General features: G+C 42.7%; 3 protein-coding genes and 2 pseudogenes across 9 annotated transcripts; 4 read left to right on the top strand and 1 right to left on the bottom strand.

Annotated features, from left to right (window-relative positions):
• Positions 1 to 16,478: 16,478 nt before the first annotated feature.
• Positions 16,479 to 30,683, top strand: LOC124004351 (striatin-interacting protein 1 homolog). Its single transcript, XM_046313188.1, is given in 21 exon segments — positions 16,479 to 16,662; positions 21,110 to 21,179; positions 21,278 to 21,352; positions 21,446 to 21,580; positions 21,723 to 21,843; positions 21,988 to 22,056; positions 22,154 to 22,260; positions 22,348 to 22,475; positions 22,553 to 22,735; positions 22,852 to 23,072; positions 23,215 to 23,280; positions 23,411 to 23,474; positions 25,519 to 25,593; positions 25,702 to 25,776; positions 25,879 to 25,976; positions 26,064 to 26,190; positions 26,389 to 26,489; positions 26,573 to 26,639; positions 26,822 to 26,926; positions 27,040 to 27,244; positions 27,437 to 30,683. Coding segments are annotated over 21 exon segments (2,448 nt in total). The 5' UTR covers positions 16,479 to 16,554; the 3' UTR covers positions 27,685 to 30,683.
• Positions 30,684 to 30,771: 88 nt separating this feature from the next.
• LOC124004350 lies at positions 30,772 to 38,800 on the top strand (annotated as a pseudogene).
• A 622-nt stretch (positions 38,801 to 39,422) lies between these two features.
• On the top strand, positions 39,423 to 44,072 carry LOC124004171 (annotated as a pseudogene).
• Positions 44,073 to 46,244: 2,172 nt separating this feature from the next.
• Positions 46,245 to 75,678, bottom strand: LOC124004352 (sodium-dependent neutral amino acid transporter SLC6A17-like). Of its 3 annotated transcripts, none has more exons than XM_046313191.1 (12): positions 75,566 to 75,678; positions 63,445 to 63,902; positions 61,066 to 61,223; positions 58,893 to 59,019; positions 54,474 to 54,655; positions 54,050 to 54,160; positions 53,310 to 53,551; positions 52,921 to 53,113; positions 52,176 to 52,368; positions 51,352 to 51,511; positions 50,276 to 50,438; positions 46,245 to 50,111 (listed from the first exon to the last, which is right to left on the bottom strand). In XM_046313191.1, the coding sequence occupies exons 2-12, from the start codon at positions 63,722 to 63,724 to the stop codon at positions 49,653 to 49,655; spliced, it is 2,268 nt and encodes a 755-aa protein (XP_046169147.1). In that variant the 5' UTR covers positions 63,725 to 63,902; positions 75,566 to 75,678; the 3' UTR covers positions 46,245 to 49,652. The 3 variants fall into 3 exon arrangements, with proteins under 3 accessions (XP_046169147.1, XP_046169148.1, XP_046169146.1); XM_046313192.1 differs by having other exon boundaries at positions 63,445 to 63,744; positions 75,502 to 75,658; XM_046313190.1 differs by having other exon boundaries at positions 75,502 to 75,652.
• A 21,811-nt stretch (positions 75,679 to 97,489) lies between these two features.
• LOC124003010 (RNA-binding protein 15-like) lies at positions 97,490 to 105,830 on the top strand. Of its 5 annotated transcripts, none has more exons than XM_046310923.1 (3): positions 97,490 to 103,840; positions 104,197 to 104,261; positions 105,274 to 105,830. In XM_046310923.1, exon 1 carries the CDS (start codon positions 97,623 to 97,625, stop codon positions 100,128 to 100,130), a length of 2,508 nt encoding a protein of 835 aa, XP_046166879.1. In that variant the 5' UTR covers positions 97,490 to 97,622; the 3' UTR covers positions 100,131 to 103,840; positions 104,197 to 104,261; positions 105,274 to 105,830. The 5 variants fall into 5 exon arrangements, with proteins under 5 accessions (XP_046166879.1, XP_046166881.1, XP_046166876.1 ...); XM_046310925.1 differs by having other exon boundaries at positions 97,490 to 104,261; positions 105,274 to 105,353; positions 105,435 to 105,830; XM_046310920.1 differs by having other exon boundaries at positions 104,197 to 105,830.
• The last annotated feature ends 5,499 nt before the right edge of the window (positions 105,831 to 111,329 follow it).

Raw genomic sequence — 111,329 nt, 5'->3', positions numbered from 1 at the left:
ATCAGTTGTAGGATTATGTCTGTCCACTCTATTCCTCTTTGAAAGCTGTCCAACAGCGTTCTGATTCTGCAGTATAATCACTATGCACCAAGATGTGCATCACTGTAGTGGTCTCATAAATATTTGTACTTATTGGGGGTACCCAAACTGCTTAATGTGTCAGCATTTAGTTACTTCCATTGTAAGAGAACATAGTAGTTTGAATTGACCTGTTTTGGACTTTTTGAAGTTACAGTAAATCTTTATTTCTTCCCTTGGATATTGTCTGTATAGCACTACCAAAAGCATGCCATGAAGTAAAACCAGAATGCCTTTTACATGCACTATGTTGTTTACAAGGCCTCTGAATTCAAATTCTGTTTTAGTTCATTGAATCTCCCATACTTTAGATTTGTTTATACTGTCAGAACCATAACGACTAGCAGGATGACGTAATAACTGACAAATATAGTCAGGTTATGAAACCCTGTCTAGCAGTTAAGTGTTATCTGACCAGCTCACAAGTCCAGGGTCATTTGGATGTTGTATGCAACAGTGTTCTGCAATTTGGCCTAATTGAGTGACTGTCGGTGACTGACATAACAACAGAAACTGATGCACACTACCAAATTTTGAAATTGCACCTTGTGTATTCTACTATTTCAACTATCAAAAATAAGTTGAGACTGAGTTCCTAAAATGTATTTATTTATTTTTGGGGTGAAATTGATCCGCAGGCCTACAAAAGGGGGGTTTTGGGGCACCAGTGCACATCCCTGATGTAAAGCAAGGAGCACTGTGATGTACATGATGCGAGAATCGTTTATGTATCTCTGGTTGTGACAAAACAACCTTTTTTATTTGAGCTTTTCAAATTAAATTATATTGTTAAATTATACAGTACTATGTATTATTTTTCTGTGTATTATCTGAGTGGTTGATGTATAGTCTAGCTGAGTCAACTCAAGTTGTTTTACTTTCATCTGACTGCTCTCTGATGCTGCTATTTATTTTTCTGCTTTCTGTTGGTTGATGTGTACCGATCCCTTTAATAAACTTTTCGGTGTTTGAATTAAAACCTGCTAGTGCACCATTGTTTAACAAGTGATTATTTACCTAATGTGATCAAGTTCCAATTCTGGAACTAACTGTATGAGGGTTTTTCACTTAAGCAACTATTTTTTTATACAAATTCACAGTATAGACATTTTGAAAAACGAAGTAAATGGAATGAATAAACTATTTATTCATGTGAACAGTGCTGTAAATGACAAAATATAGATTAGAGTATAAACAATATTTGATTTGGCTGTTTACATTTTTTTAAGACTGGGCCAAGAATGACTGTATTTTAGTCCAGGCTAGGTCTAGTGCTAGGATGTCTACAGCTGCCATAGGTGACACAGGCTACACTGCCCTCCAAACAGCGGAGGAAACTTCCTTTCATGGGTGATTTCATGATCATCTGAAAGAAGTATTTTAAGTATTCACCTCCAAATCCATTATATTCTGTTGGCTCACATGGTTTGTCCTCCAGTGTCAATCTGCCAAGTGCATACGAGGCTGCATAGTTTCCTCAACTGTAAACCAACAAAATAGCACCACAGTTGTGACTCACTAAATAGCATGTCTGACTAACAAACTGTATTCATAGAGCGCTTACTATTTTCTCTGTCTTCTGATCCTACAACGACTGCAGGGCTGTTGTTGATGGCAGACGGGCTCTAGAAATACAGCAACTTCTCAGCAGACCATTTGGGAGACATTAAAGCACGGCTCCTTGTCCTCCATGAAGGCATCAATATACAGTTGGTTTGCAGATAATGCTGCAACGTATCCAGAGTAGGGCATGTCCCCCAGGTCAGAGTCAACCTGTCCAGGTTGAGTAGGGCATGTCCCCCAGGTCAGAGTCAACCTGTCCAGGTTCTCTTCACAAACAGGTCATTTCTTCAAGGCTCATAGGAGAGCTTTGCTCTTTGGTGCTTTGGTGAACAACCCAAAGCTGCTGTGCCAAGCAGAAGTGCTTATTCACATCTTCACCATTCACTGGAATTGTAGGGTCAATTGCAAAGATGACTTACACACGTGTCAATAATGTGTATAAAGAGGGCATTTGGAACAGTTCCAAGTTACATTATGGTCCAGTAGTTCACTGTTTTGTGCTCATCCACTCTGCAGTGCTCCCCAGTCACCAGGTCTCACAGGGTATCTCCCAGAGTAGCCACTGGGAAAGACCTTCATGGGTTTCACAATCAGACAGGTGATGTCTCTGGACACCATTTGGTTCATAGAGGAGACATTGTACTGAACGATCATCTTGGATTCTGAGTGCTGGGTCAGTTGGTTATATGCAGAGGCTACAATCTCTTTCACCTCTGCTGGTTATAAGTTGACCTCTTGTTGACCAAGATCATCCAGAAAAGGCCAGTCCCTCAGGGCGCGAATGGAATCCTCCTTTGCTGCACCACAGTAGATTTGGTCCAGAAGTTTGGTCACAATGGTGTGCAGGGTTGGAAAACCAATCACAAGACGTTCTCCATGGACAAGAGGGAACTTACTGCCAAGATGTGACTCAGAGTTCTAGATAAAGCAGAAGTTTATGCAGGAGCAGGGTCCAGTCTTGCAGTCACGTGAATAGCTGACAGACACTGACTGGACCGGGTGCACGTGAACTCTGAACCAACTACATTAATTTGGGGACAGGTTGAAAAGCATTAAACATTCATGGCAATTTAGCTTTCTAGCTTGCTGTTGCTAGCTAATTTGTCCTGGGCTCCTGAGTGGCGCAGTGGTCTAAGGCACTGCATCTTAGTGCAAGACGTGTGTGTCCCTGGTTCGAATTCAGTCTGCATCACATCCGGCCGTGATTGGGAGTCCCATATGGCGGTGCACAATTGGCCCAGTGTCGTCCGGGGTAGGCTGTCATGGTAAATAAGAATTTGTTCTTAACTGACTTGCCTAGTTTAATTTAAAAAATAAACATTGGGTAGTTATTTTACTTGAAATGCACAATGTCCTCTACTCTGACAATTAATCCACAGATAAAAGGGTAAACCGAGTTAGTTTCTAGTAACCTCTCCTCTTTCAGTCTTCTTTCTTTGGACTTTATACGTCGGCAACCAACTTTAAGGTGCATTACCACCACCAACTGGACTGGAGTATGGACCTCAGTTCATCGTTCAATCACCCATGTAGGTATCTGCTCCTAAAAACCAATGAGGAGATGGGAGAGGTGGGACTTGCAGCACGTAAAGCGTCACAAATAGAACCAAGTTATATTTTAGCGCCTGGCTATGCAAACACGCGCGAGCAGTGTGTATGCAATGATTGAATAATATGTACGTGTACATTTATTTTGCAACGTTCGTGCATGTATAGCGTGGTCAGCGGTGTTCGACTGACAGCTGTCATGATAGTTCCTGTAACCTTTATCTCCAGCACTCAGGTTTTTCTCAGGACAGTGGGGCCACCAGTCACACTCATCATGTCATCAAGTATGGAGCGCACAATCCTGACCCCAGAAGAAGATATGTAGCTGCTTCGTATGATTGAAAGCATCTGTGAAGTGCAGAGTACCAGCAAGTTCCTAAAGCAAAGATATCACCACCCAAATCATCAGGTCGACAAGTGCCTTGCTGGCGGAAGCCTCTCCCTCGGGAGTCTCCATCTGCAGGGTTGGCTCTAACGCTGGGAATAAGACTGGTGACAATTTCCACCACCACCCAAGATTCACTCTGGAGACAGGAAGCTGGGAGGCAGGTCAAGTCACTGCTGATGTGATGTCCTCAATTACCTTTTGGAGTAATGCTGCGTTCACATGCTAGTTGGAACTAGGAAACTCTGAAATGTACAACTTGCTGATTTCGTTGAACGCGGCACGTGTGTAACAACAACCAGTTAGCATGTTGGAAATGTCAGAGTTTCCTTGTTCCGACTAGTACTTGAACGCGGCATAAGCTTCTGGACGCAAACCGGGTGGGTCCCTTTGAGCCACGGTCTACACTTCAATTGCAGCTTTTATGCTACAGGAAGACAGAAAATAAAGGCCACAAGTTGAGAGATCATGAACACTACAGGAAATAATGGAATTGATAGCTAATAAACACCTGTATCAAGGGGAGTAACAGACTCTCACAGGTTAGGACTGGAAAGGGAGAAACACAGTGAACCTCCAAAGCCATTCGACTGGGAGCCCCCCAGTGAGTAGGCCTAAAGAGAGATTGAGAGAGGATGAGTTTTAGTAAGGTAGGATTTCTTGCATTTACTGCTAAGGTTATCAACTAGCTCCACAATGAGATAGTGTGCAGGCCAGGAAGCAGGCTGTTAGCCAGCCTGACAGCTTAGTGGAGTCTGCCATTAGCACAGTCAGTGTAGTCAGCTCAGCTATCCCCATTGAGACTGTGTCTGTCATGCAGGTGAAAGAGGACCCAAAAGCGACTTAACAGAAACAGAGTTTATTCAAGTCCAAACAGAAAACGACAAATCCTGAATCCTTAACAGGAAATGTCCAAACAGGGAATAACAGAAATCCTCTAGTCTGTAGAGGGGAATAACAGGAGAAGCGGCCACAGACTGCAGGTCGCTTCGGGTAGGCGCAGGCCGTAGCTGACAGAGACACCTGCTCACACGCAGCATCTGATGAAGGCAAAAACACGACAGGACAGGGCGATACACAATCACAGCACGGTGAATTCTAAACAAGGAACCGACAGGACAGGAACGGAACACAAAGGAAGAAATAGGGACTCTAATCAGGGGAAAGGATCGGGAACAGGTGTGGGAAGACTAAATGATGATTAGGGGAATAGGAACAGCTGGGAGCAGGAACGGAACGATAGAGAGAAGAGAGAGCGAGAGAGTGAGAGAGGGAGGGGGAGAGAGAGGGATAGAAAGAGGGAAAGAACCTAATAAGACCAGTAGAGGGAAACGAATAGAATGGGGAGCACAGGGACAAGACATGATAATAAATGACAAACATGACAGTGTCTGTGCCTTGATCTAGGTTGGGCAAAACTAAACATGGCTGTGTTTGCCTTAACAATCTCACTGGAATAAATACCTCCTCCATTCCTGCCATTATTGAAAGAGATTGTGATATTTCACATCTCAAAATAGGGCTACTTAATGTTAGATCCCTCACTTCCAAGGCAGTTATAGTCAATTAACTAATCACTCATCATAATCTTGATGTGATTGGCCTAACTGAAACATGGCTTAAGCCTGATGAATTTACTGTACTAAATGAGGCCTCTCCTCCTGGTCACACTAGTGACCATATCCCAAGCACATCCTACCAAGGCAGATGTGTTGCTAACATTTACGATAGCAAATTTCAATTTTCACAAAAAATAACGACTGTGTTTTCATATTTTGAGCTTCTAGTTATTGTCATGTTTTGTCTTAGATTGTCTTGTCATTTTGGCTTTTCCCTCTGTTCATTTTCCCCCTGCTAGTCTATTTAGGTTCGTTCCCCTTTTTCTCTCTCCCTTCCTCTCTCTCTTCTCTCTATCGTTCCGTTCCTGCTCCCAGCTGTTCCTATTCCCCTAATCAATCATTTAGTCTTCCCACACCTGTTCCCTATTCTTTTCCCTGATTAGAGTCCCTATTTCTCTCCTTGTTTTCCGTTCCTGCCCTGTCGGATCCTTGTCTATTGTTCACCGTGCTGTGTCTGTGTATCGCCCTGTCGTGTCGTGTTTCCCTCAGATGCTGCGTGGAGAGCAGGTGTCTGAGTCTGCTAGGTTCAAGTGCCTTCCCGAGGCAACCTGCAGTTCTTGATCGAGTCTCCAGTCTGTTCTCGTCATTACGAGTGGAATTATGTCTTATGTTTGTAGAATTACTTTACTGGATTAAAGACTCTGTTTTCGCCAAGTCGCTTTGGGTCCTCATTCACCTGCATGACAGAAGGATCCGACCAAAGAATGGACCCAGCGACTACAGACGTTCGTAACACTGCCGTCGAGATCCAAGGAGCCATGCTCGGCAGACACGAGCAGGAATTGTCTGCTGCTCGCCATGCCGTGGAGAACCTGGCCGCTCAGGTTTCCGACCTCTCTGGACAGTTCCAGAGTCTTCGTCTCGTGCCACCTGTTACTTCCTGGCCTGCCGAGCCTCCGGAACCTAGGGTTAATAACCCACCTTGCTACTCCGGGCAGCCCACGGAGTGCCGCTCCTTTCTCACTCAGTGTGATATTGTGTTCTCTCTCCAACCCAACACATACTCTAGCGAGAGAGCTCGGGTTGCTTACGTCATTTCACTCCTTACTGGCCGGGCTCGAGAGTGGGGCACAGCTATCTGGGAGGCAAGGGCTGATTGTTCAAACAATTACCAGAACTTTAAAGAGGAGATGATTCGGGTTTTTGACCGTTCAGTTTTTGGTAGGGAGGCTTCTAGGGCCCTGGCTTCCCTATGCCAAGGTGATCGATCCATAACGGATTACTCTATAGAGTTTCGCACTCTTGCTGCCTCTAGTGACTGGAACGAGCCGGCGCTGCTCGCTCGTTTTCTGGAGGGACTCCACACAGTGGTCAAAGATGAGATTCTCTCTCGGGAGGTTCCTTCCAGTGTGGACTCTTTGATTGCTCTCGCCATCCGCATAGAACGACGGGTAGATCTTCGTCACCAAGCTCGTGGAAGAGAGCTCGCGTCAACGGTGTTTCCCTGCTCCGCATCGCAACCATCTCCCTCCTCTGGCTCAGAGACTGAGCCCATGCAGCTGGGAGGTATTCGCATCTCGACTAAGGAGAGGGAACGGAGGATCACCAACCGCCTGTGCCTCTATTGCGGATTTGATGGACATTTTGTCAATTCATGTCCAGTAAAAGGCCAGAGCTCATCAGTAAGCGGAGGGCTACTGGTGAGCGCTACTACTCAGGTCTCTTCATCTAGATCCTGTACTACTATGTCGGTCCATCTACGCTGGACCGGTTCGGGTGCTACATGCAGTGCCTTGATTGACTCGGGGGCTGAGGGTTGTTTCATGGACGAAGCATGGGCTCGGAAACATGACATTCCTTTCAGACAGTTAGACAAGCCTACGCCCATGTTTGCCTTAGATGGTAGTCATCTTCCCAGTATCAGATTTGAGACACTACCTTTAACTCTCACAGTATCTGGTAACCACAGTGAGACTATTTCTTTTTTGATTTTTCGTTCACCTTTTACACCTGTTGTTTTGGGTCATCCCTGGCTAGTATGTCATAATCCTTCTATTAATTGGTCTAGTAATTCTATCCTATCCTGGAACGTTTCTTGTCATGTGAAGTGTTTAATGTCTGCCATCCCTCCCATTTCTTCTGTCCCCACTTCTCAGGAGGAACCTGGCGATTTGACAGGAGTGCCGGAGGAATATCATGATCTGCGCACGGTCTTCAGTCGGTCCCGAGCCAACTCCCTTCCTCCTCACCGGTCGTATGATTGTAGTATTGATCTCCTTCCGGGGACCACTCCTCCTCGGGGTAGACTATACTCTCTGTCGGCTCCCGAACGTAAGGCTCTCGAGGATTATTTATCTGTGTCTCTTGACGCCGGTACCATAGTGCCTTCTTCCTCTCCGGCCGGGGCGGGGTTCTTTTTGTTAAGAAAAAGGACGGTACTCTGCGCCCCTGCGTGATTATCGAGGGCTGAATGACATAACGGTTAAGAATCGTTATCCGCTTCCCCTTATGTCATCAGCCTTCGAGATTCTGCAGGGAGCCAGGTGCTTTACTAAGTTGGACCTTCGTAACGCTTACCATCTCGTGCGCATCAGAGAGGGGGACGAGTGGAAAACGGCGTTTAACACTCCGTTAGGGCATTTTGAGTACCGGGTTCTGCCGTTTGGTCTCGCCAATGCGCCAGCTGTTTTTCAGGCATTAGTTAATGATGTTCTGAGAGACATGCTGAACATCTTTGTTTTTGTCTATCTTGACGATATCCTGATTTTTTCACCGTCACTCGAGATTCATGTTCAGCACGTTCGACGTGTTCTACAGCGCCTTTTAGAGAATTGTCTCTACGTGAAGGCTGAGAAGTGCTCTTTTCATGTCTCCTCCGTTACTTTTCTCGGTTCCGTTATTTCCGCTGAAGGCATTCAGATGGATTCCGCTAAGGTCCAAGCTGTCAGTGATTGGCCCGTTCCAAGGTCACGTGTCGAGTTGCAGCGCTTTTTAGGTTTCGCTAATTTCTATCGGCGTTTCATTCGTAATTTCGGTCAAGTTGCTGCCCCTCTCACAGCTCTTACTTCTGTCAAGACGTGTTTTAAGTGGTCCGGTTCCGCCCAGGGAGCTTTTGATCTTCTAAAAGAACGTTTTACGTCCGCTCCTATCCTCGTTACTCCTGACGTCACTAGACAATTCATTGTCGAGGTTGGCCTTCAGAGGTAGGCGTGGGAGCCATTCTATCCCAGCGCTTCCAGTCTGACGATAAGGTTCATCCTTGCGCTTATTTTTCTCATCGCCTGTCGCCATCTGAACGCAACTATGATGTGGGTAACCGCGAACTGCTCGCCATCCGCTTAGCCCTAGGCGAATGGCGACAGTGGTTGGAGGGGGCGACCCTTCCTTTTGTCGTTTGGACAGACCATAAGAACCTTGAGTACATCCGTTCTGCCAAACGACTTAATGCCCGTCAAGCTCGTTGGGCGTTGTTTTTCGCTCGTTTCGAGTTTGTGATTTCTTACCGTCCGGGTAGCAAAAACACCAAGCCTGATGCCTTATCCCGTCTGTTTAGTTCTTCTGTGGCTTCTACTGATCCCGAGGGGATTCTTCCTTATGGGCGTGTTGTCGGGTTGACAGTCTGGGGAATTGAAAGACAGGTTAAGCAAGCACTCACGCACACTGCGTCGCCGCGCGCTTGTCCTAGTAACCTCCTTTTCGTTCCTGTTTCCACTCGTCTGGCTGTTCTTCAGTGGGCTCACTCTGCCAAGTTAGCTGGTCATCCCGGTGTTCGAGGCACTCTTGCGTCTATTCGCCAGCGCTTTTGGTGGCCGACTCAGGAGCATGACACGCGCCGTTTCGTGGCTGCTTGTTCGGACTGCGCGCAGACTAAGTCGGGTAACTCTCCTCCTGCCGGTCGTCTCAGACCGCTCCCCATTCCTTCTCGACCATGGTCTCACATCGCCCTAGACTTCATTACCGGTCTGCCTTTGTCTGCGGGAAGACTGTGATTCTTACGGTTGTCGATAGGTTCTCTAAGGCGGCACATTTCATTCCCCTCGCTAAACTTCCTTCCGCTAAGGAGACGGCACAAATCATCATCGAGAATGTGTTCAGAATTCACGGCCTCCCGTTAGACGCCGTTTCAGACAGAGGCCCGCAATTCACGTCACAGTTTTGGAGGGAGTTCTGTCGTTTGATTGGTGCGTCCGTCAGTCTCTCTTCCGGGTTTCATCCCCAGTCTAACGGTCAAGCAGAGAGGGCCAATCAGACGATTGGTCGCATACTACGCAGCCTTTCTTTCAGAAACCCTGCGTCTTGGGCAGAACAGCTCCCCTGGGCAGAATACGCTCACAACTTGCTTCCTTCGTCTGCTACCGGGTTATCTCCGTTTCAGAATAGTCTGGGTTACCAGCCTCCTCTGTTCTCTTCCCAGCTTGCCGAGTCCAGCGTTCCCTCCGCTCAAGCGTTTGTCCAACGTTGTGAGCGCACCTGGAGGAGGGTGAGGTCTGCACTTTGCCGTTACAGGGCACAGACTGTGAGAGCCGCCAATAAACGCAGGATTAAGAGTCCAAGGTATTGTTGCGGCCAGAGAGTGTGGCTTTCCACTCGCAACCTTCCTCTTACGACAGCTTCTCGTAAGTTGACTCCGCGGTTCATTGGTCCGTTCCGTGTCTCCCAGGTCGTCAATCCTGTCGCTGTGCGACTGCTTCTTCCGCGACATCTTCGTCGCGTCCATCCTGTCTTCCATGTCTCCTGTGTCAAGCCCTTTCTTCGCACCCCCGTTCGTCTTCCCTCCCCCCTCCCGTCCTTGTCGAGAGCGCACCTATTTACAAGGTACGTAGGATCATGGACATGCGTTCTCGGGGACGGGGTCACCAATACTTAGTGGATTGGGAGGGTTACGGTCCTGAGGAGAGGAGTTGGGTTCCGTCTCGGGACGTGCTGGACCATTCACTCATTGATGATTTCCTCCGTTGCCGCCAGGATTCCTCCTCGAGTGCGCCAGGAGGCGCTCGGTGAGTGGGGGGGTACTGTCATGTTTTGTCTTAGATTGTCTTGTCATTTTGGCTTTTCCCTCTGTTCATTTTCCCCCTGCTGGTCTTTTTAGGTTCGTTCCCCTTTTTCTCTCTCCCTTCCTCTCTCTCTTCTCTCTATCGTTCCGTTCCTGCTCCCAGCTGTTCCTATTCCCCTAATCAATCATTTAGTCTTCCCACACCTGTTCCCTATTCTTTTCCCTGATTAGAGTCCCTATTTCTCTCCTTGTTTTCCGTTCCTGCCCTGTCGGATCCTTGTCTATTGTTCACCGTGCTGTGTCTGTGTATCGCCCTGTCGTGTCGTGTTTCCCTCAGATGCTGCGTGGAGAGCAGGTGTCTGAGTCTGCTAGGTTCAAGTGCCTTCCCGAGGCAACCTGCAGTTCTTGATCGAGTCTCCAGTCTGTTCTCGTCATTACGAGTGGAATTATGTCTTATGTTTGTAGAATTACTTTACTGGATTAAAGACTCTGTTTTCGCCAAGTCGCTTTTGGGTCCTCATTCACCTGCATGACAGTTATGACATCTATGCAGCCTACTTAATCACTTTTTATAGCTACTGTTTACAGGCCTCCTGGGCCGTATACAGCGTTCCTCACTGAGTTCCCTGAATTCCTATCGGATCTTGTAGTCATGGCAGATGATATTCACATTTTTGGTGACTTTAATATTCACATGGAAAAGTCCACAGACACACTCCAAAAGGCTTTTGGAGCCATCATCGACTCAGTGGGAGCAGCAGGTAGCCTCGTGGTTAGATCGTTGGACTTGTAACCAAAAGGTTGCCAGATCGAATCCCCGAGCTGACATGGTAAAAATCTGTTGTTCTGCCCCTGAACAAAGCAGTTAACCCACTGTTCCTAGGCCATCATTGAAAATAAGAATTTGTTCTTAACTGACTTGCCTAGTTAAATAAAGGTAAAAATAAGAAACTAGCTCCCTGGTATACAGAAAATACCTAAGCCCTGATGCAAGCTTCCAGAGAATTGGAACGGAAATGGTGCTACACCAAACCGGATGTCTTCCGACTAGCTTGGAAAGGCAGGAAGAGCCCTCGCTGCGCCATCATCAATTTTTCCAACTTAATTAAGGAAAATAAGAACAATCCAAAAATGTATTTTTGATACTGTTGCAAAGCTAACTAAAAATCAGCATTCCCCAAGAGAGGATGGCTTTCACTTCAACAGTGATAAATTCATGAACTTCATTGACGAAAAGATCATGATCATTAGAAAGCAAATTACGGACTCCTCTTTAAATCTGCGTATTTCTCCAAAGCTCAGTTGTCCTATGTTGAACATAATAAACATGTACCAAACTCACTAAAAGTGGCAGTAATAAAGCCTCTCTTGAAAAAGCGAAACCTTGACCCAGAATATATAAAAAACTATCGGCCTATATCGAATCTCCCATTCCTCTCAAAGAATGTTGAAAAGCTGTTGCGCAGCAACTCACTGCCTTCCTGAAGACAAACAATGTATACGAAACGCTTCAGTCTTGTTTTAGACCCATCATAGCACTGAGACTGCACTTGTGAAGGTGGTAAATTACATTTTAATGGAGTCAGACCGAGGCTCTGCATCTGTCCTCGTGCTCCTAGACCTTAATGCTGCTTTTGATACCATCGATCACCACATTCTTTTGGAGAGATTGGAAACCCAAATTGGTCTACACGGTCAAGTTATGGCCTGGTTTAGATCTTATCTGACAGAAAGATATCAGTTTGTCTCTGTAGATGGTTTGTCCTCTGACAAATCAACTGTACATTTCGGTGTTCCTCAAGGCTCCAAGGCTCAAGGGTCAGGAGACACTGTGGCCCCATCCGAGGACACCCCCGGACAGGTGACTATTAAAAAATATGACTAGGTCTTTAAGAGTTTATTCGGAAGATAACAGCTCTATAAATATTATTTTGTGGTGCCCCGACTATCTAGTTAATTACATTTACATGATTAGCTCAGAAAGGATTTTATAGAATTGCATGTCATATCACTTAATCCGGCATAGCCAAAGACACGACAGGTCTCATGAGTCTTCTCAAGTACCAGTACCCCCTGTGGACAGGCCCAGTGAACCAAGAGGTCCCAGTGAACCAAGGGACAAACGGTGCCCCCAACATGTTAGGGCCTACATAAAGCTGTCCTAACATCTTACCACTGCTACACCTGGCTATCAGCGGAGCCTTTTCTGGCAGCAAAACAGTTCATTCAGCCTCATTTACTGCTTTCTAAAAAAACATAGCTGATATGGCTGACTTGCTTAAACAAATGTGGTTTCTAATGACAATTCAGATGTACAAACTATGGCATAAAGACACGACAAGCGGATAAGAGGCAATCCAGTAATTTCGATTAAGACATTGAGCGAGCTAGGTCGAACTTTAGTCAATATAACTATTTGTTTAGCACTTTTGAAATGTACAGCGACAGAATTCAGAACATGGGCCGTTCTTACAGTGCTCTCCCTGTACACCAAGTTAGAACCAGATGATAAATAAAGGGTGCATACAAGCAGACAATATTCAATGATTACATTTCTCTAAAACAGGTTATAGGCTACAGAAGAACAGTCAGAACAATAGGCGAAATTACGAGGGGTAAATAGACCAAATTTTTAGGGTGAGGAAAATGGGCTACTAACATGTTACTACACAACATACACTTAATATTACTTTCTTAGCTACAGTATACATTTCTCCCTGGCATATTACATAATGTATGAAGCAGCATACAATACATTTTTGGACTCACATTGTTGTGCAGGAAGGTGGTGCGGCGGTCTTCCAAGTCAACAGTTGTTTTGACCTCAGCACAAATCTTGCTTCATTGACAGCATGGCCAATGTTGAATGTTTATCATTTTAAACTGGGAAAAGAGCCCCTTAAACCCAGATTTGGGAACACACAGCCACTGTCATTGATTCCTTCGAAACCACTTGAGTGTAATGTTTATGTCCAATGGCCGATGAGCACCGATACGTTATCTATAATTTTAGTTTTAGTTTAGTTTATTTTATTTTTACAGGGACAGTGCACATTAATCAACGTTTCAGTAAAAGTGCCGGTTTTAGCCAGCCGGCTAATTTTCAACCGCAGTCCCTGGGCAGGTTATTAAAAACAATTACAATATAAACAATAGCACCATAGAACAAGCAAGACATAGCAACATAGGACAAGCAAGACATAGCATACAGACAGAGCAACATAGAACAAAAAGCAGCAAAACAAAATTCATAAAAGCAACAAAGTGTTTCCACACCTCACAAGCTACAGACAACAGACAACATGGAAAGCGGCAACACACAGCTAGGGACCATGTTCACAAATCTGATTGACCTTTAGCCAGGTCTTCAAGCATTTTCTGAAAGTGTGATATGTGGTGCAGTTATGTGTGTCTGATGGCAGTGTATTCCAGACATGGGAAGCTCTCACAGAGAATGCAGATTTACTAAAGGTGCTTTTCCTTAGGGGAACTATACAGTCACCTCTCATGGCAGACCTTGTGGATCTGCTGCCATATGTCTGGGTTTTCTGTTTAACAAAAATATTGAGTGGAGGGGGAGCCAGGCCATTTAGGATCTTGAATACAAGACATGCGTCGGTGTATTGCACAAGATTTTCCCAACTCAAGAGCTCATGCTTTCTAAGGATGTGACAATGATGATGGCTATTGGGCTTCCTATCAAGCACTTTGAGAGCCTGTTTGTAGACAGACTGAATAGGTTTTAATGTTGTACAGCAAGCTTGGGCCCAACTAGTCAAGCAGTATGTTAAGTGGGGGAGTATCATAGAATTGAAGTACAGTTTTGCTACCTCTGTAGTCAAACAATTTCGTATAAATCGGAAATTAGCTAGGTTGAATTTGGTTATTTGAATTACCTTTTTCACATGCTTTTTAAAAGAGAGGTTGGAATCAAGTATGATGCCAAGGTACTTAAAATCGGATACCACCTGGAGCTTCTCCCCTGACACATAGACATCTGGCTCAGTAGCATCTGTTGCCCTCTTTGTGAAGAACATGCAAACAGTTTTTTTCACATTGAGATGCAAACACGAGTCACTGAGCCACTTTGTAACCTGGACCATTACAGTAGTGAGTTCTTGTGCAGCTTGTTGTTTGCTCTTTGCATGCTCATATATCACTGTATCATCTGAATACATTTGAACTTCAGACCCAGTACAGACAGAAGGCAGATCATTAATGTACAGGCTGAACAGGAGGGGCCCCAGTATTGACCCTTGGGGCACGCCCACATCATAGCTACGAGTGGGCGACAGCTCATTGCTCACTCTGACACACTGAGTTCTGCCTTCAAGGTATGATTTCATCCATCTCAAGGCATCAGGGGAAAAGTTGAACTTGGACAATTTTGTGATGAGAATCTCATGGTTAACAGTATCAAAAGCCTTCCTTAGGTCCAGAAACACAGCCCCAACAGCACCCCCTTTGTCCATCTTGGACTTCACATTTTCCAGAAGAAAGCAGTTGGCCGTTTCTGTGGAGTGTTTCGCTCTGAAGCCAAACTGCATGGAGTGTAATGTGAAGGGGCTGTTGTTGAGGTGGGCAATCAGTTGTTCTGCTACACACTTTTCAACAACCTTTGACACCACAGGTAGTATACTAATGGGCCTGTAGTTACTCACGTCAGCAGGGTCGCCTGATTTAAAGATGGCCGTTATTATGGCCGAATTCCATACCCTTGGAAACACACCGAGACCAATAGATGTGTTGGTGACCTTAGTAATGGGGCCAATGAGTGACTCTTTGTAGTTTTTAAGAAAGGTAGAGTCCATCCCAAACACATCTTTGGCTTTAGAGTTCTTTAGTGAGCTAATCACCTTGTTCACCTTTGACTCAGAAACCTCCCTTATTATGAAGACAGGTTGAGGTTGAATTTCTCTTGATGATGACTGCTAGCTAAGATTTTGAAGGTATGATGTTGACATGATCAGTCCAATCAAAGCTACTGTACATAACGTGATTGGAAGTCATTTTATCTGTAGCCAATGACCTTGAGCCTTCTTGGATGGGCACTTCTATGGCAGCAGCCACCTCCTCTTACACTTGGCAGTGACGTAAAGTCCCCATGAGTGACAGAACACTGGGCCAATCACGGCACAACGCTCTGTATTTTCTGCTGGCTGCCCCACCACCACAGCGCTGAGCTAGTCTGAAACACCTGCATTTTGGAGCTGCCTTACTCAAGAAAACAAAAAAGAGACCATGTTTGTATGTAGGTTTATTAACTCAATTATATATATTATTATTTTTTACATTGTTTGCAAATTGATATGTGGCACGTATTAATGCCAAAATAACATGCAACTAGGCAATATATTATTTTGGGGGGCTAAAAATGTGTCTCTACCTCACCTGCACTGAATGACGGGTCGCAAGAGGTCCGAGTACCGCTGGTTGGGAACCTCTGGGTTCGATGGTGGTGCGATTTATTCTTCTCGTTTTCCCTTTATTGGTGACAAATGTATAATTCACACTCCGACCTGTGAAAGGCAGACACTAAAGAAAGTGTCTAGTCTGCCGGAAAGCCATACGAAGAAGAAGAACTTTGTCAAAGGCAGTATGAAGATACAGTAAATCTGCCCTTCCAATAGCAGTCGCCAATCACGCTTGTTGAAGTTGTAGGCGATGTCATGGCGACGTTGGCTAGCTAAACTTATTATTATTTTAGTTTAGTATTAACAACAGATCAATACAGAAAGTACATGAGGGAACACAAGTATATATAGATGATATACAATGGACAATTGAGCTAGGGGGTACAATATCACATTACACAAGGACCTTAAGGGACATACATACACTTATAACAGCTTTTTTGTTAGTATTTAATTGTCTTAAAATAGAGTTCAATTTATTTTTGTAGGGTAAGAAAATGTTTTTTTGTTTACAAATTTACATTTGTGAATATGAAATTTGGCCAAAAGAATAATGGAATCAATTACATAAAAACGTTTCAGCGTATTCCTATCGTAGGTAAAGAATCCAAGCAGAACATCTCTCCACAATCGTTGGCTAGCTAAACTCGTAGAAACACAATGAAATGCTCAATGCGTAGAAACACAATGAAATGCTCAATGCGTAGAAACACAATGAAATGCTCAAGTGCAGGCCGTCAAATCAAAGCCACTCCTTCGATATAAAGTTGTTTTTGACGAAAATAAAACGTGTGAGTTTGTCACCTCCACGGGGTTGGAGTAATAAAATATTCGACTACTTAGGACATTATCTCGAGTCTAGGTTGTGCCTTTAGACTACTAAAGGAACAACTAAGGAAGAATGTTTCTTTCTCAAACCCCAAACACCAGTCTGGTCTGTTTCCAAAGCGTTCCCCGAAGTCTCGCGATGTTGCGCCTCTGGGTTTCGAAACTGATTTTGTTATTGAATCAGAGATGGACGTTGGTGGTAATAGTGGTGGATTGATTATCAACAAACAGAGGGCTATGTTACCCAACAAAAGTAGGGGTGAATTTGTCCGTAATCAGAGAAAAGACTCGGAGGTAAGGAAGAAAAGTGATGGTTTAATGAAGTACGTTCTGCATCGTGTTTGTGCTGTCAACAATCCTAGCTAGAACTAGCTAAGTTAGCAAATTTACTAGCCGATACCTGCTGCTAGCTAACGTTAATTTAATTATTGAGCCCCCCAGTCCGTTTTTACCCATTACAACTGTTCTGAAGTATAGCGACCTCTCTGTAACAAAAATACGATATTGGAATGGTTATCCCTGAATTTGAAACGGACACTTGTCCAACGTTAACCAGCTAACGTTAGTTTACTTTACCGACTAGTAACTACAGTAGTTAGTTAGGTGGCTAGCTTAATAATGGACTAAATGAGCCTAACGTTACTCCTTTATAATCCAAGGATTTAACACGTTCTATTTAAATTAGAATTCTCTCTGGAAGCCAATACATCAAAATAACCTGTGTGTCGAGTCTCACATAGCTAAATCCCTGCTCTCTACATAATCACATCAAAAATAATTTCACAATTGCAAAATACACACTGTAAAATCAAATGTTATTTGTCACATACACCGAATACAACTAGTGTAGACTTTACCGTGTACATATAAGAACCCTTCCCAACAATGTAGATTTTTAAAATTAAAATGGTAACGCTATGTGCCAGCCACCCACATGAATTTACTCATATTACACTACTAGAACATTGAGTAAACACGAGGAATTAAACAAAATACACACAAAAATTGAGCTATATACAGGGAGTACCAGTACCAGATTAATGTGCAGATGTACGAGGTACAGTGCTTTCGGCAAGTATTGAGGTCAAACGCTCCAGTGAGCAGGCCTTTCTAATCGACCTGGCCTGGGTATCCTGGAAGGATATTGACCTCAACCTGTCAGTAGAGGATGTCTGTTTCTTTAAAAATGCTTTCCTCACCATCTTAAATAAGCATGCCCCGTTTAAAAAAAGAAGCCCTTGGTTCACTCCAGCTTTGACCCTCCTTGACCAGCACAAAAACATCCTGTGGCGTACTGCATTAGCATCGAATGGACCCCGCGATATGCAACTTTTCAGGGAAGTCAGGAGCCAATATACACAGTCAGTTAGGAAAGCAAAGGCTAGCATTTTCAAACAGAAATTTTCATCCTGTAGCACTAATTCCAAAAAGGTTTTGGGACACTAAAGTCTATGGGGAATAAGAGCACCTCCTCCCAGCTGCCCACTTCACTGTGGCTAGAAAACACTGTCACCTCCGATAAATCTGCGATAATTGAGAATTTCAATAAGCATTTTTCTATGGCTGGCCATGCTTTCCACCTGGCTACCCCTACCCCGGGCCAACAGCTCTGCACCCCCCGCAGAAACTTGCTCAAGTCCCCCCTCTTCACCCAAATCCAGATAGCTGATGTTCTGAAAGAGCAACAAAATCTGGACCCCCTACAAATCAGCTGGACTAGACAATCTGGACCCTCTCTTTCTAAAATTATCCGCCAAAATTGTAGCAACTCCTATTACTAGCCTGTTCAACCTCTCTTTCTTATCATCTGAGATCCCTAAATATTGTAAACCTGCCGCGGTCATCCCCCTCTTCAAAGGGGGAGACACTCTAGACCCAAACTGCTACAGACCTATATCCATCCTACCCTGCCTTTCTAAAGTCTTTGAAAGCCAAGTTAACAAACAGATCACCGACCATTTTGAAGCCCACCGTACCTTCTCCACTATGCAATCTGGTTTCGAGCTGGTCATGGGTACACCTCAGCCGCACTCAAGGTCCTAAACGATATCATAACCGCCATGGATAAAAGACAATACTGTGCAGCCGTGTTCATCTGCCTGGCTAAGGCTTTCGACTCGGCATACTCAATAGCATTGGTTTCTCAAATGACTGCCTCGCCTGGTTTACCAACTACTTCTCAGATAGAGTTCAGTGTGTCAAATCGTAGGGCCTGTTGTCCGGATCTTTGGCAGTCTCTATGGGGGTGCCACAGGGTTCAATTCTCGGGATGACTCTTTTCTCTGTATATATATATATATCAATGATGTCGCTCTTGCTGCTGGTGATTTTCTGATCCACCTCTACGCAGACAACACCATTTTATATACATCTGGCCCTTCTTTGGACACTGTGTTAACAAACCTCCAAACGAGCTTCAATGTACAATACTTCTTCCGTGGCCTCCAACTGCTCTTAAATGCTAGTAAAACTAAATGCATGATCTTCAACCGATCGCTGCCCGCCCGCCCGCCAAGCATCACTACTCTGAACGGTTATGACTTAGAATATGTGGACAACTACAAATACCTAGGTGTCTGTTTAGACTGTAAACTCTCCTTCCATACTCACATTAAGCATCTCCAATCCAAAATTAAATCGAAAATCGGCTTCCTATTTCACAATAAAGCCTCCTTCCCTCATGCTGCCAAACATACCCTCGTTAGGCTGATTATCCTACTGATCCTTGACTTTGGCGATGTCATTTACAAAATAACCTCCAACACTCTACTCAGACTGCATCCAACTTGCTATCACAGTGCCATCTGTTTTATCTACAAAGCCCCATATACTACCCACCACTGCGACCTGTATGCTCTCGTTGGCTGGTCCTCGCTACATATTCGTCGCCAAACCCACTGACTCCAGGTCATCTACAAGTCTGATCGGTAAAGCCCCACCTTATCTCAGCTCACTGGTCACCATAGCAACACCCACCCGTAGCACGTGCTCCAACAAGTATATCTCACTGGTCATCCCCAAAGCCAACACCTCCTTTGGCCACCTTTCTTTCCAGTTCTCTGCTGACAATGACTGGAACAAATTGCAAAAATCACTAAAGTTGGAGACTCTGTCAGAGCAGCTTACCGATTGCTTTAGCTGTACACAGCCCATCTGTAAATAGCCCACCAAACTACCTCATCCCCATATTGTTTTTTTGTTTGTTGCTCTTTTGCACCCCAGTATCTCTACTTGCACATCATCATCTGCACATCTATCACTCCAGTGTTAATGCTAAATTGTAATTATTTTGCCACTATGCCCTATTTATTGTGGTACCTCCCTAATCTTAATACATTTGCACACACTGTATATAGATTTTTCTATTGTGTTATTGGCTGTACGTTTGTTTATCCCATGTGTAACTGTGTTGTTTATTGTCGCACTGCTTTGCTTTATCTTGGCCAGGTCACAGTTGTAAATGAGAACTTGTTTCCAACTGGCCTACCTGGTTAAATAAAGTTGAAATAAAAATCACGTTACATTACAGCCTTATTCTAAAATGGATTACGTTTATTATTTTCCTCTTCAAATTACACACAATACCCCATAATGACAAAGCTAAAACAGGTTTTTAGAAGTGTTTGCACATTTATTAAAAATAAAAAAACAAATACCATATTTCCTTAAGTATTCAGACCCTTTGCTATGAATCTTGAAATTGAGCTCAGGTGCATCCTGTTTCCATTGATCACCCTTGAGATGTTTCTACAACTTGATTGTCCACTTGTGGTAAATTCAATTGATTGGACATGATTTGGAAAGGCGCACACCAGTCTATTCCCATGGTTGGCAGTGCATGTCAGAGCAAAAACCAATCCATGAGGTCAAAGGAATTGTCCATAGAGCTCTGAGACAGGATTGTGTCGAGGCACAGATCTGTAGAAAGGTACCAAAATGTTTTTGCCACCTTGAAGGTCCCCAAAAACTCTGTGGCCTCCATCATTCTTAAATGGAACAGGTTTGGGACCACCAACAGTCTTCTTAGTGCTGGCCGCCCGGCCGAACTGAGCAATCGGGGGAGAAGGGCCTTTGTCAGGGAGGTGCCCAAGAACCTGATGATCACTCTGACAGAGCTCCAGGGTTTCTCTGTTTAGATGAGAGAACCTCCCAGAAGAACAACCACCTCTGCAGCACTCCATGAATCAGGCCTTTATATGGCAGTGGCCAGACGGAAGGAAGCCACTCCTCAGTAAAAGGCAGTTGATAGCCCGCTTGGAGTTTGCCAAAAGGCAACGAAAGGACTCTCAGACCATGAGAAACAAGATTTTTGGTCTGATGAAGCTAAGATTGAACCCTTTGGCCTGAATGCCAAGTGTCACTTCTGGAGGAAACCTGGAACCATCCCTACGGTGAAGCATGGTGGTGGCAGCGTCAAGCTGTGGAGATGTTTTTCAGTGGCAGGGACTGGGAGACTATTTAGGCTCGAGGGAAAGATGAACGGCGCAGTCCAAGGGATCTGCTAAGAAGAATGTGAGAAACTCCCCAAATACAGGTGTGTTATACTCACTGCCAAATTTGCATCAACAAAGTACTGAGCCACGGGTCTGAATACTTTTTTATATTTAATACATTTGCTAAAATTTCTAATAACCTGTTTTTGCTTTGTCATTATGTGGTATTGTGTGCAGATTGAGGAGAAAAAAATGAACAATTTAATCCTTTCAGAATGCACTGTATTTGTGTCTGTGCTCCAACACAGGGCTTCTCTGAGTCTCCAGACCTTGAGTTTGAGTATGCAGATACAGACAAGTGGTCTGCTGAACTGTCAGGTGAGATTACTGGACACTCCTTATTGCTTTAAATACTGACCTCTGTGACAGGTTCTCTTGTGAATTTGGTACCAGCTATGCCTACATCTCTTCTCCAGAGCTATACAGTTACACTGAAGGACCAGAATTTCTTCTCAACAGAAAATGCTTCGAGGAGGAATTCCGAACTCATGGTATGCACCTTTTCGACTTGAATGCATTGTCTTCCTCAAATGTGGTTATACAGTACCTCTTACTGAGAGTGTTTTGCTCCTGCCCTGTCTCAGTGTCTGACAAGAAATGGACCGAGCTGGATGTGGCTCAACACAGAGCTCACGCCATGCGTCTACTTGACGGCCTGGAGGTGATCACCAGGGAGAAGAGGCTGAAGGTGTCTAGGGCAATCCTCTACATGGTTCAGGGTAAGTTCACAGCAGGTTTAGTAGCCTGCTGTGACTAAAGAAGCCTGGGAAGAGACAGCTGTTTCCGTATGTTTTTATAGTGATGCAGTAAGCAAACATTGTTTCAGCACTAAAGTCATGTTTCCCACCTGTGGCTCTACAGGGACATTTGCGGAGTGCAGCTCTGAGGCAGAAGTGCAGCACTGGATGAGGTATAACATCTTCCTGCTGCTGGATGTTGGCACCTTCACGGCCCTTGTGGAGCTGCTCAACATGGAGGTTGAGTAAGTTGGAACTACAAATCAGTGAGATGTCATTGTTTTTGGGAGGAGTTTCTTTGCTACACAAAATGTGTTCAAAATCAGGTTGCTGATTCTTTCTTGCCTCTTTTCAACCCCTCTCTCTCTCTTTCTCTCTCTCTCACACAGTAACAGTGCTGCCTGTAGCAGTGCAGTCAGAAAGCCAGCAATCTCCTTGGCTGACAGCACAGACCTCAGGTAAGATTAGACACTGACTTTCCTGCAGCTCTATATAGTTAAACACCAGTGTATGGGAGTCCCCCTCTGATGCCGCTGTGTTTTTCTGGTTCCCCAGGGTGCTGCTCAACATCATGTATCTGATGGTGGTGACCATCCAGCAGGAGGACCCAGCCGACTCACCTGAGTGGAGGGCCACCAGGGAGACCTTTAAAACAGAGCTGGGTAGGAGTGTGTGTTTCTATTAGATAGAAGGGTTTTGTCAAGGAGTAGTTTATAACTAGTCTTTTCTATTTCCCCTCTCTCTCCCAGGCTCTCCTCTGTACAACAACGAGCCCATCTCTGTCATGCTCTTTGGCATGGTGACGAAGTTCTGCAGTGGTCACGCCCCCCACTTCCCCATGAAGAAGGTTCTGATGCTGCTGTGGAAGAGCATACTGGTGAGAGAGATTTTATCATATTTTGTGGATTTTGGCTTGCATATCCAATTTACAACATGTCCTCTCCTCTGCCCCAGTTCACCCTCGGGGGGTTTGAGCAGCTCCAGAACATTAAGGTGCGTAAGCGGGAGGACCTTCGCCTGCCCCCCCTCCCAGAGGACAGCATACGGGTCATCAGGAGCATGAGGGCAGCCTCGCCCCCCGCATCTGCCTCTGACCTCATCGAACAGCAGCAGAAAAGGGCACGCCGTGAACACAAGGTAACCTCTACCACGTCTCAATGCGGCACACAAAAGTTACGCCTCCCCCTGTTTAACACCTGCTCAATGTACTATTGTGTAAGGCTTATTTGAAAAATACTCCTCCTCTCTTACAGTCCCTAATAAAACAGGACAACCTGGACGCCTTCAATGAGAAGGACCCCTACAAGTCAGATGAACCTCGTGAAGATGAGGACGACAACGATGACAATGACAACTCCATGGAGGCGGAGCCTTTTCCCATGGAACGGGATGAGGTCATGCCCCCACCCATCCTACACCCCACCTCAGAGAGGGTGAACTTTCCCAAGGGCCTGCCTTGGGCCCCCAAAGTCAGGTACAGTCTGGGGCTGAGTGAGACATCAGGGAGACATTTGCTGAAGATTAGTGCTGTTTCTATATATGTGCTTTGTTATTTTATGTGTCTTGTATAGTGTTCCTAAAGTTTGACTAGAGTTTTTTGTTTAATGTTTTTACAGGGAAAAGGACATAGAACATTTCCTGGAATCAAGTAGAAGCAAATTTATCGGCTATACGCTTGGAAAGTAAGTTCAGTTGGTGTCTTTTTTTCATTAATAGAGGTTAAATCTTCTAGAGATTTAATCCATTTTAATGTTGTTTCTTTTCGAGATCCTTGACCTAGATTTCATGGTTATTTCTGTATTTGTATTGCAGTGACACAGATACAGTTGTCGGCCTACCCAGACCCATCCATGAAAGCATCAGAACCTTGAAGCAGGTTATATTATACAGTACTCAACAAGTCTCAAACATTGTGAAACATGGATACATTTTCTAGATATTGCATAATATTGCTGTATTATGCCTGAAAGAGAGCCATTCTCCAGTTGGGCTGGTCTCTGACGCACTATCACCTTTCCCAGTCAGATGGATAAGCAGTGGTGAAAGTACTCTATGTAAGATGGCCGACTATTACTAATGTGATAATTAGATTGGAAAGTCATAATTTAGGCTAATAATACAACTCAATCATTGTTTGCAAAAAATACTGTTCAATGCAGCACATTGAGGCTATAGGCCTCTTGTTGGCCTTTTATAAACACATTTCATGCAATTCTACAATACTTTATATGAATGGAGACATTAGCAGAATTGTTCTTTAATACTTCAAAAATTACACAGTATCCTACTCTGCTGACACTGACAAACAGATCAATGAAAATGTTGTTTCATCCATATAATTGGCCAATGATAAGGGGAGACACACAATATGACGTCCATCTAACCTGGAGGAGGAAATTATTGTCCAAAAACAAACAAAAGTGGCACTGACCCAATGATAAAGCCAGTGAATATGCACACTCACTGGGGATATGGCCGATGTTCTCAGCTAGTCCCAATAAGATACGAGGCTACTTACTAGTCGCTCAATTAAGTTGAGAATTTTTAAACTAAAAGACAGATTAAAGTCTTTTATTGTCATCTCTTTACAGCGATAGCTATTTGCTTCCCAAACTGTTTTTCTGCAATTGTATTTTTTAATGTTGCGATATGCTTGGCTCAATCTCTCTGCTTTTCACTGACAGTCACAACTCAACAGTCATCTCTATTTGATACTTGCCTTCCGCGTTGCCCAAATTGCAGGCCTTCCGACTGTAGGCTATGTGATTTAAAATAATCCACACTCCATCACACGTGTCCACTTGGACAGAGACTGAGGAAGCTGAAGGGCTGTCTGGTGTCCTGCCATCTAGCAACCTGACCCTAGTAACCGATCAGTGGCCTGGTCACAGATGTCACTGAGATTTTGAGGGGCAGGTTTATTAACACTAGAACCACTGGGTCTCAAGGGGCCCTCCTTCAAGCTACTAATAACGTTATAACAGTGTAATTAATACATTCTATTTATGCTATTATAAAAATAATGATTTGGTTGTGTTTATGAATGTCTTATGTAACATTTGAAAACTTTTTAAAATGTATTTTATTTTTTATAAACACGACTATAGTATTTTCATTAGTTTATCTCAGTGGTGGGGAGTTGGATGGTACAGTAACTGAAAAAGGTTGGGAAACGATATAGTTGTATAAAAAAAATTTTTTTTTCAAGACTCCAATCTGTGTTTTTTTTTTTTAGTTATCAAAATTATCAACTTAATTGTGAATTTTACCAGTAGGCCTATGGTCTCGTGATTCTTCTAAAGTATCCCTCGTGGTCTTAGTACCCCTGTTTGGGACCACTGGTTTATCTTACTGTAGGCTGACTGTAAAAACACACATTCAAGTGTTCATTTTATTTGTGAATTGCGTTTGTTACAACTATGAAATAGAACGCATATATGTGTTTAAAAAGCGCTAACAGCTTCTTTTTATAACAACAAAATAAGAAAAGTATCCTACCCCAACCATCAAGGTGCACGGTCTAATGGAAAGCATCAGTAGCCTAAACATCATTATAAGTGCTAAGTGTGCTTGATAAATAGTGAAAATCATCACAAAGGCAATAATGGGGAGAGAACCATTAAAAAAGGACATGCACTAAAACTGGTTATAAGTCCAGTTCTGTTTGTGAATTAAGATTTAAACAACTGTGTTATAGATTTATTTTAGGAAAATTCAAGGACGGATGGGGCATGACTTAAAAAATGTCAGAAATAAAATAATGAAAGTCATGAGCAGTCTAAATGACCGCTATAGCAATTCTATAGTGTTAACCCCCAGTCTCTCTGGCAGCATCGGGGGATGGGTGGAGTGAGCTGTGATAAGAGCACCACTGGCAGTGGGAATTCTTTACAATGACAGTTGTTTCTATTTCCTTGCAGCATAAGTACATCTCTATAGCTGAGATTCAAATTGCCAAGGAGGATGAGTTTCAGAAAACTCCACTGTCGGGGTGAGTGCCATTGCACATCACTGAAATGTATGTTGGAATATCACTGTCCTAGAGAAAGGGCAATGTGTTTAATTTAAAAAACATTTTTTGCATGTTTTGTGTTTGTTTATAGGGGGAAGAGGATGTGGAGATGTGCTCCACTGAGCTGCTATACCAGGGCATTCTTCCCAGCTTGCCTCAGTACATGGTGAGTGTTCTGCTCCTCTTGTATACTGAATCTAGGTTTCCAGTGCATTTCTATGACCTCTAACCATTGGCAGAATTGACCTGTGACTCTTCTCCCTCTCAGATTGCCCTGCTGAAGATCCTGCTAGCTGCTGCCCCCACCTCCAAGGCCAAGACAGACTCCATCAACATCCTGGCAGATGTGCTGCCTGAAGAGATGCCGTGAGTCAATTGTTTGATTTGAAAGGGGGCTGTATTCTGTTGAGTTCCAACTGAAAGGGTTTTATTATTTGAATACTGTATCTGCAGGACCACGGTGCTCCAGAGCATGAAGCTTGGTGTGGATGTTAACCGCCACAAGGAGATCATTGTTAAGGCCATCTCTGCCATCCTGCTGCTGCTTCTCAAACACTTCAAACTCAATCACGTCTACCAGGTACTGGCAACCGACACTCAACCACTACTACCACAGACAGGCACTCTCAAAACCCTGAATTAGCCTCATCTACCAAGTATTGATAACCATTTAATAGGAGTGGTTTAGCAGACGCTCTTATCCATTTCTCACAAGCACCATACACTTGAGTGGCCTTCCCTTACCCTTCTGTTTCTTTTTATTTATTTAATTTGACAGTTTGAGTACATGGCTCAGCATCTGGTGTTTGCCAACTGTATTCCTCTCATTCTCAAGTTCTTCAACCAGAACATAATTTCTTACATCACAGCCAAGAACAGGTACGTTGGGGAATTTGAGCCGTTCCAAGACTCTGATTATCTGAGACCCTTTTGGTAATCACCTCTCATTCTCTTTCCTGCAGTATTTCTGTGCTGGACTTCCCTTACTGTGTGGTACATGAGCTCCCTGAACTTACTGCAGAGAGTTTGGTAAGTTTCACACTACATCCCTCACATAAATAAAATACTGATTGTAATATCTGAACTCAAATGCCCGGGCAATGTTTTTGTAGAAGGGGGACTCACCATTGTACCTAATGGAAATGTTACATTAGTCAAAGGTTGGAGGTGAGGTGTTGTTACCCAATGGTTGGTTTGTCTGTGTTCTACAGGAGGCTGGCGACAACAACCAGTTCTGCTGGAGGAACCTTTTCTCCTGTATTAACCTGTTGAGGATCCTCAACAAGCTGACCAAGTGGAAGCACTCCAGAACCATGGTGAGGGCTAGACCCACCCAACCAAAACAATACAGTTACTCTTATGCACTAGGACAGACTTCAATCTGGGATTATTTTAGATCATAATTGCATACCTTGCTCTTCTCTGTCAGATGCTGGTGGTGTTCAAATCGGCTCCCATATTGAAGAGGGCGTTGAAGGTTAAACAGGCCATGATGCAGCTGTACGTCCTCAAGCTGCTCAAAGTGCAAACCAAGTACCTGGGCCGCCAGTGGAGGAAGAGCAACATGAAGACCATGTCTGCCATATACCAGAAGGTCCGCCATCGCCTCAATGACGACTGGGCCTACGGTAACGGTGAGTCACTGTCAACACCAAAATCAACCCAAAGTGTCCATTGTGTTTTTCAGTCAGTGATTGATTGATAGCCTCATATTTCCCCACAGTGACTGTGAACTGTTAAGTGTAAGCACCCTATGTAGCTTGGGGTATGTCAAGTTTTAAGGAGAACCCCAAGTAATGAGCTTCTATGTTTTTCTTTGATGGCAGACCTGGATGCGCGGCCCTGGGACTTCCAGGCAGAGGAGTGTGCTCTGCGCGCCAACATTGAGCGCTTCAACAGCCGCCGCTACGACAACAACCAGAGGAACCCTGACTTCCTGCCCGTGGACAACTGCCTGCAGAGCGTTCTTGGACAGCGCGTCGACCTGCCGGAGGATTTCCAGATGAACTATGACCTCTGGCTGGAGCGAGAAGTCTTCTCCAAGCCCATATCCTGGGAGGAGCTTCTGCAATGATAACAGGGCTGGGTGGTGGGAGGTGGTGCTATAGGAAGGTTTTATGAACACACCTCCCCAAGGTGGCAACACTAGTCTACATCTCCACATCGTTTAGTGCTGAAAAAGCATACACGTTACAGTATTCATAGAGCACTACATTTGTTTCTGAAAATTACGCAGACAAGAGTCCCCATAACAAACATGATCCTTGTTGTCACCTCATGCAGAGAAAATAACAGTCAGTAAGGGATATTCAAGAGTTAGAGGGTCAACAGCTAAGTCACCTAAACGTGGACCTTGCGCATTAGCATTACCCCTTCAGTTGGATCAATCATTTATAATATCTGAATCCAGGCACTAGATAACTTGTAAAAAAAAAAAATGCAAATAGGGGGTGCTTATATTTGTCCTGTTTCACACATGTACAAGTGTGTAACCTGTACAAGCGTGTGGTGAAATGGAAATGTGTTTTTTTTTTGCATATCCCATTTGGAGAGTGGTGTCACGCACGGCCAAGGTGAACCAGGTCTTGATTTACCCCATGTAGAGCCTTTTCTCATTTTCAACTGGACCTTTACAGAGTGATATAGGTTTTATCAGCCTTGTCCAACCTCCATGGTTGGGGATGTAAACCCTTTGTAATTCTGTTACTTACACACAACTCCACACATCCAACCTGCCATGGTGCCACTCTCCTGGCTGTTCGAGCAGTACTCTGCCCTTCAAGCACTATAGTACACTATTATAACCCTTAGGAAGTACAAAATAAAGTGTTTGTGTGTGTGGAAGAGAGATTGTGAGGGAAGGGTTGCTTGAGTGTGTGTATGTCTTATGGTTACTGATATAACCCCCTGTTGACCAGGCTTTTGATGTTCCATTAGTACTCTTCTCACTGAGTGACCGTTGGCTTGTATGACTCACACCTCTATCAACCATGGTGGAGACAATTTAGATTGGTATTAAGACATTTTAATGGAATTTACAGCCTAATGTTTTAACCTAAAGCAACAGGAACACATGCTGGCCACTACACAACCTTATTGGCTGAGAACTTGGGAAACAACTTAATTATGTGTGTGCACAGTATGTTTGAGAGAGTGAGGCAAGAAAGTGGTTCTCACTCACTCTTCACTAGCTAATGTTTGTTTTTTTACTCAAGGGAACAATTATGCCCACCTGCTAACTCCTCATTTCTAAGATAATTGTATAGTTGCGTTGTGCTTATACTAATTTACCACCGCTATTGCTTTTTTGTGTTAGGTTTTATTTATTTGCACCAAAGACGAAACAGTACAGATGAAACAAAGAATGGTAGAAACTGTGTGCAGGAGAGGTTAGAAGCCCAAAAGGGCTTTTATGAAAGATAAGTACATAAAATAAAGTATGTTCCATCAGTTAAACAAAGCATATTAATTATAATTGAACATGATATACTCATTATACAAGACTATGTGTGTGTGCATCTGTGTGAGAGTTAGACATGGAGTGGATTATTGGGTAGTTTGGTTCATCAGGCGGACCCCCAGTCTTCGCTTGAACGTATTGATGGATGATGAGGTTTGGCAATGTGAACATAAGAATTCCAGAGTATGGTACCTCTGTATCTGATAGAGAATTCTCTATGTGAGGAAGTGGGGAGGGTGAAGGTTATCGCAGTGTCTTGCGTTATGTAGATGGATTTCAGAATTTCCTGGGAGAATCCGTTAACGGGTTTAGGTAAACTGTCTGGGAGGTATGAAAGTGCATAATTGGCGTACCTTAATGTTGTAAATAGACAAGATATTGAGTTTCTTAAACAAAGGTGCAGATAGAGAAAGGTAATTAGAGGAGGTGGCTAGACTTGCAAATGTATTTTATATGATGAGTAATTTCTGTACGTACGAGGCATATGTATCGGCCCAGAAGTTTTTACCGTAATGAGATATGGGTCAATTAAGCTATAGTATAGAGTTAGGAAGCAAGCCTGATGAACCAAACCATGTTCTTTTTTCAACATTCTCTTATACACCAATTTTTCTACGATTTCTGAAAAACATAGTAGTACAGATATTGGGTGATGAATTGTAAAAGATCTTGGATCCCCAGATTTTATAGAGGGGGGGATAACTTTGGCAATTACATTTTTTTAGGAACAATACCAGTTTGCATTGATTTGGTGAAGATCTACCTTAGAGGCTCAGTAATCAAGGAAGACACTGATTTCACCAGAGAGGCACCAATCTCATGACCTGCTGCTGATATCTTTGTTACCAATTACCTCCATTACAGCAGAAGGATCCAACTGGAGCATAGAAGGGAAATGCCACTTCATGTAATCTAAGTGGTTTTCTAAATTGTATTTGACAGAGAGGAACCCACATTCACAAAAACATATTCAATTCACATGAAATAACATCAGAATCACTCTAGGTATTATTTCCAACAATAAATTGAGATGGAATAGTTCTAGATGCCATTTTCTTATTCAATAGTTGATTGATTTTCCAAGTTGACTATTTTATTTAATAATTCTTGAAATGTGTTGGTAAAATATATTTTGGGGGATATCTGAAGTAGGTTAGTAAATTTGTTCTTGTACTTTTTGTAATTTGCAGAATTTAGGGGAGAGTGATTTGTGAGAAACTTTTTTATACAACTTCTTTTTAACTGAGGATGTTTTGAGACCGGTTGTAAAACCAAGGTTTCCAGAACCCTTCTGCTGCTCTCTTACGTGGTTTAACTAAGGTAGTGAATTACAGAATTAAAAGATGTGAGAAAAGTCTGGCAAGCAGACTCCACATTGGCCTGATTTATTATAATGGTTATTGAAGAGAGAATCTAAAATGGATAAATGTAATTATGACATCGTATGATGTTAGGATGTTGGAAAAACCCTTATTTATCATGTCAATATGTTTAGCATTGTATGACTTTATACATACTGTATATATTACTCTTTTTTTGCTTTATTTATACACAGTGATAACAGAATAAGACTAAGCTTTTTGTCAATAAACCTTGATTTACTTGCTCTTTCAGTACTCTTGGAGGTTTTGAAATCCTACCCTTTGGCTTCAGTCCAGACTTACCACTCCCTCTCAGCTCTCAAACATACCATGAAACCACAAGGCGTGCCTTTTCACAGAATCAAAACTGTTCTCCTCCTGGCAGAAAAGAAAGATCAACATGTTATAGTTCAGATATGTCTGCGTCTCGCATATCTGTCAGGAAGGACCACCTCAGCTGTCCACTCTGCCAGGAGGTGCTCAGTCATCCAGCTGCTATTCCCTGTGGACACAGTTTCTGCATGATCTGTATCCAGGACTTCTGGGACAATGAAGAAAAGGGTGATCGTTTCTGCAGCTGCCCTGAATGCCAAGACTCCTTTCAGCTGAGGCCTATCCTGATCAAGAACATTGTTCCGGCTGAAATGGTGGAAGGAATGAAGAAGTCCAAGTGTGGAAATAATGTGGGTGCTGGAGGTAAGCGCAGACCTGTTGAAGACTGTCAGGAGGCAGGCCCTTCGCCCAGTCATGCTCTGGGTTGGGCCAGACCCTCGAAGATACCCAAAACCACTAGAGTCTCAGAGGTACCGAAGAGCAGAGTATGTCCTATACATGGCAGACTGCTGGAGATTTACTGCTGTGATGATGATCAATGCATCTGCCCTCTATGCGCTCTGGTTGAGCATAAAGCACATAACAATTTGTTGGCGAAAGAGGGACGGAAAAGGAAGCGGGTACGGACCTTTATCTCAAATCTGGCGCTTCGAGTATCCCAAAGGTTATGTGTATAATTCTCAGTTGATCCCTAGTGATTCAATTCAAATAAGTACGTAAATAACACTTCATTACCGTGTGCATTCCAAGATTTATGAGGTTATTATTGGTTTGACCTTGTAAATATTTAATCTGCAGACAAATTTGCCCTCCACAGGAACAGCTCCAGGACATTAAGAAGGAATCCAAGCAGAGGATCAAAATGAGGGAACAGGAGCAGAAGGACCTAAGAGAGAACATAAAGAGGGTTAAGGTGGGTATACAGTAGATCAGACAAGGAAGTGAATATAGTTATTTACAATACTCTCTGGACAAACTCAACTATAATAGTAACATAGCAGCAAGGCCAGTCTCCTTCCTAACTCATGGGTGTGTACTGCCCCAGGTGTCCCACACTGACAGATTTTAATGCCCAATGTGTTTCAAAATTCTAAAGGCACATTTGAGCTACAGTGTCTTTTGATGCAGGTGTATGGTAACAATTGAATAACAAGAGAAAAAAAAATGAGAATTCTGCATGCTGCTCTTGCTAGTGTTACTGTTCTTTATTAAGCTTTACGTATCGGCCTACAAGGCCTTCGTCAGACATTGCTCCACCTACATCCATTCAATGCACTGAAAGGTGTTGGAATAATGTCAACATAAGGGTGCAAATTAAAAACACTCCCAAAAGCTCTGACGAATGCCTCGAGTCCGATATGTAATGCCAATGTGTTAACTTTATATGACCTATTTAAAAACGTCCTGAAATTAAAAACAAACGTAAATCACTAAGTCTGTCCCTGACTGTATGTGTAACAGGAAGGTGGTAGGGCTGCTGAGGAGCACTGCGAGGGCGTCCTCTCTGGGCTGATCGACTCCCTCCAGAAGCACTACTCCACAGTGAGTTGATCTTGGCCCACGAGACAGCTGCAGTGGCTCAGGCTGAGAGCTCCCTGTGCAGCATGGAGAAAGACATGGCTGCCCTGAAGAGGAGAGATGCTGAGCTGGGGCAGCTCTCTGACAGATGATGATATCCACTTCCTCCAGGTATGGTTAGTTGTATCACAGGCAGTGGTGTGTATTCATGGATGCCAAGGTAAGCCAGGCTTCCTAAAAGAAATTGACCAATAAAAAAACATAAATTATCTTCTTTCATCTCTGTGTTTCATAACGTTCCTTCAATTCGCCGGAGGCTGAATGTATCTCACAGGAGAAAGCATCCGAGCGAGCGAAACAGCGCCCCTCTGTGTCTTTATCTGATCCTACTATCTGACGCTGTCTGACGCTAGCCAATCAGCACTGAGCTCAACTGTGAATGGTCCTGTGGCACACACAAAAAAAAGTGTCAAGGGAACCTAGCTAGCGATCAAAAATTGATTGGCCCTTTCCTAAATTAGCCATTTATGGAGATAGGGATTTGGACTTGTAGTTTTACTTAATTCTCCTTACTGGCCAATGATAATACCATCCAACCATTAATTAATTAATGTTGTGGCCCTGGCCTGAGAGGATGGAAGTTCAATATGTAGATTCATGTGGAAGGCTAAGGTTATAGCTAACGTTGCCCATGAATGGAAGTTAGGCTAGCAAGCAAGCGTTTTAGCCAGGTAGCCTAGGACGACAACAAAATAAAAGCATTTATTGTATGCCAGAATGACCGTTTCATCAACATGAAAGCGAGGAGGATGGCATTGGCTATTCTCTACAAGTAGGTTGAGTCAACATGCTTTTTTTACTTGCACGAAGGTGACATTGATTTTGTCTTTGTAGCTCATTACGTTGCATGTAGCACCAGAATCAAGTTGACATTGTTGTTGCTTGTTGTGTAATCGTAGTGTCACAAACCATTTCTTCCCTCGAGTGTACAGCCCCAATGGATTCATGCATGGAAATGTCACTTTCACTTTTCAGCTCTGAACATTGAATGACATCATCAACACAGTGAATCTTGCCCTCACTCACCCTTCTTTTGCTTTTGAGACACACTTTTGCTAAATGATTATTTGTTCCACAAGCTCTGCATGGTTTTCCGTAGGCAGGGCAGTGCTCTTTGCTACGTGTGTGTGTATTCCCACAGTATTTACATGCTACGAAGCTCTCTGTGTTCACCGTTCGTGGTGAATTGCTCTGCCTCGATTGGTTTAGTCTGAATGTCTGCCTAGCAACAGCGTGAACGGTATCAACGTCGGAGTGTGGGGTTTCGATTTCCATTGTTTTCATTCTCATGTCAGTGACTTCAGCAGTGCGACACATTTCAATGGCAGTTACTAATGTTAAGTTTCTCTCTCTCAGTAGACCCGGCGTGTATCCTCATTTGCAATTCCCAGCACTATTTTGTCACGAATCAATTAATCTTTCAATCCCCCGTATTCACAAGTGGCGGATTTCTCTCTCAAACGGGTTACAAAGTTGTGTACTGACTCACCCTCCTCCTATTTACAGCTTCCGAAAACGAACCGCTCATAAATTACGTTTTTGGCGGGTTTGAAGTAATTCTCCAATGCATCCAATATAGCCTTTGCATCACACTGTTGACGTGCTGTGAGGGTGAGATTGTGCCGGTAGATATGCCTGCATTCGCTGCCCATTATACTCCTCAGAGTTGCCGCTTGTACCTCGTTGGGTTTCTCATGTAGACCGGTCGCCAGCGCATAGTCCTCGAATTCATCCCTGAAGTTGTCCCAATTAGTATTCCAGTCCCCTGTGAGAACCATGGGATTTGGTGGCGGAATGTTCGCTGCCATAGCAATGGAATATCTTCTTTCTTTTCTCTCCAAAACTCTTGAACGTGCCGTCCTTGGTCAGCTCTCCCGCTATCTCTCTCAGAATGACCTTCTTGATCCAAATCAGTCAGGTTTCAAGACTAGTCATTCAACTGAGACTGCTCTTCTCTGTATCACGGAGGCGCTCCGCACCGCTAAAGCTAACTCTCTCTCCTCTGCTCTCATCCTTCTAGACCTATCGGCTGCCTTCGATACTGTGAACCATCAGATCCTCCTCTCCACCCTCTCCGAGTTGGGCATCTCCGGCGCGGCCCACGCTTGGATTGCGTCCTACCTGACAGGTCGCTCCTACCAGGTGGCGTGGCGAGAATCTGTCTCCTCACCACGCGCTCTCACCACTGGTGTCCCCCAGGGCTCTGTTCTAGGCCCTCTCCTATTCTCGCTATACACCAAGTCACTTGGCTCTGTCATAACCTCACATGGTCTCTCCTATCATTGCTATGCAGACGACACACAATTAATCTTCTCCTTTCCCCCTTCTGATGACCAGGTGGCGAATCTCATCTCTGCATGTCTGGCAGACATATCAGTGTGGATGACGGATCACCACCTCAAGCTGAACTTCGGCAAGACGGAGCTGCTCTTCCTCCCGGGGAAGGACTGCCCGTTCCATGATCTCGCCATCACGGTTGACAACTCCATTGTGTCCTCCTCCCAGAGCGCTAAGAACCTTGGCGTGATCCTGGACAACAAACTGTCGTTCTCAACTAACATCAAGGCGGTGGCCCGTTCCTGTAGGTTCATGCTCTACAACATCCGCAGAGTACGACCCTGCCTCACACAGGAAGCGGCGCAGGTCCTAATCCAGGCACTTGTCATCTCCCGTCTGGATTACTGCAACTCGCTGTTGGCTGGGCTCCCTGCCTGTGCCATTAAACCCCTACAACTCATCCAGAACGCCGCAGCCCGTCTAGTGTTCAACCTTCCCAAGTTCTCTCACGTCACCCCGCTCCTCCGCTCTCTCCACTGGCTTCCAGTTGAAGCTCGCATCCGCTACAAGACCATGGTGCTTGCCTACGGAGCTGTGAGGGGAACGGCACCTCAGTACCTCCAGGCTCTGATCAGGCCCTACACCCAAATAAGGGCACTGCGTTCATCCACCTCTGGCCTGCTCGCCTCCCTACCACTGAGGAAGTACAGTTCCCGCTCAGCTCAGTCAAAACTGTTCGCTGCTCTGGCTCCCCAATGGTGGAACAAACTCCCTCACGACGCCAGGACAGCGGAGTCAATCACCACCTTCCGGAGACACCTGAAACCCCACCTCTTTAAGGAACACCTAGGATAGGATAAAGTAATCCTTCTCACCCCCCTTAAAATATTTAGATGCACTATTGTAAAGTGGTTGTTCCACTGGATGTCATAAGGTGAATGCACCAATTTGTAAGTCGCTCTGGATAAGAGCGTCTGCTAAATGACTTAAATGTAAATGTAAATGAATATGAGATTTCTTTGCCTTCAGTCATCGACGTAGGTAGTGATGCTAGCTAGGCAGCTAACAACGAGTTGATCAGTGTGGTGAGTAGGAAACGGCGTGTGTCCGCATATGGAACGTAACTGCGCCTATACTGTACTTAGCTACAAAAATAACAAACGTGTGTTTTCCGAGCCATTTCACACACAGAAATAAGAACCATGGACAGGCACATCATATGTAGCTTGATTGGACTAAATTATTTTTGGATATTTTAGTTGTCACTGTATTAGACTAAGCAAAGTTGATTTGATTATGTTGAAATGGCGCTGGAACAGTGGAGGCTCCTGTTTTCTGTGTGACTTGCAGTAACTCTGTGGTTTTAAATCAATAGTTATTTAGTGGTCCGAAAATTTCGGAAACATTAACTTGCTTGACCATGCTGTAGGTCAAGTAGTGGGGTTCTGTAGCTCAGTTGGTAGAGCATGGCGCTTGTAACGCCAGGGTAGTGGGTTCGATCCCCGGGACCACCCATACGTAGAATGTATGCACACATGACTGTAAGTCGCTTTGGATAAAAGCGTCTGCTAAATGGCATATATTATTATTATATATAAGTAACTTTCTTACATGCGATATGCTTTGTGGACGTCACTGGACAGATGTTGCTCTCCAATTTTGTGATAAAACAAAAGTGTGGTTGAATTTATTCTGCTACTGTGTCTTCTTATTGTCTCTGCTTTTATATATATATATGACCTTTATTTAACTAGGCAAGTCAGTTAAGAACAAATTCTTATTTACAATGACGCCCTACACCTGCCAAAAACCGGACGACGCTGGGCCAATTGTGCGCCGGCCTATGGGACTCCCAATCAATGCCGGTTGCGGTACAACCTGAATTCGAACCAGGGTGTCTGTAGTGACGCCTCAAGCAATAAGATGCAGTGCCTGAGATCGCTGAGCCACTTTGGAGCCATTTTAGGCCTATACAGTATATCACGGTCGCAAGACATATGAATTAATAAGTTATAGAGCAAACAACACTATCACAACACAGGTTGCAATATGGCTCGTTTTGGCTTCCCCAGTGTTTTTACCCACACACTGCTACTGATCACAGGCTGTAGTAGATAGATGTAGGATCTGGTTCTGAGGTTCACAAGTGTGTGCATGATGACATGGTGAATTTTCACAACTAATAATGATAACTATCATTTTCAAGTCTCTCTCTATCTCCCTCTCTATCTTGAAAAAAAGAGATTGCCCTCTCTCTCTAACCTCCCAGAACCCCCTGACTTGTCCAGTGTCTCGACGGATCCACACCTCCCCTTTGAGGCCATAAGGAGTGCTGTCTCAGAGTTTGGGAATCGACTAGAGGCTTTTGCTGAGGAGGAAATCAGTACGGTGTCTCAAACTGGTCAGTTGAAGGGAGGTATACCGCAGACAGACGTACACATAGGCAGACAGACAGACCAATATACAATACATTTCTAAAGGATTTTATGATCTGTCTCAACAGTGGCTGGAAATGGAGGTTCCCAGTCTCCAGACCATAGAGTCATACCTGAGCAGCTTCCAGGTGAATCTTATCCTTCTTTTTATGTGTTATCCCAAGTGTTTCAGAAAATCAGTCACATTTTACCTGACCCCTAGTAATGAGAGTTTGTAATTAACAAGAACTTTAACCACAACTGAGCCTTTCTCCTGACCTACACAGTTATCAGTGCTGCACAGACCCCAGAGCCTACGACCAGAACAGAATTTCTACAGTGTGAGTCCTATGTTCTTTGTGTAACACATCGAATCTTCACTCAACCTTTACAACAGAAACATAGTAAAAAAGAGATTTATTTTTAAATGGATCTGAACCAATCTCGTGATAATGCTGTTTGAACATGATCATGTAGAGTTCAAAAAGTACTCGCACTCAAAACCATGAGAGGAATAATATCCCAAGGAGACCGAGATGCAAAAATAATATAATTAATTTAGACCATGTTCAAAAGAATACAAAAAGTGAAAGTGTAAGGTGCTAATATTTTTATTTTTTTAAGAAACAGAGCATACGTTTCGGCCTTATGCCTTCAAGGACTAAACGTATGCTTTTCATTCTAGCCTGAGCGCTAACCCTCATACTTGCTTTCTATGAACATGGTCATGAACTTCATTTTACCATCGTCTTTGATCCTTCAGATGCTTGTGAGCTTACCTTGGACCCCAACACTGCCCACAAGGACCTCTCCCTCTCAGAGGACGGCAGAATGGTGAGGTGGGATGCCAAAAAGCAGAAGGAACCGGTCCAACCTCACTCTGAGAGGTTTAACTACCGTCGCCAGGTGCTGTGCAAGAAGGGGCTTGAAGCTGAGCGCTGCTACTGGGAGGTGGAAGTGGTGGGGAACAAGGCTGAGATTGCCCTGGCCTATTGGGGCATAGACAGAAAATCAGTCTCTTAAGAGATCCGCTTTTGGGGCCAGTGACCAATCCTGGAGCCTTGACCGTTCTAAAGGCTATTCTGTGTGCCACAACAGTGAAGGTGTTGCACTCTGTGCAACCCCCAGCCAGTGCAGATTAGGGGTTTACCTGCAATTTAAGGAGGGCACCATAACATTTTATGAAGTCTCAGATAAGATGGAGTTACTCTACAGAACCAAGAAGTTCACATTCACTGAACCCTTCTACCCAGGGTTCTGGCTTGGGGAGGAGAGTTGCATCACACTATGTAATCTGAGGCATGAAAGATTCTAACCATGAGAGTAAAACTAGGACATAGAGATCGGGTTGCAAAAATCTGGTAACTTTCCCCAAATTCCACGTTTGCCAGAAATCCAGGTTGGATAATTCCCAGAATCAGGAGGGAATAAGCAGGAAATCCACAATCCTCCAAACAGGATTTCTGGGAATCTTGGGAAAGTTACCAGATTTTTGCAACCCTATATAGAAAATAATATACTAGAAAATGTAGACTGTGGATAGAAGTTCAAAATAAAGCTATATACATGGTATACATCCTGGATAACAGTTAAAAGGCTTTAGAATGCTGGTTTTGGGGGATAATATCTTGGTTTTATTAGCTTGTAAACCTCTAAAATCAGCTTGTACCCTCTTTACATTTGTAATATTGACGTATTTGTAATATCTACTGAAACATTTTTACATTTTTCATACAATTTTTATAAAAATAAAATCACGTAAATTAATTGCTAAAGTGTTGTTTTATACAACTTTTATGACATACTTTTTCTGACTATTTCACACTAGAGGGCAGTGTCATGTCCCTTATACAGCAGGATGACATGAGAGGATGGGGTCATTAGTCCAGTAGTTACTGCTTTACACTTGCACTTTTCAAAGATTTAAAGTTTAGTCAATGTTAAAGATCAAGGAACTTGAAAAAATTCAAACATTTGTACTTTAATTTAAATATTAATTTTCCTATTATTATATACTGTTAATGCTTACAATGAAGGTGAAAGTGACAGGGGTTGTTCACTGATGGAAACATTTCCTTCAAACTGTCTTCCAAAGGTTGTTCTTTGCCACAGATTTGTGTTTGGATGTCCTACTTATTTTGAAATCAAATCAAGTTGAATAGAAACTTGGTAATAGGCAAAAATGTGGCTGTACCCCTAACTGTCAGAAGGAGTGGCACTTTGGAATGCAGACAGGGGCCTGCCTACAGGGTGGGCTACTGATAAATAAAAGGAAGGTTCATGATTTCTTCCCAAACTGAACTACCAAAAGAGAGAGAGGATAGCCTGCCCCAATGTGTTTTTGCTTTACCCCTGGGCCTAAAAAAAAAAAACGTTTTGAATCTTCTCAACATTTTTGGTGCAAACGAGGACCATAGACTAAACAACATTCCTGGACGTGCTATTGTCTCCACTCCAAGTCCTGATCTGCTCAATGTGTGTGTCCTCTCAGGGCCATACTTTGACCCACGCCATGACCTCATCCAAAACATGTCTACGGGAAGACTGGGACGGAAAACAGGATGTCAGGAAAAAGGTTGTGATCAATGTTGGTGGCATGCGTCATGAAACTTCCATGGCCACTCGCAAGAGCTTGCCCCGGTACCCGTTTAGCTAAACTGATGGACCATGTTTTAAAAACCTTTTATTTTACTAGGCAAGTCAGTTAAGAACCAATTCTTATTTTCAATGACGGCCCTGGAATGGTGGGCTAACTAACGGTCTAACCACCAGGCTACACTGCCGACCATGACCTCACTGAATTATTATTTGACAGACATCCAGGTGTTTTCTCCAATGTTCTGAATTATTACAGAACCGGCAAGCTTCACTGACCAACAGATGTCTGCGGTCCCCTTTTTGAAGAGGAGGTGGCTTTTTGGGAGGTCGACGAGGCAGCTGTGGAACCTTGTTGCTGGATAACATTCTGCCAACATAGGGATGCTGAAGAGGCCCTTGCAGCGTTTGGGCCATCTGACTCAAATGTGCGCCACAATAAAGAGTTTGCAGATCGATTCGATGTTGAAGACAACACAACAAATTCTCAGAGCTGCTTCAAAAGGTGGAAACCAAAAATATGGGCTCTATTTGACAACCCATTCTCGTCTATGGTTGCCAAGATATGTATTATTTATGTTCATAAATGACCAGCATGGTCGAATAATAATAAGGCAGAACAGTTGAAACTGGAGCACCACATCAGGTAACTGATGCAAGCAGTAGAATCCGATTTTCTTCTTTAAATGGAACAGCGGGGGGGAAAGACACACACACACAGACACACATAAACATGATAAGATGTGCACATGTATGAAGGCAATTCTTAATCCAATTCTAAACTTGCCTTGAGGCCGCAGGTGTGTGATGCCGCAGTCAGACGCGCTTCCAAGCAACCACAGAACAGGGAATCCAAAACTCCAATAGTCTAAAAACAAACAAACAGGGTAATTTCATAGGCTGTATTCCATCGATGAACAAAGTCAAAGCGATCAAATTTAAACTGTAAACAAAATATATAGACTAGCAGCAGGTTTCTTAGTTCCAAGTCGTAGCGTAGCTGTCAAAAACCGGTAGGGTACCGCCATACCTAAGGCCTAGTGGACCCATACTGTAGGGTACCGCCATACCTAAGGCCTAGTGGACCCATACTGTAGGGTACCGCCATACCTAAGGCCTAGTGGACCCATACTGTAGGGTACCGCCATACCTAAGGCCTAGTGGACCCATACTGTAGGGTACCGCCATACCTAAGGCCTAGTGAGAAGGATTACTTATCCTATCCTAGGTATTCCTTAAAGAGGTGGGGTTTCAGGTGTCTCCGGAAGGTGGTGATTGACTCCGCTGTCCTGGCGTCGTGAGGGAGTTTGTTCCACCATTGGGGGGCCAGAGCAGCGAACAGTTTTGACTGGGCTGAGCGGAAACTGTACTTCCTCAGTGCTCGCCTCCCTACCACTGAGGAAGTACAGTTCCCGCTCAGCCCAGTCAAAACTGTTCGCTGCTCTGGCCCCCCAATGGTGGAACAAACTCCCTCACGACGCCAGGACAGCGGAGTCAATCACCACCTTCCGGAGACACCTGAAACCCCACCTCTAAGGAATACCTAGGATAGGATAAGTAATCCTTCTCACCCCCCCCCTTTAAGATTTAGATGCACTATTGTCAAGTGACTGTTCTACTGGATGTCATAAGGTGAATGCACCAATTTGTAAGTCGCTCTTGATAAGAGCGTCTGCTAAATGACTTAAATGTAAATGTAGTGGACCCATACTGTAGGGTACCGCCATAACTAAGGCCTAGTGGACCCATACTGCAAATAAATCTAAATAGGTAAAGGGAAGAGGAACAAGGGAAAAAAGGGGGGTGTCCAGGAAAGGCTCCATAATACTTTTAAATACCCAAGATAATCATAATAGAAAACCAAAAACATGTTAAAATATCTATAGAAAAGACAGAAATGCCAATGGTGGAGGAGTTGCTGTTTATAATCAGAACCAGATTCTTGTAAAGCTAATTGGTCCTTCTGTAGCTCAGTTGGTACAGCATGGCGCTTGTAACGCCAGGGTAGTGGGTTCGATCCCCGGGACCACCCATACGTAGAATGTATGCACACATGACTGTAAGTCGCTTTGGATAAAAGCGTCTGCTAAATGGCATATATTATTATTATTATTATAAATACTGTCGAAGTAATATGGCTACAGGTTCATCTTCCTCACCTAAAGCCCATTCTTGTGGGAAGCTTCTATAGATCACCAAGTGATAACAGTCAGTATCTGGGTAATATGTGTGCAATGCTTGATAATGTATGTGATATCAACAGTATAACTGATCAAATTATGAAAGACAAGCATTGTAATTTTGAATTCTGTAAAGCAAATGTGGAAGAGTTGAAAAAAGTATTGTTGTCTATCAGCAATGACAAGCCACCGGGGTCTGACAACTTGGATGGAGGATTATAGTGGACAATATTGCCACTCCTATTTGCCATATTTTCAATCTAAGCCTACTAGAAAGTGTGTGCCCTCAGGCCTGGAGGTCATTCCCCTACCTAAGAATAAAAAGCCCTCTTATCTGGCTCAAATAGCTGACCAATCAGCCTGTTACCAACCCTAAGTAAACTTTTGGAAAAAACAAGCATGGCACTTAACACAAATGACTAATGATTGGCTGAGAGAAATTGATCATAAAAAGATTGTGGGAGCTGTTCTGTTAGACTTCAGTGAGGCTTTTGACATTATTGATCATACTCTGCTGCTGGAAAAACATATGTGTTATGGCTTTACACCCCCTGCTATATTGTGGATGAAGAGTTGCCTGTCTAACAGAACACAGAGGGTGTTTCTTCAATGGAAGCGGATGACTCAACACTACACGTCAGCTGCTACAGCAAGTTAAATCACTGCAACACTTAACACAGAGCTGCAGTTAGTTTTAGAATGGATGGCAAGGAATACGTTAGTCCTAAATATTTCACAAAGTATTGTATTTGGGACAAATCAGTCACTAAACCCTGAACCTCAACTAAATCTTGTAATAAATAATGTGGAAATTGAGCAAGCTGAGGTGACTAAACTGCTTGGAGTAACTCTGGATTGCAAACTGTCATGGTCAAAACATATTGATACAACAGTAGCTACGATGGGGAGAAGTCTGTCCATAATAAAGCGTTGCTCTGCCTTCTTAACAACACTATCAACATGGCAGGTCCTACAGGCTCTAGTTTTTTCTCACCTAGACTACTGTTCAGCCGTGGTCAACTGTCACAAAGAGGGACCTCAGAAAATTACAATTGGCTCAGAACGGGTCAGCACGGCTGGCCCCTAATTGTACACGGAGAGCTAACATTAATAATGTAAATCTCATTTAAATCTCTCATGGCTCAAAGTGGAGGAGAGATTGACTCCATCACTACTTGTTTTATAAGAAGTGTTGAGAAGCTGAATGCAAAGAGGTGTCTTTTTAAACTACTAGCATACAGCTCGGACACCACTGCATACCCCACAAGACATGTCACCAGAGGTCTCTTCACAATCCCCAAGTCAAGAACAGGCTAAGGGAGGCGCACAGTACTACATAGAACCATGAGTGCATGGAACTCTATTTCACATCAGGTAACTGATGCAAGCAGTAGAATCACTTTTTTTTTAAAGATAAAAATACACCTTGTGGAACAGAAGGGACTGTGAAGAGACACACAGACACACGCACACACACACGAGCACATGCACGTACATTGCAATATTGTTGTATGGTGGTACTATACATTTTGTACTGTAGATATGTCGTGGTATAAAAATGTTCGATGATGTACTGTTTTATCTTTTGTTTTATGTGTGACGTAAGTGCCTTAATGTGTTTGGACCCCAGGAAGAGTAGCTGCTGCCTAGGGGTTCCCTAATAAATACAAATAAATACAAATACAACTCTAAATAAATGTTTATACCACATTTCATTGCTGCCTTGCAGCAACACAATTCACTTCACAAGTAATTAAAACAAATGCAAATTAAATAATAATAATTGGAGACAGGGGGTCTTTAAGCTGACACGCCACATGGTGGGCATACGTGTGTTAGTCTACACACTAAAGGCCAGCATTTAAGAGTTCTGCCTCCTTGCTGTCTCCCTCACTATTGGAATCCTCATCTTCAGCACCCTGCTCTACTACGCAGAACACCTAGAGGCTGACCATGATGAACATAATATCAGTAACATCCCCATGGGCTTCTGGTGGGCGGTTTTTACCATGACAACCGTTGGTTATGGGGACATTATCCCCATGACCTATACTGGTATGGTAATTGGAGCTCTATGTGCTCTGGCAGGCATTCTGACCATAGCAATGCCTGTCCCAGTCATAGTCAATAACTTCCGCCTGTACTACTCCCTGGCCATGGCCCAACAAAAGCTCCCAAAGAAGAAGAAGAGGCAACACCTGCCCTGTCTGGAGCACTCAGCCAGCCTTCTCCAAGAGGGGAGCAGCCAAAATGAAGCCTGTTAGGAGAGGAGAGGTCGTGTTCAGGTATTTCATATCATCAGTAGTATTTGTATATTTATATTATTTTATTATGTTAATATCCCTATTTTTGTTGCTCAGAAAACAAGCTCAACATGTATCTCTCTTTCCCTCTTAGAGTCCAATGTGCCTTTAATTGAATCCCAGGCTTAGTCTGGTTATGAGACCCTGGAGGTAAAGAGTCCTGATATTTCCATTATACCGGATTTGGACATTATAGCTATATTATAACATATTTAACATCATAAAATGTTACATTTTATCATCTTTAAGCAAACATGGGAAAGGACTACTTGACTATTCAAGGTCCTATGTATGAAAGTTTCAGTCAAGTCATTTTCTTATACACATATGTCACATTTGTGTGAGCGTGATATCACCACAATATCTGTCTAATAATCATAAACAACTCAAAAAGTTGTCTAATGCCTGTGTTCTGATGTGTGAAGCCTGAATGTGTTCAGATACATGCCCTCTTGCACTATTTAATTCAATGGTCATTCATGGGCTTCCAATAAGTCCTTTAACTGTTCTCTGCCAAAACATCTGTTGAGGCCACAGTGAGGGAGGACATTTCCTCTGCCAGAATAACACGTTTTATACAGATGTGTGTCATCTGTTGCCCATCTGTTGCCCTATCCAAGGGATTTTGTTACAGATCTGTACAAAGGGAGTATTTATAATGAATTTAAACGTGAATAAATGATCCTTGTGAACCATGACATTTCCCATTTTCTGTGTGTACAATATGTTCCTCTGTGTACAGTACTACATGAGAGTGAGAACATGTGTGATGGGGTTCCACTGTGGCCATGGTTATGTCCTAGTTTATTCGTTTTAGGAAACCCTATCCTCCCATGTTCTATTTATTATTTATACACTAAACACAGTGTTCCAAGACAAGGTCCAGCCAAATCTAGCTATCTAGATTAAGTCAGAAGTTTACATGCACTTAGGTTGGAGTCATCAAATTCGTTTTTCAACCACTCCACAAATTTCTTGTTAACCAATTATAGTTTTGGCAAGTCGGTTAGGACATCTACTTTGTGCATGACACAAGTTATTTTTCCAACAATTGTTTACAGACAGATTATTTCACTTACAATTCACTGTATCACAATTCAAGTGGGTCAGAAGTGTACATCCACTAAGTTGACTGTACCTTTAAACAGCTTGGAAAATTCCTAGAAAATCATGCCATGGCTTTAGAAGCTTCTGATAGGCTAATTGACATCATTTGAGTACATTTGAGGTGTACCTGTGGATGTAGTTCAAGGCCTACCTTCAAACTCAGTGCCCCTTTGCTTGACATCATGGGAAAATCTAAAGAAATCAGCCAAGAAAAAAAATTGTAGACCTCCACAAGTCTGGTTCATCCTTGGGAGCAGTTTCCAAGCGGCTGAATGTACCACGTTCATCTGTACAAACAATATTACGTAAGTATAAGCACCATGGGACCACGCAGCCATCAGGAAACCACTGCTCCAAAACCCACCATTAAAAAGTCAGACTACGGTTTGCAACTGCAAATGGGGACTAATATCGAACTTTTTGAGGAAATGTCCTCTGGACTGATGAAACAACAATAGCACTGTTTGGCCATAATGACCATCGTTATATTTGGAGGAAAAAGCATGCTTCCAAAGTTGTAGCAAAATGGCTTAATGTTAACAAAGCCAAGGTATTGGAGTTGCCATCACATCCCATAGAAAGTTTGTGGGCAGAACTGAAAAAGCGTGTGCGAGCAAGGAGGCCTACAAATCTGACTCAGTTACACCAGCTTTGTCAGGAAGAATGGGCCAACATCCACCCAACTTATTGTGGGAAGCTTGTGGAAGGCTACCCGAAACGTTTGACCCAAGTTAAACAATTTATAGGCAATACTACCAAATACTAATCGAGTGTATGTAAACTTCTGACCCACTGGGAATGTGATGAAAGAAATGAAAGCTGAAATAAATCATTCTCTCTACCATTATTCTGACATTTCACATTCTTAAAATAAAGTGGTGATCCTAGCTGATCTAAGACAGACAATTTTTACTAGGATTAAATGTCAAGAATTGTGAAAAACTGAGTTTAAATGTATTTGGCTAAGGTGTATGTAAACTTCTGACTTCAACTGTCTTGTCCTAAAAGTTCCACACAAATCACTTCCAAGTTGTTTATTCTTTATTGATATGTGCAGTTATATCCACAAATCATTATTACACATGTAGCTTCAATACTGTACAATCATCATGGCTGAAGAGAGAGTGCTTGGTAAGGCCCTGCACCCACTTATTATCAGAAGAAATCTACACTAACACAGATTCAGACACACAAATCCACAAATCCACACACTCATATATTATGTTGAGATTCACTATAACACTTTAGCTACAAAGGGGCAGTGTCTGACCACTATTTATTTTCCCTATAGAGGTTGTATCCTCCCATCCCGTAGCTCCAGCAGTATAATATATATATAATAAGATATTGCTTTAACACAGACTGTACCTAAGCTAGGGCAAACATTGAGCGTACCAATATGCAGACAGAACAAAAAGAAAACAATACTTATTTTAGATTAAGTGAAAAAGTGCTTTCATATTCACATTCAATAGTATTTTCTTCCACATGATCTGTTAAAACAGTTCTGCAGTGTTAAGACATTTAAATATTTCACAAGTTTTGTTCTATCTTTATAATAATTTGATTGTTATTGGTTGTAGAATCCTACAGACACTAATATTTACAGACTTTTAATGTGAGCGATTTCGACATGGTACAATTACAAGAGCAACTGGCTCCAGGCCAATGACTAAAACAAAGCTTGACTAGAACTTAAACCAAAGACTGGTGGGATAGTGCAGTAACCTACTGTATGGAGATGCTTATTCATGTGTTCTTATCTGGAGGGCTACGCCTCTTTATAAGCAGCTGAGAGAGGAACGCATGAGAACCAGAGCTCGCCAGAGTTCGACAATATACCATCATAAAGTCTACATTGGGATCCCACAAGGTAAACGTACTGTACCCCCCCCCCAAACCATCTTCCAACTCATTTTACACTCCCATAATCACAGATAAGGTATACCAGCTACAAAATGGAGAAATATTCAAATATTCAATGAAATGTACACCAACATACACAGAATATTATATAGTAAAATAAATATAGTCAATTTAATCATCAACACCATGGCTTTGAACATTGTGCTAAAAAAATAAATAAAGGAATCCTCTGTAAAAAATAAAGTTAGCTAAAATGGAATAATTTTGTAAATCAATTGAGAAGAGTGACAGGTCAAGTATAGTTTTACTAAATTGGGCTATGTTGTGGGGAAAAGGTGCCTCCTTATTTAGCTTGTACTTTTGACTTATGTCAACAGCATGTTTCAAATCTTTGCTGAGTGTGTAATGAAGGTAAGTAAATGCTTACGGGAAAAGGTCTTGGCAGATTAAAACAATACTGTGTGATTGTATGAGTTCTCTATCTGGCTTGATTAGTTGAAATAGTCAAATGGAAAATTGCTCTTGGTTTAAATTCAGACAATATTAAAGCAGGAAGCACTGCCATTCTGTTTATGAGTATAAATAAATAGAGACTGCCTTACAATCCGACTTTCATCTGATTTGGTCCAATAGCGATTGCCACATTGTTTGGTCCATTACTGTAGAAGATAAGAGAAGGTGAAGTGGGGAGTTGTATTTGTGCTTAAAGGGATCCATTCATGTTGCTTTTTGTTTGTACTGTATATTCAGCTCCAGTTCTATTGGTCTGCCACGACCATAGTTTGTGCCTTAATCATCACATTGTCTCTAGTACAATCCTATTTGTGCCCATACAACTCTATTTGTGCATTCCTTATTTGTGACCATTCAAGTTTGTGCCTACATACTACAATTTGTCTTGTGTTGAATAATTATTTAAAGTGATTTGTTATGTCAATCCATTTGTGAAATTGTGCCATTTATGTGCTTGGTAGTAATTTAAACAGGGAATCATAATATGAGATTGTCAAAAATGTTTTCTGTCTGTCAGGGACTCATTTTGTAGCTTCATCTGTACCATTTAAAATTCTGACTGAACTATTCTTCTTTCAGCTTCTACATCAATAGCAGCACATTATACAGTGCATTTCTGCCTGTATTCCTCCTCTGAAATTGATGGTGATCTGTTCATGAATTTCTATGGTGTATGTACAGGATGTAGTCGACGGTATGTCCTTAATATCTAGTTTTCACTCTTTGGTGGAGGTACTGAAGTTTCTAATACACCAGCTATGCGTGGCCTGAAGTAACATTATATAACTCCTACACATAGAACTGGGCCTTTATTACCCCCCCCCCTCCCCCCCAACCCGAAACTAGCAAATAGACAATGAAGACAGTGGCTTTACAAAGCCCTCTAGACTGCAAACAATATTGTTCCTGCCTCTAAACAGTTTTAGCTGAAGCAGGTATTGCATTGAAGCGAAAGGAGGTGTGTCAAGAGCAGCGGTTCACTCAAGTGCTTCAGTGGCACACTAAATTACAAGGAAATGTTCCACATAAAATAAAGGTAAAGCATAACCACACTCTATGGCTATAATATGGTATAGAGGACGGACACTGCAATGCTTAAAAGGCTTCAAACCTGCAACAAGCATATATAGCTACTCACATTCAGTTGTCACTTAATGGCAATGTAAATATGAGGTTCCTCTACATTCCCCTGACCTCTGTCTATAATAAGCATGAAAAGCAGACCATATAACACTCCCTAGAGGCCAAATATTATGCAAATGTTAACCTGTTATGAGGTTATTAGGTTACTGTCAATCTCGTACTTTATAGTGTCATTATTATTACCTATCAATATGCGTGAGGGGAAGAAAAAAACATTTATTGGGTCCATCTCTATTGAGCCTCTTCAACTACCACTCTAAAAACATCTAGACCAGGTTTCCCCAATTACATTCAGCCGTGGGTCGGCTCTTCCTTGAGTGGATGGTCGGGGAGCCGGAACATAGTTAGAAATTATTTGTACACTGCAAATTGACCACAAGAATCCCAAACAGATATAGTATTTGACAAAAACAGAATCATTTCAAACCTTGATTACATTGGGATACGATCACATATGCCTCTCTATTTTTCCGTGGGAATATTTAGGAACATATTTCTTTAAGCTGATTTCCTGATGATTTTATGTCCAACAATGAACATGTTTGTTTATAAAAATTGGGGGGCAAAATGAAATCACCCGCGGGCCACCTTTTAGGGATCCCTGATCTAGACCAAAACATACTGGATGTTCAGCATTGCATACCCTCCAGTAGGGATTGATACATACCACTGCAACATCCCAGACACCTGAACATGTAGTTCATTGTCAAAGCAGAAGCCTGTGTGGCAGTCACCTCTGCTGCAGTAAACTCTAACCTCTGGGGCTGGGGGGGAAGGGAGAGGGGTGTCCTGCGATAAGGGTCACTGAGTGGGTGAGGGTGGTGGTTGTGGAGTTTTGGGAAGCGCTGCAGCACCCCCTGGTGGTGAGACTACATAGGGTTGAGGGTGAGATGGCCTAGGAGGGAGAGATAGTTAGGGATCTAGGGTCAGGCTAGGGGAGGGACATGAAGAAGATGGACAGTGATCATGAGTTGAACTCAGTGGTGGTGGGGGTGATAGGGGTGGTGGAGGTTGTGGGCTGATGGCGTTCTGGTAGCTTGTCCCGTAGCAGCTGTTGGGGGACAGGGAGTTAGGGTTTTCCAGGGGGTTGGTGCCGGGGGGGCCGAGGTAGGCTTGGGATGGGGGCTTAGGCGAGGGCGTCTCTCCTGGGTTTTTGCCCAGGATGGAGCGCGCCTCGTCCACCTCTTCCAGGTTGGAGATGTCCTTCATCATGCTCTTGCGATAGGAGACAGACAGCTTGTTGGAGCCGTCGGACATCAGGTTGAAATAGCGGGCGATGAAGACGACGGGGAGAGGAAGCATGGCCACCACAATGAGGGAGAAGCACATGGCCAATGCCCAGGGAGGGTAGCTCTGGAAACGCTCCTGAGCCTAAAAAGAGAGAAACAAAGTTACGAAGGGAAATAGAGTGAAAAAGAAATACCCCTGGTGCTGACTGCAAACTCTGTAACAAGGCTAATACACAAAATGTCAAAAAGTGTCAATACGAAGTGTCTATATGAAACTTTGCACTGTTTGCCAACAGGTTGACTGACCAGTTCTTCTACCCATGCATTGTACCCTGGCGGGCTGATGACCATCTCGATAACGGTGGCTGTGATGAGAACGATGAGACAACAAGGGGAGACGTACTTCCACATGTAGAAATAGAAGGCGTGGGGCCGGAAACCCAACATGTCCTCCAGGTCCTGCATAAACCTGATACACACACACACACACACACACGCACGCACGCACGCACGCATGCACGCACGCACGCACACACACACACACACACACACACACACACACACACACACACACACACACACACACACACACACACACACACACACACACACACACACACACACACACACACACACACACACACACACACACACACACACACACACACACACACACACACACAGGTGAGTTTAACATAGACCCAGCCAACTCCTTCAGTTTACAGTGTTGGGTTCTGAGAATATGAAAAGTACTTATTCATGTCACTGCAGGAGAGAGGGTAATGTATAACGTTTACATTATATCAGGGACCCTATTGAAATATTGAGTGCTTAGGGTTAGAGGGTCTACACCAGAAGGTAATGGTTATCTGTAGAAGGAAGGTATATAGTGTGTGTAATTTCGCTTGGAATGTGCTGAGTGCAGGGAAAGCAATCACATGTGGCAGGCATTGATAAGGGGAGAGAGCCATGGATTAGTAATGAAGGTGGGTTAAGATCAGGTCAGGTCACGTTAAGGGAGAAATACAAGTTTATGCCTGTGTCACTTAGTGTCCTGCCTAGCAGTAAAGATACTATGTTTGTACAGATGTGTAGGAGGAGACTAAGGAGGAAGGGTTAAATATCAGTGGTTGTGTGAAAAGGTTTTTGTCTAATGCAGTTGTATTGATCCTCTGGGAAGAATAAACTTGGTTTAAACTTTCGAAGTGTCCGTAGAGTTTTTTACTCTGAGAATTAGAACAGTATTCAGGTGTTCCTTGACTCTCTCTCAATTATTTCTTAATCTTATCCTTCCTCATATTCAACTTTCCTCTTAATACATATGAAAAACACACAGCCACTTCTGACACTACAGGGCTCTCTGAGGAGACACCATACTTTACCTCTTGGTGCCGTAGATCCAGGCCACTGACACATTCTCCAGGATGACCACGACAGTGAGAGGCAGACCAGCGGAGTAGTCATCAAACATGGTGACAAAGTAGTTCCCAGAGCGCTGGACGAAGAGGAGGCCACAGAAAAAGGCTATGATGCAGCAGCACACTGAAAGAAAAACATAGAGAGGGAATTGGAGCAAGATGAGGTAAAGGCATTCGTCAGAAAGTTTGCAGCGTCTTCAACATTTTTATCTCTTCTTCAGTGGTGGAGTTGAATAAAAGTCACATTATGTAAAAACTGTGTGGCTCCTTGGATGAGAAAGTCTTTATTTATTCAATCCATTGCTTTTATTGCTATTACTTTGTATTCAGCCTTAAAGGACTACAGCAAAAGTAGAAAAAACGACTCATCCTTTAAAATCTTAGAATTCATGAGTCTTATGTAGTTACCCCACTACGTCTTGGTGAAAAGTGCTGAATTTATGTTTGTAACGCAGTTTGCCGTTTATTGTCATGAGTCTTGCCCTGGAGGCAGAACTAAGCGGTGTCAGCTAGCAAGACCAGCTGCAGAGTCAAAATTGGCTATATCTTCAAAATTCATGAAAACAAAAATGGGTTTTTGGTCTTTATTTAAGGTTAGGGTTAGGCATTAGGGTTAGCAGTGTGGTTAGGGTTAGGTTTAAAATCAGATTTTATGCCATATTTGTGCCAACTAGTGTCCACTCTGCAGAGCTGCCTTCAGGCCAAGATTCATGACAATAAATTGCGAACCTGCATTTGTAACTATGATAGAGGAGAATGGGAGCACCACAGGGTTTTTTAGGGCTGACCTGTGAAGAGCTCCTTCTGGACTTTGTAGGTGTCGAGGACCGGCGTGGTGATGCCTGTCATGGTGCCGATCATACTGCCCAGGCCCAGGTTGATGAGCATGAAGAAGAACATGACAGACCAGAAGGGAGAGGCTGGGAAATGAGTCATGGCCTCGGTGAAGGCAATAAAAGCCAAGCCTGTACCTTGCACAGACTGCAGAGAAAGAGGGATGGAGAGCGAGAGTGACGCAAAGGAGAGAGGGCGCAAAAGAAGACCAAAGAGATTGTGAGAGAGAGAGAGAGAGAGAGAGAGAGAGAGAGAGAGAGAGAGAGAGAGAGAGAGAGAGAGAGAGAGAGAGAGAGAGAGAGAGAGAGAGAGAGAGAGAGAGAGAGAGAGAGAGAGAGAGAGAGAGAGAGAGGAAGGAAAGGAAGGAAAAAAAAGTTTGATGCAGACCCGAAAACAATTAGCCTCAAACCCAAATGGATCCGACGACAACCAGATCTAGACCCAACCTGGAACCAATTATCTAGACCAGACCCGATTGGGGACAGAAGAGCCAAGAAGGATATTAGTTAAGTACAGTATAAGGATGATTATAAAATCAAATCAAAGTTTATTTGTCACGTGCGCCGAATACAACAGGTGTAGACCTTAGAGTGAAATACTTACTTAAAAAGCCTAGTTGGTTTGGTGTTGTGAAACTGGTTCATATTTAGACCCAGTTTCGATGAGATAGAGCTCAGAGACCAGACAGACAGACTGTACCTTGTTAAGCTCATCCTCCAGGACACAGGGGTCCAGGCTCAGCTCGGCGAAGCTGCCCTCCTTCACCGTCTTGATGACGGCGTATATCTCAGCGTAGTCTACGGTGGACAGCTGGGAGAAGTTCACGTGTGGCGGAATGAGGTCATGACTCAGGACGTTAGAGTTCAGGTAGCCAAGGATCTTCTCTCCATTCCTGAAGAGACCACAGGGAAACATGGTCGATAGAGCACAAGATGAAGATCACCGCAAAAGTCCTGAATCTGATCACAGAGAAGGCATGATAATAAATATATGGTGCGAGGAAAGAGTCGTTTAATTCTGTATAAGACAGCTTGAATTCCCTCCACCATCACTATAGACGGCTGCTAGGGCATTTGTTTTGAACTCACTCCATGACACACTTCTCGTTCATGAGGTTTGCCTTGAAGCCCAGCACGGCGAACACCACCAGAGTAGCCAGGATGGAGGTGACAAAGTTGATGAAGGAGACGAGCACGGCGTCAAAGTGGCAGTTGTTGTCTATCTTGTTGTAGCTGGAGAAGGCAATCACTCCACCGAAGCCCAGGCCCAGGGCAAAGAACACCTGGGTGGCTGCCTCCCTCCACACCTGGGGCTCCAGCATCTTCTCCAGCTGGAACACACAGTAACACATTGGCTGACAAACTTGGACTCAGGGTAGATGTAACATCGTTAAAGAAAATCCGGGACACTCAAATGAGTATGATATTTTACGTTTGTACGTTATGTATTAATTTGTGGATGTCCATCATACATTTCATATGATATGTTATGCATTACAATATGTACGATGTGTTACAAATTCCATGTTAGATAGGTGGCTAATTGGTTATAATCATTCAACATTTTTATAAACTCTTTCAGTATAGTAGATCTGTCTTTTCCCATAAATGACAGCATACAACTGCAATGGAAGCTTCTCTCTGTGTGTGTGTGTGTGTGTGTGTGTGTGTGTGTGTGTGTGTGTGTGTGTGTGTGTGTGTGTGTGTGTGTGTGTGTGTGTGTGTGTGTGTGTGTGTGTGTGTGTGTGTGTGTGTGTGTGTGTGTGTGTGTGTGTGTGTGTGTGTGTGTGTGTGTGTGTGCGCGTGTAACGGGCTCCTCTGAATCTCACCTTGGGAGTGAACATGTGTGCAATGCCATCGACAGCACCCTTCAACAGCAAACCTCTCACCAGGAAACAGAAGAGCACCACGTAGGGAAACAGCGAGCTGAAGTACATCACCTGACAGACCACAGGAAACAACTTAGTCACACATTCTGTACAATAACTAAACTATACATGCCAGAGGAAGGTAGGAATCCAGTCCAGTCGGCTATTATTCCAGTGCAATTTTTAGTCATGTCATGTTCTTAAATCATATATCTTCTCTACACTCTTTTGACTCTCCCCCCAACACCCCCTGCCCCTCTTCCTGATGCCCCCTGCCCCTGCCCCTCTCCCGCCACATCAACTGTCCCTCTACCCATACCCCCTGCCCCTCTCCACCCACACCCTGCCCACCAACACTCCACTTCCTCCCCACAGCGCTCCCTACCTTCCCGGAGGACGCAATGCCTCTGATGACAGCTAGGCAGACGATGATCCAGGCCACCAGCAGAGACAGGGTCATCTTGACGTTCAGGCCGCCGCTGTCTGCGATGGTGCTGGTGGTGTTCAGAGTCTGGCGGTACCAGAAGTAGGTGGTGGCCGAGCTTTTCTCACACTCAGGCTCCACGACTGCAGAGGGGTGAGGGGAAGGGGGGTGGTCAGAGAGAGGGGAGGGAGAGAGAGAGGGAGAGGAGGGATATGATAGGGAGAGTAAAGGGATAGGGGTAGTGGAAGGGAGAAAGATAGAGAAAATAAAATGAGGGGAATAAAATGAGGGAGAGACTGTTTACACAGGAACCAAATCCCCTCTCCCCCCTGGATTGGTTCTCCCAGATGTACATTAGCAAGGTAAACAAGGTCGTCCTTGTACTTGGTATGCACAGCGTGAGCCCTCATTCAAGACACTTGGCATTTTTCACTGTGCATATTTTCACCTTTTATAATTCAACCTTGGGGAAATGATTACATGCATCTAAGTCTGGAGAAAGCAGTCTTACAGACGTATTACAGAAATATATGCATAAGCACACACACGCATGCGAGAACATGCAGGCACGCATACACAGAAAAAATATGCCCACACAGACACATGCACTCACAGAAATTGCCAGGTCACCTAAACGTACCAGTCTCTATTTATGTCAGGTAGATGGCAATGTTCAGCAGAGGAAATCACGGTGGCCTCCCATTATTCTATTTTTATCTTCTGTCTATGAGTGATGGCATTCCAGGTTACATGCAGTAACTCTGACTGTCAGCATCTCTCATCTCCCTTCTTCTTACTCCTCCACTCCTGCAAGTCACTCCAGAAGCACAGAACTGTATTCAAAGTGAACGCTAGGTCTGAACGACCTTGGTCTCTGTGTTTAGCTGATCTGACCCTGCCCATATCAATGTGAACCACAGTTTATCTGAAGTGTTTACTGCAGACAGGTGACCATGGGGCCAGGTCAGAGTGGGTGCAGAGCAGCGTGGTTCTGGGGTCCCACACACCTGCATGAAGGATAGGGTCTACCTTTCTCTACAGATGTACAGTGGCAAGAAAAAGTATGTGAACCCTTTGGAGTTACCTGGACTTCTGCATAAATTGGTCATAAAATATAATTTGATCTAAGTCAAAACAATAAATAAACACAGTCTGCTTAAACTAATAACACACAAACAATGATACGTTTTCATGTCTTTATTGAACACACAGTATAAACATTTACAGTGTTGGATGGAAAACGTATGTGAACCCTTTAATAACTGGTTGACCCTGCAATAAACTCAACCAAACGTTTCCTGTAGTTGCGGATCAGACCTGCACAACGATCAAAAGGAATTTGGGACCATTCATCTTTACAAAACTGTTTCAGTTCAGCAATATTCTTGGGATGTCTGGTGTGATCTGCTCTTGAGGTCATTCCACAGCATCTCAATCGGGTTGAGGTCAGGACTCTGACTGGGCTAATCCAGGAGGTGTATTTTCTTCTGTGGAAGCCATTCTGTTGTTGATTTACTTCTGTGTTTTGGGTCGTTGTCCTGTTGCATCACCCAACTTCTGTTGAGTTTCAATTGGTGGACAGATAGCCAAACATTCTCCTGAAAAATGCCTTGATAAAATTGGGAATTCATTTTTCCGTCAATAATAACAAGCTGTCCAGGCCCTGAGGCAGCAAAGCAGCCCCAAACCATGATGCTCCCTCCACCATACTTTACAGTTGGGATGAGGTTTTGATGTTGATGTGCTGTGCCTTTTTTTCTCCACACATAGTGTTGTGTGTTCCTTCCAAACAACTCAACTTTAGTTTAATCTGTCCACAGAATATTTGTCCAGAAGTGCTGTGGAACATCCAGGTGCTATTTTGTGAACTTCAGACGTGCAGCAATGTTTTCTTGGCATCTTCCATGGTGTCCTCCCATGAACACGCATCCTTGTTTAGTGTTTTACATATCGTCGACTCGTCAACAGAGATGTTAGCATGTTTCAGAGATTTCTGTAAGTCTTTAGCTGACACTCTAGGATTCTTCTTAACCCCATTGAGCATTCTGCGCTGTGCTCTTGCAGTCATCTCTGCATGTCGGCCACTTCCAGGGAGAGTAGCAACAGTGAATAGACTATTTGTCTGTCCGTGGACTGATGAACATCAAGGCTTTTAGAGATACTTTAGTAACCCTTTCCAGCTTTATGCAAGTCAACAATTCTTAATCTTAGGTCTTCTGGGATCTCTTTTGTTCGAGGCGTGGTTCACATCAAGCAATGCTTATTGTGAATAGCAAAGTCAAATTTTGTGAGTGTTTTTATATAGGGAAGGGCAGCTCTAACCAATCTCTTCTCATTGATTAGACTCCAGGTTAGCTGACTCCAATTAGCTTTTGGAAAAGTTTAAGGGTTAGCCTAGGGGTTCAGATACTTTTTCCAACCTGCACTGTGAATGTTTAAATGATGTACTGTATTCAATATAGACAGCAGACTGTTTGTCTATTGTTGTGACTAAAATGAGATCAGATCAAACGTTATGACTAATTTATGCAGAAACCAGATAATTCAAGGGTTCACATACTTTTTATTGCCACTGTAGGGTCTTCATTTGAGACAGTTTGCTACAGCAAGAAAATAATCCTGCAGCAACAGGAAATGTGAATTATTATGTGGATTATAATTAATGGACATTTTTGTAGGGGTTGATACTTGATATTCCCTTATGAAAAATGTTAAAGTGGAAATTACAGACTTCAGAAGCCTGTTTAAAACTCACATACACTGCAAGTTCTCCTGCAACAGGGTGATCAAATGAACCATGGCCATGGCGAGAGGTCACTTTTTCCACACAGAATTGAAGATAATTCTACAGACAAGCTGTAATGCCACTGTGGAAAAACTCAAATACTGTAGTGTAGGCGTGTGGCATGGTGTAGTAAACCACCATTTTTAAAGAGTAAACCTATACAATACTAACATCTGTGTGTGTAGTACTGTATGATTACCAGTGCCTCCAGGATATCGCTGGGACTTTGTGATATTTGTGGACAAAAATGCTTGATTTTGCTGCAGCAATTCTGACATTTTGCATGGCAATATGTGATGATTTTGTCCAATTTGTTTGCGAAAATGCACTGATGGGAGGAAACGTTTGTTGACGTTGAACCATATTATAAGATAAATGTGCGGCGATTGGTTGTAAATTGCGAGCCTTCTTTTTTGTACTGCGGTGATGGGTCAGTTTCATGCAATAATATTGCAATGATTTGATTGTTTTACGAGGAAATACTGTGGTGCTTGGTCAAATTTGCAAACCCTCACATAATATGCGGCGAATGGTTCATTTTGCGATCGCAGAATCACGGAGGGACTAGATAGTAAGATGAAGACTTGCAACACGCCTGTCTGTCAGTGTTTAATTTAATTATTTTTATTTTACCTTTATTTAACCAGGCAAGTCAGTTAAGAACACATTCTTATTTTCAATGACGGCCTGGGAACAGTGGGTTAACTGCCTGTTCAGGGGCAGAACGACAGATTTGTACCTTGTCAGCTCGGGGGTTTGAACACGCAACCATCCGGTTACTAGTCCAACGCTCAAACCACTAGGCTACCCTGCCGCCCCATCTGTCAGTGTAAGAACCCTTCTGTTGGTGCAGGACTATCTAACCAGCTACAGCTGCTCTCCTCCCTGGTGGCTGACTGTCTTTATACTGCTGAGTCATGTGAGGAGCAGAGAGGAGAGGAGAGAGGAGAGGAGAGGAGAGGAGAGGAGAGGAGAGGAGAGGAGAGGAGAGGAGAGGAGAGGAGAGGAGAGGAGAGGAGAGGAGAGGAGAGGAGAGGAGAGGAGAGGAGAGGAGAGGAGAGGAGAGGAGAGGAGAGGAGAGGAGAGGAGAGAGAGAGGAGAGGAGAGCGCTGAGCGATTCTTGGAACCGCTGGGATTGTATTATCACCACCTCTAATCTAAGTCTCAAAGGACTTTAATCTGGATTATGTCCATCTGAGTCATGAAGGATCCTCATAAATAAGCTAACACCATCAGCTGATCTAGTTAGATGTGTGATTCAGTGCCAGCCTGGCCAAAACTGGATTGAACTGGAAGATTGAATTACAAAACAAAAATGTGTGTTTCTCTCATTATTCTACAGGGCATAATGAGTGTGGATAACAAGATGGAAATTAGTCATATCTGATTAATCAAATACAGGCCTTATTAAAAAAGGAGAGAGGTTTAATTCAATATTCATTGAATCCTTTCTAGTTTGTGGGACAAACCACATTGGTCATGGTCACCCAGCCGCTTGGACTTTATCAAACAGTTCAGAGGAGTTATATGACTCCGTTCTCTTTGCCCTCTGCATCTCTCCTCCGTCCCGATGTTCAGATCTGGAATCCACTCACTGGCTAATGATCCATTCCTCCTGATAGGGCATTCGGCCCATGGCAGTGGGTACTGGAAGGACTGGAAGAAGTAGAAGATGCTCCAGCCGATGATGACGTTGTAGTAGAGCCCCACAAAGCCACACACCTGGAATGTAGGAGAGGCAGAGTCTGTTAGAGTAAGAAAGTCCAATGGAATTCACAATTACCCCTGAGGTGCTCCTCTGCACAAGTCCCTGTCACTGTTGGTTGATGCCACTCTTTCAGTCAAATGGCAACTGCATGTGTGAATATCGATATATACACTACTGTACCGTGAGAGGCAATTTCAATATATTTCTCATTCAGATGGTCTATATAGGCAGGAGTATGTTGTTTTCTCATGTTCCTAGGGTGACAGATAGCCTAGTGGTTACAAGCATTGGGCCAGTGACCAAAAGGTCTCTGGTTTGAATACCAGAGCCGACTATGTTAAAAATCTATCAATGTGCCCTCGAGCAAGGCTCTTAACAAGAACTGGCTATTAGGATAAGAGTGTAATCAGGATAAGAGTTTCTGCTAAATCTTCTGAGCATCCATGTCAACAAAGGACAGGCAGAAGCTAAACAAGGTTGGGAAATCCATTAATAATTGAAGTACACTCTTTCAGCCATTTCCACAGTGATCTCTTAAGAGGTATTTATAGCTGCCACTCGCAGTCACATACATCACCAACGAGGGGTTGTCTCTCTCTCACACCCTAACCCTCCCTACCATCTCTGCCTGGCTCTCATTATCTAGGGCATTATCCATATTACTCATCTTTATAGTCATTTTCTACGTTACTGACATACAACCTTCTATGTCACATCTTATGGAATGAAGAATGTGAGATAGCTTTCTCCATCATAATAACAGAGAGTATGTTTGTTTTGAGCTGTGTAAGGTGATGCAGACATGGGGAACCATGTTTAGAGCTGTTATGCTCAATTAGATCAAGGTATATCTATCTATCCCCTAAAGAGAGTTTGCCTCATTCGTGATTATACATTCCAGTTCAGATTTACACAAGGTCTATTTCCTCTCACAATATTCAGAAATGGACAGTGAAAGCTTCCAACATAAATGATCCACATATCTCTTGTTAAAGCGGGAGGTTGACATGTTATGTGATGTTGTGACAATTAGATTATGTGAGTCACAAAATGTCCAATATGCCAAATTCAAGACCTGGAGTAGTTTAAATTGATAAATCCTATCAAACTGGCAAATACACAAAGCATGATCAACAGCTTTTTATCTTAAAAGCCCAGTGCAGTCAGAATTAATGTCCCCCTAATGTTTTGTATCATAATGTACAGCAAGTGATGAAACGAACAATGTAAAAGTAAAGAAATTTGATCAGTGTTATTTCCTGATAGTTGCTGGTTGAAATTACAATCTGCTCAGAACCTTCTAATCAGCAGGTTCCAAACCTCTCTGCCAATAACAGCTAGTTTTCAGATTACATATCCCGCCCCCTCCCCACTCAGACCACTCCCAGACAGTCCAAGCAAAATTCTAGCTTGAGAAATAGTTTTTTGCTAAAAAGTTGTTTTTTCTTTTTAACCCTTTTAATGGAAAACTATTACAGTGAAGCACTTAACTATTCCCTAGAAAAATTTGACATTGAGATAAAAATGACTGAATTGGGCCTTTAAAGAGATCCGGGTTGGAGGGTGTTAAATAGAGTGCTGGCGACAGCACCGCAATGCATGTGGTAAAAACAGTATGCTAAGGCAGCCAAGCATGGAGTTAGTCAGGGGAGAGGCCACAAAGTGTTGGTATATGCAGAAAATAGTATACTTAATAAATCACACAGTCACTGACGTAGGGAGTTTCTATTGAAATCAGAGCTCATTCAACGAAGCCCCCGGTGATAAACCCCACATCCAGCATCCATTATCCTTATCACACTGATTGACCCTCTCTGTTTCCCAGTGCACTGTGGTCAGTCACACTGTTTTTCTCTTGGGACACAGTCTATTTTGTTACGTGGAACAAGCACTTCAGAACATAAACAGATTACATAACCAAAATCATGTTAAAACTTATAGCATTATGTATCTGATGATTGGAGAGTGATCAGTTAAACTGATTGCCAGTCTCAACTTCAACCAAAGGGTGATATAAGAGGCAACCTTAAACCAAAGACACCATCCTCACTGTCACTCACCATTAGACTGGACACCCCTATCCCACCCAGTTGGGGGCACACGTAGTTCCACACCCCGATGCTCCCACGTCGGATCTTCTGGCCCACCGCTAGCTCCAGGAAGAAGAGCGGGACGCCGATGAGGATGAGGAGGATGAAATACGGAACCAGATAGGCACCTGAAAGAAAGGGGTCAAAGTGATCATGCTATATTTCTCCCAATAGACTATTAGGTACACGAGTAGTACACATACTGTATGTGTGATATTAAATCAAATCAAATCAAGTTTTCTTTGTCACATACACATGGTTAGCAGATGTTAATGCGAGTGTAGCGAAATGCTTTTGCTTCTAGTTCCGACAATGCAGTAATAACCAACGAGTAATCTAACTAATGTGTATGTGTGATATTACAGTACTAAGCATTGTGTAAAACGTGGAACACCTTTCCCTTGAAATAATGCACAAGTTTCAATTGTCTCCCTTGCTGAATCAATGGAGATACTTAACATTTACTGTGGACCCTGGCTCTATTCTTTTGAGCTGTTTCTAGAACACTAATTAGAATGAATTGTGTATCATTACAAAGCCAGAGGGGAAGGGGAGAGAGAGGTGGACAGGCTGGGTAACAGGAAGACAAGCCCTCTAGTTGATGGTCATGAAGTCCAACTCAGTGAGTCAGGGGAGAGCCTCAGGACACTATGGTGTCTGTCTGTTTGTACTTGACAGTTCTGCATCACTTGTCACTATTACTCTCCCACCCTGCAAGTCAGAGCCCATCCAACCAGTGATTTACGAAGGTCTATTTTAGTATTTGATTTGAATTATGGGGGATGTCTAAATCTGGTGCTTCCCAGCTTAATCCAAGAGAGGCTTAATCTGGATGTTATTGTGGTGATCATCAGGATGATAAGATTTACGCTGGAGCACTATCACTAATAATACTTCAGGAGTACCAGTTACATAGCCTAGAGCTCATAACCCACTGGACACAGACAGCAGTTCCAAGTCTTGTTTTAATTGAGTTGTTACTAATGTCAATTCAACATGAGATCAAGAAGAAATAAAAACAGGTCATTGGATGTAGGTAAGAAATTAGATTGTTTTTTAAATATATAACTTTTTGCAATAAAGTTGCAGCCTATCTGAACTTGGGCCAGCTAACAGTCTTGATATACTGTATAGCACGGAAACTGAGGTAAAGACGTGTATGAAAGAGAAGCAGAGAACGCTGGAAGGGGAGATGGAGAGAGAGGGGGAAGAAGGCCCATAGCGATAACCACCTAACACCACAGAGCCATTTAATGTGGCTGTAATTTGCTGCCTGGAGGTAAATTAGGGAGTGAAAGATGTTCGTTCTCCTGGTCACACGACGAGGCTGCTTGGGTATAGGAGCCTTTAAATCCTGCCTATTAGCAATAAATCAGAAAGAGAAGGTGTGAGAGAACAGGGCCGGTGAACCAAACACATCAGTCATTATCTGGTGAAGACAGGGAGACCGTGAGGTTTCGGAGGTGAATTGAGCATGCCTAATCGTCATTTCTATGACCAGAGGTAAGAGATGTGGTGTTTTATGCTGCTGTTATGGTCAGAGGTGTGATGCTCATTAAAACTGATGGGGCATGTTTTTATCCATTTATGGTAGAGCGGTTAGGTTAGAGCAAGGGAGTGCAGAAACTAAATTTAGCACATTCTGGAAAAACACTGTCAAGTACAAAACATACAATAGTAGGAAATCTGAGCCATTTCCACTAGATGGGCCAGCTGCAAAGTCAAAGTTGGCCTTTGTGTAATGTTAGGGCTAGGCATTAAGTTTTTGCAGGGTGGTTAAGGTTAGGTTAGGTTTAAAAATCAGCTAGTGACCACTCTGCAGAGCTGCCTCCAGTACACCAATGCCAACCTGCCCTAACAAATAGGGGTGTTCTGAACTACTATACCAGCAAAGACTTACAATGTGCCCCGGTAACTACACGACAAAATAAAGCAAGTCATCATCACAATACAGAGCCATTAATGTTTAATTGAGAGTATCCCTTTCATGTTGATCAGAGTATCAGTTGAGCCTTGGCCTGCTCCAGTGCCAGTAGTAATCGATAGCACAGCTATATTTAGAGTGGTGTTTGTGGAGCTGTGCTTCTCTCTTGGCAGCCCAGCCTGATTGTGATGGCAGGCCAGTGTACCTGGCATGTCATTCTTACAGTCTGGGTCACTGAGCTGCCAGGAAGCAGCCGCCGCTAGACTCTTCATCAGAGGCAGACAGGAAGATGAGGAGGAAATGACCTTGCTCATCCATTGACGTAGCTACAATAAATAATTATTGTTCTATATTTTGTGAAAGAGTTCTTCAGTTATGGTTCTATTTAGTCAGCCAGCCCTTATGGGGTGCGGTCTGCCACTCACCTCCTCCATTCTTTTGGCACAGGTAAGGGAAGCGCCAGACGTTTCCTAGCCCCACAGAGAAGCCCACCTGGGCCAGAATGTACTGAAGTTTGCTGTTCCAGGCTGGGCGGCCATCGTTCTCGGGGGGCTCGAGAACAATCTTCTTCCCGGGTAACCCTCCAACATTCAGAGAACTGTTCTTGTAGTCGAGCGGCGCTTCGTGAGCGAGCAGGTCTGCCACCGACTCTGTGACATGCTCACTGGTATGCTCACGCTGCGTCACCTTAGTGTTCTTACGCATCAGGGATGCTGAGGGGGGAGCTGGGAGGGGGTCGGCGGAGAGAGAGATAGACAGAGAGACAGAAAGAGAGGGAGAGTTCAGAGTGTACTGTAGGTATGAAGTAGAGGGGTTGGATACTAGGTGCCAGACTTTGAGAAGAGAGAGAGAGCGCAGGGCTCCAGATTTGGGCTTTGTGGTCCTGTGAGAGAAAAACAAATTAAATCTGTCACTGCAAGTCACTTGACGGCTTTTACTATTTTACAAAGCAATATAATAAACACGGAGGACATTTAACATATTATCACATTAAAACTGTCCTTAATAGATGAGGATTAATTTCCACTAAAATCCTTGAGTCCTGACAAGGCACTTGTGTTTTCATTGCAAGTTATGTTGGCATGTCTTCCTGTGGGCCTCAAGCAACACTTCAGACACAGGATCACGGACACAATTGCCCTGTTCCATTTAGTGCTTAGCCAGGCTTGTAATAAGATGCAGGTCTATAACACAGTCGAGTCTCTAGTCTTGTGGCCTTAAAGACAACATAAGTGTGGGTGGTTGCGTTAACTTAGCTAGACTTCCACAAGAATGAAACTCCCTCCTCACTACAATATATAATTTCTTAGAGGTACTCAAAGTAATTATAATAACCTCCATATCCACTGCAGCCAATAATTGAACTAAACTGTATTGCAGGTGTCATTAGTTGTGATGCCATTAATTTTCCATTCATTAATTTGCAATTCATATTTAGGCCTCATACCGTATGCTTAAGAGCACACATATCACCTTGCAGACTGAGGCAGACCCTTAGTCTGCAGCTCTCTCCCTCTACTGAGACTGAGCATCAGATGGAGGAACATCAGCCCAGTAAAAGAAAAAAGAAAATGATTTAAATGTACTGTATGCCCACTCAGCTGTGCTTCACAAGTAATACGACGGATCTATTACCGGTGTGATCATATAGCCTAACTCAAATGTTTAAAAATGTTTTGTTTTTTTAATACCCGAACATTGGCTAGGCATTCAAGCAAAGCCAATATACGGTGATAATGTATTGGACCTCATTGCTACAGGTGTCACAGACGTTGTCGTGGAAATGACCGGACCAAGGTGCAGCGTTGTAAGCGTACATTTTCCTTTTATTATGATAAACTTCACCAACAAAACAAGCAACAAACGTGAAGCCTACTAGGGCTATAGTGCCACTAACAAAGACAACTACCCACAAAATACAAAGGAAAAAAGGCTGCCTAAGTATGATTCCCAATCAGAGACAATAATAGACAGCTGTCCCTGATTGAGAACCATACCCGGCCAAAACATAGAAACAGAAAAACATAGTCACACCCTGGCCTACCCAAAATAGAGAATAAAAGCCTCTCTATGGCCAGGGCATGACAACAGGACTGTTTTTAAATTGGTTAATGTTGCATAGGCTTACGTTTTTTTAAGTCATGCATTTTGACTCAAAGGGATCTTGACTCAGAAAAGGTTGGTGACCACTGTTTAAGAGTTTTCCCTGTTAACACTATCAACGTTTCCCTTTGCTGTGGCAATTGTGATCGAATCAACGCAACATTCGCCACTTTCAAAGCAACATACTGAAACAAAACTAACTATGCAAGAGATTTTGTTGTAGGCAGAACGCATCAGAGTAGGATTCTATTGCATTGACACACACTACTCAGCTCGTACTCTACACAGACCAGTACTCTACACAGACCAGTGCGGCATAAACAATCAGGCCCTATGTGCAAATAGACCATTGCCATATATGGATCTTTCATTTACTTTGAACTGGACTGTTTTTATAGCATGAGCGGTCATGAGTAAATGCACTTGCGATCAAAGCAAGAGCTGCATGTAGCCACGTGTGCACATTATGTTATAATCCTTTGCTAGTTAGTGAGTTACTAGCCCAGTTATAGATCATTTGTAATCAGCAATAGGGGAGTGATCGCTTCCTACAAGAGCACATAACGTGTACAGTTCTAGACATCTTGGAAAAACTAGTCAGGTAGAGAGCTTTGTTTTGTCTTAAAGGGGCAGTGTTGTATTTTGAGACTTATTCAAGCCTAAGTAGCCAATAGGCAGAGGGTAGGATAATTTGTCTGAATCTCTGTAATAATGGTATAGGAATAAGAATGCATTTTATTTTATAAAGTGGTTTCTTGCATCAAACAACATAACATTTTCAGTGACCTCCTTGTCTGATGGACAAGTGGATAAACAGGTAATGTTAAGCACTGCGTTTTTTCCCCCAAAAGTCTCATTGAATGTAGGCCTACATTGAACAATAAACATTGGCTGCTACTGTAGGCTGAATGATAGAACAGCTAGTTCCATGGTAAAATGTTATGGGATGCATTTTCTCCATTGTTTTTCATGGTAGGCCACTCTGGCAGGCTTACAATATGATCAAATACCCACAGTAGCCTACCTGACAGTTAAAACTGTAATGTAAAGCGGGTACAGCCTCAGTGTTCACAGTAAACGTGCCGGAAGTTGCACACAATTTTCACAATGTTCAAGTTTGCACTCAGCAGACCTGAAATTTGCTCAGTGACACATTTTTCTTGTGGGAACATTGGTCACGTCCAATTACCTAACCCTTCTCTTACATGAAGAGAGAGGGGGTAGCAACTTGTTAAATGTGTTTTGTCTACCTGTGGACTCATTTCCCCACAAAGCTGTCACTGAAAAAGCAGATTAGGCCCCTACCTCCCTCAGTGTTTTGGTTTCAGACATTCCCAATGTTACCAATTGTCCTACTTAATTTTCCTGTCCTGTAAGCTTAACTTTCGGAAGCTTTTTCCTGTAAATCCCCTAATCCTCAGAAGCATTGCAGCAGGATTCTCTCCCGCTTTTTCATGGAGCTGTTGGTTCAGCCCAAACATAATGGAGGAAGTCAGTCAGTACAAGGGAGGGGCTGGATGATCCGCAGTCATGCATTCTCTTGATCCACATCACAAGCCTGGCGTAGGCTCATTACTTATTGAGAGAGTCACTTCTCAGCCGTTACAAAAATCCTCCATCGACGGAAATACAGAGCAGCAAAGCCCTATGGGATATGTGAGGGCCACATCCTATTCTGGGGGACAGAGAGACAGCAAAAACAAGAGAGATAACCGATGTGGGAGATGACTTAGTAAGTAATGTTCACTTAGTAATCCTTGATTTACTTGAGTTGAGAACTGACTAGATGATGTGGCCAGATGAAGCAGGGGAAGGTTAGAAACGGAGGTCACACAGAGGATATATAGAGCTGCAGTTTTATGCTTTGGCAACATTTTGACAGCCACATCTTTTACGGTATGATACAACAGCAGTGATGCACTTCTTCTGGTCACGACAATCACTATCAGTCACTACCTCTGCCTGTACATCTCTTCTCCTCCCACTTTCTCTTGTGCAAAAACTCCACAATAAACTGAACCTCCCACATACAAAGTAAACAGCTATTCTAGTATAGTAGACCTACAAAAGCCCAGACAGAGCAAAGCAACAAAGAGCAATAATTGACTTCATTTAACTGTATTTTAAAAAAACAGTATATTTTAATTTACCCCAAATCCTATGTATAAAGTTAAACTAGAATATTCCACATGATTCACATAATTCCTTATAAAGAGTACATCAGTGTATACACATACAGTGTTTCGTCTCTTCCAGCACACAACAACCATTTCATATTATATGTCAACGTCGGGTCACGTCAACGTATCTAACGAAAACATAACCCTTTCTGCCAAGCGTTGCATACATGTCCCGTACAGCTCATGATGAAATAAATCATCCACGCTCATTAACAATTGACATGGGAACCTCTATATAATCCCATTGGGCATTAACTCTGGACAAGATCTGCATTGGTTCAGACATTCAATATCAACAGCTGCATCACTCCGCCTACAGAGCAACTGTGCCATGAAAACACGCCAACAACTGCCAGCTGGTGTTCAGATCACCACAGACAAGATTTACAAAAATACAGGTACTAGGTGACTTTTACATCATTTGAAAGCCGTTGCATGTGTTATAATGGCTGCAGTGAGGGCTAAGAGTTTAGGTGGAACAGTCTGCAGCACTTTACCTATATTGTTACCTATACCTATATTGTCAGTGAATATCTAGATAACAAATGGAAAATTTATTTGGGGCCAGCTGCTTTGAATAAAAACAAATTAAAAAAATTGCACTGACTAAATCACTTTAGCAAAAAATAAACATGCACTGCAAAAACATGCACAGCTGTAAGATGTGTCTTTTTGGCATTTACTTCTCTGTAGAGTTAGTAGATGCTGTGTGGAAATGTACTACACAGACAAACAAAAGCCTTTAAGGTTGATTTAAATAGTGCTGAGGTACTCCCATTGAGCAAAGTTTTGTTCTGAAATCTAGGCTACTACTGTAGGCTCACTCCAAACCTAATCCAGAACACCCCGGATTCTAATAAATAACTGGCTGATAAACTGAACCAGGTTATTTAGAAGTGGGCTGGATTAAAGACCTATGGGAGGGTAGCTCTCCAGGAACAGGGTTTAAGACCCCTGCAATAGCCTGTGTGTGATTGATGTAAACAAAAACAGGAACCTGCAGATAATACAATCCTGAAAAACATGATCAATGGGTCACCAAGGGCATACAGTGCCTTCCGAAAATATTCACACTACTTGATTTCTTTCACATTTGTTGTGATTAGGGCTGTTGCGGTGATCATATTACCGCCACACCGGCGGTCACGAGTCTAAAAGGCAGTCAAATTCCACGTAACCATTTAGTCACGGTAATTAGGCTTCTCCAAGCTCTGATGCTGCTGATGGTCATTAGTAGCCTACCAAACTTGCTAACTGCCTGGAACTGAGCACTCTATTATCCCTCTAATCAATCTGACATCAATGCAAATGTATTTGAAAATCTAATAAAACGCTTTGAAAGCCCATGAACTCATGTTGTGCAACATTTCAACAGGCTATGCAACTGCAGAGAGATGACCTCTACTGAAAAGAGGATCAGCTTTCTATAGGCTAGGCCTAATATATGTTCTTGTTCAACTTTCCTAATATTAAGCACATTGCTTATATCTACAAAAGGAGTATTGCCTACCTGGCTGGCATGAAAAAGAAACACTGGGAAAAGCATCCTCCATTCGCTAGTTACGTGTATTTTTTCCTACTGCACCTGTTTCGATACAGGTGCATTATAATGGTCTATTCTAAATCTAATTTCACACATATTATTTAGTTACTACATGATTCCATATGTGTTATTTCATAGTTTTGATGTCTTCACTATTATTCTACAATGTAGAAAATAGTAAGAACAAAGAAAACCCTTGAATGAGTAGATGTGTCCAAACTTTTGACTGGTACTGTATATAGAATAAAAAATATTCCAAAACATGCATTGTGTTGGCAACAATGCACAAAAGTAATACTACAAACATTTACTTTTTGTCCTGAATACAAATTGTTATGTTTGGGAAAAATCCAACACATCAATGGGTACCACTCTCCATATTTTCAAGCATGGTGGTGGCTGCATCATGTTAGGGGTATGCTTGTCATGGGCAAGGACTAGGGAGTTCTTTAGGATAAAAAGAAACAGAATGGAGCTAAACAGGTAACATCCTAAAGGAAAACCTGCTTCAGTCTGCTTTCCAACAGACAAAGAGAGACAAATTTGTGACGTGGTAAGGTTGGACCCAGGTGCAGAGAAGAAACCAGACAAGGCATCAGTGCTTAGGGATAAACATAATACTTTTCTGAGAGATGGTAGCCTCGGGATAACAGTACACTTGAAAAAACAAACACTAAGTCTCGAAACCTCACTCAGGAAACGACCGCATACGGTAAACAATTCAAGTTTCTGCAAAGGACAACAGAAAACACACCTCTTTTAACAGGAAATCGTAATTAGTAAATTAGACACACATGAGTGTCATTAATGTCTCTAGGAAGGTTGAGGCCAGGGCTCTGTGCAGGCCAGTCAAGTTATTCCACACCGATGCCGACAAATAATTTCTGTATGCACCTTGCCTTGTGCACGGGGGTATTGCCATGCTAAAACAGGAAAGGGCCTTCCCCAAACTGTTGCCACAAAGTTGGAAGCAGAGAATGTCTATAATTTCCTTATATGCTGTAGCATTAATATTTCCCTTCACAGACACTAAGGTGCCTAGCCCGAACCTTGAAAAACAGCCTCAGACCATTTTTCATCCTCCACCGAACTTTACAGTTGGCACTATGCATTGGGGCAGGTATCTTTCTCCTGGCATTCGCAAAACCCAGATTCGTTCGTCGGACTGCAAGATGGTGAAGCTTGATTCATCACTCCAGAGAATGTGTTCCCATTGATCCAGAGAAAGCGTTTCCACTGCAAAGCCAGCCAACGCTTGGCATTGCGCATGGTGATCTTAGGCTTGTGTGCAGCTGCTCGGCCAAGAAAACCAGTAGTGGAAAAAGTACCCAATTGTCATACTTGAGTAACAGTAATGGTACTTTAATAGAAAATTACTTGAGTAAAAGTTAACGTTACCCAGTAAAATACTACAGTTGAAGTCGGAAGTTTACAAACACTTTGGTTGGGGTCATTAAAACTTGTTTTTTTCAACCACTCCACAAATTTCTTGTTAACAAACTATAGTTTTGGCAAGTTGGTTAAGACATCTACTTTGTGCATGACACAAGTACTTTTTCCAACAATTGTTAACAGACAGATTATTTCACTTATAATTAACTGTATCACAATTCCAGTGGGTCAGAAGTTTACATACAGTAAGTTGACTGTGCCTTTAAACAGCTTGGAAAATTCCAGAAAATGTTGTTAGAAGCTTCTGATGGGCTAATTGACATAATTTGGAGGTGTACCTGTGGATGTATATCAAGGCCTACCTTCAAACTCACTGACATCATGGGGAAATCAATTGTAGACCTCCACAAGTCTGGTTCATCCTTGGGAGCAATTTCCAAAGGCCTGAAGGTACTACATTCATCTGTACAAACAATAGTGTGCAAGTATAAACACCATGGGAACGCGCAGCCGTCGTACTGCTCAGGAAGATGGTGCATTCTGTCTCCTAAAGATGAACATACTTTGGTGTGAAAAGGGACAATCAATCCCAGAACAACAGCAAAGGACATTGTGAAGATGCTGGACGAAAGTATCTGTATCCACAGTAAAACGAGTCCTATATCGACATAACCTGACAGGCCGCTCAGCAAGGAAGAAGCCACTGCTCCAAAACCGCCATAAAAAAGCCAGACTACAGTTTGCAACTGCACATGGGGACAAAGATCACACTTTTTGGAGAAATGTCCTCTGGTCTGATGAAACTATATTAGAACTGTTTGGCCATAATGACCATTGTTATGTTTGGAGGAAAAAGGGGGATGCTTCCAAGCCCGAAGAACACCATTCCAACCATGATCCCAACCATGAAGAACAGGGGTGGCAGCATCATGTTGTGGGGGTGCTTTGCTGCAGGAGGGACTGGTGCACTTCACAAAATAGATGGCACTGTGAGGCAGGAAAATTATGTGGATATATTTAAGCAATATCTCAAGAAATCAGTCAGGAAGTTAAAGCTTGGTCGCAAATGGGCAATGACCCCAAGCATGCTTCCAGAGTTGTGGCAAAATGGCTTAAGGACAACAAAGTCAAGGTATTGGAGTGGCCATCACAAAGCCCTGGCCTCAATCCCATAGAAAATGTGTGGGCAGAATTGAAAAAGTGTGTGCGAGCAAGGAGCCCTACAAACCTGACTCAGTTACACCAGCTCTGTCAGAAGGAATGGGCCAAAATTCACCCAACCTTTTGTGGGAAGCTTTTGGAAGGCTATCCTAAACATTTGACCCAAGTTAAACTCCTTAAAGGCAATGGTACCTAATACTAATTGAGTGTATGTAAACTTCTGACCCACTGGGAATGTGATGAAAGAAATAAAAGCTGAAATAAATCATTCTCTCTACTATTATTCTGACATTTCACATTCTTAAAATAAAGTGGTGATCCTAACTGACCTAAGACAGGGAATTCTAACTAGAATTAAATGTCAAGAATTGTGAAAAACTGAGTTTAAATGTATTTGGCTAAGGTGTATGTAAACGTACGACTTCAACTGTACTTGAGTAAACGTATAGCAGTATTTGGTTTTAAATTTACTTAAGTATCAAAAGTAAATGCAATTGCTAAAATATCCCAGAGCCGACTAAGGGAAGAATCTGTCGATGTGCCATTGAGCAAGGTACTTAACCCCAATTGCTCCTGTAAGTCGCTCTGGATAGGAGTGTCTGCCAAATGTTTAAAATGTCAAATGTACATGTATAATTTCAAATTCTTTATATTAAACAAATCAGATGGCACATTTTTCTTGATTTTTTTAAATTTACGGATAGCCAGGGGCACACTCCCACACTCAATTTACAAATTAAGCATTTGTGTTTTGTGAGGCCACCATATAAGAGGCAGTTAGGGATGACCAGGGATGTTCTCTTGATTAGTGCGTGAATTCTACTATTGTCCTGTCCTGCTAAGCATTCAAAATGTAACGAGTATTTTTAGGTGTCAAGGAAAATGTACGGAGTAAAAAGTACATAATTTTCTTTAGGAATGTAGTTAAGTAAAAGTAAAAGATTTTAAAACTATAAATAGTAAGGTACAGTACTTTTCAATATTTGTACTTAAGTACTTTACAGCACTGATGGAACCTCATTCATGAAGCTCCAGAAGAACAGTTCTTGTGCTGAAGTTGACTCACAACCGCAGACCACATGTAACCACGCCAGCCCAGGAGCCTCACATCTGGCTTCTTCCCCTGCAGGATCGTCTGAGACCAACCACCCGGACAGCTGATAAACTGAGGAGTATTTCTTTCTGTAATACATTTTGTAACAAGAACATATTCTGATTGCCTCAGCCTGGCTCCCCAGTGGGTGAGCCTAGCTCCCAAGTGTGTGGGCCTATGCCCTCCCAGGCCCACCCATGGCTGCGCCCCTGCCCAGTCATGTGAAATCCATAGATATGAGCCTAATGAATGTATTTAAATGGACTGATTTCCTTATTTTAACTCAGTAAAATCGTTGACATTGTTGTGTGTATATTTGTGTTCAGTATATTAAAAGGCTAAGTATTTGGTCCCATATTCGCAGCACGCAATGTCTACATGATGCTAGTGTCTACACATTTGTCGAATGCATTTGCTGTTTGTTTCGGTCGTGTTTCAGATGACTTTGTGGCCAAAATAATTTCAAGGTAAATAATGTATAGTGTCATTTTGTTGACACTTTTATTGAAAAAGGAATATAATATGTTTTTGGGGTCTCCCGAGTGGCGCAGAGGTCTATAAGGCACTGCATCACAGTGCTAGAGACGTCACTACAAACCCGGGTTTGATCCCGGGCTGTGTCACAACCGGCCGTGATTGGGAGTCGCATAGGGCGGTAACAATCGGCCCAGAGTCGTCCAGGTTAGGGGAGGGTTTGGCCAGTGGGGCTCATTGCGCTCTAGCGACTCCTTATGGCGGGCCGGGCGCATGCAGGCTGACCTCAATCGTCAGTTGAACGATGCTTCCTCTAACACACTTGTGCGGCTGGCTTCCAGGTTAAGTGGGTAGGAGTTAAAACTTCCTCAGGCTGGGGTCCTTTTTTCTCAATTTCCGGCTGACTGACATGCCCAAAGTAAACTGCCTGTTGCTCAAGCCCTGAAGCCAGGATATGCATATAATTGGTACCATTGGAAAGAAGACAATTTGCAGTTTGTAGAAATGTTAAAATAATGTAGGAGACTATGACACAATAGATATGTGAGGAGAAAATCCAAAGAAAAACCAAACAGATTATTTTTTTGAGAGTCCACGCTCTTCCTATGGAAAGTATAGGGAAATTATTAAATCTAGAGAAAATGCAATTCCTATGGCTTCCACTGGGTGTCAGCACTCAATGTTCAAGGTTTCAAGCTTGTTTCTTCCAAAACGAGTAAGAATAATGAGTTTTAGGACAGGGACAGAGTCTAGGAAATGTGTGTATGTGCGCACGATGAAGAGGAGATGCACCTGCTAATATTGTTTCCCTATTGAACATACTTCTTTCTGTATGAAATATTATAGTTTGATTACATGTTAGGGTATCTGAGGAGTCAATAGAAACGTATTTTAACTTGTTTTAACAAAGGAAGAGAGGAAGATTTTCAAAAAGGAAGTGAATATTTAATCTCTATTTGTGAATTTATGAAACCTGTGCCAGTATAAAAATATTATAGTATAAAAATATTTTGATGTGAGGTGCTGTCCTCAAACAATCGCATGGCATGCTTTCTCTGTAAAGCCTACTGTAAATCGGACAGTGCAGTTAGATTAACAATAATTTACTCTTTCAACCTATGTAAGACACTTGTATGAACATAAATGTTTAATATCCATAATGTTTACAATTATTTGTTTGAATTGCGCGCCCTCCAGTTTCACCGGATGTTGTCCTGCTAGCGAGACTCCTAGCCCAAAGAGGTTTTAAGAAGCGCGGTTTGGCGGGTCATGTTTCGGAGGATGCATAACGCTATCTTCGCCTCCGGAGCAGTTGGGGTGTTGCAGAGATGAGACAAGATCGAAATTGGGGATAAAATTAAGGTAAAATACAAAACAAAAATACCAAAAAATATATAATAATATGTTTCTAAATACTTCTACATTAATAGGAATGCTACCATGATTACAGATAATCCTGAATGAATTGTGAATAATGATGAGTGAGAAAATTATAGACACACGAGAGAGAGAGGGAAAAAAGGGTTATGTATTGTAGGAGATATCTGTGTGTGTGTGTGTGTGTGTGTGTGTGTGTGTGTGTGTGTGTGTGTGTGTGTGTGTGTGTGTGTGTGTGTGTGTGTGTGTGTGTGTGTGTGTGTGTGTCTTTTAGAATGCTTGTTAGCGGATGGGGATCAATATAGCCTATGAAGGCAATTTAATTTGGATTATAAACAATAAAAATTCCACTACATTTTCTCCCAAGGCATGGATGTTTTAATTCCACAATAAGGTCCCTTTAACAGAATTAAACAAGTTCAATCACAACACCTACAACTAACTCTACAATCTGAAATACTGCCCTGGAGACTTGAAGGTTGTGGTCGTAAAACAAAGCTCAAGCGACAGCCAAGTGCAGATAGGAAAGCGCTCTAAAAGGTGATCAATCTGATCAGCGCTCCAACACCTGTCATCCCTCACATCTACGACAATAGACCGGGACTGAACATCAGTCATTCTGTCTGCTTGGCATTTTAAACTAAAACAAATTATGCAAATATACTATTATTCCATTGAGTAAGCAATTATCTTACAATTATTGGCCAGACGATTGTAAAAAATAGCACTCAAGGTCACACAACCCAGTGATTCATGACAGCATGACTATTTCATGTCATCATCCAGGACAACTCTCACCCCACATAATAAACATGATGAGATCACACAAGTTCATCCCTGTAAGTTCCTTAGCAATAGTTTTCTCAAGTGTCACTAAAAATCACTCCTTGCTATCATTACAATACAGGGGCAAAATCGCTCCAACAATTGTCCCTTCTTTGTTTCTCCAATAGTTTAGTATCGCAAAGCAGTCCCTATTGAACAGCTCTGATATACAGCTAAAACAAATTAAAAACAAATGTCAACAATAATTAAAACAAATGGACAAGGTGAGACACGTACGAGCCTAGTGACTAATGATGGGTACATCTGGACAGATGGATGTCGCCAGGGACCTGGCGATTGTATAAACATGTCAAGTCAATAACGCATTACTCACCTTAAATATTTCGAAGAAATAACCTATATCCAGTGTTTACAATGTAAAAACAATTCGAACATACCAGCATGGGGCAAATAGATATGCTCCGTGCCAATTTCGACCTCGTCTGGTGGTACCCAGTGTATGAGCGCGAGAGGATGAGAGGGAACGAATCACGTGCAGTTTTGGCTGACAATTGACATGCAAGCAGGGTGGCGGAGCAGGCGAGTGCATAGTGACGCAAGAGTGTACATGATCACATTGTCAAATTATCACCATGCTAATAATAGTAATCTAATAACCCTGGCGTTTAACATAGGAAGCCTGTGCTTAATTTGGAGAAGACAATTAAATGAACGCCCTGTGGTCCAAGGTGTATTTTGTATTTATTTATCTGGAGTTAGGGTGAATGTATTAAACCGAGTCCCCCTAAAATCTTTGGAAATAGAACGGTCAAGAAATATTTGGTATTTGTCTGACGCATATGTTGCGTCACTTACTACCATGCTTTTCTGATTGATAAAATTCATGGCAATTCAATTCATAAAAATAGCATTGTCAGCACCTATGGAGACATATGCAATAAAACACAGATAATTGATGACGAGATACATGTGTTCATTGTAGGCAAAATAATTATGACCAGTTTAAAATGTATGTATTCTAGGCTATAATACATTTTGATATTAGTATATTCTACGAACCAACAATAATAGGCAACCCCTTAATCACATAGGACTGTTATTTGTTAATCCCTTCTTGACATTATGGAAAAAATCCCAGACATCACATGGTCCATTTATTGGAAGAGCAGTGGTCAATGTTTATTGAGACATCGAGACACAGGCGACACTTCTCTGTGGCTCCAGCCAACTGATGCACAGGTGACCATAAATCATGCGCCTTCCAGCAGACTATTCTTTAAAACCACGGGGTAGAGGAGGTAGAGAGTGTCATTGGGCCATTTTTCATTCTGACCCAATAGATTATTTTGTCCTTCCCTTGCCACATGACTGCATATAAAATCATCTTTATTATCTTCATCAGCAATGCCTCTTTACCACGGCTGTTTCATCTACTACTGGGTATTCTAACAATATCTTACTTTCTATCTAAGTTAAATTGATTTCATGTTTGTACAAGTGACCTATAGAACCACTCATTTTATGCAGAGAAACACAACCTTTGTCGAAAGTAGCCTACAATACACCCTATGCCTGTGCTGGATACCTAGAGGCGCAACACTCACTGGCATTCTGAAATTGCATTTTTTGTCCCCCCCAGTTTTATCATTGGAATGAGGCCTGTTGTGCTTTAGGACCATGCAGATGCCTCTGAGCGGTCAGGTAAGCTGTTTGGAGTGTTTATCTGACTGGATAAATAAAAAAATAATTATATCCCACCCACTTCTAAAACCAAAGTTGCGCCCCTGCCTAGAAGCACATGCAGTCTGGTGGCATGGGATTTGGTATTCAGTAACAATCTGGTAGTAGGTATCCAGTGTACATTTTATTTCAATATCTGGCCTGCCATGACACACTTTCCCAGAGATGGCTTCTGACATAATTTACCACAACAACCTCAAGATCATACCACAGACAGCGGCTGTGGCCGAAATATGACTTCCCTACTACTTTCTTAAACTACTGTGTACTAATCGTATTTCATACTATTTAGAATGTACTGTTAAGTACAAACCTATGCATTAAGCAACTGATATCAACATACTACTCATCCATACTGAGCTGTCATTGAATGCGGAATCGTGCTTGTTCCCTGCCGTTCCCTTACATGACATTTTTGTCGAGTGTGTCCTCTATTCTGATTATCTTCTGTTGTCGAACACACGTGGGTGTGAAAATACGATTATCTTTTTCAATCAGGTTCAGCGAACTGATTCAAACGGCCTACTATTTAGGATCCAAGTATAGGTATTTGGGTTTAGTTGTCTCTCTTCTGCAACTCATTCCTCTTAAAACCCCCATGCAGTCGTTTTAATAAATAATCACCATATATCTAATAAATAATAATATAATAATAATAATATGCACCATATGTCATAACATTCTAAATCACTGGCATTACAAGCGCCATGCTCTACCAACTGAGCTACAGAACCACTATAAATCATTTGTTTAATTCATGAAAATAACTCCAAATATACTTTTTAATAATGTATTTCCCTGAACCTCCTTTTGCCATTGAAATGCTGTCTGAACATATGGGTGTGTTGATACAACTGTTAATATATTTAGATTAGATTGTGATGTCATGATCTGGGCCAAAAGCTCTATCCCACATGAACAGGCTGAAATTTCAGGATTTCTTTTCCAAACAGCTATTATACAAAAAGGGCATTGTCATCATTTTCACAATTTCAGTGTTATTTTGTCCTCGTGGTTTGGAAATATCATAACAACACAGGAAAATCACAACCAATTTTGTGCCCTAACACTCACCAGCTAACAGGTGAAGAAGGTATGATATATGCCAATTTAGGTGGCCATGATGGAATGGGGCCAGATCACAATTAGTGCCATGGGATTTTTAATGATTACAGAGAGTCAGGACACCCGTTTAACCACCCTGCTGGGTGGTATGCTGCTGCTGGTGGAAGATGCATTATAAAACCAACACCCTTGCTCCTGAGCCTGAACCTGTGGCAAATAATGTTGGTTTTCCTCTTCTCTTTGGTTGTTATTAAATGCCACATAGCATAATCTCCCTTTCAAGTTACAGGTTTCCCATGAGACCACAAAATGATAATAGAATATGATAGAATAGAATAATAACTTATTATTTATCCCCTGAACTACTCAGCACTAAGTGATGGATGAGAGACTGGGCATTTTCTGGTGGGCATCTCTTATACAAAGTTGTTCTCAGAACGCAACCAACTGTGTACATTTATGTTGAGAGCCTTTATCTGTATAAAGTTGCTCTGCATGGGTAAAGCAGTTTGCAAAGTGATAACATATGGATGCCCCCTCCTCTCCATGCTTCCTCCCCTTCATCTCCTCCCTTTTTCCAACCATGCCTGCCTCTTCTTTCTCCTCCCCTTCCCCTAGGCAGGTTGCGTGAGCGTGGATGGTGGATGGGAGGTGTGCTTGCCACCAACGCTCTCTTGTGACTCGCCAATCAAAGTGGATATACCTTCTCCTACGAATGCTCCTTTCTTATTTCTCACATGCAGCTGACACGCTCTGCCGTAGGGAAGGCCGGTTCCCAAACGCAACCCCAGAGACAAAAAAAAGGGCAGCCAAACATTGTTCAGATGACAGAGCCAAGTTATAGCATCCCATGGTACACTGCGGTAGAAGTGTCACGGTTTTGTAGGACACTCATCCTTCATTGAGAATCTGGTCTACAGTCACCTCCCCATGGTCCAAACCGGTCACCAAAGTTCAAGCTGTGAAGTTCCTGTAACACCCCAAAATTAGGTTTCATTCAGGCATGAGAATTAATGATTGATCACATTTAAGTTTGTGTAACAGAGCTTCACATTTCCCCACTTGCGAGAATAAAAATAAAGGACTGAATTAACCCATCTGAATGGTCTGCATCTGAGCCCCAACAATTAGCCCACCTCATATCTGAGTCATCTCAATGTAATTTGCTGCATCCAATCAGTAAGATAATGTCAGTGAACATTGGGTTGTATTTGGGTTGCAGTGATTCCTCTGTGCCAGCTGCCCTGGGGACCTGTGGGACTGTTGGCACAGCTGTGCTGCTGCCCTCTCTATTTAGCATGTGACCCACCAGTCCCATACAGTTTAGAGCTGCTTGGGTACCAGCCTTAGTGGTCTACCTTCTCATTCCCAGTGATTCCCACAAATCCTTTCCTTCATCCTTTCTTTTTTCAATGTATCATCAGTCATTGTCTATCTTTGTAACGTTTTAAGTCATTCTGTCCTGACTTTTTCTTCAGATCTTGCCCTCATCTTCCCTTTCTCTCTCCCTCTATTTTCATTCTCATCACCCCATTATCATTACCTCCAGTAGAATCTCTCTCCTCTATGTCACTTGTCTTATAATAGATTGCAAAGTACCTGTCTCTCCTCTTGTCTTCAGTTCTCTATTTCTCCTGAAATCTCTTTATTTAACGCCTCTCCTTAGCTGACGTCAGAGCGTTCCTCCTGGGATTCAGCCCCACACGTTTCCACCCCTTTCCTGACACAACCATTCACCTTCAGTTGTCTGGATCCTCACATTTGTTATTCTATTTAAAGTGCTCTCGTTCACTACCAGCCCTATGTTTTTTCTTTTCGTTTTGTGTTCCTCCTCACACACTTCCTCTCACGTGCACCGGCACATTCTGCATCTGCGTCAGCGCATCCCTCCAGTACTTTTCCTTCACTGGAGTCTCATTTATATTCCTCCTCCATCCCTCTCTCCCTCCCTCCTTCCTTCCCTCCCTCTCTCACCTTGTGTTGCGTCGTCTGGGTCACTTTCGGCTGAAAGGCTGCAATAAAAGCTGCAGAGAAAAGCTGCAATAAAAGCTGCGTTATATATCCTCTTCTACAAAGACTAAAGTTCTCCCGCACTCCCATCCTTTGCACTTAGCTACTCACGGAAGAAATAACATAAACAGCCACATATTCATAGTAGTGTCATGTTTATATGATTCACATGAGTAAAATGAGTAGATGCTATCTTTTCTGAGTAGCACTTACTGAGATGCAAAGACCCTTTTGATCAAAATGATTTAACCACAACAAGAGGAGATGGCAGTGTGCAATCAATACATTGATGTTCGAGGACCCTCAATGATACGAGTAGTAGGTGCTCTTAAGTCACCATTGACAAATTGATACTGTTGTGCATGATTAAAAAAAAGGTTGTTTTCAACACATTGAATGACATGTGTCTGAAAGAACACACAGGTCTCTAACTTCCTGTCTACCCTACTCTTTTCCAATTTCTTCTTCTCTCATACATTTCTGTTTCCCAGCCTTTTGGCCAGAGCTCCACTGGTGTTGTGTAGGTGTTCAGACAGGGGAGAAAGTGGTCCGGGCTTTTTGTGTAACGCCATCCTGAATTAGTGCTGGGCTGATGCTACTGTATGTCTGAGTGTGATACAGGCCTATGCAATATGCTTTTTTTAAACCTTTATTTTACTAGGCAAGTCAGTTAAGAACAAATTCTTATTTTCAATGGCGGCCTAGGAACAGTGGGTTAACTGCCTGTTCAGGGGCAGAACGACAGATTTTGTACCTTGTCAGCTCAGGGATTTGAACTTGCAACCTTTTGGTTACTAGTCCAATGCTCTAACCACTAGGCTACCCTGCCGCCCCAATATAAAGCTTGTAGTCCTATATTTCCAAAAGGAGTGCTTCAGGAGCTTGAGTGAGAAACAGTAGCCATGCTGCAACAGACAGATGTGTCCGCCAGCGATGATCTTTCATGTATGAGTAATCGTTCAGACGCTACAGCCCATTACACAGAGTGACAATTGCCTGTTACTCTACTGTAATTACACTGGAGATTAGATAATCCGTCTGCAGTGTATTCAAATGGTCTATAGGTGTTTTACCAAGGGTATAAAGTTTAAACATCCGACCAACCAACCATCCAATCAATCAATCAATCAATCAACCAATCCAAATCAACATTATTTGATCAAAGTAGTATTTTGAAGCAACCTGTTAAGAACATTTGGGATGCCAGCCATTGTATTTATCAGTTTTATTATCACAAGGCATTGTTTTGATGGAGTTCTGGTATAGAGATATTAGTGCACTATGTAAAGGGAGTGCAGGGAATCTGTCGGTGGGCTAGGGTGCAAGAGGTCAGGGCATGTTTTGACCCTGTCGCCATGGACAGGAATAGAAACTCATTCAATTGTGTTTTTGATCCTCACTGATCCTTATGAGATTTTCTGATGTCTAATTACACAAGTCAGTGTGTGTCACCTTGTTGCAGGTGCTGTCCGTAGTGATGTTGTAGCCATATCTGAACAGAGCACATGTGTATGAGCAGATGAAAGAGACAAGTCTATACCAGTAGATTGTAATTTTCATGTCTTTCTTGGACTTACAGTGGGGAGAACCAGTATTTGATACACTGCCGATTTTGCAGGTTTTCCTACTTACAAAGCATGTAGAGGTCTGTAATTTTTATCATAGGTACACTTCAACTGTGAGAGACGGAATCTAAAACAAACATCCAGAAAATCACATTGTATGATTGTTAAGTAATTAATTTGCATTTTATTGCATGACATAAGTATTTGATCACCTACCAACCAGTAAGAATTCCGGCTCTCACAGACCTGTTAGTTTTTCTTAAAATTTGTATTTTATTTTTACCTTTATTTAACCAGGCAAGTCAGTTAAGAACATATTCTTATTTTCAATGACGGCCTGGGAACAGTGGGTTAACTGCCTGTTCAGGGGCAGAACGACAGATTTGTACCTTGTCAGCTCGGGGGTTTGAACTCGCAACCTTACTAGTCCAACACTCTAACCACTAGGCTACACTGCCGCCCTCCTGTTCTCCGCTCATTACCTGTATTAACTGCACCTGTTTGAATTCGTTACCTGTATGAAAGACACCTGTCCACACACTCAATCAAACAGACTCCAGCCTCTCCACAATGGCCAAGACCAGAGAGCTGTGTAAGGACATCAGGGATAAAATTGTAGACCTGCACAAGGCTGGGATGGGCTACAGGACAATAGGCAAGCAGCTTGGTGAGAAGGCAACAACTGTTGGCGCAATTATTAGAAAATGGAAGGAGTTCAAGATGGTCAATCACCCTCGTTCTGGGGCTCCATGAAAGAACTCACCTAGTGGGGCATCAATGGGGCATCAATGATCATGAGGAAGGTGAGGGATCAGCCCAGAACTACAGGACCTGGTCAATGACCTGAAGAGAGCAGGGACCACAGTCTCAAAGAAAACCATTAGTAACACACTACGCCGTCATGGATTAAAATCCTGCAGCGCATGCAAGGTCCCCCTGCTCAAGCCAGCGCATGTCCAGGCCCGTCTGAAGTTTGCCAATGACCATCTGCATATGATCCAGAGGAGGAATGGGAGAAGGTCATGTGGTCTGATGAGACAAAAATAGAGCTTTATGTCTAAACTCCACTCGCCGTGTTTGGAGGAAGAAGAAGGATGAGTACAACCCCAAGAACACCATCCCAACTGTGAAGCATGGAGGTGGAAACATCATTCTTTGGGGTTGCTTTTCTGCAAAGGGGACAGGACGACTGCATCGTATTGAGGGGAGGATGGATGGGGCAATGTATCGCGAGATCTTGGCCAACAATCTCCTTCCCTCAGTAAGAGCATTGAAGATGGGTCGTGGCTGGGTCTTCCAGCATGACAACGACCCGAAACACACAGCCAGGGCAACTAAGGAGTGGCTCCGTAAGAAGCATCTCAAGGTCCTGGAGTGGCCTAGCCAGTCTCCAGACCTGAACCCAATAGAAAATCTTTGAAGGAAGCTGAAAGTCCGTATTGTCCAGCGACAGCCCCAAAACCTGAAGGATCTGGAGAAGGTCTGTATGGCGGAGTGGGCCAAAATCCCTGCTGCAGTGTGTGCAAACCAGGTCAAGAACTACAGGAAACGTGTGATCTCTGTAATTGCAAACAAAGGTTTATGTACCAAAAGTTAAGTTCTGCTTTTCTGATGTATCAAATACTGATGTCATGCAATAAAATGCTAATTAATTACTTACAAATCATACAATGTTATTTTCTGGATGTTTGTTTTAGATTCCGTCTCTTACAATTTAAGTGTAACTATGATAAATATTACAGACCTCTACATGCTTTGTAAGTAGGAAAACCTGCAAAATTGGCAGTGTATCAAATACTTGTTCTCCCCACTGTACATGATGGTGCATGACAGAATACCCTCAGTGCTGTCATATAGGGGAGTAATAGAGCAGTACAGCATAACAATATTTCAAATTCAGTGCATTCAAAATGCATGTAAAGTCATATTGCAAAAAAAATGGATGTAACACCGTGAAATATTGATTTGATGCTGTAGTGCTCCTTATTTGACACAGACTTGTTTTTGTTCTGAAAAAGGACAGGCCTTAATCCAGCATCATCTTTCAAACATCAGAGTAATAATCAAATGTAGCCTCATGGGTGCCACTGACAGTAAAAACATCCCATAGTTCCAACTCCAGTTAGGTGACATTTCACCTGTAAGTGTTGTGTGCCTCATTTCACCAGTGATTGCTGGCTGCTGTGGTTGCTCCCTTTGAGAAGAGTGATTGCCTGGATGACTGGAGGAGATTTAAAACAGGCAAATTTCCCTCTCATACATTCTTTATATAGAGCGTTAAGCCCATATTAACGCTGGGCCGTAGATTGCCATGCAGGGCTTGTCAGGCCATGTGACAGCCTATAGAAGAGCTCCACCAGATGGTCTCCCAGAGAGGGGTTTGTAGAGTCCAGATAGCAACAACACTGTCCTCTCCCTATTTTCTTTACACCATAATCTCTTTAAAACATTCCCATGATGCAGCCAGATATCACACAGCTACTAGGACTATCAATGTGATGTACATGGGAAAACAAATAGACATTTTGTTTATCAGGGCATCAGTGCCACATTGTATTGCTTGAGGGAAACTGCATTTTCTCTGAGCATTTAATTGGCATTCAATCTCTTCACCCAACAGTGTGACACCACCTGGTATAGAGGTCCTGGATGGCAGGAAGCTTGGCCCAAGTGATGTACTATTTTGTCTTGATCACATTGAGGGAGCTGTTGTTATCCTGGCACCACACTGTCAGGTCTCTGACCTTCTAATTTGTTACTGCACTGAGCAATCTAAATCTGGGCGATCTACATCAGGCAAATTTTTCACAAAACAAGGTCTGTTGGAACAAAATAACTAGCTGGCTAGTCTAACACAATACCCCATAATACCCCACAAATATAATAAGGTTTCTCCAGAGATTTTCAATCCGGTTCAAGTCAGGGATCTGACTGGGCCACTCAAGGACATTCAGAGACTTGTCCCGAAGCCACTCCTGCAAATAATTGGCTGTGTGGTTAGGGTCATTGTCCTGTTGGAAGGTGAGGTCCTGAGGTCCTGAGTGCTCTGAAGCAGGTTTTCATCAAGGATCTCTCTGTACTTTGATCCATTCATCTTTCCCTCGATCCTGACTAGTCTCCCAGTCCCTGCCGCTGAAAAACATCCCCACAGCATGATGCGTGTCACCACTATGCTTCACCGTAGGGATGGTGCCAGGTTTTCTCAAGACGTGACACTTGGCATTCAGGCCAAAGAGTTAAATCTTGGTTTCATCAGACCAGAAAATCGACCGAGGTGATTTAACAAGCGCATTCGCGAAAAAAAGCACTGTCGTTGCACCAATGTGTACCTTAAACATCAATGCCTTTCTTAAAATCAATACACAAGTATATATTTTTAAACCTGCATATTTAGTTAATATTGCCTGATAACATGACTTTCTTTTAACTAGGAAAATTGTGTCACTTCTCTTGCGTTCTGTGCAAGCAGAGTCAGGGTATATGCAGCAGTTTAGGCCGCCTGGCTCATTGCGAACTATGTGAAGACCATTTCTTCCTAACAAAGACCGTAATTAATTTGCCAGAATTTTACGCAATTATAACATAACATTGAAGGTTGTGCAATGTAACAGGAATATTTAGACTAATGGATGACACCCCTACGGTTCCGTATTTCACTGAAAGAATAAACGTCTTGTTTTCGAGATGATAGTTTCCGGATTCGACCATATTAATATTTATGTGTGTAATTATGTTATAACTAAGTCTATGATTTGATAGAGCAGTCTGACTGAGCGGTGGTAGGCAGCAGCAGGCTCGTAAGCATTCCTTCAAACAGCACTTTCATGCGTTTTGCCAGCAGCTCTTCGTTGTGCGTCAAGCATTGCGCTGTTCATGACTTCAAGCCTATCAACTCCCGAGATTAGACTCGTGTAACCGATGTGAAATGGCTAGCTAGTTAGCGGGATGCGCGCTAATAGCGTGTCAAACGTCACTCGCTCTGAGACTTGGAGTAGTTATTCCCCTTGCTCTGCATGGGTAACGCTGCTTCGAGGGTGGCTGTTGTCGTTGTGTTCCTGGTTCGAGCCCAAGGAGGAGCGAGGAGAGGGACAGAAGCTGTACTGTTACACTGGCAATACCAAAGTGTCTATAAGAACATCCAATAGTCAAAGGTTGATGAAATATAAATGGTAGAGAGAAATAGTCCTATAATTCCTATAATAACTACAACCTAAAACTTCTTACCTGGGAATATTGAAGACTCAAGTTAAAAGGAACCACCAGCTTTCATATGTTCTCATGTTCTGAGCAAGGAACTTAAACGTTAGCTTTCTTACATGGCACATATTGCACTTTTACTTTCTTCTCCAACACATTGTTTTGCCATTATTTATCCCAAATTGAACATGTTTCATTATTTATTTGAGGCAATATTGATTTTATTGATGTATTATATTAAGTTCAAATAAGTGTTCATTCAGTATTGTTGTAATTGTCATTATTACAAATAAATGTAGAAAATCCGCCGATTAATCGGTATTGGCTTTTTTGTGGTCCTCCAACAATCGGTATCGGCATTGAAAAATCATAATCGGTCGACCTCTAACTCCAATACCTTGACTTTGTTGTCCTTAAGCCATTTTGCCACAACTTTGGAAGTGTGCTTGGGGTCATTGTCCATTTGGAAGACCCATTTGCGACCAAGCTTTAACTTCCTGACTGATGTCTTGAGATGTTGCTTCAATATATCCACATACTTTTCCTCCTCATGATGCCATCTATTTTGTGAAGTGCACTAGTCCATCCTCCAGCAAAGCACCCCCGCAACATGATGCTGTCACCCCCGTGCTTTACGGTTGGGATGGTGTTCTTCAGCTTGCAAGCATCCCCCTTTTTCCTCCAAACATAACGATGGTCATTATGGCCAAACAGTTCTATTTTTGCTTCATCAGACCAGAGGACATTTCTCCAAAAAGTATGATCTTTGTCCCCATGTGCAGTTGCAAACCGTAGTCTGGCTTTTTTTATGGCGGTTCTGGAGTAGTGGCTTCTTCCTTGCTGAGCGACCTTTCAGGTTATGTCGATATAGGACTCGTTTTACTGTGGACATAGATACTTTTGTACCTGTTTCCTCCAGCATCTTCACAATGTCCTTTGCTGTTGTTCTGGGATGGATTTGTACTTTTTGCACCAAAGTACGTTCATCTCTAGGAGACAGAACGCGTCTCCTTCCTGAGCGGTACCACGGCTGCATGGTTCCATAGTGTTTATACTTGCATACTATTGTTTGTACAGACGAATGTGGTACCTTCAGGCGTTTGAAAATTGCTCCCAAGGATGAATCAGACTTGTGGAGGTCTACCATTTATGGAGGTCTAGGCTGATTTATTTTGATTTTCCCATGATGTCAAGCAAAGAGTCACTGAGTTTGAAGGTAGGCCCTGAAATACATCCACAGGTACACCTCCAATTGACTCAAATGATGTGATCAGAAGCTTCTAAACCCATGACATAATTTTCTGGAATTTTCCAAGCTGTTTAAAGGCACAGTCAACATAGTGTATGTAAACTTCTGACTCACTGGAATTGTGATACAGTGAGTTATAAGTGAAATAATCTGTCTGTAAACAATTGCTGGGAAAATGACTTGTGTCATGCACAAAGTTGATGTCCTAACTGACTTGCCAAAACTATAGTTTGTTAACAAGAAATGTGTGGAGTGGTTGAAAAACAAGTTTTAATGACTCCAACCTACAGTATGTGTATGTAAACTTCTGACTTCCGACTTCAACTGTAAGTGTTTCAGCATCTGCGCCCCTGCAAACTTAATAATGGTACTAATGGAGACCGCTTAAAATCACACTCTCCCCCCTCACCCCACCCCACTACAGACAATTATAATCTGGACCATCAAAAATAATTAATCCTCTAGAGCAATGTTATTCAAGTTCAGGGTCGCAACCCCCTTTTTTAAATGAAGAGTACAGACTATTTTATGGGATAATATACATATACGTTATTAAGAACATTATAGAGAAAGAAAATGGAAAAATACAATAAAATAATGCTTTATTATCACACACCGGATAGCTGCTGTGAAATGTGTTGTTTTTACAGGGTCAGCCATAGTAGTATGGTGCCCCTGGAGCATATTAGGGTTAAGTGCCTTGCTCAATGGCACATTGACAGATTTTTCAGCTTGTCGGCTCGGGTATTCAAACAGGCGACCTTTTGATTACTGGCCCAACAATAACCGCTAGGCTACCTGCCGCCCATGTATTGATATGTAAGTATTGGTTATCTTAGAGAGATGAAAATGTAATGAATTTAAGGTTATTTGTTGATGTGAAAATCCAAATATACCGATTATATTGTTGTGTCATTAGATATGGGTTGGGCTAAAAATTTGGGCGAAAGAAATTGGGTCCCCTCTGAAAAATGTTGAATTCCACTGTATGAGGAACTGTACAGGTGGTAGAGTTCCTAGGTTACAACAATCCATGTAGGACTAATGTGACAGAAAATAGTGTTACATTGTTCTAAGAGTCTGTGATGACCATGAGCCTACCTGTCCAGGGCAAAGACTGCATTTCCCAGAACTCAAATCAGTTGAAGTAGAGTACAAGACACATATTTGTTACCTATAAGAAATCATTTATTTAACCCTAAAACACCTGTCATGTCTAATTGTTAAAATACTCTTATTTTATTTGCTGAAGAAATTATCAATGGGATGCTTATCGACAGCGTTTTGACCAATAGTAATCCTCTTTGATTTGGCATCTTACTAGAGGAAAGCAAATTCATTGCAATCCAGTCAGCCTGTTTTACAAGGCTCATTCATACTGTAGGGGAGAATGGGGTAAATTGACTAATTTTTTTCGAACAAAGACATCCACATATATTTCAGTATGTTGTGTATCCCTGGAAATAATCTAAATTCATGTCAACACAACAGTTTTGACAACATAGCTTGTCCCAAAAAAGTGGTCTTCTGGCAGAACTTACCTCAGGTATGGGTAAATTGGGCATAGGGACAGAGTAAATTGATGCACTTTGAGGTAAGTGGGTGATGGTGTCCTGTGACATTGGGTGATGGCGCTGGAAATTCAAAGTTTAATTCATGGAATGGGAGTGTGGTATATTTTACATCTTAAATGTATGCCTGCATTCAGACATAAATCTCTCTGTTCAATATGACTTACCCATCCAAAAATGTCCCCTTTTTTCCTTTACACATCCAACAGAATAATACCATTTCTGAGTGCATGATATTCTGTTTCACTGGCATATAGCATGTTCTATGGATGGTCTTAAACTGCAGCAATTTATGTCTGAGATTATATGAACATGACTGGGCATTATAACATGGAGTGACTTTTTCCACATGTTGATATGTTACTGCCTTATTCTAAAATTGATTAAATTGTTTCCCCCCATCATCAATCTACACACAATGCCCCAGAATGATAAAGCAAAAACAGGTTTTTAATCATTTTTGCTAATATATATATTCTAATGGAAATATCACATTTGCATAAGTATTCAGACCCTTTATTCAGTACTTTGTTGGAGCACCTTTGGCAGCGATTACAGCCTCAAGTTTTCTTGGGTATGACGCTACAAGCTTGGCACACCTGCATTTGGGGAGTTTTTCCCATTCTTCTCTGCAGATCCTCTCAAGCTCTGGCAGGTTGGATGGGGAGCATTGCTGCACAGCTATTTTTAGGTCTCTCCAGAGAAGTTTGATCAGGTTTAAGTCCTGGATCTAGCTGGGCCACTCAAGGACATTCAGAGACTTGTCCCGAAGCCACTCCTGCATTGCCTTGGCTGTGTGCTTAGGGTTGTTGTCCTGTTGGACCCAGTCTGAGGTTATGAAAGCTCTGGAGCAGGTTTTCATCAATGATCTCTCTGTATTTTGTTCTGTTCATCTTTGCCTTAATCCTGACTAGTCTCTCAGTCCCTGACACTGAAAAACATCCCCACAGCATGATTCTGCCACCATCATGCTTCACTGTAGGGATGGTGCCAGGTTTCCTCCAGACGTGACACTTGGCATTCAGGCCAAAGAGTTCAATATTTGTTTCATTAGAACAGAGAATCTTGTTTCTCATGTTCTGAGAGTGTTTAGGTGCCTTTTGGCAAACTCCAAGCGGGCTGTCATGTACCTTTTACTGAGGAGGGTCTTCCGTCTGGCTGCTCTACCATAAATGCCTGATTGATGGAGTGCTACAGAGATGGTTGTCCTTCTGGAAAGTTATTTCATCTCCACAGAGAATCTCTAGAGCTCTGTCAGGGTGACCATCAGGTTCTTGTTCACCTCCTTGACAATGGTCCTTCTCCCCCAATTGCTCAGTTTGTCTGGCCAGCCAGCTCTAGGAAGAGCCTTGGTGGTTCCAAACTTCTTCCATTTAAGAATGATGGAGGCCACTGTGTTCTTGGGGCTTTAATTCTGTGGAAATGTTTTGGTACCCTTCCCCAGATCTGTGCCTCGACACAATCATGTTTCGGCGCTCTATAGACAATTCCTTCAACCTCATGGTTTGACCTTATATAGACGGGTGTGTGCCTTTCCAAATCATGTCCAATCAATTGAATTTACAACAGGTGGACTCCAATCAAGTTGTAGAAACATCTCAAGGATGATCAATGGAAACAGGATGCACATGAGCTCAATTTCGAGTCTCATAGCAAAGGGTCTGAATACTTATGTAAATAAGGTGTTTCTGTTTTTTATATTTAATAAATTAGTAAACATTTCTAAAACCCTGTTTTTGCTTGGTCATTATGGGGTATGGTATGTAGATTGCTGAAGATTTTTATTAATTTGATCAATTTTAGGATAAGACTGTAACGTGACAAAATGTGGAAAAAGTCAAGGGGTTTGGATACTTTCTGAAGGCACTTTATCTGTATCCATTCATCCTCGTCAATAGCATCTCCCAGGTCTTCCTCAAATGTTTGTTTTACGTGTTTTGTGTCATTGGGAAAAGCCTCTAACAACCCTTGATACAGTTTGGAAATAAACTTTGAAGGTTTGTTAGACTGCTTTAAAAAACATCTGGCTTGTCCTGTGTTTGCTGGACAAAGAGAATAAAGTGTTGTATCTGCATAAATTCACCTCACCTCTGTCACAGACTGGTCTTCCCTAGCTGCCTGACCCTGTTAAGACCCCTGTCACCATCTGATCCTCCTAAAATTAGGCATGACAAAGAATGACCTTGGTGTACATTTATACACTATATTATCCAAGAATCGAATCAATGGTTCAATAATTGAAATGACCAGTATTCCCAGATCCTAGACCGTAGCTTTAAACTTAAGCTGCTGTCCTGTAGCTACTGTAGGTTTACCCATCAATTCAAGATGGAACTTTGCATCATTCACTGAATATACTGCAAAGTTCACCTGAGCTCCATAAATTGGTCTTCCCTGGCTGTCTGACCCTCTTGGGACCCCTGTCACTATCTAATCCTGCTAAGACATGATGAGCATAGTGTTGTGTACTGACTGCACTAGAGGGCTGCATTTCTGCAGGATACCAGAGATCATTGCGGCACAGTCAGCATTTTTCAAGCTGCAGGCAGGAGCGGGTGTCAGACAGATGAAAATATTTTTGTTGTCCCACAGATTATTTTGAAACGTTCCTCCTTCTGCTTTGTATGTGTTACCGTACCTATTGTATTAAAAACATGTGTTTTTTTTGCATTAGTCACACAATCAGAATTTGCTGTGTCAACTTCTGCCTGCCTCTCCTAGTTGGGTGTTAGAGTTCAAGTGTGCCTAGTATGTGTGGCGCTCAACCAACGTTAGTCGAAGTGCAATCATAAAATTGAATCACCATTGAAAAGGAAAAGGCACAATATAGTTTACTACATTGCCTAGAAATAGGTTTAAATGTTGATCACCCATATTTTTCGGTCTGAAAATCTTCCCTCTCCAAAAAGGTAGGCTATAAAAATAGATTAAGAGAACGTGTAAGTCTCTCCAACTCTGCTCTCTTCAAACTACAGCTAGCATGTTGGCTGATATAGCCAAGTAATACAGATAGCCTAATATAAGGGCCATGTGAGAATCTATGGTAATTTAAACTATTTCTTAAGTTATTTTTGCACATTTGATATTGCCTATAGGGCAGAAAATTGCTGGGACCCTGGCTGGCAAGTGAGCTGCATCACATATTCTATTTATTTATTTATTTATTTATTTAACTAGGCAAGTCAGTTAAGAACAAATTCTTATTTTCAATGACAGCCTAGGAACAGTGGGTTAACTGCCATGTTCAGGGGGAAAACGACAGATTTTTACCTTGTCGATCGGAATCGATCTTGCAACCTTTCGGTTGCTAGTCCAAAGCTCTAACTACTAGGCTGGCTGCCGTCATATGCCAAAATAACATTGCGGGACTGCGGTTGGGTTTGGAACCATCGGAAAGAAAGCTAGCAGGTGCTGGCAGAGTGAGGTATGAAAAGCTGTATCTAAGGGCGGGAGCTGGATGAAGAAATCGGTCCTGTGCAGACCTCTACTTTGCACCATGACAGCGAAGCCTGTAAATTTAGAGCTGTTTATTACAGTGTCAGTGTGAAAAGTAGGGAATTATCTAGGGAAACTGACAGATTAATAACATTAAATTGACATACTGACTAATACAACTCACATTGCACTGAAAAAATATAATTCTTCAATCATTTGGCTGATGGTTTTATTGTTTGATTCAATTCTAGTTTGAGGCAAAAAATAATAGCTAATGTGAAAGCAAACTTTTGGCCAGCTCTCTCTCTAATGGTACATCAACTGGCAAAAGCTTGCCAAGTTCATTTACTTCTGAAGCGTGACAAAACAAAGGCTACAAAACATTTCCATACAAACAACTGCTGTTAGATAGTAATAATAGCCACCTCATATCGCTATCTGACAGATAACTAGAGGCTAGAGCTGAACTGGCTGTGGAAGCTACTCACTAGCGTAGCTTATTCATTCACCTCAGTCAAGACGGGATGAAACATTTGCTAACGTTACATGTCAGTTACAATACTAGCTCAGGGCAGAGAATAAACACTCGTATTGTATTTTCTCTGATAAGTTAAACAGCAGTTACCTTGCCAGCTACATCAGTCAACTAGCGTCTGCTAAATGACTTAAATGTAAATGTAAATGTAACTAAAGAGTAGCCAGTTTCAGTTCTGCTTTCTTTTACAACTCAGTGAAAGAGCTCAACACTATGTTCAACTCACCTGTGCTTGTCCAGCCAGCCTTCCAGAAGCTTTGACTTCACACAGCCTGTCAGCCAGCTCTGTGGTGTCTGTGTGGTCCTAAATCCAGTCGGATAAACTCTCCGAACAGCCTACCTGATTGCTCGGAGGTGTCTGCATGGTCTTAAAGCACACCGTTGCAGTGTTTTGTATCACATTCCAATGATAAAATTTGGGGGACAAAAATGCAATTTCAGAATGTGGGAGGGACATGTCCCCCTCGTCCTCAGTGGAAGTTGCGCCGGTGCCTACAAGTGTGATCTGGGATTTCTATTGGATAAGCAGTTTTAGCCTATTTTATTTATTTATTTTATTTCACCTTTATTTAACCAGGTAGGCTAGTTGAGAACAAGTTCTCATTTGCAACTGCGACCTGGCCAAGATAAAGCATAGCAGTGTGAACAGACAACACAGAGTTACACATGGAATAAACAATTAACAAGTCAATAACACAGTAGAAAAAAATGGGCAGTCTATATACAATGTGTGCAAAAGGCATGAGGAGGTAGGCGAATAATACAGTTTTGCAGATTAACACTGGAGTGATAACTGATCAGATGGTCATGTACAGGTAGAGATATTGGTGTGCAAAAGAGCAGAAAAATAAATAAATAAAAACAGTATAAAAAACAGTATGGGAATGAGGTAGGTGAAAATGTGTGGGCTATTTTCCTATAGACTATGTACAGCTGCAGCGATCGGTTAGCTGCTCGGATAGCTGATGTTTGAAGTTGGTGAGGGAGATAAAAGTCTCCAACTTCAGCGATTTTTGCAATTCGTTCCAGTCACAGGCAGCAGAGTACTGGAACGAAAGGCGGCCAAATGATGTGTTGGCTTTAGGGATGATCAGTGAGATACACCTGCTGGAGCACGTGCTACGGATGGGTGTTGCCATCGTGACCATTGAACTGAGATAAGGCGGAGCTTTACCTAGCATGGACTTGTAGATGACCTGGAGCCAGTGGGTCTGGCGACGAATATGTAGTGAGGGCCAGCCGACTAGAGCATACAAGTCGCAGTGGTGGGTGGTATAAGGTGCTTTAGTGACAAAACGGATGGCACTGTGATAGACTGCATCCAGTTTGCTGAGTAGAGTGTTGGAAGCCATTTTGTAGATGACATCGCCGAAGTCGAGGATCGGTAGGTAGTCAGTTTTACTAGGGTAAGCTTGGTAGCGTGAGTGAAGGAGGCTTTGTTGCGGAATAGAAAGCCGACTCTTGATTTGATTTTCGATTGGAGATGTTTGATGTGGGTCTGGAAGGAGAGTTTGCAGTCTAGCCAGACACCTAGGTACTTATAGATGTCCACATATTCAAGGTCGGAACCATCCAGGGTGGTGATGCTAGTCGGGCATGCGGGTGCAGGCAGCGATCGGTTGAAAAGCATGCATTTGGTTTTACTCGCGTTTAAGAGCAGTTGGAGGCCACGGAAGGAGTGCTGTATGGCATTGAAGCTCGTTTGGAGGTTAGATAGCACAGTGTCCAATGACGGGCCGAAAGTATATAGAATGGTGTCGTCTGCGTAGAGGTGGATCAGGGAATCGCCCGCAGCAAGAGCAACATCATTGATATACACAGAGAAAAGAGTCGGCCCGAGAATTGAACCCTGTGGCACCCCCATAGAGACTGCCAGAGGACCGGACAGCATGCCCTCCGATTTGACACACTGAACTCTGTCTGCAAAGTAATTGGTGAACCAGGCAAGGCAGTCATCCGAAAAACCGAGGCTGTTGAGTCTGCCGATAAGAATATGGTGATTGACAGAGTCGAAAGCCTTGGCGAGGTCGATGAAGACGGCTGCACAGTACTGTCTTTTATCGATGGCGGTTATGATATCGTTTAGTACCTTGAGTGTGGCTGAGGTGCACCCGTGACCGGCTCAGAAACCAGATTGCACGGCGGAGAAGGTACGGTGGGATTCGAGATGGTCAGTGACCTGTTTGTTGACTAGGCAGGGCAGGATGGATATAGGTCTGTAACAGTTTGGGTCCAGGGTGTCTCCCCCTTTGAAGAGGGGGATGACTGCGGCAGCTTTCCAATCCTTGGGGATCTCAGACGATATGAAAGAGAGGTTGAACAGGCTGGTAATAGGGGTTGCGACAATGGCGGCAGATAGTTTCAGAAATAATAATATATGCCATTTAGCAGACGCTTTTATCCAAAGCGACCTACAGTCATGTGTGCATACATTCTACGTATGGGTGGTCCCGGGGATCAAACCCACTACCCTGGCGTTACAAGCACCATGCTCTACCAACTGAGCTACACAGGACCTCAGCGGGTCCAGATTGTCAAGCCCAGCTGATTTGTACGGGTCCAGGTTTTGCAGCTCTTTCAGAACATCTGCTATCTGGATTTGGGTAAAGGAGAACCTGGAGAGGCTTGGGTGCAGAGCTACGGGGGGGGTGGAGCTGTTGGCCGAGGTTGGAGTAGCCAGGCGGAAGGCATGGCCAGCCGTTGAGAAGTGCTTATTGAAGTTTTCGATAATCATGGATTTATCGGTGGAGACCATGTTTCCTAGCCTCAGTGCAGTGGGCAGCTGGGAGGAGGTGCTCTTGTTCTCCATGGACTTCACAGTGTCCCAGAACTTTTTGGAGTTGGAGCTACAGGATGCAAACTTCTGCCTGAAGTTTGGCAAAAACAGACTGTACTGTTTTTGCCAACATGATGAGATTATTATGGACAAAAGAGTGAGATTATTTATTGGAAAGGAGCATCAAGCTCATCACCTTGCACTTTCACTACCCTGTGAAGTTCATCATAATTTATTTTAGGCTTACCCTGGCGTAACGGTTTGATAACTGTGTAAATCTCTCTTGGCGAAAGTGGCTTTTGTCAATATATTTGCCTCTATTTACCCTCCAAAAATTAAATTCTAATTATCTGCTAATGTGGCTATCATAAAGAGCTACAAATGCCATGAAGATCTGGACGAGACTGCCGAATCGAGGCAAAGGTAAGAATCTCTGGATTAACTATCTAACGTTAGCTAAATTTGGTCATTAATAAATTGGCTAAATTTATTTAAATTGATATGAACTAATAAATACCAGGAACTTTATGTGAATTTTGCTAAACCTATTACATGAATTTACCATTGATCCTGGTGATAGCGTAAATTTGTTCACTTAAAATCCACATAAAAACAATTGTTTTATGTGCATTTTCCTAACAGAGATGTTTCCATCAAATTGACATATAAAAATACATTTTGTGGTTAAATTACCAAATAAAAATACAAGTTAAATGGGTTTCCATCGCATTTTGAACTCTACATATGGTTTCACCCCCCAAAATTTTGGGGTTATATAGGAAGTGTGCCCATTATGGTATTAGCAGGTGCGTTCTAGCCAACAGCAGATACAGTACTGTATCTGCACGCTGGTGGCTAGAGCGCAAATCTACAGGATGAGATTATCATGCACAAAAACACAAGATTATGTTTGTCTAACAGCAGCCAAGCTTTGATGATTATGTCACCAGAATAAAACCCTTGATATTTATTGGAAAGTAGCATCAAGCTCATCACCTTGCACCACCCTGTTAAGTTCATCATAAATTGTTTAATCTGTAGCATAATAAACTTTTTGCTTTTGACAAATTGTATTGGGAGGACCACACAACATGTCTTTGGGTAACCCCAATTTTACTTTGATTTGATGGTTATTATATCAATATTTGTGCATAAAAGCGTTGCCAACGACATTTCTCACATAATTTGTTTCATCGACACAAAGAGATCCCTACTTCCCATGGCATGCACTTTACTTGGATAAAAAAGGTTGGATGGTAACCTGGTTTAGCCTGTGTATGTTTGTCCTTCATTGGACCTTGAGGTGTGTCACAGGAAGTGAGAAAGAAATTACAAGGAGGCCGACGCCCTCAGTGTCCATAGCACTTTATCAGAGGAACCCCTCTGCCCCCTAGTGGTTATTGTGCTTCTCACATCCACCTGGCAACAGGTAACTCACGGCAAAAGGAGTAATACAATTGTATTTGTATGTGAACCAGACATTTTACAATAATATTCCCACATAGTGCACTACTTTTGACCAGAGCTCTATTGCCCCTGGTTAAAAATAGTTCACTATATAGAGGATTTGGGACATAACCAGAGAGGTTCTACCTAAGTAGGCCCCAGAAATAAATGTGCCAGTCCCTGTCAGTCAATTCAGGCCTCATCAATCAACTCCTCTACCACTAACCAGTTCCACCTCGCTCTCCCCCATGTGTTTCATGACTTTGATTGATATTGTACATGATGTGTCTCTCTTTCACACTCTCTCAAAGAATTTACATCAGTATAGAGCAGATCACTATGAAGACATAAAACAATCTATAAGCTGAGTCTCATTGTAATGTTTTGTTACTACTTTTATTCATCTTATCAGTTTTTATTTTTAAAGCACACATTTTTTCCTTATTTCCTACCATATGCCTTAGTCTACATTCTCAGTCTAATTTAAAAATCTTCACTAAACAATACAAAAATGTGTTGGAGTTTCTATGGCACAATCTTATTTTTAGCTTGTTGCATTTCCCTCTGATCCAAAAAGGATAGGCCTACAATAATATTAACATGTACGTATCTCATACATAAAGCCTAAGAAAGTAGAGGTTACTGACCTTCCTCACTGTATTTTAGGCCCAGAACCGCACCCATACTGTGTTAAGTGACATGTGTAGAACCAATCGTTCTTCTCGACGCGAGCCGCATTACACCAATCACCAAAGCTGGGCGGGACTTTTAATGCTGCTCTTCAACATGGCGGATATGTCGCCTACGAGTTGAATTTAAAGCACATTTTACTTACTTAAGTTTGAGACAAAAACAGTAGTAAGATTAGAATATATCGTTTTCAAGGCGGTAACTGCAGTCTAAAAATGAAAGGCAAGGAGCGGTCGCCCGTTAAAAAGCGCTCGCGGATTCTGGACGACATTCGAGACCGGGGAGGAAGCCACCCAACAAGTAAGAAAATGGGAACACTCTCGGCGGCAGGCAGCAACGGGAATAGTTCTGTCAAAAGTGGTGGTTCGGTAAAACGGAGTTTACCGTCTGAAAAGAGAGACTGTCGAGATTTAGACGGACATGTGTCAAATCGAACTGGGAGTAGCCATGGATATGCTAATACAACTGGATCGAGTAGCAAGCTACACATTAGCATTGCTCCGGACGCGACGACAAGGACCAATTCTCGCGGGGAACCGCGGCCTCTTCCGAGTAGCGAAAGTGAGTACAAGACTCTAAAAATTAGCGAGCTGGGCTCTCAGTTGAGCGACGAAGACATTGAAGATGGATTATTTCACGAATTTAAGAAATTTGGGGACGTGAGTGTCAAAATAAGCCGAGTTAACGACGAAAGGGTGGCATTTGTGAATTTCAGAAGGCCCGACGATGCTAAGGCGGCCAAGCACGCACGCGGCAAGTTGGTACTCTATGACCGCCCTCTAAAAATTGACGCGGTGTACATGAACCGGAGGAGGAGCCGATCCCCCATCGAAAAAGATCCATATGCAGGAGTTGCAGGACACAGACATTTGCATGTCCAAAGACCCCTTTCACCAACGGGGCTAGGATATAGAGATTTCCGACTGCAGCAGCTAGCTTTGGGCCGCCTCCCTCCTCCCCCTTCCCTCCCTAGAGAACTGGAAAGAGAGAGGGAATTTTCTATCTATGAAGCCAGGGCCCGGCCACCCTTCATCCCTGACTGTGCAGCTTTCTGTGAGGAGGACCTCCTCTCCCCTGAAGATGATCAGCGGGCCAACAGGACGTTGTTTCTTGGGAACCTCGATGTCTCAGTGACAGAGAATGACTTGAGGAGGGTGTTTGACAGGTTTGGGTTGATCACAGAGGTGGACATCAAGCGGACATCTGCTCGCGGACAGAACAGCACCTATGGATTCCTAAAGTTCGAGAACCTGGACATGGCTCACCGTGCTAAGATCACCATGTCAGGAAAAGTGGTGTGTCACAACCCTATTAAAATTGGCTATGGCAAAGCGACACCCACAACTAGGCTGTGGGTGGGGGGTCTTGGACCCTGGGTCCCCCTTGCTGCTCTGGCTAGGGAGTTTGACCGCTTCGGCACCATCAGGACTATAGACTACAGGAAGGGGGACACGTGGGCCTACATCCAGTATGAGAGCCTGGATGCTGCCCAGGCCGCCTGCTCCCACATGCGTGGCTTTCCTCTGGGTGGTCCTGAGAGGAGACTTAGGGTGGACTTTGCTGACACAGAGCTCCGCTACCAGCAACAGTACCTGCAGCCTCTCCCTCTGCCGCCTCACTTTGACCTAGACTCATTTGTCCACCGGCCCACCCTCGAGGCCATCAGAATCAGAGAGAGGAGCCCTCCACCCCCACTCCGCTTCAGGGAAAGGGAACTGTACAACACAGACTGGGCTGGCCCAGCAGTCTGCGAGAGGGTGCGAGGGGCAGCTTTTGAACCCATGGAGCACCTGGAGAGGCGTTCACGTGAACCCTGGTCTCTGGAACGGGAGCTGCAGAGCCGAGACCAGGCCCGAAAACGTCGCCTCTTAGAGGATGGGCGTCGCCCGGACCGCTCCCCAAACAGCAGTGAACATGGGCGTCGTCGTCACGGCGCCTCTCTGGAGCGCAGCCCTGGTGGCAGCAGCCGGGACGGGGGGCGCTACAGCCCCCCGCGCTCCGATAGACCCTCTCCCGTCAGAGAGCAGCGGGCCAGCCTAGGCCGTGTCCCTGGGGACAAGCGGCTGCGGACAGATAGCCCAGCCTTACCAGAACGGGACCGCAAACGCAAAGCCAGTGACTCATGCACAAGCCCTGTAAAGAGGGAGGACCGCTCTGATCACCCCTCCTCTTCCATGTCCAGCCTGCAGTCTAAACAGGGGGCCGGGGGGCAGAAGCTGTGTCAGGCCTGGCATGGCGTGCTCCTGCTGAAGAACAGCAGCTTCCCCACCTCCATGCACCTGCTAGAGGGGGACTTAGCTGTGGCAGCCAGACTACTGGTGGAGAGCTCCACTGGTGGTCAGGTGTCCCAGCTAAAGATCACCCAGCGCCTGCGTCTGGACCAGCCCAAGCTGGATGAGGTGTCCCGTCGCATCAAGACTGCAGGCCCCAGCGGCTATTCTGTCCTATTGGCTGTGCCTGGGAGCTGTGAGGAGGGGCCCCAGGATGTGGGAAGCTCCACTGAGAGGCCTCTAAAGAACCTGGTCTCCTACCTGAAGCAGAAGCAAGCAGCCGGCGTCATCAGCCTGCCTGTGGGTGGCACCCGTGACAAGGACGGCGCAGGAGTTCTTCACGCTTTCCCGCCCTGTGATTTTTCCCAGCAGTTCATGGATGCCTCAGCTAAAGCCCTTGCCAAAACCGAAGAGGACTACCTGGTGATGGTCATTGTCCGAGGAGCCTCATAAAATGAGAATCATTCATGTGTGATGCATTGGTAGCACATTCACACCCACAATGTGTTACGGGATTTAGCTGTCATTGAAACGGAACAGGGTGGGGTTGATAGCTTTCTGTCTTGCTACAAGTAGAACTTCTTGGCAGAACACAATGCTATACTAAGAGTAATTTGTTAATCAAAAATAACAAGCCTTTCAGATATTTTAAGTTGTCAACTCAGCATAGCATGCATTAGCATGTAGCCTGCATTACATTCTATTGGTGGTCTACTTTTAATGTGAACAATTTAAATCACAAGAAGTGGATACATTTAATTTAAATTGGTTAAGTCAAAGTAGACTCACCTTTCTCTATTTGCGCAACTAATCTGTAAATCATTCATCTGTAGAGTAATTTATGCATTTTTGTGAATCACAACTACATTGGTTATTGCCTTTTTATTTGGAGAAAATCTGACATCCGTTGTATTTGCAAACAATCATTTATCTGGTGTCAAGTCTTGTTTGCTATTCATTGCAGTAGAACATAAAAGCATGTAAAGATTAATCTGAGACCTGAAAAAAAATCTGAACTACACTTAGTTATCTCCTCATTTGAATTTCTTACACTTAGTCAGACTGGTAATAGATAAGCCATGCCATATTTTAAGAGCCCTGTGAAGGTGTGTATTTGTAAGACGATACAGTTTTCCATTGCATTATCAATAATTTATTAGTAAAATTGGCATCTGCTTTTGTTGATCAATAAGAATTTACCAGTCTCTATCAAGCAGCCAATGTAAAATGTTTTGAAATTCAGTTATTTACATAAAACTCTACCTGGAATATTTTCAAATCAAACATTGCTGTTTGATAAGGTCTTACTTATTTGATCCATAGTTGGGACGATTTTTGTTATTTCTAATCGCCAAAGTGCTTACATTTTCACCTACTGTATCACCACCGACTATTGTCAGTGTATCTTTGCTTGGCACCAATAGCACTCACAGTTAAGTTTGAATTTTCAATTTTGGAAACAATATTTTGTGTGATACATTATAAGAGAATCTAGGATATCAGAGTTTGTTTTACAAGTGTTGCATTGCCCTGTTGACTATATAGACTAATAGTAAAAAAAAAAAAACACACAAAAAACAAGGCTCATAAGTTTCTTTTGAGTGGTCTAATTTAAAAGTGCCTATTAGTTAGGCAATATCCAAATATTGACTCTATTAGCGTAAATCCAGAATGGTTTTGATTGTCAACAGGTCTATGATCCTTGGGTTCATTCAATAGAGATGATGCCACACAAATTCCATAGAGGGTATTATTTTTTGACTAAATAAGAACTACCACTATTTTCCTGTGCCACTGAGGTCCTTGAGGTCAGGACGTTATCCTGTTTTTTATATTATGAGTAATGTTATTTCCAACAATCATCCCCACAGTTAAATGTTTGAGTTAAGTTTAAGTTAGTATTTTACTATACATAGTAAAGAGGGAAATAAAGCTTCTAAACCAAATGACGATGGCCCCTCATGGCAGTAATATGTGTCCCTTGATGACTTCCCCTTTTGGTTCTGAGAGAACTAACTGTCTGGAAACCATTTAGAGACTGCCTAGCCTTCCAGAAAGCTAGGTGGAGCCATTTCACATAGTCTTTTCAGTTCCACAAATGTGCGTCAACAAGGTGAGAAGGAAAGTAGTTTATCTAAATGGAGTTTCTCCAATAAGTTCAATCAGTTATGTCAAATGTATGACTCACTTTTGAAACAGGATACCTTTCTATTTGCTCTCAAGGACCAAGAGTATGTATGTCCCTAAAACATATATATATTTTAACAATTGGTTTAGTTCAACAGTGTACTTAAATTCTGTTTAGGGTTAAACTAAGGATAAGTTTTGTTGACTGGCATTAAGCACATGTATCAAAATCTCTCCAAATACTACAGTGGAAGTTAATTTACATAATTGTTCATTTTCAATTTGGCCTTTACATTAATTACCGACTTTATACTTGGGGAACTCACCAGTCGTGTTGTTAATGCCATAGCCTTCTGCTTCTACGTTGAATTCAAAGTGTATTGGCATTTTTACATATAAAACAAAAACATTTTATTTAAAAATGTATTTTAAGTGAAATGTATTGTATAAAATTATTACTGTATGTATGTTATGGACACTTCAGATCTGAGCAAGGAATACCAGAGTGGATAACACCACCATACCACCGTTGGACACTGGAAAACACCATACGCAAAAATACTCCAGAATGCACAGGGGCAAGGGTCCTTTGCACAGTGGCCCTTTGTGCATTTCCTCAGAATTTACTGCTCGTTGTGTTAATGCTTTGTGATGCCATTTCCCGTGTTTTAAATGGAAAATATGCTTTGTGCTGTGTCCACCTGATTTTTGGAGAAAAAATGGAAACCGCAATTGCACATGCGCCTAAGACGTAGTTGTCAAAAAACACAAAGTGCAGCTTGCACTTCATAGATTTTGTTTCGGTATCAATAAATGTTCTCTTTCGTGGGAAAACAAATGTTTCTGCCTTGGAAGACGACTTTTGTGACCTTTTCTGTTGTGTTGCGAAGGAATTGTCTTTTGCACTTAACTCTGGCCCTGCCTGTGTGAAAAATGGGAGCACCTTTCCAGACCAGAAAGGAAAAAGAAAAGTGTTGAGAGCAAGGGAAAGAGCTCAAATCTTTGTGTTGACATCATTGTTAACACCGCTTTTTGAAGAGTTGCTGATGTTCCAGCTGTTAATGCCCAAATCCCCCCCCCCCCCACACCTTTTACCTGGCCATCATTACTGTGCCTTTGCTGAGATGTCCCGTGGGAGTGGGGCCCTACTCCTGTGTCATCTCTGGTCCTCGTAGCCGTAAGTGATGAAGCTGTTTTCCAGTGAGCTGTTACAACGGGGGCTGGAGAGAGGCTCACCTCTTGCTGGCTGCTGCTCTGATGGTGGCGCTGTTGTCATCACCTTGGGCCACTGATCCAGTTGTCCCGGGTGTTCCACTGCTCTGCCCACCACACCTCCTGCTGTGTGTCACTTTGGCCAACGACACACAGTTGGAGTGCCTGTCCTGTCCACTCAACTCTACTGATGAAAACAACCCTCCAGAGCGAGGAGGGTAAATGCCTCAAGATCTGTTCCAGCTTAACAAGGAGCCATAGTTTTAATTATTTGTGTATTTGCCAGTTGCTTTGCTCTCCCTGCGTTGAAGCCTGCAGGAATAATATTTTACTGTGTTAGGGTCAGTTTACATTGGTACCCCACCATGGGATGGAGTGACTCGGCACCCAGGCTTTCCACAAACCACCATGTGCCACTCCCAGTGAAAGGAACTTCCCGCCCTGTGCAGGTATCGATGATTTGAATTTATTTAGTTCTAGAGTTTATTCTAAGTGAATATGAAATCAAAATGAAGAGACTGTCATTGGGCTGCCATCAGGGATCCAGAATCCACAGGAGGCACTGCCCAGTTAACAGTCGGCTTAGTGCCAGGATTCCAGGCCTGACTAGCATAGTTGCGGATTTGGTATGTAAACTTTGGTAGGAAATGCAAATCCTGCCTTGTGAGAGACCCACTGTGTGCCACACCCTGGACGGCAACACAAGGCTTCTCAGAGGTTTTGACCTCTGCCTGTCTATGACAGGAGTGGGCACCTCCCTTCCCCCCACAGACACCTGTCCCTGCTCAGGTAAAGATTGCTGCCAGCCTGAACGACATACTTTGGTACGTATAAACAAAGAACAGTCTGATCCCTTGTTATGAACACCTGATAATCACTTAATCTGGTATTTTGTACTTAGATGCATTCTATATATGAGGCAAGCAGATAAACCGTTCAATTAATGATACCTGGTTCATACTAAATGTAATACCATGCACTTGTATATATTGCACATAAACGGGTATAGACATCTCCTTAAAGCAATGCCATCAGTATAATAGCACTGGTTACAATTTATTGAAGTCTATTGCTCCATGATCATTTTGTTACACTTTCAAAATGTCCACAGGTCTGTTATACAATTCATTAACAGTGCGTTGTCAATAGTTTTCTCTCCCTGCATGCTGTTTTGTCACAGGCAAATTTAGATTCAAGATATTGCTTAACCAATAGAAGTCCCCCTGATGTGTATGTCACGTACCGGTAAGTTAAATTGAGTATGACATTTTACTCCGTCAAGTGTAACGGGGGAGTGATAGATAAATAGCTAGGTCAGGACTATTCCTAAAATCATACACATATCTAATAATATCCTCAGGCTATATTGTTTTAAAAAATGGTAAAGTATTCAGATGTGCTATTTAACAGCATGCAGGAAGAACAACTGGTAGAGAACAAATGTTAGTTAAAATTAGAACTGCACATTATCAGGGGAGACAGGATCCATTTTGTTTAATGATATGAATGGGTAGGATAGTGTGTTCCCTGCTTATAATGAGTGGGGGAGTGACACGCTCTTGAAAACATCAGCTTTTTATGTCTGCAGCATGAGCATAACATTCAGTTTAACAGAAATCTTAGTGATGGAAATATCTGATAACAGGTGCCTGAAGACCTGGTAGTATGCCTGATATGATCAATACTGCTTGTACAACTGCATAAAATGGCAGGGACACATGAAATTATCTCACAGTTGCATTTGACAGATTAGACACAAATGGAAGAACAGCAGCGGACTCACCTCCAGTTGAGAATAGCAGAAAGGATAGATGTATAAATATGCCATGAGTATTGATCATCAGTAGTTGTGTTATGTTGTCAGATCATGCAGCGCCCTTATTCACTGATGATATTGAATGGGTTTTGATGAATTACTTATTTCACAGTAGATCATGTTGCCTTTGCATTATGAAGAGGTAAGTAGTGACTTTATCTTAGCCATCACTAGTCCCAGGGGGCTTTGAACAGCAAATGCAGTCTTTTAACCATTCACAATACGATTCTAGAAGATTTAATTAGCCTTTTTTCTACTGAATTATAAAGCTTAGTTAATATGTTTGATACTGAAGGCTTTGGTTTATTTAGAACATATCCTTATGATATGTGATATTAAGTTGTTAATTTTTCTCCAGTACAATTTCAGGGGATATCGATGTTTGTATGACATGTTCAAATGGTTTAATGTGCTACATGTGTTTGTTGTTTCTCTGGCCAGTCTTGTCTTTGTGTTAAGGATGTGGCCCGGTTTCAGTCCTCAGCTCATCGATTAATCCTCCAGGAAACCGTTTGCAGCAGGTACTACATCATGCACTGTAGTAAATACACATTAAACCCATACTGCTGTATTATGACCTCCTTTTGTATTCCTCATGAAAGGAGTGAACAGGGATTAATCACGTTTGAGTTTCACAAGAGCAACATTCAGAAAAGGAGGAAATAAAGAAGCTTGCTCCATTAAACTATCTGCTCTGGAAGAGTCATACAACCTGAAAACCGAACTGTAAAACTGTACACGGGTCAGAGTTTTACCTTAATGTTTTATCTAATTAACAAACATCTGGTTGATACAGTATTAAACAAGGAATTCATCTGACAAGGGATCCACACGTTGGTGAGTACATGTTCTAATGCTGTCAGTGTTTACCATTTAATGTGCATTTAGCCAGAGTCATTATTTACTATTTGAGCGAATTGTAATTTGTATATACCACATTACGTTTCAATTAAAACTATTTGTATAATATATTTTTAAATAAAGAGGCTTATTTTAAACATGGCTGTTTTTTATTAAGTGTGTTCTCTTTTATTACTTTTGTACATTTGAAGATGAGGTTGAATGATCTAAAGTTATTACAGTTTTGTTGGTATTAAATACAATTTTACGAAATTATAAGACCGTGTACATTATGATGATGTCTGACTTTGTCCTTTAGAGGGCAGAGTTGTCTAAAGAAGTTTGACAATTACCTACGTCACTTAGATCTTATTCAGATGCATGTGAAATATCAGAAAAGTTATTACTGACATTATCGTGTTTAAAAACACTCTAATCAAGTGATAATCGAATCAAATTGGTGAGACACGAACAATTCCCATCAGACTCAAGTATGCGGAAAGTACACTCAGACCTTTATTTGCAGTCATTAAAGTCACTATTCTTTGTATCAAATGGCCATTCATAAATAATATGGGTAATTGAAGCCATTAAACTAAAACACACTCATATGTTACATGCTCACTTTCTGAAAAGTCAACTGCCCCATTTTACAGAAATCTTTGTGGGAAATGCTGAGTCATGACATACTGTTCCAGTTAATCTATGTGATTTATTATTAACCTGTAACGAGGTGTGACCTACATGCACAGTATATGCATTTTATTAGTGCAGATGTAGATTTATTGTATGCTTGTCTTTGTCATGCAGTTGACAACAGTACACAAATAGAAACACTTGCCACTTCAAATAATTCACTCTGAGTGTACAAAACATTAGGAACACCTTCCTAATATTGAGTTGCATCCCCTTTGCCCTCAGAACAGCCTCAATTCACCGGAGCATGGACTATACAAGGTCTCGAAAGGCCCATCTTGACTCTGAAGATTCCCACAGTTGTCATGTTGGCTGGGTGTCCTTTGGATGGTGAACCATTCTTGATTCACACAGGAAACTGTTGAGACTGAAAAAAAGAGTTGCAGTTCTTGAAACACTCAAACCTGTGCGCCTGGCACCTACTACCATACCTCATTCAAAGGGACTTAAATCTTTTGTCTTGCCATATACCACACCTCTGGCATTATTGCTTAATTATAAACTGGGTGGTGACTGCCGTTGTATATCAGACCGTATACCACTGGTATGACAAAGCATTTCTTTGTTACTGCTCTAATTAGGTTCAAAAATAGCATGGCTGGGCTGATGAGACAGTGGATTGTCCAGTCAGAACAGAGTAAATAGGCATTTTCCCAGGCAATCCGTGTTGCTTCACGCTAAGAACAGCCCTTGGCCGTGGTATATTGGCCATATACCACAAAGACCCGAGACGCCTTTATTGCTATTATAAACTGGCTGCCTGACCTCCACTATAAATTGCATTTAGACATTACCTCACATTTCTTTTAGACTAACATTTCGTTTTCAACAGCGGATATTTGTATAAAACTTGCAGATGTCAGAGAGACCGACAACTTTGTTTCAACATTCAAATTCGATCTCCAGATGTCGCATAGTAATGAACTTGTCGGGATGAGACAGACAGGCAGGCAGCTTTTCTCAGCCAGTCGAAATCATGAATCATTCTTTTTTTATGGATATATACAAAGAACTTTCAATCGAAAACAGCTAAAACGAAACGAAGTGCAGCTAGTTTGCTGTCTTTCCAGCTTCAGTTTGAAGTGATTGTGTTAGCTGTGTTGTTGGCTTGCTCCTCTGAATAGGTGCCCTGACGAGAGCACGTTTTCTACGCCAGTCGAAATCCCACCTCATCAGCTCATTGTTATGGATGTATGCAAATAAATGTCACTAGAAAACAGCTTAAGCAAATGCAGCTTCTTTGCTGTCATTCTGTTTGCACTGTTTGACGTGACTGTAAGTTAGTCGCAGTTGGCTAGCATGCAAGGGATAAGAATGTTGCCAGCTAGTATGGCAATGGAACATTTAGAACGAGCGACTGGGTCGCGTCCATAAATACAAAACAAAAAGACTCAAGTACTGGGTTGCTTCTCTGGCAACCGAACCAATTGAACGAAAGACCAGCCGGTTTGGGGACCAACACAAGATTTGTGTCTTGGTTATATCTTGTGGAAGGAGGAAATTGTATGAATAAATTAATCAACATTTTTTATGAAAATATGTGAATAATTATTTGAATATGGTAACCGGTTGTATAAAAGTGATAATGCCCGAGAAGCCGGTGTTTGGAGGATATATTGGCCCCCAATGAACACCCGTGCCAATATATCCTCCAAACAATGGCTTCTCCCTAACAAATACAGCCACATCACATTCAATCCCCTCAATTTATGTTGTTGAGAGAGGCTTGTACTTCTCATTCTTAAAATGTCACCAACAGCATTTTGAGTAGATGTGTGTGACTGCTTTTTCCCCAGATCTGTGACACCATATCTTTGGCCGGAGTCAGGTGGAGGACACTCATGCAGACATTACCATGGGATGGGATTATGAGTCTGGTCTTCCCCAAGCACCTGTCAATCAAGGGAGGCACTCCTTTATTTGACAACATTTGGAAACATGGCAAGATCCCCCAAGACCTGTTCTCCATCTAACTGACCAAGTGAGATTTCCCTGGAGGACTGGGTTGTAGATGGCAGTTTGTTAATCCTGGGAGGAACCGACCCCTCCTACTTCACAGGAAGCATCCAATGGATCCCCATCTCTCAACCTACTGGCTACTGGCAGTATGAAGTAGACAGGTAATATTGTGGATGGCTAATGAATGAGTTTATGTGTAACAGAATAAAAGATTATCATTGTCTCACAGAAGACACCAACCAAATTCAAACTCATTAAGGATGATCCGTCACTGGTGTTATGCATACTTTTGTTGTTGATGACTCTATAGAATAGTGACGCTATTTCTCTTAAGGTGGCAGGTAGTGGTTAGAGCGTTAGGCCAGTAACTGAAAGGTTAGTGGATTGAATCCCCGAGCTGACAAGATAATAATCTGTCGTTCTGCCCCTTAACAAGGCAATTATCTCACTGTTCCTAGGCCCTCATTGTAAATAAGAGTTTGTTCTTAACGGACTTGCCTAGTAAATAAATATGTGCTCTGTCTGTTGCAGTACAATGGGAATACTGTGGCGTGTGCAGCTGGCTGCCAAGCTATGGTTGACTCTGGCACCACTGAGATCATCGGGCCTCCCAGGGATGTCAATGGCTGGGTGGGAGCATACAGGCAGGTTTCACTGGATCTCAATCTTATAAATGAACACAGTTTTGTGATGGATATTTGTGTTATGTTTTTCATATGTATAATAACTGAAAAACCCATTTATGGTACTAATGTAAGTGGCTCAGCAAATTTCAGAAAATATTTAGGATACATTTCCTTACTACTTTACAGAGTATCGTGACATGCCTGAGATGACCTTTAACATCAATAGATTCAGCTTCACTCTCCAAGCATCTGCCTATTTTTCCATAGTAAGTATCGCTAAAATGTAGTGTAATGTTCCGTTTGAGCATATATTGAGCGATGCTCAATAAGAAAGCTTAAGCCACACTTTGGTACAGACCTGGCGCCGGAACGAATAATTTGGATGGGCCTTTGATTTCCATAGGGGGGGGTTCACGGGAACTCCTATGTGTGCACGTGCTAGCCCATTTACAGTTTTTTTATGCCTGTAACAGTAGCTTAAAAACCATAGGCAGCTTGTGAGTTTCAAGTTTAGGGAAGCGTACAATTTATCCTTCCATTTCTACTGATCTGCATGCCAGTTATTATTTGTATATGCACATTTTTGCGTAAAAGTTTCATTTCAATAATAACGTTTTTGTTTCTCAAAATCTTTGTCACATTGTTAATCATAAAAATCTGAAGTAAAATGATAAAAATCTAAAAGTTAAAATTAAACTATGGCGAGAGCACTAGCCCCTGCCCTCAACCTACAGTATTAGCCAATGTGTGTTGTTCAATGTCTACATTCCATGAGACTAGAAAAAAAACAACATGCAGTGCTTGACAACCTGTTTATCCACTTGTCCTTCAGACGAGGAGGTGACTGAAAATGTTGTTTGATGCAAGAAACCACTTTACAAAATAACATTTATTATTATTCCCATACAATTATTACAGAGAATCAGACAAATTATACTACGCTCTGCCTATTGGCTACTTAGTTTATTCAAGACTTTCTCAAAATACAACACATCCCTTTTGCGACATTAAAAGGCTCTTGATCTGATTACTTTTCCAAGATGGCGAGAAATGCACACATTTTGTGCTCTTGTAGGAAGCAACCACATTGTTGACTAGAAATTAGCTATAACTAGGTTAATAACTCACTAATTGGCTAAGAATATAAACAAATCTGTGCAAATGTGGCTACATGCAGCTCTCACTTTGATCTCAAGAGCATCTACTGGCGACCGATCATACTGTAGCCTAAACAGCCCAGTTCAAAGTGAATGGCGCAGATCCATATATGGCAATGGCTATTTGCATATAGGCCTTACTGCAGCTCTGATTGGTTATGGCACACTGGTCTGTGTAAAGTATGGGCCTGAGTTGTGCCTGTCAATGCAATAGAATCCTACTCCAATGCCTACAAGAAAATCTCTTGCACAGTTAGTTTTGCATACTAAATCTTGCATAGTTCATTTTGTTTCGGTATATTATGTTGAAAGTGGCTAATATTGCATTGATTCGATCACAATTCCCACAGTAGAGCAAAATGTTTATAGTGTTAACTAAAAGAGAATACTGTAGAAAGTTGAGTGAAGTTCAGTCTTGGGTGCTTCTCTGCACCAGCTCATATTTCTTCTGGTTGGCAGTCTGAGTGGAGCTGCTCGCCCGCATGCAGTTGAGGGAACATTGCCTTACAATGTTCCAGAGTGGCGCAGCACTGCATCTCAGTGCAAGAGGGACTCTTCCTGGTTCGAATCCAGGCTGTATCACATCCGGCCGTGATTGGGAGTCCCATAGGGACTGGCCGAGCGTCGTCAGGGTTTGGCTGGGGTAGGCCGTCATTGTAAATAAGAATTTGTTCTTAATTGTCTTCCTGAGTTAAATAAAAAATAAACATGCTGACCAGACCGCTCCTGCGCATGTTGATTTTGTCCACCCACACCGGATGCAATCTGGACAAGCAGGTTGAAATATCAAAACGAACTCTGAACCAACTTGGGGACAGGTCAAAAAGTTTTGAACATTTATGGCAATTTAACTAGCAGGCTTGCTGTTGCTAGCTAAATTGTCCTGGGATATAAACATTGGGTTGTTATTTTACCTGATACGCAAGGTCCTCTACTCCGATAATTAATCCACAGATAAAATGGTAAACTGAGTTTCTTTCTACTAATCTCTCCTCCTTCAGGCTTTTTCTTCTTCTTCTTTGGACTTTATATGGAAGTTGGAAACCAACTGCAAGGTGCATTACCACTACCAACGGGACTGGAGTGTGGACCTCAATTCATCTTTCAATCACCCATGTGGGTATATGTGCCTAAAAACCAATGAGGAGATGGCACGTGGGTATATGCTCCTAAAAAACCAATGAGGAGATGTGAGAGGCGGGACTTGCAGTGCGTCAAA

The sequence above is a fragment of the Oncorhynchus gorbuscha genome, linkage group LG18 (genome assembly GCF_021184085.1).
Source record: "Oncorhynchus gorbuscha isolate QuinsamMale2020 ecotype Even-year linkage group LG18, OgorEven_v1.0, whole genome shotgun sequence".
In the NCBI taxonomy this organism is placed as follows: Eukaryota; Metazoa; Chordata; class Actinopteri; order Salmoniformes; family Salmonidae; genus Oncorhynchus; species Oncorhynchus gorbuscha.
This window is presented reverse-complemented; position numbering and strand designations above follow the sequence as displayed.

Excerpts from the sequence above, each read along its gene's own strand:
- LOC124004352 (XM_046313191.1), bottom strand. The coding sequence starts at position 63,724 with ATGCGTAAGAACACTAAGGTGACGCAGCGTGAGCATACCAGTGAGCAT. Across the intron at positions 54,656-58,892 it reads GAGGAATGGATCATTAGCCA|TCGTGGAGCCTGAGTGTGAG; the intron begins GTGAGTGGATTC and ends ACCCCTCTGCAG. Across the intron at positions 52,369-52,920 it reads TGGAGGATGAGCTTAACAAG|TCTGTGCAAGGTACAGGCTT; the intron begins GTACAGTCTGTC and ends CTTTCTCTGCAG.
- LOC124003010 (XM_046310923.1), top strand. The coding sequence starts at position 97,623 with ATGAAAGGCAAGGAGCGGTCGCCCGTTAAAAAGCGCTCGCGGATTCTG.